The sequence below is a fragment of the Primulina eburnea genome, chromosome 1 (genome assembly GCF_022965805.1).
Source record: "Primulina eburnea isolate SZY01 chromosome 1, ASM2296580v1, whole genome shotgun sequence".
Taxonomy (NCBI): domain Eukaryota; kingdom Viridiplantae; phylum Streptophyta; class Magnoliopsida; order Lamiales; family Gesneriaceae; genus Primulina; species Primulina eburnea.
This window is the reverse complement of record NC_133101.1, coordinates 60,761,079-60,901,686: the sequence shown is the minus strand read 5'-3', so window position 1 is coordinate 60,901,686 and position 140,608 is coordinate 60,761,079. Positions and strand designations below refer to the sequence as shown.

Here is a 140,608-nt window from a genome sequence, read left to right as displayed (position 1 = left end):
GCAGACCATTAACCAAATCAGGCTGGCGTAAACTATAAAATACACTACATGCGACATCCATGTTCTTGCACCTTCAATATACACAAACAAGCACACCCCCTACGTGATCATTCATAGTCAGACCACATTTTACACAAAATCCATGAAACACTTCACCAATTTTAAGCAAACCATGATCGGCCAGCCCAAATAAGAATCATAGCATTCGAAAGCACTAAATCTGGCCCGTCTATCACTAAGAAAACGCTGCTCGCTTCAGCCGCCATCATTTGCATAACCCGACCTGGTCAAATTGTCCACACATCTTGTACCTATTTTTACTCGGTCACATCACTGATCATGTCCGAATATTATGCAACCAGACCCAAATAATTCAAGTAGTTCATTTAATTTTTTGGAGGAAGTGGTTATTTCTACACATAAGTTACCTGAAACTAGCAACGCCAAATCCATTATAATTGTTGAACACCATGATAGCCCATTTTTTTATCGGCAAAATTAAATTAATTAATAAAAATATTGGAAGGAAATAAAATTATAAAACAGACATTATTCTAGTATCTCAACAGAATATAAAAAGTTATAATTTTTGTGCAACAAAAAATCCATCTAAAAAATATCCAGCTTCGGGACACATGTCACCCTGTTCCAACACTTGGAGCGGCCCACAGTGGAAACATCAAATCAGTTGAGTTCGATGGTTGCCTTCTATTATGCAAACGTATTTTAAAAAACTAGCAACGTGGCCTCCTTTGGTTAGTTACCGCAATGGTCGGCTTGTCGATCGATGTGTTAAAAACACGCACACACACAATTAATGTTTGACTTGTCGGCCAATGTCTTTTCTTGGTATGAAACATAAGGTGTAGATCTATTCCTTGGAATGGGATGTCGAGAAATTGGATATATTCACAACACCCTCGAGCTCCGTGAAGCGTGGGGGGATGTCATTTTGATGCAAAATAAATGTGGGGTCAGAAGGAATATAAAGAAGTTGAGTCACTCACAATCCGCCATATGCTGTATTTATTCTGTCTCAAATATTAACGAAATCTTGATTTAGAAACAAACTTACTATTCGGTTCATTGAAAAAATAGTCTAATGTTTTCTGAAACTTGGTAAGAATATGATAGTAAAAAATTTATTAAATGTAAAAAGATTACCATATGCGTGTCCAACAATGAGAGGGTTTGGTAATCGGGGCCTAACCGGACAACTGAAATAACGGGCGGGTTAAGTGGCAGCCGATCAGACAACCCTTTGTCCCCAAATTGAAATCATCGCATGAGATAATTCTAAGTTTTGTTTTTTTCTCGGGAAAAAAGCTACGGTGTTTAAAGCTTTTGAATACGAATCATGCTTTTTTAAGATATTATAATTATATTATACACATGTCGATTTACCATAATATATGGTCCAATTTGTAATTCAATATTGTTTAAATTATTTCTTACATTGAATATTAAGATGACCCAACATGGGATATCCCAAGAATAATCAAAGAATATGTAAATGCGAGAAGATTTAGTATATCGTTATTCGTTATACGAGTTAATTGTATCTATATTTATAATAAAAATTGATATTTTTGACATGAAAAATTATTTTTTTCATTGTTGATATAAATAAAAAAAGAGTGGGTCTCATGTGAGACCGTCTCACGGATCTTAATCCGTGAGACGGGTCAACCATACCCATATTCACAATAAAAATAATACTTTTAGCATAAAAAGTAATACTTTTTCGTGGATGACTCAAATAAGAGATCCGTCTCACAAATAAGACCCGTGAGACCGTCTCACACAAGTTTTTGTCATAAAAAAATATATATTATAAAATCGACTCACGAGACTGTGTGATAAAAGTTTTTGTAATGATAATAATGGGAAGTGTCGTTCCGAATCTCTATAAATAGACATCGAATTATTTCCTTTGTTTTTGCATTCTTCAGTGCAACATCTTCTCCTACTTCAATTTTAATTATTCAATTCTTTTCTGGAATTCTCTCTAACACGAAGACTGAAGCTTTTCGGATTCAGGCATGAACTGCACTACAAGGATCAAGTTTCTCTACAGTTACGGCGGCAAGATAATCCCTGGTTCCTCCGAGACAATGCTGCGCTACATCGGCGGTTACACTCGAGTACTCACCGTCGATCGTTGCGTTAAGTTTTCAGGTGCTTAATTAATTTGATCCTTCTGTCAATATGTTTTTTTTTTCTGATTCTTTTCACAAAATAGACGAAATATTGAATAGTACTGAGCTGGTTTTTTAAATTAAATAACAGAGTTGATGGTGAAATTCGGTGAATCGTGTGGATCCTCGGTGCGCTTGAAGTGTAAGTTACCGAGTGAGGATTTGGATATTTTGGTTTCGATCAAATCTGATGAAGATCTTCGAAATGTGATCGAAGAGTACGATAGAGTTTCGCCGGAAGCGAAAATCAGAGCCGTGCTTTTCCCGACCGAATTAACGAAGAAAGTCTCCCCTCCGACGTCTCCTATGTCATGTTTCGACTTCCCTGCAGCTCCAAAACCAAGCAGGAAAACCACACCAATCTCCGCGTTCCACTGTACAGCACCGTCGTGCGCGGCTGTGCACCATTTTTACTCACCGGCGGTCGGTTATCCTATCGCCTCAGGTAAATATCGGGGCCACCGGGGATGGAGCTCAAGGCATTTGCACCAAAACCATTCTGATTCTCATTAGTTTACCTGCACAAACTAAGAAAAATGACGATGTTCGTCGATTCCATTCACTCCAGTCATGGATACATAACAACATTTCGAATATATACATACATATATAATATATATTTATGAATTTCGATAGGCTGCTAACCAATCGTGTCATTGTCAAGGTAACAATCAGATAATATATCATGACGAACATATATCAAAATTATATCTATAATCTATAATTTAACTCAATGATGTATCAAAAAGACGTATAATTGATGGTATCAACTCAGTTGTGGTCACATAAACGAGTACAATTGTCAACACATATCAAACATTAAATAAATTGCGTGTTTTGCAATTCGAGCTAAGGAAGATTTGAACCGCGATTGGTCATAAGTGCACTTTTATTAAATATTATTATTTTAATAATAGGTTGTTCATTCTATCCTTTTAAATCTAAACATTAAAAATCTTAATTGTATATTCTTCAATGTGATAGAACTAGATGGTCTCGTACACATTTTTATGACATCCAAACCATTAAAATAATCATGATTATATATAAACAAAATAATCAAACCATCTTGTATTTGCGTTGGGTTTGCTTCCCTAGAGCCATTACGGCACTGAAAATTACCGATACGAAATTGGACTCTCTTATGATAATTAACTCACAATTAACTATGGGGATTATTCGTGACTTTGTTACTCTTTTTGAAAAACTTCTACTTTCAAAATGCTTTCTTTACTAGAGGGGCTGAACCATGATTCTAAGAAAACGGAGATGAATGGGAAAAAACTTGAGAAAAATGAATTACTTTGATTGATAAGAGATTAAAAAAAAAATTCCTCTACAATATTTTTTTGAATACTATCTTTTTCTGTTATGTGAAAGAAACTTTATTTCAAACTACATACTTTGATTATACTGTATTTAAGTACTTGACGAATATTTACTTTTAATCCACAACGTATCGAAATTTTATATAAATTTTTAAATAACACTAATATTTGTTTCATGGTGACAGAAATATAACGATGATGTTGATGCATAAACATGCCGAACAAGCTTACAGCTCACAGCCTAAAGGAATAAAACTTGTGATGAAAGGTAGTGAAGAGCGTTGAGAAGCATAATTTGCGTGACATTGGAAAATCTGTCATAATATGATATACTTATCGATTATTGTCTATATACATACAAAATCCACATCTGAATTACTTTTCAATTTATTTTTATTTTTTTAAAAAAAAGTTATGGTCATTGCTCTATGAATGTCACGATGTGTTTTGTTGTGAAGTATTGAAATACATTAAAAAATATAAAAAGGGATATTTATAAAATTTGGCAGAGGTGAACAATCCCGTATTAATAGCAGTACACGAACCTATATTCGCTATTTCTGTTACATTTTATTTAAATTTAATTGAGAGTTATCGACAAATCGGAAGCCGTGTTTAATTCTACTGTTGTGCTCTTTCTTTCGACGATTATTAACTCACACTTAGCTAAAAATGAACGGCATGACTCTCATGAATAGTTTTATTAGAGTCGGGGAGTCCAATTATCTCGACGTTAAAGAGAAGGAAATGGCCCATATGGTCACATTCTATGAAACAATTCATTCAACATTCTTGTAAGGGTCCCAGGATATGTCATTGAGTACTTGCGTACAACAACCAAATAAAAACTCTTGTAACAAGATACTGAAGATAAAGAATTCTCGAACTTCCACAATAGAATGCAGGGGTTGCAAACTTACCACACCTTTCAACGAGTTTCCTGATCGAATTCATCGCCTTCCGACTCCTCGGCATTGTCAGCATCATCGTCATCTGCATCATTGTCAACATCTTCTTTATCATTATCAGCTGTGGCCTTCCCTATGATGATTACGTTGCCACATGCCTTTCTAATTTCATTACACTACAGATATAAATGAAAGACAATTCAGCCATGAGAAAGAAAAGCTGGTATGATTTGAGAAGGTGCAGCAGCACACATGCAAGTAAAAATAATAATAATGGCAAGTATACGTTGGATAACGGGTTAAAGCCACCCCAGGCACCGTCTGTAATTCAACGGGACGGCAACTTCAAAACTTTTGGAGCATAAAAAGTTGTTTAGGTTATCTGGAAACTTCTCAAGCCCTGGCCTTCAATGTGGTAGTTCTTTTAAAAACTTTTGGGTGACTAGAGGCTTCTCAAGCCTTGTTGGATTTCATTGTGGTAGTTCTTTTACATACTTACACTTTTGGTGCAAAGAAAAGAATTTACATCCTTATTTCATCAGTCGTATCACTCGAGTTCTACAATTATTGAAATTGAAAATAATTTTGTATCAATATCTTCGAATTTAATATCCTCGTATTATAGATCCACTTATCTCATTCCACAGGCAAGCGGTGCCTGAATATAAGGTACATCGAGTTTAAAGAAAACTAGTCAGACCCGTTCTCCTCGAAAACAAGAACTTTCTGATAGAAGAATTTAGCTTACATTCTTTTACCAGTTAATAACATCGTTGTCAAAACTAACATCAAAGAATTCCAAAAGCATCTTGTATTCTTATATTCGATTTTCTCAAAACCTTTTATGAAGCTCCATGTATATATGTTGTGAATCATGTGAACCATGAGGAAATTATTAAAACTTAACAAATAAACTCACTTAAGTTGAAGCTTTACTCAACATCTAAGCCTATTAGATCCACCATAGATCATTAGTCCATTACAGATACCTCGAAATTAAATTAAAGATTAGAAGTTCATCGACCAGGTTATCCCCGTGAGTACCAAATCAAAGAAATTGGCCGAGATTTCTTCATTTTTACTGGAATGTATGGGGATTTGAAGTTTGAATAATGACATTCCCATTTTATCTAATAACCATAACCACAACATTTAAATTGTGATCCAAACTCATGCCTCATATATATAACCATTGGAAAACCATGACTTGGTTTCTAAATCAGAAGGTCGCTGATGTCATACTTCTCCTAACACGTTTCTTTACTCATTTTGTTTACTAGGAAGTAGGACTGTTATATTTGTGGTTGCATATCATTGTCACTCCGGCCTAGCACCGAACTTCTCAGTGTCAGCTATCCACTCTTTCATCTAAATACCTTTCTGTTAAAAGGAGAACATAGTAATCCCCAGATCACTGATATACATGATCAAATAATGTAATGCATTCAGATTAAAACTTCAATGCCAAAGACAGCAGCATTGAAACCTACCAATCCAATTCTTAAGCAGTTGGAGTGGGTCAACTCTGCCGAAAACATTTAGCATCTAATAGTCCACTAAATTATTGCTTAATGAATCATTACTATTTGTGCAGTTTTACATGAAGCCCCGTTAATAGAAGTTACTGGCATTTCGAAGCTTTTCGACCTTGTGATGCCTGTCAGTTGGCCACAACTGCTTTCTCTGTTTTGTCCACAAATACTCGAGACATGATAGATAAGATTAGATCACTGTATGCTGTGGTTGTTCACTTCATTTGGATGATACATTCACAAGGACAATCAGTCAATCATGCTAGCAGAACACAGATGAATTGCTTAAATTAAGCAACCAAATTCAGATCCCACATTCATGGCAAACCCAAATCCATAACCACTATTGTTTCATATTATTAAACGTTAAATTATACACACAAATAAAGGGAGCAAGCAAAAAAACTATGGGTCTTTTATCTCAAAAAGCCTAACTGAATTGCGAACCCTTCAAATAAAAAAGCGCAGAATTACATTCAATAATAATAATAATAATAATAATAATACTAATAATAGATCCAGTCATCCAAACCATATCGTCAACTTTAATTTAAGAGAAACAAATGCCCAAACATAAACGAAAACTTATCGTAAATGTCAACACTCGAGCTTGAAACTACCAGGTAGCATATAAAATCAATGAAATTAGGAAAAAAAATAAACGGACCTTGTCTTCGTACTCGGATTCTTCCATGGCGAGAAGGAGCTCGTCGTTTTGGGGGTGAGGCCACTGAGCAGGGAGCAGGTACGAAGTCGGAATGATCCGGGTGGACCATGGATATTGAGCCGTAAACGCCGGGAATTGCTGCATTTTCACAAATTCGAACCGTATCAGGCGTACAAGAATCCTAATCTTACAAGTTTGGGATCTATATTTTTATTTAATTTAATTTAATTTCTTATTTGATGGAACATATTATTTATTTATTTATAAGTAATTTATTTTAAATCAATCAAATTATTTATATGACATAATCATTGAATTAAAATTACAATATTATCTTTAATAAATAATATTATAAATATTTTATTAACATTTTCAAAAAAATAAGACAGTGATATCATATTATTTCAAATTTAATCAAAATAACCTATCAAATCAAATATTATATTAACTATTATTTTTATATATTTTATTATGAAAAAATATTATTTATCTTCGTAATTTTTGAACCAAACGATACCTTAAATCAGAATGGGCTCACTGTTCAGCCCAATAACCGAATCATATTTTTAGGCAACATTGTAACTTTTTAATATGATACTCCTCTCTTTCCGAAAACTCCTGTGACTTACGATTTCGGGATTTGATTGATGTAAGTCATGTTTCAAAAAGACAAGGTAAAAAAAAATTTACTTAGAAATAATTACCGAGAACTTTGCGTATCGTTACTGTGAAAACAAAAATTATGATATTTGTAGTGTAATTAGGAGATGAACTTAAGTGAAAATTCAATGTATATTAGTAAAATAACACTTTATCTTCAAATATTAATAACACTTTAAAATTTATAAAATTATGATCAATCGTACTAAGAAGAGTTCCTGATTATATTATTGGAGTTGGTACCACTTTAGCCGACCTTGCCATGTGCGCCACATTGCTTCTAGTGCCCCAAGTTTGGGGTTACATAAAAAGGTACCCAAAACCATTCGAAAAACATCATCGCCTCTTTATCTTTACATGAATCCATTCACCAAAACAACCAAGAACACAACTTTCCTTCTCCTGTTCTCGATCTCGTGCTATATGTTTCTTACTTTTGTCGATAAAAGGAATTATTTTTCTTTCTATTTCTTATCGATCATCCTAATTTCTTTTATTTTCATTCTCACAGCTTCTATCATTTAACCGTCCCAACCACCACGCTGGCATGCATAACCATGGTGGGACTCTTGGCTTTTGCGGGGAAACGCCAAAGAGTGTTGGTGAATGACGGAAGGAAGATTGCATCCGATGTTACATTGTACTTGGTGCATGTTCTTAAGGAGAGAAGAATCGGCGGCCTGATTTGTGTCATTTCCGTTTTCTTCTTCTTTTTGGTTAACTAGAATCGGTAGAATTTATATAGTTGTGAAATATGATGTATTTTACTTAGGAAGGTAGGCCATTGTTGTAAAAAAATAATGACATGTAATATATATATTTGTACATAAGTTCTGAGTCGATCTGTCTAATTTTATTTGCAGAAAGTATTTTGTATTTGTAGTTTATATTTTTCCAGGTTAGAAAACCATTTCATGGCTCAATAATCAAGAAACTATGGTTCTTTTCATAAGTTCGTTACATATATATATTTTTTGTATTATCTATACTATCCTATTAAGTTTGAGATACTTAGAGTAACTAATTTTGATGTCATGGTCTGTTTTAATAATTATATATATCAATAAAATGTTAAAAATTTAATGTAAGTCATATGTAGTTAATCAGATAGAGTCATTGTTTCTTACAAATTAAGTTATAGATTGAATTCTTATTGATGTCATTTTTTTATTCTTTTATTTTTCTATTTATTTTTTAATTTATATATTAAAATTACAGTATAGTCTATCATTATTTCTTATAATTATATTTTGATCATCATTTAAATATAAACATGAATTATAAAAAATCATATTTTGATCATCATTTAAATATAAACTAAATGAATCATAAAAAATATTATACAAGCTAACAACACGTGTTCTTTGGTTTTTAAATTTTTAAAATTTTAACAATTCAATCTTCTGGATTTTTTCACCTCAAACAATTAAAAACAAAAAATATTATATACAAACACACTAATCGCATGAGATCATTGGTTGCCAGTGAATCATAGCATGCTATTTTGGGGTAAGAATAATTGTGGTGTTAGCATTATATTATATATTGGTCGGAGACGAGTATTTTGGGTGTATTTTAAATATAAGAGGTAGTTAGTATAAACACACATGTATTGTGTGTGTTAAATAATTATCACTCCAAAGACTGCAAGCAAGAATAGAACAATAATAATCAATAATAAAAATACGTGATTTATGGATCCAGCATTTGAAAATATGGTAAACCCACACTGATATGAGAAATTTCCTTCAAACAACTGAATTAAACATAAACATAACAAAAAATAATCAAAGCCGAATATTACACAATGGACAAATGAAAGTTCAAACATTGATTTTCATGGTGTCCAATCGACGGACAATGATACAAATTCAATAAAACTTGGAAAATTGCAACAAACAAGAAATGCAATTTTTTTTAAAAAAAAAGCAAAAAATTGGGAAGTGTGATTGAGAGGGAACAAAAATATGGGCAAGTGGCTATTAATAATTGAGTGAGTCTCATGTGAGACCGTCTCACGGATCTTAATCTGTGAGACGGGTCAACCATACCCATATTCACAATAAAATGTAATACTATTAGCATAAAAAATAATATTTTTTCATAAAAAACCCAAATAAGAGATCCGTCTCACAAATACAACCCGTCAGACCGTCTCACACAAGTTTTTGCCTTACTAATTCGAAGTTTTAGCTAATTGATAGGGTTATATTAAAACAGTTTTTCCCCCAAATTCTTGAGAATATAGTAAAGATATTTAATAATTAGCATCTCTCGTATGAGAAGGTCTCACGAATCTTTATCTGTGATACGAGTCAATTCTACAGATATTCACAATAAAAAGTTATACTCTTAGTATAAAAAGTAATATTTTTTCATGAATGATCCAAATAAGATATATGTCTCACAAAATATGGCTCATGAGATCGTCTCACACAAGTTTTTGCCTTTAATAATATGATATAAAACTTTATTTCCACTATGTGTTTTTTAATGATAATGACAATAATCGTTATCTTTCTATGTATACTAAATAAATGTTTGAATTAACACAATAGTTTGTAAACTACGTTAATCAAATATTCAGTTACGTATTTGAATCTAACTAGTGAGATAGTTTAAAAATCATTAAGTGAATCGGTCGCTAGCATCCCATCGCCTTTATTTCAATTTGCATGCCTCCGTAGTCCGTAGAATGCATTGCCAACGGCGGAGTTGAACGTGTAAAGATATGCAATTCTCCTTCTATTCTATAAAAAATTTTACGGTTATATTATTAAACTGGTAGAAAATTACAATAATAATAATTAAATTTCTTTTCGGTTACAACTCCCGTATTGTGGTGGCCTCCCACTTCAATGTCACGTTTTACATCTCTCAACTGAAAAAAAAAAATGTCATAGTTTTGCTACATCAAAATAGCATGAGCAAATATACTGTCTCACACACTCACGAAAATCGGAAAGAGTGTGTTACATAGATGGTTTTTATATAAAAAAAAATTCATATTTCATAGAGGTAATAAAGAATTTGTTTTTTCCAAAAAGAATGATCATCATTACTTATTGATGTACAATAATTGACACTCCTGGATAAAGCAATCAAACCATGAAGCGTGACTGCGTGAGCTGTTATGCAGTTTAAAAGATTTGAATTGCACAGTTATCGTTATTTATATATTTTGGTAAAACGACAAACGTTCGGTCATAGAATTAATATCAAGTCAATGTCATGAGTTCGATTATCATTGATTCAAAAAAAATGTATGTGTGTGTATGAGCTCGTGACTCCCACTATTTTATCAACCAAAAAAGTCGATTCAAATCAAAATTTATCATGACTGTGCTTGGACGAAATAAATTGGATTTATGAGAGGATTTTAAATGACCAAATTAATGATTTGATTTGAGATTGAAATATATATAAATCGATTAAATATTTTGTAAAACATTTAAAATATATGCAAGTTGAATGAGTAAAAAACATTATCAGAATCGAGTACGATACATCGTGCATCACACGTATAATACTAATACAAATAAAAAATATTTGTCTGTTAAATTTAAGAAAATCTCGTCAAAATGCATTTGTTATGAAATAATTATATCATCTAAATATTTGCATGATGTATTAAAAGTTTAATAAATTAACAATATAATTAATATATACGATTTTATTAAGTTTGAGACACTTAGAGTAACTAACTTTGGTGGCATAGTCTGTTTTAATAATTAATATATATATATATATATATATATATATATATATATATATATATATATTAATAAAATGTTAGAAAATTTAATGTAAGTTATATGTAGTTCAGTGGATAGTCATTGTTTCTTAGGGTTTAGATTATAAGTTCAATTCTTACGTCAATTTTTTATTCTTTTATTTTTCAATTTATTTTTTATATCAAGATTACAATGTAATCCCTCTCTATTTCTTATAATTATATTTTGATCCTAATTTAAATATAAATCAAATGAACTATAAAAAAATATTATACAAGCACGCAACGTGTGTGTCAATGTACTATTAGGTTATAAAATGTGAAGTTTTTTCTGGTACTTTTTCAAAAATTCAAATTTGATCACGATGTACCTTCAAAATATAATCAATATTTAAATATCTATTGATTGTATTATTTTATTTAATACTGATTAAGTTTTTGAGTTTTATGTTAGTTTTATATATTAAGTTTTTATTACTCTCAAAAATATTAATTAAAAGATTTTTTTTACATAAAATGATTTTTTACAATTTTTTATTGAACTATGTCATTGTGATTTTTTGATAAATTGTCTATTCGTAAATCGATATTATTATTATCCATCTTAATATGAACTTTAATATTAATGCTTTTTATCATGTTCGAAAAATAACTAAAAATTTTAATCAATATTTATTCATATAATACATAACAATGATTTTTTAATTTTTTAATTAATAACAATTTCACTTAATTAATATAGCAAATGTAATGAAAAAAATGTATGTTTGACGATATAAAATTGCTATTATCATTTGAATGTTATCTCAAATGGCATAAACATGTTTACATAATATTTTTTATAATAATATTTAAATATTAAATACATTGACGACATAACATAAAAAAATTAAGGTGATTATTCAAAAGCTAAAAATTTTTTACATAAAATTATATTTCGTATATTAGACGAAGATATTTTAGTTTGGATAATATAAGAGAATTTAAATAATTATTTTTTATTCCGAATCAAATAGATAAAACTAATTTAAGAAGTTGATTGATTTTAACTCGACTCAAATATTTCGATCTAAATATAATCTTACCGATTATTTTTGCTTAAAGATACGATCGATGATAACATATATATATATATATATATATATATATATATATATATATATATATATATATATATATATATATATATACGATCGATGATAACATATAAATATATATATATATACATATATATACGATCGATGATAACATATATATATATATATATATATACATATATATACGATCGATGATAACATATATATATATATATATATATACGATCGATGATAACATATAAATATATATATATATACATATATATACGATCGATGATAACATATATATATATATATATATATACATATATATACGATCGATGATAACATATATATATATATATATATATATATACATATATATATATATATATATATATATATATATATATATATATATATATATATAAAACCCAGAACTGTGATTGAACCGCCCAACCACGAGACTGTTATAGTTTATGACCGCGAAACCCATCGACTCAAGCATACGACAAGCGGGTCAACTGATCCTGCACACTGAGTTAGTATTTTTCATTTTTGTTATTTTTATTTTTAAAATAATAATAATAAAAACAAAACAAAACTTGACCTTAAATTATATTTTCTTAGGTGGATTTCGATTTTTCACAACGCTCAAATTTTTTATATTTCATATTAAATTATTTTTATTAATTGTTCAATGCAATTAAATAAACATGTCTACTTAATCTGTCAACATTAATAAAATACTCACTAAATCTTAAAGTCTGTCAACATTAACTATTTTAATTACATAGAGAATAATTTCACAAATCACGTCTAAATATATAGCCAACAACAATAATAAAAGAATGTCTCTCAAATAAACACGTCAAAATGCGGGTTAAGTCGATGCTAAATTAGTGGATTCTATGTATGTGTGGCTAAATTTGGGTTCTTGATTCTATCTTGGAGATAATACTCCTACATGCAGGATGAAATCAACCCAAAACGCGTATGTTTAAAAGTTAAACATGTCATCAAAATTGCGGTCAAAATAGTCAACATTTTGGCACTATCGGCTCTTCTTACAATTCACCCTAGCACATAATAATAATAATAATAATAATAATAATAAATAAATAAATAAATCAATCAATCAATTATACAGTAAATGACAATGAAAACCACCCACTCCAATATCATGTTCGTTCGATCTTGAGTGTGGGGCAGTGCTCACACTCCATATGAATGATTGATATTCCACTTAATGAGAAAAAAATTAAAAAAAAAAAATTGAGCCAGAAAAAATTCCGGCCTTCGAATGTACCTCTGCAGACACTGGGGTAAGATGGAATAATCCCCAATATCAAATGCACACACAAATATATATACATACGTGAAAGCATTTTTCTAATTATTTAAAATTAAAGTTTCACTTTTTTTTTTAAATTAAAATTAATCTGAATCAACTCGAATCGACCACAGACAGCCGATTCAAAACACGACCTTCATCAGCTATAAAGAGGCTAGTTAAGGGTGGGATTTTCTGGACTATGGCCCTAACGAGTCCGACTCTAACCTGGTCGTGGTTAAGTCTGACCGAAAATGTCATTAACTTCAACGAATAATGGTAAATTCAAATGAATAATTTTTTCTGAATATATTTTTTTAATGGATTTTTTAATTATAATATCTAGTCAACAAATGATTGTTTTTTTTTAAACATATTTTTGTGAGAGTATGAAGTTGATTTGATAGGAAGCAACACATCAAAAGTAGGTAATATTATATATAGTTTGTTAAAACAGATGGGAGGACGTCTTGGCTTGCTTTGTATTTATTCGTAATAAATAAATTGTATGTGTAAATATTTTAAATTTTGGATTTTAAAATATCTAATGAGTCAAACACATAAAATCGCACATTAGAAGCTGATATATCATCACCCCAAATATATTGTTTGGTGCGAATAATAATTGATTGATAAAATTATCATTAAACGTTAAATTCACGTTTAATTTACTTAAAAATATGTCACATACTTGAATCACAACTACATATATTATTCATACTAGTTACTCTGCACACGAATCAATCTTTTTTATCATTATCGATGTACTAAATGAAATTTAATAAATTATAGAGGGACTAAATCGATATTTGATTGGTTGAAATAAAGAATAAAAATAAAAATGTGTTTTGATTTTTTTTTAATGTAATATTAATATCGTATAAGAGTAAAATTGGAAAAAAAAATTGATGTCCTCTTATTATCATGTTCTCACACTTAATAATATAGTATAGAAGTATAGATTTTTACTACTCATATTACCCTCACATATTGACAACGAAGAACATCCTATATTAACAAGTAGAGTGAGTCTCATGTAAGACCGTCTCACGGATCATAATCTGTGAGATGGGTCAACCCTACCCATATTCACAATAAAAAATAATACTCTTAGCATAAAAAGTGATACTTTTTCATGGGTGACCCAAATAAGAGATCCGTCTCACAAATAAGATCCGTGAGACCGTCTCACACAAGTTTTTGCCTAACAAGTATTACACAATTTCTTTTTTTCTTAAAAAACTTGTAATAAAAATTTATTAAAAAAATTATTTATTTAATAAATATGGGTCGATTTGTTAGAAATAGAGAAAAGCAATACTAAATATAGATAATGAACTATATATTTGGAATATATATAAAAATATAACCTTCATATTTGAGATGGGGGGAGTACATATATGATTAAATTTGAATTTATATATGTTTTAAAAAATATAGAATAAAATCAACATATTTTAGGTAAAAAATTATTTAGAAAATAAAATTATATTTTATAGTCTTGCAATCGGGTTGTTGCATCCAAACATAAAAACCACTGGAGCGTGCCTAGTGGGGCCCATTGAACAGACGGGGGCTGAGTTGTCATTCCAGGAAAGACGCAAAGCATCATGTGAATGGCATTTTCGTTGTTTACTCACAAAACAGTGTCAGTGTTGTACGCATCGTGGTCCTTTATTATCATCCTCCACCTCTTTTTATGTTTGAGTCAGTCTACGGTTTCTCCCTTGGTCGTTTGGAGTATTTCTCCGAGTGATTTTGGCGTGCACAAGTTTTTTCAGCGGCTGCTAAGGCGGATTTGAGGTTGAAAAAAATGCGTGTTTTTGAAGATCTGTTCGTTTTAGATGGATTTTTTTTCCCCGGTTGTTAGGTTTTGCGTTGTTTAGAGAGTAGATCTGGTGGGATCTGAGTTTATTTTCCGATCGACTGTGTTTTTTCTATGATTGTTCGTAGGTTTGTTTGACGTTTGATTAGGGCCTTTTGTTTTAATTTACGGAATCTGTTTTAATCATGCTTTAGGGTAAAGTGACCTTGAGTTAGGGTTTTTACAGATTTTAATGTTTTGCTGTGTTCTTGTGTATCAGTTGCTAGTGTTTTGGATTGCTCCTGTACTTTCACTCACTTGTATAATTTTAAGGGCAAGTCTGCGTTTGATTTTTTTTTTTTTGTGGGTTTTTCAACCCTTTGAATGCATTTCGTGTGTGTGTGTATTTTTTTTCTAAATTTGTTTATTCTCTTCACCCATTTAGGTGTTTAATAATTAATAATAACGAGTAATAATACTCGTCTTTATTTTTCTTTTTATTTTTGTTAAAACATCCTATTTGTGTCGAATGTAACCGTAGTTAAGTGTCAACTAAATCAACCCTGTCCACAGTTGTAAGAAGAACATCTGATTTATTCACTGAGTTGATGCTTACCTCTGTGGCTGCGGTTTTATTTTGATTATGGTTTTAAAACGCTTGTTAGTTTTAGACTCGAGTTACTAATTTCATGTCATGGAGATATGATTTTGGAACCGTTCTAACAAACGTTTTCTACTTTGTTGCCTTCTTATGACCCAACAACGGCAGTCTTGTATGAATTTTCTGGTGTGGAGTAATCAAATACTTGATTGAAGATACACTTCTAAAATTTTTGCTCATGCTATTCTATTATTAGGTCCAAATTAGAATGAAGGCCATTCCTTATATTTTAAGCAGTTTAATGTAGCTCCGAAGTTGTTTTTTGTTGGATTTAAGGCCTGTTTTGATTGTGACTTTTGCTTAATGTGTATTTGTGAGCTTGCTATTTTTAATTTTGGGTCATAATTCCTTCATTTTGTTTGCTTTTCTTCTTGTTTTTTTCTAGTTATTATTAAACAATCCTCATCTCAATAATTTCCGTTTATGCAGTTGCTACCATGGTGAGAAAGAGGCGAACTGATCTTCCTGGGGCGGGTGAGACCTCCGAGCCTCGGGAATCTGGTGAAGGACGGGGTGCAGTCCAACGACCACCAGCGCAGCATCCAATACAGCAGCAAGGAGGATATCAAGGAGGAGGAAGAGGCTTTGTTCAACCGCGAGGAGGTTATGGTGGTCGAGGTGGCAGAATGCCTCCACAGCAGCAGTATCATGGTGGACCTCCCGAATATCAGCAGGGTCGGGGTGGTCAGCAATATCAACGAGAAGGGTCACAGTCTCAAAGCCGCGGTGGATATATAGCTGGTCGTGGTTCTGGGGCACCTTCTGTGGGTGAGCCATCTAGTCCACCAGCTCCCGAGCTGCACCAAGCTACCCAGTCTCCATATCAAGCCCCAATGATTTCTGAGCCTATTCCATATGGAATGCTGACCCCTGGAGGTCCTAGCTCCTCTTCTGAGTCACCCGATCTGATTACTTTGGAACTCCCCGGGCAATTTCAGTCTCTGTCTGTCCAGTCTGAACAGCCTACAAGCCAAGAAATGCAGCCAGCTTCAAGCAAGGCCATGAGATTCCCCCTGAGGCCAGGCAAGGGTAGTTGTGGTTTCAAGTGTATTGTGAAGGCCAACCACTTCTTCGCTGAGCTTCCAGATAAAGACCTTCACCAATATGATGTGAGTTTTTTTGAATTAAGCCACCAGCTACTTGATTTTTTTGTTATCTTTTTGGATATGTGAGTTGTTTGTACTTCAATCTATTTCCCTATGTAAGTATTTATTTTCCTGTCATAGGTGTCAATTTCACCTGAAGTCAGTTCCCGTGGTTTTAATCGTGCTGTGATGGAGCAGTTGGTGAAGCTGTATCGGGAATCTCACCTAGGAAAGAGACTTCCCGCATATGATGGAAGAAAGAGTCTTTACACTGCTGGGCCTCTTCCTTTTACTTCGAAGGAGTTCAAAATCACCCTTACTGATGAAGACGATGGTCCAGGCAGTGCCAGGTTTTTTCGCTTTCACTTGATTCGAGTAGATGTGGCTTACGTTTCTTGCATGCAACCTTTTGTCCTTTAAAACCTTTGTTTAATAGTCCTCTTTTTAATATCGTTGAAGGCGAGAAAGGTCGTTTACCGTGGTGATCAAGTTTGCTGCACGCGCCGACTTGCATCATTTAGGCATGTTTTTACAGGGAAGGCAAGCCGATGCACCTCAAGAAGCTCTTCAGGTTCTGGACATTGTTCTTCGGGAACTGCCCACCTCTCGGTATTTTTTAAAGTTCTTTTCTATCATAATAATTCATGTAATAATTTTTACTTTTTATTATTCCAATGTGCTGATATTGCTTTGAATTGTAGGTATTCTCCTGTAGGCCGATCTTTCTATTCCCCTGATTTAGGCAGAAGGCAACCTTTGGGTGAAGGGCTAGAAAGCTGGCGTGGTTTCTACCAAAGTATTCGTCCCACTCAGATGGGACTGTCACTTAATATAGGTGAGCAAGTTTATTATTTGGTATGAGAAATTGGACCTTTTCAATTGTTTTTTGGGAAGACCGTGTCTCTAATATATTTAACCATGAGTTATCCTGCTCAAATAAAATTTATTTTTAGTGCGCGACTTTTAAATTCTCATGCCTTAAAATGTGTTTATTAACTACAAATATTTCCTTTGATTGCGCAGATATGTCATCAACTGCCTTTATTGAACCACTGCCAGTGATAGATTTTGTCACCCAGCTTCTGAACATGGACGTTAATGCTAGACCATTGTCTGACTCTGACCGTGTGAAGGTTTTCTCTTGCACCTCCTTTTGCTACTCGGTTTTATATTACCCTAACATCTTTGCAGCTTTGGTATTGATACCCCCCATCTGTTTTAATCGTAAGATTAAGAAATTAAGTTCACTTATAACTTTAAAATTAAAATCTACGTATGAGATATGACAGCCTTTGAAACATTCTTTCTGGAAAACAAATTAACTGAATTACGAGACCTAACCTCAACACGGCTAGATCATAGAGTCATGGATTATTCCACCATATGTATCCCGTTATTTAAGTACTAAATGGAATTTATCGGGATCATTGTCCTATTGTGTGGTAATTTTTTTTTGCATTTTAAGATTTTCCCACTTGACGTTTATGCTCATGACACCTTCTTTCTTTGAATCCATGAATTTTTGGACTGCCATGGATCAGCAACGATTTGGTTCATATTCCGTTTTACACGTTTATTATTATTTTCTTTAATAATACCTCACCACTCTCAAGAACCAACTTGGGTCTTTAAAACCTTGTGCATGTTTCATGGGGTGGTGTAAATTTTATTGTGGCCTATGTGTTATCAATAATTGTTACAGATAAAGAAAGCACTAAGAGGAGTAAAGGTGGAAGTCACTCATCGAGGAAATATGCGCAGGAAGTACCGCATCTCTGGGTTGACATCGCAAGCAACACGGGAACTAACGTAAGGATCTTATTTCAACGTGTAACTGTTTGAATTTTAAATATTTGAATCTCTGCTCTGGGCTGCAGCCAGTCTTTTTTTGAACTTTTGTGTTCATTAGTTTTGTCTAGCCTTTAGCTTATGAGTTATGGCTTACGATGCTATTTGGATCCTGTCTTGAAAGTGTTTTATGAATTCCTCATATATTGGAGGTGTTGTTTTGTATGACACTTGGTCCTACCTTCGTATGACTTTGGTTCTTGCTTTGTGTTATCTATTGGATTTTGTTTGAACTATGACTTTGGTTGTATTAGATTTCCGGTTGATGAAAATGGTACGCTGAAATCCGTGGTTCAATACTTTCAAGAGACTTATGGATTTGTCATTCAGCATACTCAGTGGCCTTGTCTACAAGTTGGAAATACTCAGAGGCCTAATTATTTGCCAATGGAGGTGAGATCACTGTCCCTTTCGATTAGCCAATTTCTCTAGTTATATCATTTCATCGGAGTACTACCATTGTTGATTGACCAGGTGTGTAAGATTGTAGAAGGCCAGCGATATTCTAAGAGGTTGAATGAGAGACAGATTACTGCACTGCTCAAAGTGACGTGCCAACGTCCCCAGGAGAGGGAGTCTGACATACTTCAGGTTGGTCTTGGGGCAACACTTCTCTAATGTGTGTTCTTTTTTTTTTTTGTATTATGTTGTACCTATTGTGCATGTTGGATTTTTTCCTCCCCACCTTTTATTTATTGATGACACAATTTTGGTTTTTGAATAATTTGACATGAAAGCGAGGAACTTTGGCACTTCTGTTTTATATTTATCTTTGTAATATTGCCTATATTAGTTTTTCAATCTCGCTGTTAATAATTCTTACATGTAATTGTGCCCCTTTTTTCGTTTTCTGTCAGACTGTACATCATAATGCATACTCTGAAGACCCTTATGCTAAGGAGTTTGGGATTAAAATAAGTGAAAAGCTGGCTCAGGTTGAAGCTCGTGTTTTGCCTGCTCCCTGGGTTAGTAAAATATTTTGAGCTTGTATTTTTTATTTTTTTGGCTGTTGGTATCATGTATTTGCTTTGTCACTTTTACAGCTCAAATATCATGATTCGGGTCGGGAGAAGGATTGTCTGCCTGAGGTTGGGCAGTGGAACATGATGAATAAGGTAATCGCTGGCCAAAAATCAGGGACAGAACTAGGACCTAAGTGTTTGGTTTAGAATTGCTTTATCCTATGTGGATTTTGGCACGCCACATTAAAGTTTACCAGAGTTCTTGACGAGATCTAGCATTCCTGTAAAAGTTTCAAAATTAGCTCATATTTTTATGTCTTAAAATTTTCTTTTCAGTGCGATTGAGCCATGATTCATGTTAGCCAATCTTTCTTACACTAAAAAAAACGTTTTCTGTAAATGTAATGTTTGTAGAATGAAACTAAGCAAGATTTACCAGTAAATGTATCAGAAAGGCATCCTCCCAATTGAGGAAAAAAGAAAATATGTATAGTATTTCTTCGTGTCTAATTTAGATTGTTGATGTTAAATTTAAATTTTATTTCGGCTATATTATCTTGATCAACATTTTACATCCTGAACATTTTCTCGAGGAATGCAAATTTGAAAAATGTAATGCATAACGTAAAATTTGCACATTGCACAAATTTGCAAGGGCGTTGTCCCAAAAAATCGTCGTCCAAATCTTAAGAGTAAGATATTCTTTTTCTTTCTGGTCTTAAAACAAGTAAAGCTGCGATATGTGCTTTTGGCCTGTATAATGATAGTTACAGTGGTTTATTTTGTACAATATAATTTATGATGCATGTCTATCATCTTTGCCCGTGGTAATCCCGTCTTTTGACCGGACATGTATTTCATCAAAGACTTCCTTCATATTTTGTTTTGATTGAGTCACACTTGGCAACTGTTTTGTTTTGTGCAGAGGATGGTAAATGGTGCCACTGTTAACAATTGGATCGGTATTAACTTTGCACGCGGTATAAAAGACGCAACAGCTCATAGTTTCTGTCACGAGCTTGCTCAAATGTGCTGTGTTTCTGGAATGGTATAGATGGATCCTATGACATTGTTGTCCATTGTATAGTTGAAACCTGTGTAACATAATATTTTGTGTTGAAGGCTTTCAATCCTGTGCCAGTCTTGCCAGTTATTACTGGTCGTCCTGATCAAGTGGAAAGAGTTTTAAAAACTAGGTTTCATGACATGACAAAACTGCTTCCCCCTGGGAAGGAGCTTGACTTGCTAATTGTTATATTGCCAGACAATAATGGTTCTCTTTATGGTAAGAGGTTACAAGTTTCAAACTCGTAAGCCCCAATTTTTTCAGGATGTATTATGTATCCGGGCTTTTGCTTGATTTTTATTTTTCTCCAGGTGACCTGAAGCGGATATGCGAAACAGAACTTGGTATTGTTTCTCAATGCTGTTTGCAGAAGAATGTCTACAAGATGAGTAAACAATACCTTGCCAATGTGTCTCTGAAGATAAACGTCAAGGTTGGAGGGAGAAACACTGTATTGCGTGATGCAATTTCTAGACGTATACCCCTTGTCAGTGATCGTCCTACAATCATATTTGGCGCCGACGTTACTCATCCCCATCCAGGAGAGGACTCTAGCCCATCAATTGCTGCTGTAAGACACCCTATTCTTGATTTGAGATCATTATTTGTAGCTCTATTTGGAAATTTGACTTGTTAAGCAATATGTGTTTACTGGAACTTCTTTTCAGGTTGTTGCTTCCCAGGATTGGCCAGAAGTCACCAAATATGCTGGTTTGGTTTGTGCGCAAGCACATAGGCAAGAGCTTATTCAGGATTTGTATAAAACCTGGCAGGATCCTGCCAAAGGGGTTATGCATGGTGGCATGATCAGGTATGACTTCTGTCGTTCCCTTGTGAATTTTTCTATCTTTTAATACTGATTATTTGTGGGCCTGCCTGTATGTGATCTAGGGAACTACTGATCTCATTCCGTAAAGCAACTGGACAGAAACCACAGCGGATCATTTTCTATAGGTAAGGGGAAAATATTCCATTTCAGAGGATGGTTAGATCTCTCTCTTATTTGTTTCCTCTATCATTGCTTCTCTTATATGGTTGTTTTGTCACAGGGACGGTGTCAGCGAAGGGCAGTTCTATCAAGTATTGCTTCATGAACTTGATGCGATCCGCAAGGTTAGCGATTTCTTTGGTGTTTAGGTATTACTTGGGAGCTTATATGTTTTGTCAACTGAAATTGATATGTTACTTTGTTTCGGGCTTATTCAGTCATGTGCATCGTTGGAGCCTAACTATCAACCAACGGTCACCTTTGTTGTGGTCCAGAAGCGACACCATACCAGGTTGTTTGCCAATAACCACAATGACAGACGGGCAGTTGATAGGAGTGGAAACATACTCCCTGGTATAGAATGTTAACTTCGTAAATTCTACTTTTAATTGACGAAAGGGGTTGTTTTCTTAGTTGAATTGTGTATTTGATTCGCACAGGCACTGTTGTTGACTCAAAGATCTGCCACCCCACCGAGTTTGATTTCTACCTCTGCAGCCATGCTGGGATACAGGTATTTTCACACCTCCTCTTAATTTAGAAGTTAATGCCTCTGTTGTGCATTTTTTATGCAATTGTTCTACTTGCAGGGTACCAGTCGCCCGGCTCATTACCACGTGCTGTGGGATGAAAACAAGTTTACTGCTGATGGTCTTCAGTCTCTCACTAATAACCTTTGTTATACGTACGTGACCATCACTAGATTCACTACCTATATTTTGAGTCGTGGTTAGACGTGGTTGCTTATATGTATATTTTTCGCAGATATGCAAGATGCACACGCTCTGTTTCAATTGGTACGTTTTTCACCCCCCCTCCTCCCTCCCTCTTAGATTTCGTGTTTCCTTAGCACTGCATTGCATGTTGGTTTGTTGGAATCTTTGCTTGATGCTAAAGAAATGCTAAAGAAAGTTCACGTCTCTGGCAGTCCCTCCTGCATACTACGCACATCTTGCTGCTTTTCGGGCTCGGTTCTACATGGAGCCAGAAACATCTGACAGCGGCTCTATGACTAGTGGTATGGCCGCTAGTCGTGGCAGTGCTAGTGCAAGTGGTGCTGCAAGGAGTACGAGGGTTCCCGGGGGCAATGTTGCAGTGAGACCTCTGCCACAGCTTAGAGAGAATGTGAAAAGGGTCATGTTCTATTGTTGATAGGCTTGGCGGACCTATACAAGATTGTTTCGTTGGATACGATTTTATTGTGTTTTGTGAATTGAATATTCTGCTGTGTGGATGACAAATTGGTATGTGCTAACCTCTGTTTGCTTATATTATGTTTTCATGTAGTGTGCTTTACTTTATTGATATTATGACTACATCCGCTATATTATGTTTGGTTTATTTTGTGTTGATGGAGCTTGGCCAGGTGGGTATTAAATGTGGTCAATTAAAAGTATTTGATCATTATGTGTTAAATCATTATAATTATTTTATTTTATTTTGTTTTTATTTGAGTGTTTGAATTTGATAAAATTAGACCAGGATTATCTTTTTTTTTAATATTTATTATTTCAATATGAAAAAATTGATTTTTTATTGATTCGATTTTAAGAGTAAAATCGGTAGGTTCGATTGGTTAAAAAAATTCAGTTTGTTTGATTTCAATTGTTTGGTTCGGTTTGGTTCGGACCGGTTGCACACCCATATTTATATCCATGGTCTAAGAATCTAAAATTTTTAAAAATCATTTTATTCCAAAAATATCCAGTCTTGCCCAAAAATGAATAAAACTATACGGAGTAAATGTTGGTTAGAGATCTGTAATTGTGGATATTGGAAGGGAAATTTGGCATAATGTGGAATATTTTAAATTTAGACTAGTTTTTTTGTGAGACGGGCTCACATATTTAAATTCTTGAAACAAGTCAACCATGTATATATTTACAATAAAAAGTATTAGTTTTGGTATATATAAAATAATACTTTTTCATTACAACTGTCTCACAAAATCGACCCGTAAACTGATTTTTTGTTTTTAATTTATCACATCCACATAAATCATTACAAACATTATATTATTTTATTATATATATATAATTTTTTTTTATCTATCAATTTTTATGACCTTTTACAAATCATTCGATTATTCCATTATTAGAACCAAGTTCAACCAAAGTTTTGTATTTCGGATACTAAAGAAAATATTAGTAAATTGGTCAGAATGAAGGCAATACAATGCTGATTGGTTATGTGGGGCCTTAACTCGTAATCATTATTATAATGCAGTTTGATTAGAATTAATTAATTATAGAAAAAACGAGTAAAAATTTTATTTACAATGAGTTCAAAATGTGTCAACTATAATTATAATACTCAAAATAGTATATAATAAAGTTTCGTCTAAACACATGACATCATAAAATAAGCCTACATATGACTGAATCAACTATATACAAACAACTCATATCCCCGAGAGTCTCGGATTTGACTTCCTCTAAAAGTACCATCTACGGTCTCTTGATAACCTGGAGTACCTGTCATTATCCACACAAAGACAACGACAACCTCCTTTGGGGGTGAGCAAACGCTCCGTATGAAACAATGGATACTACCCACACAATGTTGATTGTTAAAAACATGATTAAAATATTAAATTTAATATTAAATCCATAAAACATAATTATCAGTTTGTTATTGTGTATTTAAATTAAAATATTATTATATTACATGTTTTGAATTTTATTTAATTATTTCGGTAAAGAAAATAATATTACACAATAAAAAAAATTAGATCAGAGTGGTCTGACTGTTCGGGTTTATAGTTCTCAAGTTGATATTTTTTTAATATCTTTGTATAAACCGAACCCGAACTCACTCAAATTGAAACCCACAAGTCTATGCATCATCCATTTAAATCTATACTACTTTATTAAGTTTGAGGCACTTAGAGTAACTAACTTTGGTGTCATGGTCTGTTTTATTAATTATATATATAAATAAAATGTTAAAATTTAAATGTAAATTATATGTAGTTCAATGGATAGAAACATTGTCACTTGGTGTTTAGGTTATGGGTTCAATTCCTACTGAGGTAATTTTATTATTTTTCAAATTATTTTTTAATTTATATATCAAAATTACAGTGTAGTCCCTCACTATTTCTTATAATTATATTTTGATCCTCATTTAAATATAAATAAAATAAATTATAAAAAATATTATACAAGCACGCAACGCGTGTGTCGGTACACTAGATCGAGAAGAAATTAGTTTGAGAAGGTTATTGTATGGTATAAAAAATATTATACAAGCACGCAACGCGTGCGTCGGTACACTATAAAAGTTTTGAATCGAGAAGAAAATTACAACAAAAGAACGCTCTCAACAAGATGATTACGATATATAAATTGTTTTGAGTTTCGACAATATTTCGAGGTAGATTTGCACGATAGAACTTGATTTCGATGTTTCTCTCTCGAAGCTTCAGCGGAAATGAGAAGATTTCAGAGAAAAATCATTTTTATCAACTTTAAATTATGTGCAGCTGAGGCGGTGCACGAGATCTAGCGCATCCGCGTGCCTAGTTCTGTCCGGAAGTGGGTTGAGACTTGAGATTGCTTCGAGTCCAGGTGCACCACTTCCTGAGCATGTGCGTGCCTTGTTCTGTCTGAAACACTATTTTATATTTCGAATTTGTAAAAATGTCAACATGAAAGTTTTAGATCTATATCTTGCTTTAATTTACCGCTGATCTCACTCCATTCGGACCTTGGACACGAAAGTTGTGCACATTCTCCAACAATGTGTCAGTGCAAGAACTTCAATTCACACGACACACTTCAAAGTGATTTTGCTCCTATTTCTAAATGGAATTGAGTAAAAATCAAAACATAAAAGTTTTAATACTACATATTTGATTTCTAATGAACATAATTTCATCTCATTTGAAATAATACTGAGATAATTATGCTAAAAACTGTGACATGTATCATTTCTCTATTATGGTTCGATTCAGTGCCCGCCCCCGCCACAAATGAAGATGCCCTTTTATGTTGGATCATAAAAAATTAAATTAGAAGGAAACTAAAAGATTGTCAAGTTCATATAAAAAACTTAAGAGCCAAGCTCTACCATATTGACAAAGGAAAGTAGAGAAAATTGTTGGATAACGGATGGAGATTCGTAAAATTATTTTTATTCGTTATTTATAACAACTTGAGTCAATTATTTTACCGATTAGAACTTCATTGTCTCTGATTCTTGGAATAAAATCTAAGGACCACATAGAAAAAGAGCCTATAAAGAACTCCCCAAGCCAACAAGATGCCTATGTCAATCCATATACTTTCAATCTTGTGGATATCCATTGTGAACAACACATCTTCACCAATCAATTTGCAGCCTTCTTGCAATGTTTCCGATGTTGTGTTATGCAATCTACTGATCTTCAGATCTCCCAAGGGACCGGGCGACAACTCCTGCTCGTTACCCTTGTAACAATTCGAGCCCTTGAATTCATTTATCAACAATGCCTCGAAAGGGTATTTGATTGCGGAGATATAATGCAGCCATTGCCAATATTTCGGAATTTGGGATGGTTTCAAGAAAAATCCACAAGTCAAGAAGAAGAGAGCTGTCGTAGCAATCACTACTGCATAACCAGTGATGTAACTTGGAACCAGTGCACTCACCAGCATCACGTAAGCATTGGTGGTTATTAGAGAAGCATAGAGAATTAACCAAAAGTAGATTATACTACTTCGGAGACGTAGTATGGATCGAGTTATTCCTGCAAATGTGAAGCCTTGAATTGCGAAAAACGGGAGGTAGACGATGAGGGATGAGATGACATAAGATGAAGCACGGTACGAGTTATGGGACGTTTCTCGGATGAAGATGAATCTTTCTTGGATGAAAGTTGGGACAGCATCATTGGAAGAAAAAAAGACGAGGCAGATGGAGAAGATGTAGAAATTCAGGAGACGTTTTATTGTTCCGAAGTCGTAGTGGTGGAGATTCTTGAAGAGGGACGATAGAACTAGAGCCATTACGGTCAAGACTATCTCTCTTGATAGGAAAAGCTCCGGGGTTCGAATCACATTGAGTGCAGTACGCCAGGAAAGAATCATAACCTCCCGGAGCCAAGGGTTGGCAAATTTCTGCATGTTCTCCGGTTCGTCAAGAACCTCCTCTGCAATGTCAAGTTCTTCATAAGAAGTGGGGAGTGAGTTAGGTCCTTGGGTGGAGGCCACTGGGGCCTTTGTTTTAGTAAGATGATGATTGGAAATATAACTTCTTGAACTGGACATCGGTGTCATTGCTGGAGTTTGTCGTGGGGTTCGTGCTGGAGTCCAGGTTGGGGGACGTTGTGGTGTACGCCTAACACCCTGGTAGAGCCAAACTGGGAAGTCTTTATAGAAATGAGAAGTTAACCGAGGATTGCCAGCACCGCTGTGAATGCTTACTGGGGTACGAAGATTCTTACTGCTTCTTTCAAGGGAATTGTCAAATTCATCATCAGTGTAATTGAATTTTGCAGAGTTTGCTTGAGGTGTCATGTTTCCACTCGAAAACTGGCTGCTATGTAGGCTCAAGTGCTTACTCCAGGGACTCCTCACATGGGGTGTGTGGGGGAGTTTAGCCCTTTTTGGTGGTTTTTGAATAGGAGTTTTTTCAACTTCATCTGGTTTGATGCCATCACGTTGGTAGAGAATGAGTGGATCGAGTCCAATTGTCGATTCATCGTACTCTTTGATTACATCGAGGAGGTATTCTAGGCTGTTCTCACCATCCGGAACAGGCCTCGAAAATCCAGAAAGGTACGAAGACAGGGCAGTTGGACTTCCTGTATACATCAGTCTACCCCTGTAGTCCGATTCGTTATAAATATTTGCAAGATCTTGGATGATACAAAACAACCAGTGGTAATTAATACATACTTTGCAAGGACAGTGATACGGTCCAGGAGCATTTGGATCCGGTAAGAAGGTTGATGGATAGTCAAAAGAACCATGCTTCCCCCTCGGGCGATGTCCCTTACCTTTTCGATTACACTAAAAGCACTTGTAGAATCGAGACCTGAGGTTGGCTCATCAAGAAACAGCAGTGGTGGTTTGTGGATTATGTCGATACCAATTGACACCCTCCTCTTCTCTCCACCAGAGACCCCTCGAGTAGCATCGTTGCCGATGTACGTATGACATACACTCTGAAAGAAGGTATTTTTTTCACAAAACATGGAAAGAAAGTAAAAACTGGGATGGAGAGAAGACGGTGAAAGATTTACTGTTAAACCGAGTTGATCGAGCAGCTCGACAACACGTTTCTTCTTTTCATTAGTGGATATCGAAGGTGGAAGCCTCACTTCCGCTGCAAACATGAATGTCTCGAAAACCGTCAGCATGGGGAAGAGTTGATCATCTTGCATGGTATAAGAAGAAATCATCTTCATATAGCTAGTTGTCACCTGCAAAATGGATCAATCTTTCTGAATTTTTAATGGACCTGAAATTCGTCCGTAGCTCATTCTTTTCACATTCGGAGAAATATTCGTTCATAAACGGATTTGGATCCTCTATTTTATTGAAAACAACACCAAGTGCTTTGCACTTTTTACACACGAGATGATCACATGATCATCTCGTTTAATCTGACTACCTTTTTAATTTATCTCATATGGTGGGATGACGAGATGATCACGTGATGATATCATGTAAAAAATACACAACATCAAATGCTGTCTTTTCAATGCAGCAGATGATCCAAATCCTTCGTAAAGTTACCTGTTTACCATCTATCCTGACAGATCCTTCAAGACTTCCCTGAGCAATACGGCCGGCTAAAGCATCAAGTAGCGTTGATTTTCCAGCTCCACTTGGCCCTAAGATAGCTAAGATTTCACCTCTGATTGCCTGCCCCGAAATGTCATTGAGAAGATAAGCTTCTTTTGCAATCCAAACGCCATCTTTCTTTATTTTCTTCGTGACGGAGTAAGACAAGTTCTTGAACTCAAGGCCATGTCCCGGTATGAGCTTTCGCGTAGGCTGCTTTACGACGTTTCTGTTTCCCCCCTGTGAGGTTTTATCCAAGTCTAGCAAGCACTCGAGGCTCCGGTTCGTGTCTTTACGAGCAAATTTCGCCATCTTTTTTTTTTGTTTTGTTTTTTATTATCAAGAAATGACTCCCAAGTACTCTTTAGAGCTGAAATTTGCAAGCGATGTATATATTAAAGGAAAAAGAAAAACTTGGAATGTTGCCGAATTGTGTTATCAAACAAAACAATATAATTAAGAACCAAAAAGATGTACAGGTAGCAATTAGGAATTGCCGTTCGTAAGCTTTGATGTTTCAGAATTGAATTGTTGGATTGTGTAATAAAAAGACAGGCACTTTGTCTTTTGTTACTTTGTACCATAAAGAGTTTCTTGTTCCAATAGAATGTTAGAAAACAATGCCAGTGATAGCTTCTTTTACACAAAATTACATCAATAATCAAGCTTAAGTTGAAAATTTCACAATTAATCTTCAAAAATGTTATGTGGTAGTTTAGTGGGGCTAAATATGCGATGAAAAAATTTATATATTTTGGATTTGAGTTTTGTAATTTGTCAATCTTTGGTTTTCATATAAACACATCGTGTATTGTTTATTTGACATGTATTTTTTTCCTGCGTGACTCATGTGACTCGAAGAAACTATATATTATACATATTGAAATTCATCTAAGCAATAATAAAGTGAAAGAATAAAGCAAAAAATGAAAACCAATATTTTAAAAGGTGAGGAAAAAATCTTGTCGTTTTTTTTATTTTTGTTTAGGTAAATTTTAATATGTATAATATAGGTTTTATTTTCGTCACGTGGACATGTCAACTTACAAAACTAAAATAAGTCTGACAAAAACTCATGTGAGACGATCTCACAGGTCGTATTTCGTGAGACAAATATCTTATTTGGGTCATCCATGAAAAAATATTACTTTTTATGCTAAGAGTTACTTTTTGTTGTGAATATCGACAGGGTTGACCCGTCTCTTAGATAAAGATTCGTGAGACCGTTACATATTCTTAATTGCTTAAATAAATAAAAGTAGTTTTACATTCTGGTTATATAAGCAATGATAATTTATTGTTTGAGAACATTGGAAAATTCTATGTATTGTTCCGTAGGAAAATTCCAAGACTTGTTACATATATTTTTAAATTAAAGCTTAACATCGATCCACTTAATATTAATCCGTCATACCACGGACCGATTCATGTCTAAACTTTAATATAGTAATAGATAAACTATTTAACCAAATTATTCTAACTTTTTCCGCGTTTTTGTTGCATGCCAAAGATTTGAATGAAGAGAAAAACAAAGTATTAAGTTGCCCATTCTTTTTATGTTGTCTGAATTAAGGAATTCCCCGCTGAATAGTACTGAAAATCAAACATGGATATGGCTCATGCATCTCTAACCTCTCTTGATCAAATTCTAGATCAAATTTTCTGCTATATACGATTCATTAATTACTCTACAGTGAACAGCAAATTGAATCTCTTCGTGAAAATTTTGGTTTCTTGCAAGAATTTATTGAAGATTCTGACCGACGAAGAATCCATGCAAGTAACCCAAGATTTGAAGAATCAAATAAAAAAAAAAAAGTAGCTAATCTAGCAGAAGATATCATAAAAACCAAGATGGTGGATATATGATAGAGGAACTAATTCAAGAATTTGATTCCATCAAGAAAATGGTTATGAGAATGAAAGAAAGGGAAGGCGTGAAAGATGATCAATGTTCCAGAAAGCTTCCGGTACCAGCTTGTCAGGAACACAGCATGGTTGGAATATTCGAAAAAGATTTAATTTGAGTGATGGATGATCTTAACTATTGTAGGGATGGGAGGTATCGGTAAGACTACTCTTCAGCGCTTGGGTTCATGTAGCCTTTATATAATGAATTTCTTATATGAGAACGATGGCTCAGTTGTGTGAGAACACTTTCGTGTTGTATTGATTAAATAAGTTCTCACACACTCACACAAAATCACTCATATATACATAGAGTTTAGCTTATTGTTTAGTTGGATGAGTGTTCACATAAAGATGTAAAACAATGTGTTTGTGGTCTTGACATAAAGATGTTAAACATTATGCAGATTGTAAGGTATTGCTTGCGTTTCTGGAAAGTCTTCTAGTGGATCATACTCGATGTGGTAAAAAGAGAAGACATAATAGCGCGCAATTGAAGTCTCCGAACATCTATAAATATATCTTGTGTCTTTAATTGTTTAACTATTGTTTTAAAATTGATTTGATCAATTTAGCTGATAATCACTTTAGTTTTTCCCATAACTGAACCCCGAACTAATCATCTTATTTCAGTTCAGTTTAAACACAAGCTAAAAGCTAAATGCTTTAAACTGTTCAATTTTCTTAATGAATTATTATTTCGAGTATCTTTTACTTGGTTTGAAAATCAAATTCTATTTAATTCATCTGTATATTCATTCTTAGAATACAATTTATTGCAGCTTATGAAGGATCCTTCAAATATGTTAAAACCGATCATTCAATTATACTAATAGCTAATTTGTTTGATATTAATTTTTTTAAGTAAAAATACTTTTTAGTCTTCGTTTCTCTGTTTTACCTAATGTCTTATTACTTTTTCAACATAAAAATTTTAAAGTTTCAATCAATCCGAATATATAATCAAGAAACAATGGATACTACCCACACAATGTTGATTGTTAAAAACATGATTAAAATATTAAATTTAATATTAAATCCATAAAACATAATTATCAGTTTGTTATTGTGTATTTAAATTAAAATATTATTATATTACATGTTTTGAATTTTATTTAATTATTTCGGTAAAGAAAATAATATTACACAATAAAAAAAATTAGATCAGAGTGGTCTGACTGTTCGGGTTTATAGTTCTCAAGTTGATATTTTTTTAATATCTTTGTATAAACCGAACCCGAACTCACTCAAATTGAAACCCACAAGTCTATGCATCATCCATTTAAATCTATACTACTTTATTAAGTTTGAGGCACTTAGAGTAACTAACTTTGGTGTCATGGTCTGTTTTATTAATTATATATATAAATAAAATGTTAAAATTTAAATGTAAATTATATGTAGTTCAATGGATAGAAACATTGTCACTTGGTGTTTAGGTTATGGGTTCAATTCCTACTGAGGTAATTTTATTATTTTTCAAATTATTTTTTAATTTATATATCAAAATTACAGTGTAGTCCCTCACTATTTCTTATAATTATATTTTGATCCTCATTTAAATATAAATAAAATAAATTATAAAAAATATTATACAAGCACGCAACGCGTGTGTCGGTACACTAGATCGAGAAGAAATTAGTTTTGAGAAGGTTATTGTATGGTATAAAAAATATTATACAAGCACGCAACGCGTGCGTCGGTACACTATAAAAGTTTTGAATCGAGAAGAAAATTACAACAAAAGAACGCTCTCAACAAGATGATTACGATATATAAATTGTTTTGAGTTTCGACAATATTTCGAGGTAGATTTGCACGATAGAACTTGATTTCGATGTTTCTCTCTCGAAGCTTCAGCGGAAATGAGAAGATTTCAGAGAAAAATCATTTTTATCAACTTTAAATTATGTGCAGCTGAGGCGGTGCACGAGATCTAGCGCATCCGCGTGCCTAGTTCTGTCCGGAAGTGGGTTGAGACTTGAGATTGCTTCGAGTCCAGGTGCACCACTTCCTGAGCATGTGCGTGCCTTGTTCTGTCTGAAACACTATTTTATATTTCGAATTTGTAAAAATGTCAACATGAAAGTTTTAGATCTATATCTTGCTTTAATTTACCGCTGATCTCACTCCATTCGGACCTTGGACACGAAAGTTGTGCACATTCTCCAACAATGTGTCAGTGCAAGAACTTCAATTCACACGACACACTTCAAAGTGATTTTGCTCCTATTTCCAAATGGAATTGAGTAAAAATCAAAACATAAAAGTTTTAATACTACATATTTGATTTCTAATGAACATAATTTCATCTCATTTGAAATAATACTGAGATAATTATGCTAAAAACTGTGACATGTATCATTTCTCTATTATGGTTCGATTCAGTGCCCGCCCCCGCCACAAATGAAGATGCCCTTTTATGTTGGATCATAAAAAATTAAATTAGAAGGAAACTAAAAGATTGTCAAGTTCATATAAAAAACTTAAGAGCCAAGCTCTACCATATTGACAAAGGAAAGTAGAGAAAATTGTTGGATAACGGATGGAGATTCGTAAAATTATTTTTATTCGTTATTTATAACAACTTGAGTCAATTATTTTACCGATTAGAACTTCATTGTCTCTGATTCTTGGAATAAAATCTAAGGACCACATAGAAAAAGAGCCTATAAAGAACTCCCCAAGCCAACAAGATGCCTATGTCAATCCATATACTTTCAATCTTGTGGATATCCATTGTGAACAACACATCTTCACCAATCAATTTGCAGCCTTCTTGCAATGTTTCCGATGTTGTGTTATGCAATCTACTGATCTTCAGATCTCCCAAGGGACCGGGCGACAACTCCTGCTCGTTACCCTTGTAACAATTCGAGCCCTTGAATTCATTTATCAACAATGCCTCGAAAGGGTATTTGATTGCGGAGATATAATGCAGCCATTGCCAATATTTCGGAATTTGGGATGGTTTCAAGAAAAATCCACAAGTCAAGAAGAAGAGAGCTGTCGTAGCAATCACTACTGCATAACCAGTGATGTAACTTGGAACCAGTGCACTCACCAGCATCACGTAAGCATTGGTGGTTATTAGAGAAGCATAGAGAATTAACCAAAAGTAGATTATACTACTTCGGAGACGTAGTATGGATCGAGTTATTCCTGCAAATGTGAAGCCTTGAATTGCGAAAAACGGGAGGTAGACGATGAGGGATGAGATGACATAAGATGAAGCACGGTACGAGTTATGGGACGTTTCTCGGATGAAGATGAATCTTTCTTGGATGAAAGTTGGGACAGCATCATTGGAAGAAAAAAAGACGAGGCAGATGGAGAAGATGTAGAAATTCAGGAGACGTTTTATTGTTCCGAAGTCGTAGTGGTGGAGATTCTTGAAGAGGGACGATAGAACTAGAGCCATTACGGTCAAGACTATCTCTCTTGATAGGAAAAGCTCCGGGGTTCGAATCACATTGAGTGCAGTACGCCAGGAAAGAATCATAACCTCCCGGAGCCAAGGGTTGGCAAATTTCTGCATGTTCTCCGGTTCGTCAAGAACCTCCTCTGCAATGTCAAGTTCTTCATAAGAAGTGGGGAGTGAGTTAGGTCCTTGGGTGGAGGCCACTGGGGCCTTTGTTTTAGTAAGATGATGATTGGAAATATAACTTCTTGAACTGGACATCGGTGTCATTGCTGGAGTTTGTCGTGGGGTTCGTGCTGGAGTCCAGGTTGGGGGACGTTGTGGTGTACGCCTAACACCCTGGTAGAGCCAAACTGGGAAGTCTTTATAGAAATGAGAAGCTAACCGAGGATTGCCAGCACCGCTGTGAATGCTTACTGGGGTACGAAGATTCTTACTGCTTCTTTCAAGGGAATTGTCAAATTCATCATCAGTGTAATTGAATTTTGCAGAGTTTGCTTGAGGTGTCATGTTTCCACTCGAAAACTGGCTGCTATGTAGGCTCAAGTGCTTACTCCAGGGACTCCTCACATGGGGTGTGTGGGGGAGTTTAGCCCTTTTTGGTGGTTTTTGAATAGGAGTTTTTTCAACTTCATCTGGTTTGATGCCATCACGTTGGTAGAGAATGAGTGGATCGAGTCCAATTGTCGATTCATCGTACTCTTTGATTACATCGAGGAGGTATTCTAGGCTGTTCTCACCATCCGGAACAGGCCTCGAAAATCCAGAAAGGTACGAAGACAGGGCAGTTGGACTTCCTGTATACATCAGTCTACCCCTGTAGTCCGATTCGTTATAAATATTTGCAAGATCTTGGATGATACAAAACAACCAGTGGTAATTAATACATACTTTGCAAGGACAGTGATACGGTCCAGGAGCATTTGGATCCGGTAAGAAGGTTGATGGATAGTCAAAAGAACCATGCTTCCCCCTCGGGCGATGTCCCTTACCTTTTCGATTACACTAAAAGCACTTGTAGAATCGAGACCTGAGGTTGGCTCATCAAGAAACAGCAGTGGTGGTTTGTGGATTATGTCGATACCAATTGACACCCTCCTCTTCTCTCCACCAGAGACCCCTCGAGTAGCATCGTTGCCGATGTACGTATGACATACACTCTGAAAGAAGGTATTTTTTTCACAAAACATGGAAAGAAAGTAAAAACTGGGATGGAGAGAAGACGGTGAAAGATTTACTGTTAAACCGAGTTGATCGAGCAGCTCGACAACACGTTTCTTCTTTTCATTAGTGGATATCGAAGGTGGAAGCCTCACTTCCGCTGCAAACATGAATGTCTCGAAAACCGTCAGCATGGGGAAGAGTTGATCATCTTGCATGGTATAAGAAGAAATCATCTTCATATAGCTAGTTGTCACCTGCAAAATGGATCAATCTTTCTGAATTTTTAATGGACCTGAAATTCGTCCGTAGCTCATTCTTTTCACATTCGGAGAAATATTCGTTCATAAACGGATTTGGATCCTCTATTTTATTGAAAACAACACCAAGTGCTTTGCACTTTTTACACACGAGATGATCACATGATCATCTCGTTTAATCTGACTACCTTTTTAATTTATCTCATATGGTGGGATGACGAGATGATCACGTGATGATATCATGTAAAAAATACACAACATCAAATGCTGTCTTTTCAATGCAGCAGATGATCCAAATCCTTCGTAAAGTTACCTGTTTACCATCTATCCTGACAGATCCTTCAAGACTTCCCTGAGCAATACGGCCGGCTAAAGCATCAAGTAGCGTTGATTTTCCAGCTCCACTTGGCCCTAAGATAGCTAAGATTTCACCTCTGATTGCCTGCCCCGAAATGTCATTGAGAAGATAAGCTTCTTTTGCAATCCAAACGCCATCTTTCTTTATTTTCTTCGTGACGGAGTAAGACAAGTTCTTGAACTCAAGGCCATGTCCCGGTATGAGCTTTCGCGTAGGCTGCTTTACGACGTTTCTGTTTCCCCCCTGTGAGGTTTTATCCAAGTCTAGCAAGCACTCGAGGCTCCGGTTCGTGTCTTTACGAGCAAATTTCGCCATCTTTTTTTTTTGTTTTGTTTTTTATTATCAAGAAATGACTCCCAAGTACTCTTTAGAGCTGAAATTTGCAAGCGATGTATATATTAACGGAAAAAGAAAAACTTGGAATGTTGCCGAATTGTGTTATCAAACAAAACAATATAATTAAGAACCAAAAAGATGTACAGGTAGCAATTAGGAATTGCCGTTCGTAAGCTTTGATGTTTCAGAATTGAATTGTTGGATTGTGTAATAAAAAGACAGGCACTTTGTCTTTTGTTACTTTGTACCATAAAGAGTTTCTTGTTCCAATAGAATGTTAGAAAACAATGCCAGTGATAGCTTCTTTTACACAAAATTACATCAACAATCAAGCTTAAGCTGAAAATTTCACAATTAATCTTCAAACATGCTATGTGGCAGTTTAGTGGGGCTAAATATGCGATGAAAAAATTTATATATTTTGGATTTGAGTATTGTAATTTGTCAAACTTTGTTTTTCATATAAAGCCAAAAACTTTTGTGAGACGGTTTCACGAGTCGTATTTTGTCAGACGAATATCTTATTTAGGTCATCCATAAAAAATATTACTTTTTATGTAAAGATTATTAGTTTTTATTGTGAATATCGGTATGATTGATCTATCTTAAAGATAAAGATTTGTGAGACCGTATCACAAAAGACCTGTTCTTCATATAAACACATCGTGTAGTGTTTATTTGACATGGATTTTTTCCTGCATTACTCATATGACTCGAAGAAACTATATATCATACATATTGAAATTCATCTAAGCAATAATAAAGTGAAAGAATAAAGCAAAAAAGGAAACCCAATATTTTAAATGTGAGGAAAAAATCTTGTCGCTTTTTTATTTTTGTTTAGATAAATTTTAATATGTATAATATAGGTTTTATTTTCGTCACACGGACATGTCAACTTACAAAACTAAAATAAGTCTGACAAAAACTTATGTGAGACGATCTCATGGGTCGTACTTCGTGAGACAAATATTTTATTTGGGTCATCCATGAAAAAATATTACTTTTTATGCTAAGAGTTACTTTTTATTGTGAATATCAGTAGAGTTGACTCGTCTCATAGATAAAGATTCGTGAGACCGTGACATACTCTTAATTGCTTAAATAAATAAAAGTAGTTTTACATTCTGGTTATCTAAGCAATGATAATTTATTGTATGAGAACATTGGAAAATTCTATGTATTGTTCCGTAGGAAAATTCCAAGACTTGTTACATATATTTTTAAATTAAAGCTTAACATCCACTTAATATTAATCCGTCATACCACGGACCGATTCATGTCTAAACTTTAATATAGTAATAGATAAACTATTTAACCAAATTATTCTAACTTTTTCCGCCGTTTTTGTTGCATGCCAAAGATTTGAATGAAAAAAAAACAAAGTATTAAGTTGCCCATTCTTTTTATGTTGTCTGAGTTAAGGAATTCCCCGCTGAATAGTACTGAAAATCAAACATGGATATGGCTAATGCATCTCTAACCTCTCTTGATCAAATTTTCTGCTATATACGATTCATTTACTCTACAGTGAACAACAAATTGAATCTCTTCGTGAAAATTTTGGTTTCTTGCAAGAATTTATTGAAGATTCTGACCGACGAAGAATCCATGCAAGTAACCCAAGATTTGAAGAATCAAATAAAAAAAAAAAAGTAGCTAATCTAGCAGAAGATATCATAGAAACCAAGATGGTGGATATATGATAGAGGAACTAATTCAAGAATTTGATTCCATCAAGAAAATGGTTATGAGAATGAAAGAAAGGGAAGGCGTGAAAGATGATCAATGTTCCAGAAAGCTTCCGGTACCAGCTTGTCAGGAACACAGCATGGTTGGAATATTCGAAAAAGATTTAATTTGAGTGATGGATGATCTTAACTATTGTAGGGATGGGAGGTATCGGTAAGACTACTCTTCAGCGCTTGGGTTCATGTAGCCTTTATATAATGAATTTCTTATATGAGAACGATGGCTCAGTTGTGTGAGAATATCTTCGTGTTGCATGTATTGATTAAATAAGTTCTCACACACTCACACACAATCACTCATATATACATAGAGTTGAGCTTATTGTTTAGTTGGATGAGTGTTCACAGTAAAGATGTAAAACAATGTGTTTGTGGTCTTGACATAAAGATGTTAAACATTATGCAGATTGTAAGGTATTGCCTTGCGTTTCTGGAAAGTCTTCTAGTGGATCATACTCGATGTGGTAAAAAGAGAAGACATAGTAGCGCAATTGAAGTCTCCGAACATCTATAAATATATCTTGTGTCTTTAATTGTTTAACTATTGTTTTAAAATTAATTTGATCAATTTAGCTGATAATCACTTTCGTTTTTCCCATAACTGAACCCCGAACTAATCATCTTATTTCAGTTCAGTTTAAACACAAGCTAAAAGCTAAATGCTTTAAACTGTTAACAGTTTTCTTAATGAATTACTATTTCGAGTATCTTTTACTTGGTTTGAAAATCAAATTCTATTTAATTCAACTGTATATTCATTCTTAGAATACAATTTATTACAGCTTATGAAGATCCTTCAAATATGTTAAAACAGATCATTCAATTATACTAATAGCTAATTTGTTTGATATTAATTTTTTAAGTAAAAAGACTTTTTAGTCTTCGTTTCTCTGTTTTACCTAATATCTTATTAGTTTTTCAACATAAAAATTTTAAAGTTTCAATCAATCCCAATACATAATCAAGAAACAATGGATACTACCCACACAATGTTGATTGTTAAAACCATGATTAAAATATTAAATTTAATATTAAATCCATAAAACATAATTATCAGTTTGTTATTGTGTATTTAAATTAAAATATTATTATATTACATGTTTTGAATTTTATTTAATTATTTTGGTAAAGAATAATATTACACAACAAAAAAAAAAACTTAGATCAGACTGGTCTGACTGGTTCGGGTTTATAGTTTTCAAGTTGATATTTTTTTAATATACCGAACCCGAACTCACTCAAATTGAAACCCACAAGTCTATGCATCATCCATTTAAACTAGTGTACCGACGCACGCGTTGCGTGCTTGTATAATATTTTTTATAATTTATTTTATTTATATTTAAATGAGGATCAAAATATAATTATAAGAAATAGTGAGGGACTACACTGTAATTTTGATATATAAATTAAAAAATAATTTGAAAAATAATAAAAAATAAAAAAATTACCTCAGTAGGAATTGAACCCATAACCTAAACACCAAGTGACAATGATTCTATCCATTGAACTACATATAATTTACATTTAAATTTTAACATTTTATTTATATATATAATTAATAAAACAGACCATGACACCAAAGTTAGTTACTTTAAGTGCCTCAAATTAATAAAGTAGTATAAATAATTCCCAAAAAATATCATGTCTGAAAATTGGTTGCCCCCATGCAGGATCGAACTACAGACCTCCAGTTTACAAGACTGGCGCTCTACCACTGAGCTATAGGGGCCATTTTCCTCTTTCAATTTAATTTTCTTTATATATCTGTAACATATCTAACCAATTTTGACCTTTTGCTATTCGACTTCGTAAAATTTTCATCATTCATCATCCATGGAGGAAGATCTGGAAGAACATACATTCGATCCTGTCAATCATTCCCAATTTTGTAGTCATTTTTTATGTCTTGATTTTAAATAGTAATTGAATTTCTGACGTGATTGTGGTTAAGGATGGGAATGATAAGAGATTCTGTCAATGCAATTGAAACAGGATTTGATTTGTTAAATTTTCGGACTCGTTTGCAGAAGAACTGCCACGGGTATCACAATTTTCAAGCAAATGCTCTTAACGACCTTATTGTTTGTACTTTGTAGTTTCAGTTCCTGATATTCTTCTCTCGTTCTTGTATTTCTACGGTTTCATGTTGATTAGATAGGCGTAAATACGAAATTTTACGGGTGTGAGACGCCTAATGTTGAATTTAATATGCATGTAAATCTTGTTTGTAGGAATGACTAATTTCAAATACTATTTTATTGGTTGTTTGATTTCTCTACTAAATTGTCAGTAGACAGAAGCAAGCACGTCTAAGAAAAAAAGGTTTAATGGGGGTAATAAATCTTTCAATTGGATTATTTTCCCAGTTTTCCTTCTCTGAAGTATTGTTTATTTGTTGGGCAGTAGTGTTAATCTTGTGAATTGGGTTTCTTGACATCTTAGGCTGGTTGGAAGGATTTGGTTTGGAGCAAGAGATTTGATTTGGGGATTTGAAGTGGTCAATTTGAAGTTCACCCAACATTAAATTAATTTAAGCAATCAAATGAGTTTGAAACCCATGGATTTGAAGCTCAAATCCCTCGATCCAAGTGCATCCTTAGTGCATAGTTATGCAATACATTTGGGAAATAGCATATTATTTTGTTGTTTGAACTGGATACTGGGGGTTTGTAGGCATGTGATTATGCCCTACAAAGCAATATTTGATGTTATGTTGCAAATTACTATACACATGATTTGAATTTGTTACGGTGTTTGTAGGAAAGTTGGTATGGCTTTGAGAGTTCAATCCATTTTATGTTTGAAGGAATGTCAGTCGCACTTTGTTGTCTATTATGGCTGGAATCAGTGTTTAATGAAGGTATTGATTTGTTCCACCGTTAAAGTAGGTGGTATCGAGGAGTATTCAATGGGTCTGGGTTTTACCCATACCCGCAATGGACCCGTCTCATCTGGACGGGTTTGAGCATACTAAATGGGTCATGAGGTGGGTCTCGGGTCAAGTTTTTCAGACCCGTATGGGTATGGGACGGGTCATGGGTCCTATAATACCCGCCCCATACCCGCCCCATATACGTGGATATAAATATTCTAATATATAGTTTTATTAATTTTTATTTTTTTAGTATCCCACCTCAAGGTCAACCATAGACATGTCTGATTCTGTTTTGGGTTGAGCTTTAGTTTATTATCCAAATAGGTAGACCAATTATAAATAAAGCCCTACTGTCCCAGTACCACCATAACTATACGCTAATGTTAGTGGTTCAAGCCTCAAGGTATCTCTCAAAGAAGATTAATGTTTTCATTTTAAAAAAATTCGGGTCTCACGGGTCTCATGGGTCTAACTCACCCTGTTTCATATTCGAGGTGGGACGGGTCCAAAGAATATTTAACCAGGGTGGGGTGGGTAATGAGTCGAAATTTTTTTCACGGGACGGGTCTTGGGTTTAGCCATACCCGCCCCATTGACATCCATGTTGAGGAGTCAATCTTTGAATAGAATCTCTATGCTCTCAAGATAAATGCTACTTTCCGTTGATTGGCTGTAACTAAGATTTCAACCCAAAATCAAAATTGTCAAGCAAAAAGGAGGATTTGAATAGTTGAATTAGACCTTTTTCCTTAGTTTTTCAGAGAATTTCTCATTTGATTAGTGTGTTCTATTTTTGCTTTTTAAATCTAAATCTTGTAGTGTCCACACTACTGCTTTCATTTTATTCCCCCGATCACTGTTTGGAAAAAATAAAATTGATATGTTGTCGATGCATTGAAGAACGCAAATTTCATTTAATAATTAAAGTAATTCAAGTTTCATCATTTTATAAATTAAGTAACTCAAGTTTCATTATGTTCGATTCATGTTCTTCAAGAAGAGAGCTTGATTGTATCCGCAACAGGGGGTTTGCGTGTTGTAAGCCTGAAAACCGCGCAGTGTGTATGAATTTCGAGGGGGGAGTGGTGGCAGTTTGACTGGAAGTGTTACGGCCGCAGTGCTTTCTGGGTTTAACTTATGAGTCAACTTTCTTCACTACCTTATACAAAGACAGACTTAATATGAATTCATATTTTATACACGAAAAACTTTGGAAATTTTCTAATAAATGAAGAGCTACTTTGTAGGGAAAATGAAGTAAACTTTCATACGGACAATCTTGAAAATCACACTGATATTTTACAATCATTAGGATTTTGGGAAACCAAGCCAATCATTCTGTAAATTATAACAAATATTTTACAATGGACTCAGTAAAAGGTACAGGCCATTCGTCAATGACCAACAATTTCACATTAATTGTAACTTCTTGAAAAATCAATGCTTGATCTGAGATAACATGCATCTAGCATCCTTGCTATTAGGCCTTTCTTTGGGATTATCAAGTGTGCAAAAGCAAGCGACTTTCAGAACCAACAGCATCTGCTCCTCGTACCCATTCCCCAGAAGATTTGGATCGAGCGCCCTCTTTGGGTCTTCAGAAGTCATCACATTTCTCATCCATTTCACCAAACCAACCTCCTCTGTGTGCTGGAAAAATTCATCAGATGGAAATTTTCCTGTAACCAGCCCACCGAGCAGAACCCCGAAGCTGTAGATATCGCACTTATCCGTGAACCTGAAAGTCTGGTGATACTCCGGGGCGATGTAACCAGCGGTTCCGGCTATGTTCGAAGTCGTGACGTGAGTTTTATATTCGGGTACTGCTTTTGCAAGACCGAAATCTGATATTCGGGCTTCCATTTCGTCGTCCAGGAGGACATTTGCGGGCTTCAAATCCCGGTGAATTATCCGAGAAGTGTGGTTCATGTGGAGGTACTCGAGGCCTGAAGCGATGCCTAATGCAATCTTGAATCTAGTCGGCCAATCTAATTGTTTATTTCCTTGAGACACGTGTTGGATGTAGTCTTGTACGCTTCCATTTTTCATGTACTCGTACACGAGGAAATGGCAATTGGGCCTTGGCATGTAGGCTAAGAGGGGTAGTAAATTCTTGTGCCTGATTTCGCCGACAGTTTGAATTTCGGATCGGATCTGGCGCATCTTTTTGTCCAAAAGCTTGCTTTCTTCGTCTGGGAGTTCCTCTGAGTCTCTGGAGCTGAGGGATACCTTTTTAATGGCGATTTCTTTTCCACCACTTCCTGGAAGAACAGCTTTGTACACTTCTCCACATCCACCTCTTCCTATGATTTCAAGCGAGGCTAATCCATCTTCTTCTTGCAGGAAAGCTAGGTCCTCAGGATTCTTGATAATGGGGCTGAAGATTTTTAAGCTTTTGTCCTTTCCACGCCCTTTGATCAAGAACATGATCAGCTTATAAATTAAAGAGAACACAAATCCAGAAGCACTTCCTGCTAAAGCTCCAGCCAGGAATCCAACAATCCAGCCCACTATCTTCCTTCTGTTTTTCTTGGGCTTATGAGGTGCCACTGCTGCCCTGGGAGATGGGGCAGATTCTTGACTCGAAGAAGGTCCCATAGCTGGGTTTGTCTGATTAGATTTTTCTGCAAACATGTAACGTTTCGGGATCGAGTTTCTCTCTTCCGCAAATTTTGCAGAGAAATCCTCCACTTGATTCATCAATGGCAATGGACCCTCGAGTAAACTGTTTCCAGAGATGTTAATGAATCGGAGATTCCGAAAGGATCTCAAAGAAACAGGTAATTTTCCAGCAAACATATTATCAGCGAGATTGAGCTTTTCCATGTTAGGAAAGTGCTTCAAGAATTTCAGATTGCCAGTGAACTTGTTTGATGACAAGTCGAGGGCCCGGAGGCGGACCAATGATGATAATCCAGGCGGAATTTCACCTGAAAACCGATTTTTCGCGATATTTAGGAATTCAAGTTTTTGGCATTCAGCAATTTGAAATGGGATTTGGTCAAAAAAGTGGTTGTCTTTTAAGGAAATCTCTTTCAGCTCAGAGAGCTGCCCTATTGCAGGGGAGATTTTTCCTTTCAGCTGTTGGGACTTAAAGACAAGACGAGTGATTCTAAGAACATATGAATTGTTTGAGATTCTTCTCTCGCAGAATATTCCGGCGGAATCACATGGATTCCTCTCCCCAGCAGGGCGGATGCCAAAATCTCTGCGGACAAGAGAGAGAGCAGCATGATCAGGAGCGTGAAGATTCAATCTTGACTGAACAAGGAGAATGATCATGAAGAAATAAAGGATTAAGAAACTGAAACGGATACGAGGTAAAGCCATTTTCATTCAGTTAGCATAGCTTGACTTTACGGGGCTGAGTCCTCTGGTGGGGAAGAGCAGAGTGGCGGAGATAGGGGAGGGTTTTAGCTGCATTACATGTAAGGTGTTTATTTAATGGCACGCAAGAGTTGACTTGGAAAACTCACAAGTCTTCGCAATTTGCATTGACGTGTGGAAAGAAATACAGGTGCTGATGTGCATTGGCGGGTCCAAGCTCCAAAATTTTCTGGTCGCCCATTTTTGAATTTCATTTTCAGACCCTATATATATATATAATTTTAATATGTTGTTCACCCACTGTATTTATCTCAATGTCTGTCAATGAAGTGTCACTCATATATTGAATGTGAAAAATTATATCCAAATTATATATATAGTACATGTGTCATCTCATTGATGGATATTGACATGGACACGGTAGATGAACAACATATCAAAACTATATATATTGATGAATTATTTTGACCGGTAATTAGATGACAATAAATGTTTCATCATATGAGGATACGCTACACCCGGTGGGTAAGAATCCTTGGGTAACTACAAAACATAGTGACCACACATGAAATGAAGTCGGAACCATGCAATTCGACAATGAAGCCTCTATCGGGAGTGTAGCTATAATCAACCTATTGAAAGGCCTTTCTTATTTCTTAATTTTCTCATGTAGATAGACAAGTTATTTTTATTAATGTACAGAGGAAAATTAAAAAGAGGATATTTTTAAAAAAAATTGGTTTGATACCTAGGCGAACCCATCTAGCTATATTTAAGAAATAACATCCTATGACTATGAGGCAGGCTATAGAATTTTCGGGATTTGATTCACTGCCCCGATGTATAGAGTGCACACAAGCAAATCAACATGTAAGAAGTAAAAACCTCGTAAACTCCAAAAACATCGATCCAAAGAAAAACAAACACTCGTAGCCAGTTGAAAATAAAGGCAAATCCAGTCGAACTACCATTAAAAAGTCAACTCTTTTTACAGCCCTCGAATTTCCTTACCAAAAATAATCATGAAACACGCGATTTGCTCATGTACTTGATCAAATAAAAAAACTGCTGCTAGGCCTATGTCTTGATCAAATTTAACCACCTATTCTCGTTTAATTACCATTGCAATATAAAGGGACATTCAGAAAACTTACATAACGATAGAGGACAAGAGAGTCGAGACAATATTAGACTTGACATGACGATTCTTGGTTGACAATCTTCCTTTGTTACCTATTTAATTTTGTTCTGAAATTCATGACATAAATAATTGCAAGTTTTCTATGATATATTAATACATACAACTCAAGAGTTCTTACAAACAAAGAACTTGTATACAGATTTTACCTAAACATGATGTGGAATCAAAATATAGGACCAAAAAACAGTCCATGCTTATAATTTTAAAATTATTTTGATATAAATGATGTTTAATATTAAAGAAAAATATATTTAATCATATTTTTGCACAAATTGTTTGACATTCGATAATCAAAATATTAATTTCATTAATTAAAAATATGTCTTCATTTATATATCATAAAATTATGACTCATTTATATATCATTACTATTATTAGGCCTAAGTTTACTATTTTATCATAAAAAAGTGTAAGTATATTACAATTATTAAGTCTAAGCCTAATAGAGAGAAAATACAGTGTTATGCTCTGATTTTTTGATTTGTTTTTTCCTTTTAAAGAAACATTATTTCGAATTACTTCCATAATTTTTACAATTATGATATGACTTCCATATAAATATAATCAATTCTAAACTTACACATCTTTATATCAACCATTATCTGAAAAATAAAAGGTAGGAAAATTCCATGCTACCATAAAAAGTAGGAAAATTCCATGCTACCATATGACATACAGAGTCAAGATGCATGGGAAACATGTTTAGGATTGGAAATTTCGGACAAAATCTGAAACAAAATTTGAAAGACAGGCATGGAACGATTTAGATTTTAGATCATGTAACATAAAAATTAATATGAGAGAATGTCTGGCACGTCACCTTGACACATTATGTCAACTCCATGAATGAATCTTAATCGGACCTAGTTCGGCATGTTATATCGATTTTTCCAAATAATATTATATATTGTACCAAAATTTCGGTATGCCGCTATGTCGGTTTCCCAAAATTTCAGGTACGACATAAATTTCATATCGTTCTACGAAAAAAATTCAATAGACTGAAATTTCGATACGTTATCAATATTATACCGTTTTTACCAAATTTTCTAAAAAAATCGTGTAGTTCTCTTCACAATAATAACAAAATATCTTCAAACCATAAAAACAAAAAAAACAAAACAAGTTTCCTATAGCAATAGTTGTGATTACAATAAATGGACCACCTGTACACGAAAAGCTTTAAATATGTAACTCAAGGGAAATTTAGAGTATCCAATAAAAAATACAAGCTTATTTAAATGAAAAGAATTGCTCTTTTAGCCAATTAAAACACCAAAGATTTCCAAAAAGTTGTGTGTTTTTTTTAACCATATGTCCTATCAATCAAGAATTAGAACCCATACCTCAAATTTCAGTGGGCAGTCGCAGATCGAACAATAGAGTTTTATAATATCTATATTTCAAAAGAGTAACTCAACAAGAAAAAATCATATAAGATAAGCACGAGTATTCTCAAAACAAAAGCGCTACATCAAATATATCACATATTGTGATTCTAAAATATTCTAGGTTAGTTGCAAAAAATAGCATCATGTCCTTGTAATTTTTTTTGAAACTCCAACAGTCTCAAAAGACTTGCAAATTTTAAAGACTAAATTTTACAAAATTAGAATTTAAACGAGTAAACATAAATATAGTCTTACTAACTATAATTTTGTTGAAACTCATACATCTCAAAAGACCTGCAAAAGCTAAAAACTAACTTTAATTAAAAAAAATTAGAATTGAAATAATTAAACATAAATATAGTTTTACTTTTCAAGTTAGTCCAAAGCGGAGGAAATATCACTGACAATCATTGAAAATATTGAGTAACTAGTTTCACTTCATTTACACCACTCTATTGAAAGATTGATTAGATCTTTTTTCATTCTCCTGAGCCAAGCACTTATCCACTCCATTGGATAAGTACGACGTAACGGAATTTTTGATATTTTTCCTCACCCCCTAACTTTAATAAACAAATAACATGTGTTTCCCGCAAAAGAAAAAAAAATACACTTTGACTAAAAACAACCTATATATTACTTGAATGAAATTGATGATAATAAATTAATTTTAAATAATGTTTTTTTGCACCATCTGGATTCTTGATTGCTTTCCTAATCTTTGAATGCGACGACAAGATGTGATTGCTTTCACTTTACGTTACGTTATTTAATTGTGTATGAAGCTTACAATAATTTAAATTGTGACATTTTTGTAATGTTTTGCGAAGATGATAGAGTCCAAACCACGATATTTCTTACATCTTCGGACGCAAAATCTGTTAATATATTTTATAAATGAAGAGGGCATTTGTATATCCCTACACAATAATTATTTTATATCAGTTTTCATCATTACCGAAATTATTTTAATATCATACATTATTTTACAAGATATTAAAAGTACATGGCCAATTCAGTCGATTTTTCAAACATAAATTTCCCAAAATTGTTTTCAAAAAGTTCTAGAATAAAACCACACATGCCACAGGACTTTCTCGTGATAAAAATTTGAGAAATAAATGTGGTACTATTCTTATTTCTTTGACACAAAATCTGAGAGAAAGTGGAGATAATGAGAAAATAGTAAAAGAAATTTAATTTTAGAATTTAATTTTCTTCGACAAAATCTATAATCAAGATATACTCAAGCTTTAGAATTTAATTTTATGAAACTCCACAATATAAAAGATATTTAATATAATGACAAATAATAATTTTTAAATATAACATCATTTAGTTGGGAACACTTTGAATTTGTCAACACCTACTTTTGTATGTACACTCCAAAAATAAGATATTGAGCGTTCGAATGGGTGAATGAAATGATATATAAGAGTATATTATAGAAATATCTCATAAATTGGTCGAATATGTCCCATACGATTTATTAATATAAATAATGCGTGAATGAAATATGATATATAATAGTATATTATAGGAATGTCTCACAAATTGATAAAATAAGTCGCATATGATTTATTATATATGTGTGTGTGAAAATTTGTGTGAGACAATTTTACGGATCGTATTTTGTGAGACATATCTCTTATTTGGATCATTCATGAAAAAATATTACTTTTTATGCTACTCACAATAGACCTACTCATATTTGGGTGGGTGGGGTTTACAAGCAATTATATTAATTTGGTTTGGTCAGGAATAAAAATACGATAATAATAAAAATATTGATTAGGCGGTGCTGTGCCTCTTATATATATATATATATATATATATATATATATATATATATATATATATATATATATATACACACTCGTGCACACACAAACTCGTACCTTACAGAATGTATGAAATATTTGCGTCGCATCTCTTCATATTCCAATCTGCTCTTTTCTCCTTGTTCTTTATCGTACTAAGCTTCTTCGTTGGAAATCACTGGTTCCGCAAAACGGTTGGCAAGAAATGGAACTTACCTCCATCCCCTTCAAGATTACCAATACTGGGAAATCTTCACCTACTGGGAAAGTTGCCTCACCGAAATCTCCAATCCTTAGCCAAGAAACATGGCCCACTCATGCTTCTTCACCTAGGCAGCGTGCCCACGCTCGTCGTTTCATCGGCAGATGCAGCTAAAGAGATCATGAAGACACATGATCTGAAATTTGCAGACAGGCCTGATTCCAGCGTCAACAGGCGGCTGCTCTACAACTGTAAGGACATAGCGGTGTCGCCGTACGGCGAATACTGGCGGCAGTTGAAAAGCATCTGCGTGCTTCAGCTTCTCAGCAACAAAAGGGTTCAGTCTTTTCACTTCATAAGGGAGGAAGAAACTGGAATCATGGTGAGAAAGATAAGAGATTCTTCATTTGGTGTGGTCAATTTGAGTGGGATGTTCGTTAAGATAACTAATGATATCGTGTGTAGATCAGCTTTTGGTAGGAAGTACAGTGAAGGGGAAAAAGGGGAGAGATTCGTGATGCTTTTGAAAGAATTTTTGGAGGTTTTGCAGGGTAATACAGTTGGGAATTTCATTCCATGGCTTTCATGGGTCGATTGGATCAATGGGTTCGAATCGAGGTTGAAGAAAGTTGCCAAAGAAATGGATTATTTCATGGAAGCAGTGATTCAAGAACGCTTGAAAAAGGGCCAGGAAATAATTAGTGGTGCCGGAGATAACTTCGTCGATATTTTGCTTGGGATTTTAATGGATGATAATAATAATACTACCGGAGTCTCCATGGACAGAGATAGTATCAAAGCTATAATTTTGGTAATTTTCCAATTCTCGATATATTTTGTTTGGGTTCATAGATTTTTTAAATGTTGATTTTAGATGTAAGTTTAGTGTTGAAGTAAACGCAAATCCAAAGATAAAAGTTTCCGTGAATGATTTAACTATAAACTAAATGTTTAAAGCAAACATATTACTTTTTTTTTTTGTTATTCTTAGGATGTTTTTGTTGCCGGGACCGATACAACCGCGACGGTTCTAGAATGGGCTATGACGGAGCTCCTACGACACCCTGCGGTCATGAAGAAATTGCAAGATGAAGTAAGAGGGATCCTTAAAGAAAGACAACAAATAACAGATGATGACTTGGAGAAAATGCATTTTTTGAAAGCTGTGATCAAAGAAACTCTTCGTTTCCACACTCCAATCCCCATGCTCGTGCCACGTATCGCTCGCGAAGATGTGGAGATAAAAGGATACGACGTTATGGGCGGGACGATGGTGATGATTAACGCTTGGGCCATCGGTAGAGATCCCGATTGTTGGGACGAACCCGAAAAGTTTAAGCCAGATAGATTCTTGAATTCTGCAATAGATTTCAAGGGCATGGATTTCAAGTTGATCCCGTTCGGAGCTGGGAGGAGGGGTTGTCCAGGGATTTCATTTGCGATGGCTACTAATGAGTTTGTGTTGGCAAACATTGTGCATAAATTTGACTGGGAATTGGCTAATGGAGTTGTGGGGAAGGATTTGGACATGAGTGAAAGACCTGGGGTTGCCGTTGGTAGAGCTACTCCTCTCCTCGCAGTCGCAACTCAACATGTGGTTGGGTGAAGTCTTTATCCTCATAAATAAATGTAGCTCACAAATTTATAATATACGTATGTATTGTATTGTATTGTATTTATATTAATGACATGTCAACGTCATTTTATTTATTATATATATTACTATTATTTAATCTATATATTATAAAAATTAATTATTATAAAAAATAATATATATTTAAATTGTAAAAAAAATAATTATAAAAAAATAAAAATAAGTACTATTTTTCGCAAATTTTGAAATTTTTTCTTAAATATGATGTATGTAGATTAATTGTGTTAGTCTTTATCGTGTTTGAAATATTAATGTCGACCAACAACCTAAGTAAATATTTAATTCTTTAATTTTTAAAGACTATATATATTATTATTTTTTAACATGTGAAAAATAAATATTTTTAATCAAATTTAATAAAACTAATGAGAAATACTTTTTTTTACAAAATTCATTAACTTCGTCTAAATCTTCGATCACAAACAATTTTGTGATATTGTATATGTTTGACACATTTGATGGATAACAACAATTGCTTCATCAATATTTTTACCCAAATAGGTTGTGTTTTTATCCACAAAATCGATCCATAATATACAAAACAATCTATTATTCCTAAATAAAAATAAAATATGTGATTATAATTAAATTAAATATAAACCAGATAAGTTATTTTATCAATATTTATTATGTGTATTTCAAAACAAGGCAAAAACTTGTGTGAGATGGTCTCACGAATCGTATTTTCTGAGACGAATCTCTAATTTGGGTCATAAATGAAAAAGTATTACTTTTTATGCTAAGAGTAATACTTTTTATTGTGAAAATCGGTATGGTTGACCTGTTTCACAAATAAAGATTCGTGAGACCGTCTCACAAGAGGCCTACTGCCAAACAATGCAATAAGTTTTATAAGTTGTCTTCTAATAAGTTGTGTACTTCCTTTAGAATTTGTTTACTCATTTCTATTACGAGACATTTTATCACATTAGCAAATGCATAATAATTAAAATTTTGTGTAAATAGGATAATAATTTATTTTATTTATCGATCGTGAAATATAGATTTCAAATTTAATGTCTCATTATTCTCATTGTTTTCATGTGTATGTAGTTTATGAAAACGAACAAATCCAAGTTCAAACGTCCATTGCAAGTTTGAAGGATTCAACTCACACATGATATTGAAAAGAGAAGTCATATAAGACTTCAGTTTTGAAGTACATAAATTTAGTTAAATAGAATAAAACTGGATTTCAATATAATATGCAACCGTGCATTATTTATAATTTAAAATTCAAATAAGGTAACCAAAGAGAAAAAATTTATATAGCGGGTGCTTTTGACATAAATATATAATACATTAACTCTTTCAAATTATGAAAATCTCGAATTGTATGCATTGAGTGTCAAAAATTTCTAATTATTGGGTGTAATAGACATGTTTATTGAGGATAATTTAATGGATATTTGAAACTTTTTTGAATATACCTCTTGTAATTTTGTTGGGCTATCTTATTTGAATTTTAAGAAGACAGTCCAACAGATACAATATACATATTGTTTTAGAATAAAACTGTTATACATTATTCTTTCAAATTAAGATAATTTAGAAATAACATGCATTTGAGGTCAAACATTTTATGATTACTAAAAAATAATTTAATTTTCATTGAAAAACCTTCTTTAATTTATAACTTTTAATGCTCTACCAATTTTTCTTAAAAAAATAAAATAAACTAATTAAATATTGTATTTTTTTTCTTAGTAACTAACTTGGGTTTGAACTTTCCTTTTGCTTTTATATATACACATATATATATATATATATATATATATATATATTGATCATGTTTTTTAATATATTACTTGATTTGATATAATTAAAATTATAATACAAGAAAAACATTTTTCGCTTTATATTTTATACCAAACAGTTTACATTTGTAAATTTTGAAGCTTGATTTTAACATTTCGTCACACTTCCCACTTTTCAGAATCTCTCTAAAGGCGTGATGCATTTATGTGTTCAATTTTTATAGGGAAAAACGCCTATAAAATGCTCTCTCAAAACCTACAAATATAAAGGGAAAAAAATTTTTAGTATATGTTTTAGTTGTTGACAATAAATATATAAAAACTCATGTGAAACGGTTTTATTAGTCAATTTTGTCAGATGAATATTTTATTTGGTATCGTCTCATAAAAAACTTACTCAAACAAATATATATATTTTAAAATAGGCGGAATAAAGATTACATATAGGGATGTCAATGGGTCCGGATTTTACCCATACCCGCAATGGGCCCGCGTGTATGGGGTGGATTTGGGCATACTAAATGGGTCATGGGGTGGGTCTCGGGTCCAATTTTTCAGACTCATCCGGATATGGGACGGGTCATGGGTCCTATAATACCCGCCCCATACCCGCCCCATATATATGTGCATATAAATATTTTAGGGTTTTAGTTTTATTAATTTTCATTTTTTTAGTAGCTCACCTCAACTATAACGATCTTAGCTATTCTTATGTCAACTGTTGCATTTGAATCTGCTTTTAGCAATAGTGGAAGAATAGATGGTCCTCATCTTAGTAGACTTAAATATTGTTTACTCACTGATTTTATATTGATCTGTTTAAATAATGTTATGACTTTTTCGGGGGATGTCAAGATTTTTTTGGAGAGCTAGTAACTTTTTTTATGTAATTCTTTATGTCGTGAAAATACTTTGTTTGTTATTATTAAGTGTGGTCGAAGACATGAATTAATTTTCCACAATGTTGTGTCTCTTTCATAATTCAGTCATGTGAAAAGAAAGATTACTTTTTTCATTTTAAAAAAATTCGGGTCTCACGGGTCTACCCGGCCCCATTTCGTATTCGAGGTGGGGTGGGTCCGAAGAATATTTAACCAGGGTGGGACGTGTAATGGTCAAAGTTTTTTTCATGAGGAGGGTCTTGGGTTTAGCCAAACCCGTCCCATACCCGTTCCATTGACATCTCTAATTACATAAAGTTATTTTGAAATTTTAAAATTTAGAATGGCAAGTTTGTTAGTGTTCTTCCTTTTATAAAATACAATCTTAATTTTTTAAATTTATTTTAATACATTTGTAGTTTATTAGAACTAAAAATAAAATTATGTATATTTTTTGAAACTAATTTACATATTTTTATGTTAATCTATTACTATTATTAAGTTTATTTATAATAAAGCCAAAAAACTTAGTGTCATGTTTTGTTTTTATAATTAAATATATTAATAAAGTGTGAGGTATATAATGCACAACTGTGACATAATGAATAAAATATCTATTTCTTAAGCGAAAGTTGTAGTCCCTATTTGGACTATATTTTTCTTATTTTTTAAAATTTATTTTAATAAAATTACTGATTAATATCTCGTTATTTTTTTTTTTTATAAAAAGTATAAATCAAATAAATTGTCACTTGTTTGTCGAGATAGTTATAATTGGTTCATTTCACCCTACCTTGTGAGGCACTGCCCCCATGAGGTGATCAAAGGCCCAGATTTACACACACATACACCCCATGAAATGATCAAAGGCCTAAATTTAATCACCATGTAAAATCAATGGCTGAGATCCTGTGAGGGCACTGCCCACACAGGTAGCATCTACATTACCGTTATAATTTCTCCTGAGCCCGACGAAAAATCTTGTATTCGATCCGAATGGATGGGGTTATAGCATGATTTTCTGCCCGATTAACTAAATAGATAATCAAATATGAAGATTTTCAATTATAGAGATAAAGAGGAGTCTATATGTATCTATATATGATTTTTCTATTATGATGATAATTCTAATGTTTTTTTTTAATGATACTAGTTTAATAGAACGTATAAAATTATTAGTATAAAACTGATATTATTCTTATAAGTTAATAATGTTATGATAAATTATTTATAATATTTTGTTATGTTATAATTGTTAATATAAATAAGATACTCACAATATGTATGTATTAAATACTGGATATTCAAATAGGCAACGTAAATTTTTCAAGTGTTGATATTTCTATGTATTTGGCTGAGAAGTACCTAATTTGAGCTTGCAAATACTTGTTTTGGTACAAGAGATGCTTATAATATGTAATATAATAATGGATATTCGAATATGTAACGTAAATTTACCAAGTATAGACTTTCCATTGAAGATTCATTTGAATGACATATTTATCTCATTTAATATATTTTTTGTAAAAAAAACAAAAAAACAAATTCTTAAATAAACGTGAAAATTTTAAAGTACTTAGTTTTAATTGAGAAGTAAATAATTTCATATTACAAATGCTTGATTTGGTACATGAGATATTCATAATATGTAATAGAATAATGGATATTAGAATATGCAATGCAAGTTCACCAAGTGTTGGTCTTTCTATGGAAGATGCATTTAGATGACATATTCATCTCATTTAATATTTAAAAAAAAACAATTTCTCAAATAAACATGAATATTTAAAAGTACTTAATTTTACTTGAGAAGTACCTAATTTCATATTGCAAATACTTGATTTGGTACATGAGATACTCATAATAATTAATATGAAATATACTACTGGATATTCGAATATGCAACGTAAGTTCACCAAGTATTGGTCTTTCTATGGAAAATTTATTAGGATACTTATTCATGTCATTTAAATAAATAAACATAGTTCATTATTAATCATGGACTAATTTGGAGATGCATTGTAAACATAGTTCGTAAATGAGCTTGAAGTTTGCACTTGAAGCATATCTATCGATTCTTGGATTAATGATTTATAAAATACTAATCAATATTAATTTACAATATTTTTTGATATTTATTGAATGACTTATTTGAAAAACTATACTTATTTGACATAATATTTATTGGTAATTATTCATTATACTTATTAGTATTTTTTTCTTTATACTTATGAGTATTAATTTATTATATCATCAATATTCATTCACAATGCTTGTTGTATTCATTAAATGACAAGACAATACTTCATTTGATATCATCTTTATTGGTATTCATTCATAATATTTATTGGTAATCATTCATTATATATATCAATATTCTTTCATTATACTTATTATCAAATTTGAGTTTTTAAAGGATAAAATCAATGATCAGTGGAATCTAATTAAGTAATATTCGTAACAATTTAGATATCACATTTTTATTTCACGGATCTTATCATCAAATGCCACTTAATATTGATTTCAAATTATATATTTTGACATCATCAAATAATCGAATTTGAGTATTTAAATGGTAAAATCAATTATTTGTGGAATCATATTAGGTATTATTTGTATTAATTTAGGTATCACATTTTTACTTCACGAATGTCATCATCAAAGATCACTTAATATTAACTTCAAACTATATAATTTGACATCCCCAAATAGTTGGATATAAGTATTTAGGGGGTAAAATCAAGTATTTGCGAACTCCCATTAGATATTATTTGTACCAATTTAGCTATCATATTTTAACTTCACCAGTTTAGATACTCTTCGTACCAATGCATCTTTCATGGAAGGATCAACACTTTGTGAACTTACGTTGTCTATTCAAATATCCAGTATTTTAAGACATTATGTGAGTATCTCATTTAAGATATCAAGTATTTGCAAACTCAAATTAGATATTTCTCAAGTAAAACTAAGTATTTTAAAATTTCAATACTTAGTTGGGAATTTTATTTTTATTTTTGGTTTTTACAAAAAAATATATTAAATGAGGTGAATATGCAATCCAAATGCATATTCTATGGAAAGATAAACACTTGGTGAGCTTACATTGCATATTCGAATATCCAGTATTCTATTACATATTATGTGTATCTCATGTACCAATCAAATATTTGCAATCTCAAATTAGATACTTCTCAAACAAAAATAAGTACTTTAAAATTTTCATGCTTAGTTGTAATTTTTTTAACAAAAAAAATATTAAATGAGATGAATATGTCATCCAAATAGTTATTCCATGAAAATATCAATACGTGATGAACTTACGTTACCTATTCGAATATCCAGTATTTTAATACATATTGTGAGTATCTTATTTACAAAATCAAGTATTTGCAAACTTAAATTAGGTACTTTTCAAGGAAACCTAATAACTTTAAATTTTCATACTCCGTTGAGATTTAAAAAAAAATTTAAATGAGATGAATATGTTATCCAAATGTATCTTCCATTAAATACCAACACTTGGTGAACTTAAATTGCTTATTCGAATCCAGTATTTTAATACATATTGTGGGTATCTCATTTACGAAATCAATTATTTGCAAACTCAAATTAAGTACTTCTTATTTAGGGAGTAAAATTAAGTATTGGTAAACTCGAATTAGATACTTTTTGTATTAATTTAGGTATCACATTTTAACTTCACAGATGACACATCAAAAGTCACTCAATATTACTTGAAACCATATTTTTTTTATATCCCAAAATAATTAAAATCGAGTCTTAAAAAGGGTAAAATCAAGTATATGTGAAATCAAATTATGTAATATTTGTACCAATTTAGGTAATACATTTTTTATTCACAAATCTCATAATCAAAGAACACTCAATATTATCTTCAAACTATATATTTTGACATACTCAATCGAATTTGAGTATTTAAAAGTTAAAATGAAGTATTTGTGGACTCAAAGGATGCATTATTTGTATTAATTTAGGTATCACATTTTTACTTCACGAATAACATCATCGGTGCCACTTAATACTAACTTCAAATTATATTTTGATATCATCAAATAATTGAATATGAGTATTTAAGAGGTAAAATCATGTGTTTATAGACTCTAATTAGGTAGTATTTGTTCCAATTTAAGTATCACATTTTAACTTCACAAATGACACCATCAAAAGTCACTTAATATTACTTGTAATTTAAGTATTTCCTTACACATTTGAAGTATTAAAATAACAAAATCAAATATTTGGGATCCCAAAATAGATATTTTATCGATCAAAATAATTAATTTTTCTAATTCAACAGTGAGTGTGAAACCGTGTTTTTTTCAAAAATTAGATCACATAAATAAGTCATCTTAATGCACTTTCAATGAAAATACCAACTTATTGAATTTATTTTGATAGTTCGAAGATCTCGTGTTTTCTTACACATTTGGAGTATTCAAAGAGTCAAATCAAATATTTGAAACTCCAAAAATATGTATTTTGTAAGTCAAAATAAATACTTAACCTTATTTCATTATGAATGATGATCTATGTTTTATTAAAAATAAAATAAAATGCTTATCAAAAAAAAAATAAAAATAAAATGACATGAATAAGTCATCCTAATGTATTTTTCATGACAAGACCAACAATGACTAAATTTAAGGTGAATGCTCGAAAATGTAGTTTTTTCTTATATATTTGGAGTATTCAAAGAGCGAAATCAAGTATCTGAAAGTCCATAATAGATACTTTATATGTCAAAATAAGTATTTATAATTGAGAAACAATATTTTCTTTAAAATTATATTTTAAGTGGAGAAGACACATATAATTTTTGTGGATAAAATAATATATTTATTTAAATAATAAAAGATAAAAATGTAAATTTTGGTTTGTAGAGAGTTAAAACTAAATGTATAACATTATCATGATCGTGGCTAGGTACATTGACAGAGACATTTTTTTTTGAAATTTACCGATTTTTCTTCACCAATTCTTAATAAGATTTTGTGGGGATAATACTCATTTTCGTCCTTTTCGTTAACCGCTTTTCCCATTTCAGTCCCTCATGATTTTTGACTGCTTAAATAATCCTTCATGTTTTCAAAATATTCCCGAATTGGTCCCTCCCGTTATCCTGACGTGAAGGTTGACGTTGACTTGACATTAGCGACGGTTTTTATTAAACCGTAGCTAATTAGCGACGGATTTTCAAAACTTCGTCGCTAATTAGCGACGGTTTAATATTTTCATAAAATAAAAAAAATTATTTTAAATAATTTTTAAAAAAAACTTAGAATCAGACTACGCTAACAATATTAATGATCTTAACTAACACTTAAAAATTTACAAAAAATTAAAGCGAAAAAGTTTACCCTAAATCGAAACTAAAATCGCGTAAGAGAGAAAAATTTTAAGTGTTGTGAAGGGGTGTGGATGAAATGGAAATAGAGTATTTTTATAGACAGTTTGCGACGGATTTTAGCGACGGTAATATTATTAACCTTGATGTATAGACGGTTTTGCAATCACCGTTGCTATTTTACCAAAAGCATAAAGCAAACTGTTTATAAATATACTCTCTTTCCATTTTCATACACACCACTTCACAACACTTAAAATTTTTTTCTCTTACACGATTTTAGTTTCGACTTAGGGTAAACTTTTTCGCTTTAATTTTTTGTAAATTTTTAAGTGTTAGTTAAGATCATTAATATTGTTAGCATAGTCCGATTCTAAGTTTTTTTAAAAAAAATTATTAAAATTAATTTTTTTATTTTATGGAAATATTAAACCGTCGCTAATTAGCGACGGTTGTTCAAAAGTCGTCGCTAATTAGCGACGATTTATTATTTCCATAAAATAGAAAATTATTTTTAATATTTTTTTTTAAAAAACTTAAAATTTATTTTATGGAAATAATAGCGACGGCTTTTGACAAACCGTCGCTAATTTCTACAGTTTTTCACAAGTCAACGTTAACATTCACGTCAGGATAACGATAGAGACCAATTCGGGAATATTTTGAAAACATGAAGGATTATTTAAGCAGTCAAAAATCATGAGGGACTGAAATAGGAAAAGCGGTTAACGAAAAGGACGAAAATGAGTATTATCCTAGATTTTGTGTGTTAAAATCAAATTTGTCGATTTTTTTCCTTTAACGCGAGAAGGTGTTCAGGAAATATGCAAAATTCCTTATACAAGTATGAGCTTTGGTCTCTCAACTTTGCCTACTCCACTCATTCAATTCCCCAAAAATCCAAAGATCTTGATTCTTCATCAATGCAAGACCGGTAGAGACCTCAGACAAATTCATGCCCACCTGATAAAAACCCGCCTCCTCCACCACCCGGCGGTAGCTGAGTCCATGCTAGAGTCGGCTGCACTCCTCCTTCCCGTCCCTGCAATCGACTATGCCTTCTCCATTTTCGCTTACCTTGAAAATCCCGACTCATCGGCCTACAACATAATGATTAGGGGATTTAACAAAGTGCAAAACCCGGAAAAATCTTTTCTTTTATTCGGGAAAATGGTTGAAAACTTTGTGCACCCAGATGAATTCACCTTTACCAGCATCTTGAAGGCATGTTCACAGGTTGGGGCTTTAAGGGAAGGAGAGCAAGTTCATGCCCAAATACTAAAAGTCGTTGACGGGTTTGGATGTAGAGGGTTTGTTGAAAATGCTTTGGTTCGTTTATATGCCACTTGTGGTCGAATTGAGTTGGCTCGCCAACTATTTGATGGAATGAGTGAGAGAAGTGCTATTTCTTGGAACTCGATGATTTCGGGATATGTAAATCATGGGTATTGGAAAGGAGTGACGGAGTTATTCGGGGAGATGTTAGGAATGGGTGTTGGATTTAATCAAGCGACTTTGATTAACATTTTGATGGCTTGTGGGAGGCTTGGGGATTTGGAATTAGGGGAATGGATTTATGAGTATGCATTGGCGAATGGACTGATGAAGGATGCTGGTTTGGTTACATCTCTCATTGATATGTATGCAAAATGTGGTAGGTTGGATGCCGCGAGAGGTTTGTTCGATCAAATTCATACACACGATGTCGTTGCTTGGAGTGCCATGATTAATGGATACACTCATTCCAGTCGTTTCAAGGAGGCTCTTGCTCTTTTTCTCGATATGCAAAATGCAAATGTAGAACCAAACGAGGTGACAATGGTTAGTGTCCTTTCGTCTTGTGCAGCACTAGGAGCTCTAGAAACTGGAAAACGGGCTCATTCATATATAAAGAAAAAGAATTTGAAGCTCTCCATCAACCTTGGAACAACGCTTCTTGATTTTTATGCAAAGTGTGGGTGTGTGGATAGTGCTATTGAAGTATTTAAAGATATGCCTTTTAAAAATGTGTGGTCATGGACAGCACTAATTCAAGGTCTTGCTAACTCAGGACGAGGCAACACAGCTCTCGAGTTTTACCATTTGATGCTTCAAGAAAAGGTCAAACCAGATGAAGTAACTTTCGTTGCTGTTCTTTGTGCTTGTAGTCACGCAGGCTTGGTCGACGAGGGTTGGGATTACTTTGTCAGCATGAGTAGAAATTTCAGCATTAAACCAAGAATCGAGCATTATGGTTGCTTAGTTGATATTCTGAGCCGAGCCGGGCTGATTGAGGATGCATATGACTTCATAAAGAACATGCACATTAAACCCAATGCTTTGGTTTGGAGAACTTTGCTTTCATCGTGTAAAGTTCATAAGCACATTGAAATAGGAGAAGAAGCATTTAAACATGTAATCAGTTTAGAGCCTGCACATAGCGGGGATTACATACTACTTTCTAATCTATATGCATCTGTCGGTAGGTTTGATGATGCGAAGAGGATTAGAAATGAGATGAAAGTGCAAGGAATTAAAAAGAATCCTGGTTGTAGCTTTATCGAGTTAGATGGTGTCATTCATGAGTTTTTGGCTGAAGATAATGTACACCCACAATCAAAGGAGATCTACAGATCAGTAGAGGACATGATTGAGAAGATCAAGACAGCTGGATATGTACCTGATATAGTGGAGGGGAGACTGGACGCAGCAGAAGAAGACAAGGAAGCTTCTTTGTATCATCACAGTGAGAAGCTGGCCATTGCATATGGCCTTATCAAGACTTCTCCTGGAACTACAATCAGAATATCGAAAAATCTCAGAATATGTGGCGACTGTCACAATGCGACAAAGATTATATCAAAGATTTTTGGGAGAGAGATTGTGATCAGGGATAGAAACCGGTTCCACCACTTCAAGGATGGGATGTGTTCTTGCAAAGATTTCTGGTGATCAGTCTGACAAATTGACGTCTGTAGCCATTAATCATGCCAAAAACGTGCGTGGTGCTTTCTTGTCTCAGATGAAAACATAATCTTGAGCTTATGGCTTATTCTACTACTCTGTTAAGTCCCAGCCGACGTAGAAGGATCTTTGGCTGGACAAAGTACCAGTCTTTCAACATGGTACGTGCTTCGAAGTAATCAAAGAAATGTCAAGATTGGTCTTAGCATATACAAAGTTGAGTGTCGTGTGAAGCCAACATGACAAACATGCCGATTGATATTATAAGAGCATGTGTATGATCATGGTATTTTGTTCTGAGGTTATCATTGTTTGAGTTGCCTTCACTCGGTCACTCTTTGGTTGAATCACCTGTTGTTGATCGTGAATGGGAATAATTTTGTTCTTAAATCGATCTATTCAGAACCCTAAACTGAAATTTGAAATGATTTTTTTAGAGATCAACAATTTTAGCAATTTAGTTGTTACTATTTTTAGTTTTTCTTAATCGCGCAACCTTGGGCCATAAATTTGTCTCTAATTATCAATCACTCGCTCCTTGAGCATTTGTTCAATTTGAAATATCTCATCTTGATTCCAAAAACAGTCTAACATTAGAAAAGTAATCTAACTTTATGATCATTGAATTTTAAAAATTGCTCAAACAATGGGAATGTATTATATTTAAATAAGGGATAGTTCCAATGGCATTATTTAATTATTTTTCTACCAACAGGGGCTTAAAATATAGGTGGCGCAGATAGAGAGCATAATTATCAAAACCAGTTATATTAACAGCGAAATAAACAAGTTGAAACTCCAAAAGACCAAGAACAGCATGTCAGGTTCCAGAAGTTCTTGGAATTTATTCATATATATAATATATATATTCATGCACCAAACAGGCCACGTAGATAATAATATACCAAATGTATTTACTGCTGCTCTTCTCCAGCGATGAGATCCATAACCACACGTTTGATGCTTCCGTTATTCTTCTTCAACAGTTTCTTGTTCATTTCCATATCATAAAAACCCTGAATCAAAACTCTATGTTAAAAAAAATTTATAAATGAAACCTAATAAAATTAACAAGCAGCGGGGGGAGTATATTTAGTGTAACTCACCATCTCCTGGAGTTCGTCCAGCATAGGATCCCACCCAGCAACTTCACAGAGATCATCCACAGCTTGCTCCAGATCATACTCATTAATTCTCAGGATCTCCTTGTTTAAATCAACCTGTTTGAAGCCCATCTCCTCAAGTTCCCTCAGAAGTTTATTCTCTACTTCTTCCTTTCCCGGAAGCTCTTCTGTATATGCCACTGTGTTCCCACCAGATGGTGCCGAAGAATAAATGACACATGGTGTAGGAGTAGAGAATGCTGGTGATGCTATCTCAGACAGATCGATGATAGGATATGTTTCAGAAGTTGAGGTAGGAAAAGCAGAGCTTGACGCACCATTTCCTACAAGTAAGCTATCAGTGATGGGAAACTTCATCTCCTGTTCATTGTTTGGCAGTGGCATACGAAATACTGGATCAACTATTTCCACCATCTTGTTGAAGTTATCAGGCTCCTGGCGGCTATCTTCCACCAGGTTAGTCAAGTCCATATTAATAATTTCAGGACCATTCAAGACACTGTTCACAGGGGGTAAATTTAGGTTCAAACCCTGAACACCAACACGTGGCGTCTCTTTTAAAGTAGCATCAACCTATATTCATGCATAAAAGAACCAAACTCACTATCCTGGTAAGAAAACATGAGTCATGACACAACTTCAGAAACTAAACTGGGCTTTCACCAGTGACCAACCTGGATAAGAACCCAAACACGTTGCCCAAACTTTTGGCCAGAAGGTGAAGCCATTCTCCAGTAAGAGATATAACGGCCTGGAAGATCAGGAGAAATAAAATCCATAGCAACATCAAGTTCGTGGTCAACAGCTAAACCAGTTGCAGGAATCTGTCATGATACAAAACCATACATGGGTAAGAATTTAATTTTGAAAATCAAAAGATCTTTAAAGATTAAAGTAGACATGCATTGATATAATAGTTACATCATCGTTCCCAGACCAAAAAGAAAAAGAATAAATAACAGCCATAATAAATAATAATAATTAAAACGGTAAACAGTACACAGTCTGTACCGTCCATTCCAATGCATTCATTCACCCTTCGAATGGACACTTAAAATTAGCCAGTGATCCAACAAGAGAATGTTGAGAAACAACTCCTGGGAATATAAGTACGACAAACCCAAAAAGAAGACCCAGAGCCTTAGAAATTCTATGAAACCAAAACAAAGATAACTCACCTCAAGTTCAACTGACAATAAATTGCTCAATTTATCTCCACCTATCCAAACAAGTTGTGTTTTCTGGGGCCATGCAAGTGTGCCATTGTTCCTCATTCTCCAAATCTTTGTAAATGGAATTGTAGGCGCTATAGCAGTACCATCTGGTATATTGACATCCTGGATGAAGCGACTGTCTAGCTTGGATCCACCTGGTTTAACTTTATGACCCCTTTTGATTTGTGGTGAAGCCGTACACCGTCCCCTGGCATGCTAATTTGGTACAACACAAAAGGTACTTTTAAGGAAACACAGCTCGGAACAAGGACGGAAAGAACAAATTAGCTAAAAAAAATGAAGGGACAATCATTGCAGAATAAACATACATGATCATGAAATCCCTTGAAGGACAACCAGTGTCTATTAATTGCTGGGTAATCTAATCTGAAATAGTCATTGTCATTTCCCATTGCTTCAAAGCAGATACTGCACAAATCATAGTCCACCTTTCTGCAGAATACAAGTTTAGTGATTACCATCTGGAGAACCTGTCTAAGAGATATATTAGTAAAAGACAAATTAGTCGCCATATTAGTTCTTACATTTTAGACTTGAACCTCGGACCAGTTATAGGATGCACTCCACAACCATCACAACGAACACCCCGATGGAAGATAGTCCCACAACCATCATTTTGAATTCTACTCCTGTTAAATGCGACTGCCAGAGGAACAGGTTGTGGTGGAGCAGCTGAGACATTTTCCACTGGTATTCCGGAAAATGGGCACTCGTAAGTGAAACTTGAGACTGGAAATTTATTAGAACTTCCAGGAGTAGGGGACAGAAGTGAATCCAGAGGATTCTCAAAACCAATAGGGAATACACATCCGGTTCTTCCATTTAGAGAGTTTCCCTTCAAAGGATCAGAAACACCAACAGTCCCAGTGTTTGCAACAGGTGGCTGATGAGAAAAGGTTAAATGCGACTTCTCATCAAGATTACAGTCATTTGTCATCTTGGCCTTCTCTTTCTTACCGACACTAAGATGTACAACCCTTGGATTAGGATTTTCAGGTGCTGAACTTTCAAACTGCCCAATGTCAGTACTCTTTGAGTTGAGTGGCCCAGCCACAGCATTAGTGCCAGGCGCCTTAGAAGATGATGCATACATGGTTCCTCCAATTGAACTTTGAGCTTTAACCTCGTCATTCTTCGCAGTTGCTTCGAGATGAAGCTTTGGTGGAATCTCGTCACTCTTGAAGGATTGTTTTTTAGATTTCCCGACTGATGGGACCACAATCATTTTAGGATCAACCCGAGAGGAATCTGAGTCTTTAGATTCAGGTATAGTGGGACTATTTTCAGGGACATCACTCTGTGCGCTAGGCTGCACTCTAGTTTGGAATTCTGCAAGCTGGTCTAAGTACGACAAGCCCACTTTGGAGAAGTAATTAATAAGCTCTGTAGCACCTGGAGATATACCTGGAGCAGTAGACGACACTTTTGATACCAAATCAGTTGAGAGATTCACAAGTGTCTCATGTAAGGGCTCCGGGACAGTTTTCAGAATTTCAGACACTCCGGCAATAGGATTTTGAAATGATTGTTTCACTCGAGGGGACCTCAAGGGAGTAGAAGTTCCAGTTGACAGAGAAAACGGGGTACCATTCTTTTCAGCATTTATTTTAACAGTAATTCTCAATGGATTCAGGGACTGCTTCACCACATCACAGAGATCAGCATCATCAACAAGAGCCACCAAATCTCCATCTTCATCAACATAAGTAAGCATGATTTCAGTGTCAGGAGCAAAGTTAAAGAGGGAAAAGATCTTCTCAGTCAGTCCACCCATACTAAGATCCAGTTCCCCATCAACAACCTTGACATTGAAACGTCTGAGAATATCACCATATTTGACCTATAAAAATTGTTAAGAATGGCGATCAGGAAAAATTAGACAATACAAGGTGTAAATACAACTAGAAATGTAAAATTTGTAGACATCGAAATAAACATCAAACATAAGTTGAAAACCAAATGACTTCTGGCAAAGTGAATAGTAAGTTAACATCAAAGGTATTAGATAGTAGGCAAAGCAGCTGACATCACCTTTACAATCATCAGTGCTTAACTGCTTATTCAGGAACTGAAATAAATAATATTAAATTATTCAAATCTAGAATGCTTCACTAGTGACAACGCATCATAAAACAATTGATGATCATGAATTCCCGAAAAAAAGAACTACTAACAATCAAATTTGAGAATGGCCACATCCATACCAAACCAAAGAGGGACACTCAGAGTAAATTGAGTCCACATTAAATAGGTACTGAAATCAAACAATCACAGGCAAAGTTCCAAATCTAGAAACTCTGTCAACGGGTATGCTCGTACGTTAAAAGGGTCAAACTAAAGGGAAAACATTTTCGGGAAAAATTTATCTAAGCCTTACAAAGGCACAAACTAGAGTGAAAATTTCGACAGTATCAGAAATCAAAGAACAAGAGAGTATGAACTGAAAACCATCCTCAGTAAAAAAAGTAAGAGAGATGAACGAAGAACGATGGCTAAGCAACCACAGGGTTGTGATTTTCAAGACATGACGAAGTATTAAAATCAGCCGCGGATTCTAACATCCAAGAAGAATCGATAAGGAAAAAGGAAAACCCATTCCAATAAACGCATAACATATCGGGGAAAAAGAAAACACGATAAAGAACAATCCGCTAATACCTCGCCGACACAGTCAACGCACCCATACATATCACATCTCAGGGAAAAAAACACACAAAATTACACTAAAAGCCAATAGATCATTCGAAAAACACCTTGATCACCACAGAAGAAGCCTCCATGTCTATAATCGCGTTCCAAGTAAGCCGCGAATTCAAGAAATTTCCGCCCTAGAAATGAAAGGGGTCTGATTATTGTATACCCCTTTATATAAAGAAGAGAATACCGTAAACCCAAACGACAAATGAGATTTCACGCAATCCCACTTGACTGTGTGCCAACAAATTGTGAGAAAATGGAGGGGTTGTTTGGATGTTTATATATAAATATTTTCTATTTTATTTATAATCCATTTTCTTATCTTTTTCCCGAAGAAAAACCAACTGACGAAGGAACCCAAAAGTCGTCGACGCAAAAAGTTGTCGACTGATAATAATATCAGTAATGAATTAGCAAATTCTGAAAAAGAAATTACATTCTTCATTTCAATATATATTATGAAAATAAAGTCAATTTAACATAAAATGGAGGCAAGACAATTCCCTCTGTAATCGAAGGAAAATTTCATTCGATTTGAAAGAAAAAAAAGGTATGAAAGATTTTTTATTCAATAAATAAAAAGTAGGTCTCTTATGATACGATATCACAAATCTATATCTATGAGACGGATCAACCCTACCGATATTCATGATAAAAAATAATACTCCTAGGCATAGTTTGGTATAAATGATAGGATAAACATGTGATATATAATATAAGGATAAGTTAATGATAAATAAAATGTAGGATATTATATTTAATGTTTGGTATGATTTTAATAAAAGTGATTAAATTTATATATTAGATTGTAATGACAAAATTAATCTTATCATAATAAATTTTATAATTTCAAAATTGTTGTTTGAGTTTATATTTTTTATCTGTTAATGCGCCTGTAGTGCTTGCACGATTTATTTATTTTTACCTAATTTTATATATTATAATATGATAATTGAACTCTTGATTTTGTGAGTCAAGTCAAATATCAATTTTTAAAGTTAATCGAGTGATATTAATAATTTTATAGAGATTTATAAAAATTATTTATATAATTATTTCGAACTCATTTATATAATTATAATATTATATAATATATAAAAATAAATAAAAATATTTATTTAATTTTAATTCTACCTAATAGCAATGATGCTTTTTACACAAATCAAATGATTAAAGCCGTATCTGTAGAAGGGTGTACACACTGTATTTAGCCAAATTTCCACTGCGAAAATGAAAACATCACTATTACCTTACACTATATATTATGCTTCTTCAATGAAACAAGTTACATTATACTTTCCATCTGATGTTCTCAGAATTTTGGATTTTGTTATCCTATATTCTTAAATCTGGAAAATCTTTGATAAAAACACAGCAAATGCCGCAGCCTACAACAATTTCTGAAGATTTGATTGGCGCAAAATGCTTCCCTTCATTTTCTTATACAGTTCGAAAATAGATGCCGGACTATTGAATTCATGAGATATTGAGCTCGGTGGGAGTTGGATCTTAGTCCTTGGAACACCTGTTCACATGAAAGAATGAGCTAAATTATATTATAGCTAGTAAAGGTGAAAATGCACGAAATAGGGTAAATAAAAACCAAGGTATGAAAAACTATCGACAAAAACAAATGTAATTTTTTTAAGAAAAGGCAGAATACAACACCAAAAGCAAGGACTCTTAAGCCTATTGGCAATGAGTAAGCTGCATTATTATTTCAAATGAAATTTTCTCCGGTACTATTAGTTCTCAACAATTTTCCAACATATTTAAGGCTATGCAAAAGTTTAAATGCGACCAACCTGAGAAATGTTACATAAATAAATATATAGAAGTAGATAATTCAGTTTACTAACTTTATCTCTTCATATTTGATCTTCAGGCAAAGAATGAGCCACCCAATAACCTCCAAAGAATCATGCTTCTTGAAAGTTTACTGCAGACAATTGCGAAAGAAGCGAATTCCCTGTTCCATAATTAGTACAATTACAACAAAGATGTTACTGTCCTCAACAAAGGCACGTGAAAGTCATGAAAAGCAACTGTTTCGCTTGAAGGATTTTGTATGCATTTCAAATTCCTTTGGTTTTAAATATATGTCAAGTACAATAGAATCTAGATAGAAAATAAACTGAAAAAAATGTTTCATTACGGTAAAAATACTGATCCGTCTTGTTTTTAAAAAGTAAAAAATAAAAACACTGAAGCTTTAAGTTCAAGCTACAAAATGAAATTAATGGATTTTGATATGTCATTAACAATTAGCGCGTGTCTTGAAATAACAGCTTATCCATAGCAATATCCTTTCAAGTCAAAGACATCAGGAACAACTAACCCGCAAAGCAAAAGCAATGTCTGCTGAATCTACTTTTAATGCTACTCGTCTTTTGTTTTCTTCTCGCGATTGTCCTAGTTCGATGATTCCCTGAAAATAGGTTCGTGCTCATAAGCTCATGCAGTCTTCCAATTTCTACAGAATACAATAATGTGGATGTTCCATTATATATGTTTATAGATATTCTCATCTTGTACGAGTAGTTTTACCTGATCACCCAACACTCTACACATACTTGAAAGTTCCATAATGCTCACCGGTGGGATTGAGGTTGTTTTGCACACATCCCTGTAAAATTTGTTCAGCTGCAGCATAGTTATAGAGACTTTCATTAACTGATGCCATAGAAATTTCTTATACTGTCCTAATTTTAGAAACCACACCTCGCCAACAGTTGTATCCTTCTTCCCTGCTCGGAAAAGTTTCACAGCGGAGCAAAGTATGATCTGCAGAAGTAGTCATTCAACATTCAGTAGAAAACATAAAATAGGCAACGAAAAATTCACTGGCTGCTTCATATATTTCATATCTAGGCATATGATAATTTTACAGCTAAAAGATATTTTTATTGAGTGATGTCATCTCAGTGAAGCTTACCTGTTGATGTTGTGGTAGAGATCGAATAGTGTCTACTGCAGGTGATTTAAATGTTTTTGATAATGATGCAGCAACATGATCTATCCTCACCTATAACAAGATCAAAACCATAAGAGAAAGTGGATTGCCTGTAGGCTGTGGTTAAAAGTGAGGACAGCAAATAAATTTTTATTAAAAGCTAGCGGGGCACCATGCAGGGTACAAGAATACTGAATGGAGCTGGTGGAGGGGATTCCTTGGCAGTGGAGTGCTGATGAGTGTACAAATTTCCCAAGAGCTTAGTAACACTGGTTTCTTAAATATATAATGGAGGATATAGACTGATTTCTCATTTCACTCCAAAAGTTTATTCAAACCCATACCAATGCTCCGTATTGAAGTTACTTAACCACAAGCACCATTGACTTATATAATTATCCTCTTGAAATATTTGCACAAGCAGACAAGCACAGGAAATCAACTAATATGCAACACTAAATATTGTATTTGTGTGGACTTCGAAAGAAGCACATGGTTACTCTACTCGCCCTTCTCAGTTAAAGAATGGGCAAGCTATAAGTGCTGCAATAATATAAGGTTGGTTATAAGGTTATACCTACCAACACCTAATATTTGGATAAGGCTGTATAGTTGATTTCATGATGGTACCTAAGTGATATAATCTATTAACTTCGTAATTTGAGATAACTTTCCACGAGGCAGGATATCAACAAGAAGCCATCGTCATAGATATGAAAGCATGTCTTTCACAGGAAAATGACTTTCCTTTGTACAAATACAAGAAAGTGATTCCAGAAATCGACTTGTTCTGGTTATGGAAGACTCAACATTGGAACATAATATAAAGGAAAAAATATCGAGAAATTATCTTCATGATGGTTGTATTGGGTATTGCAACTACAACAAAAGGAAACTTAAAATATTCATTTGCTATAAGATGTTTACCAGATTATTTACTTGACTAGTCAACCAATCAAAATCAGCAGATTTCTGTTGATTGCCATTCTTTCCAGTTGATGACAAATTCTCGCTATGGATAGATTCTCTTATCTCATCTTCTAGCATTCCAATAGCACTCCTGTAATAGAAACATGAAAATAAGACCGTAATTCATGAATGACATAGGCGTTACCAACTTCAAAATAATCCATCTTCTCCAATGCAGTATTTTATACTCTTGCAGATTTGTGTTACTACATGGTACTGAGAATTAAATAAAGAAAAAATTAAGGGGTTAAAAATTGGTGAATGTAGGAATCAGATGCCAACCTGCAAATAGAAAGAGCCTTCCTCATATCTCCAGATGCCGCAGCAACTCTCTGCAGCAACACAAGCAATGGAAATTTAGCAATCTCTTGACCCTTAAGGGACACATGTGAATCTTCAATTCCAGGAAGTTTTAAATAATGAAGACAAATAATAGCGACGTGCTTAGAATTGCAAATAGCCTGTACGACACTCTTTATTATCCAAAGGGCTTAAAGATGAAACACACCCCAGCACAGAGTTCAATGGCTTGTGGCTGGAAAACGGTATAAGGAAGTGCCTGTTGAAATTGCAGCCAGATTAGAATGATCTCAAATATAAACACATCCATAATTGGCAAAATGATATTTATTTCCATATGTTTTGCTTTCTCTTCGATATAAGCTAACTGAAATTGTTTCGTAATTAAGATAGCATTTTCCAAATAGGAAGTGCAGAAAGTCCTTCAGTCAACTTCAGTGTTTTGGTGGTCTTATGTTGCAAAATATGCCTTCATCCACTAAACAACACATGACTACATCTTCTATACGTGATCTAATGTGGAGTCAAGCGGCAGGATTAAATTCTAATATAAAGATTCGACCAAATGATAAACTCTCTCTGGGTGTGTAATAAGTTAAAAAGGCTTACCCTCAGTCTGTCTTTAAGAATCTTAATGATCTGATCCTTGTAATAGGATCGGAATGTTATTACCGCAGGTTTGCCTAGCAGAGAGGAAGAAGATTCAGGAGTCAATATGTTTCCACCAGGAGACAAGCTGACTGAATTATGTCAAATTTCTAACATCTACTCAGATAAAAGAGAAAGGACGACTATGTTGAGCCATTAGACGGTTGGACTTAGTAACTTCTGTCTTCTGACAACGACATAGGTAACCAAATTTTAATAGAGGCTTAAGCTTGAAAGTGAGGAAGCAAGATGGAGCAACTTGCAAGAAACTTTAATCCGTGAACCCATTAATCAACGAAAAACCCAAGTCAGGGGAATTGAAGGAACAATTATAGCCATTAGTACCAATATAGCTATCAAATGCAAATAGTAAAATATTTCATCAATAGTAATTTGGAAATAAAAAAATGGGTGTTTACAGCCTATAGATAAAAAATTGGTGACATAATCAAGCAAAGTATCTACTCTTCTATTTTCTGGAGCAACCTCAAGCATAGTGAATGAATTTTAAGCTTTTGGAAAATAACCAGATAAAAAGACAAACTCTCACAGTTCAAACATTGAAGTTTTGGCATAAACCTGTTTGCTAAGTCAATAGCATTCGCGATGCCTGTAGACAAAAGGCAAAGCAGTTAAAAAACGAAGATTTTAACATATTAGTTGTTTTGAGTTTCCCACACGTACCTAGCAAAATACATCTGGAAAATGGCAATGTTGTTAGCATGAAAAGATCTTGAAGCATAGTTCTGTCTTGGGTAATCAAATAATCCAATTCATCAACAATCACTAATCTGTCGACCATGATTGTTAATTAGGAAAAAACAATGATAAATTAATGCTTAGAGAATACCCAGAATTAGAAATCCTTCACCACTCTTGGACACTAAACATTTACAGGCAACCAAGCAATGTTCTGGATAAACATGAGAACTCATAAAACTTAGACATGAGAATGCTAATATCTGATTCTTACATCATCTTCACATCCAGTGCCAACTTTTGAGAATACAAGTCATGAAGAAGCTGTTGAGGTAACTTAGAAAAATTTGTCTCCTTCTGTGGGCAATGTTTTCTGAGAACCTGTAGGGCAATAAAGAATGTTAGAAAATTTAGTCTAATCAGCTAGAAATAAAATAATCTCAAAAATTGGTGTACCTTGCTGAAAATTTCAGTTGTCTGTGCATGAAACATGCAATTCATTGACAAAATATCTGGAGGCTGTATTTGTTCCTGATTTGAGGAAGAAACAAAGGAATTTTCCTCAGATATACAGAAAGGGTGAAAGGAAAAGAGAACGCTTTAGGATAGTACATTAATGACCATTTAACAACCAACATGTAAAACACAGCGTCAGACATATGGAACATCCATGAAGTTTATTTCCAGTTTATTTCTTACATAAAAAATTGAAAGAACAACTGGCTGGAGAAAAAAATCCCATTTTCGAATGTATCAAATCTTGAATATAATCATTTTAAGAAAAAAGAACAGCAGCTTAAAAACTATGTAAGATGGAATTAGACCAACTGAAAGTTTCAATTTATATTTAAAACCAGACGATTTTAGGCACAGATTTGAGAAATATATCACTCCCATAATCTATCGTTCTAATTTGCAGCCACAATACTCCAATGATAGTTCTAAAGCTTTATAAAAAAGCAACACATTCAGTTCTTGCGTAAAATTTTTCTAGTAATTGTTAGGTTCTAGTGGGGTGCCAGTCAACACATTGATAACAAAGTGAAAAACATAAAGTCCGTAAGGTAATTATTATCTAACACTTATTCATCACGTGGACTGAAGTCTTAACTACAAACAATTTAACAAGTGCTCCAAATGGGTACCTCATTTGCCCAATTAACAAGGGTCTCTTTAACAATCTCTACGGATAAAGACTTTCCAGTTCCAGGGCATCCAGAAATATACATACTCCCAGCCTTCTCCTGCTTTACACATTTCTTGCAAAAATCTAAAATCATGCTTTGCTCGTTTTCACGGCACACGGCAATCTTTGGAGCGGTAGATACGTGCAGCGCCTCGTTTACCACTCTCACTTGCTCCACATCTACTAATATATCAACCATCATTAAAAAAAATTAAGTAACACCAAATTAATTAAGCAGATGACATATCAACTATATTCTATATGGCAGATTTTTTTTCTGAACAACTTTACTTGCCTGCTGGATTCCAGACCGGCCTTTCAACAACATTATCAAATAATCTCTTTCTCACGGGCAATCTTGGTAACTGCGATTTCGAAGCTAAAATGAGCCAGAATGTAAATCAAACAAACGTATCAAATTGAAAAATCCAAAACTAAAGCAACTATAATTAAAAGAATGAACATCATGAACATAAAGTAAGCCGATCGAGCTCACATTCTCTCTCAGAGGACTGTCAGGGCTGTTGCACGCGTCGCATAAGCCATGCGACTTAGGAATCTTCCTTCTAGATGGTGTTACGCTGTCTGGATCGGATCTCGATCGGCGTTTTCGTGGCGTGGCCCCTCGTCCTTTCTCAGGCAAATGATCTTCCGCCGGCAATGAGCGGCGACTGGCGACAGTTGACATCGTCGAATGAGCTTGCACTCGGATCCGAATATTTTCAGCGATGGGGACTAATAAATTAGGGAAAAAGAATCGGAAATTATGTATTTATTCTGCAGACAATGGCGCGAAAAAGGTACCAGTGGCGGGAGGTTTTTTTGAAGCTTTCTATACTTCTCCAAAAAGTGAAATTCTTGACATTAGTCAATCCTCAGTTTTGACTCGACAGGAATGTGAATGGAGGTAACTTACGATCACTCAGTCAACCAGTAACAGTTAGATTTTATGCTACGTCGCGCACAAAAAATTCCTCTTCTTTGGAGAGAATTTAACTCTCATACTGACGCTTGCGAGTCTCGATCTTTCATCATTGCTCCAAAATTTATTGTTGCTGACCAATTGAGCTAAGCTTACCCGCGCACGGGCTTTCTTTCCTTGCCATCCACTTTTCGCTCCTCCTTATTTCCATCTCCATCGTTTTTCTTTCCTCTCCTCATTTCCTTTACGTTGCTTCGCCTATCGATGTTTCTCTTGCCTTGCTCCGCCTTATATTTGTTCCCGGCGTTCAAAATTCTTCGGAATCGAGGAAGAAGAAGAGAGATTGGTTGAGCTTTGCTTTGTTCGTGAGCGTGTTCGCCGTTGCATTATATTTACAAGCAACGGTGGGTTTTGCGCTTCCTGATTATTCAGGTATCCGCTGTTTCTTTATCTCCAAACATTTCTTTGTATTTTTGGTCAGTTTACCAAACAGAAAACGTGCAAAACAATATGAATTCCCTTGAAATTGTCTTGGGGATACGGGTTAGATTAAAGATCCTAGAACAATCTCTCATGGAGCTTGCCACGAATGTGACAGTGTATCTCAAAATGTTATCGATGAGGGAACCTGAACCAGATGAATTAGGAGGAATCGTGATTCAAAAAATGAAGATTAGAGAGCATATTATATATAGAAATTTATTACATGTTTCATTATGCTTTATATATTGAAATTCGTTTGTGCGGAATTATGAGATTATCATTATTATGTTTTTTGAACATGAGCTAATTTTTCCAAACGAAGTGAGACGAGAAGGAAATAGAAAAAGCAGAAATCGAATGGACAACTACATTTATCGATTGTCTAATATGAATAAGGATAATGTTACTTCGAGAGTCCAAGAAATTTCTGATATCTGCAACGATGGACTTACATAACTGAAATTCTATTCTGACCTTGTGATAAAGATGTGGGAAGCTTGCTCAATGTTAAAAGTAATTACCCATAGTTCTGTGTGACGCCCACCAACAATTCGAATTGATGAATGTAGTTTGTCCCCAAACACTTGAAACTGGGTTTCCCATATTATCCTAGCGAAGTGTAATCTTTTGCAAATATTACAACAAGATTACTTGTGATCCAGATTTATTGTAAGGTAATCATCAATCAACCTGCCAATTATTCAACGAGTAGTACGGGTTAATACCCCCCTATAATTACATTTATAATTATAATGAAAACAAATATTTCAACATAAAAGTAATAAGTTTTCGTGATATGTTTTTCGTGTAGTTTTTGTGATTATTATATTCCTTTGAAGACTAGAATTATAGAAGTTAGCTGGAATTCCCGACGCTCGTGAGCCCATGAATTCCACCTTAATCACTGTGCCTTGCTGTGTCGGTGCCACCAGCCTGAATCGTAGGACACCAACGTGGAAAGATAGGCCGCCCAGAGCGGCGCTGGTGGAGAAGTCGAGACCCGTGCCTGCCCTCAGAGGCGGAGGTGGAGGCGGGACTGGAGGTGGGGAGAATGCCGGTTCTGTTGTCCTGCGTGTGAGAGATGACTCCTCCACGTCCGCAGCTCTTTCCAGAGACCGAGCTGACGATATGCAAGCAGAAGCCAGGGCGATGGCCCGTGCCGTTAATGCTTCTATCTACAGCCCAGAAGATTTGACCCGTATGTATGGCTCCCGACCAGTCAAGGTGGTGGGCAGGGCGGTGGAGATTTTCGCAGGAGTGGGTACATTTGCTCTAAATCTGTGGCTGGACCGAGTCAACGGCCTGCTTGATAGGAACCAGAGATTGCGGGCTGCTGAGCTCAGAAAGACTTTCACCAGATTGGGACCTACTTTTGTCAAAATTGGACAGGGCTTGTCCACGAGGCCAGATTTGTGCCCACCAATATATATCGAGGAGCTTTCTCAGTTGCAGGTACCGTGTGTTTCTTTTACAATTAATCCTGGTTTATCGATTTTTTTATATGAGTATTGACAAATCAGATTAAAACATACCACTGGTATGACGGGGAAATGTATTTTGTGTGATGATGCATTGATCAGGATTGTCTTTCATTAGTGAGATGAAAGATGCCATCAATTTTTTATTACTTTAGTATGAAATGTTCATAGAAAGTTTCACATCTGCTTTTGGCACAATGATTGTAACTTTTTATTGCAAAAGCGTGTATACTTACTTATTCATTTAATCGATCCTCTGTGTTAAGAAATGTTTTATGAGGTCTGCTGTTTTCTCCACAGGACAAAGGTACAAGTGAACTTGCTTCATGTCGAAAGAGATTCATTATAATGTCTTATAAGCATATAAATTCTAGTCGAATTATATTTTTCTATACAATTATTCACTCCACTTTATTTAATGTCAGACAAAATCCTTGAAATGATGATATTTAAGTTCAAGATCATCAAGTGGGTTTTAAGGGGGAAAACATTAAAGTAAATCAATGCAAAATTAGCTTTCACGAACAGTTTTTTTTTTTTTTTTGCTTTTAAATCTTGCAAGTCTTCAGCTTTGAACCAAAATCTGTCTATTTCTTCAAGCATCAATGATGCAACTTTGAGCCATCACATTTCGAATTGCAGTCTTATTAACTTAGTATTTTTTTCTTCTGTTGTTGACACTAGGGAAGTATTAGAATCAGGACGATATAACTTAGGCGTTACCTGATATTGTTGCTAAGTTGATTAAATGTCGTGGTGATTTTCTTTTTGTTGTTGGAGTAGGATGCATTACCGACATTTCCAGATGAAGAAGCATTTTCATGTATTGAGAAAGAGTTGGGATGTCCACTTGATTCTATTTACTCATCAATATCTGCATCTCCAATTGCTGCTGCCAGTCTAGGCCAAGTTTACAAGGCACGACTGAAGTTTTCAGGGCAGATTGTTGCTGTGAAGGTGCAAAGACCTGGTATTGAAGCAGCGATAGGGCTAGATTTTTATCTGATACGAGGCTTAGGATTTCTTATAAATAAATACATTGATATAATTTCAAGTGATGTTGTCGCTCTTATAGACGAATTCGCTAGAAGGGTTTACCAAGAACTCAATTATGTGCAGGTTAGTTTTTCAGATTACTTCTATTTCCTTGAAGCTCATCCAAATTTGTAGTAATATTGCACATGGTGTCTATTAGGATACACCCTATGCCCTTCATTTAGTTGTATGATCTAGAAAGCTAGTAGGTTTGAATGTTAATTTTGACAGGTCTATGCAGGAGGGTCAAAATGCAAGGAGATTTAAAAAGTTGTATGCCGACAAAGAAGATGTTCTTGTTCCAGATATTTTCTGGGACTACACGAGTGGAAAGGTGCTAACTATGGAGTGGGTTGAAGGGGTCAAACTAAATGAGCAAGATGCAATTGAGAGGCAGGGGCTCAAAGTTCTGGATCTGGTAAACACCGGGATTCAATGCAGTCTTAGGCAGCTGCTTGAGTATGGCTATTTTCATGCTGATCCTCATCCAGGGAACCTCTTAGCAACACCTGACGGGAAGCTTGCTTTTCTTGATTTTGGAATGATGAGTGAGACTCCTGAACAAGCAAGATCTGCGATAATTGGTCATGTTGTGCACTTGGTTAATCGAGACTATGAAGCTATGGCACGTGATTATTATGTCTTAGACTTCTTGTCCCCTGATGTAGATGTATCTCCTATTGTACCAGCGCTAAGAAACTTCTTTGATGATGCTCTAAATTCAACTGTGAGTGAGCTCAACTTCAAAACAATTGTGGATGGTTTGGGTGCTGTCTTGTATCAATATCCGTTCAACGGTAAGGATTTACTTTTCTTGAAATCATCTATATTGACTGCATTTGATAGGTCAAGTCTATGTGAGAACATTGTTACTCCTACTTCATTTAGAGGAAGAAATATTTAGGCTATATCATTGTTGAAAAGTTGATTGCCAGATGGGCTTGAGTATAGGAAACTAGAGGAGAGTATTTGGGCCATAATGATGTAGAAAGCTGTCTTCAGCAACTGTTTCCTGGCTGATGAACAATACCTGAGAATGTGGTTTCCTGAAAGTGAGTGCTGGTTTGGTTTATATATTAAATATGGATTAATATTAGTCAAAACTGGCTTGAAGAAAAAGCATTGTTCATCATTGCAGCAAGAAAAATCCCTGTTGCCACTGAAATTAACTGTCCAATGTACTACATTTAAACTCCTGATAGAACTCAAATGACAATTTGATGTCTGAATATAGTTGCATCTCAAATTCATAATTCTGAGATGATGAGTTGAATGAAGGTTTAGTATTTGGCTTAATTCTTTTGTATGCTTAAATGTGGCTTGTGTTTATGTGTATGCATTCATTTGATAGCCTGAAGCATAATCTTCTGATAAATCCTTGACTCGAAGTAAAAAGTATGAAGTCCAGAGTAGCAAAGATCTAGCCACTTCCTATCATAGTAAAGGAGGCCAGATTCACCCATATTTATACGGCGTTATTCTTGCCACTTGTCTGTAGTACATATATAATCTGTAGCAGGTGGTAATTGTTCTAAATGCTGTATTGAAATCAGCCCATATTTCACCGGTTGTTGTAAATTAGAAATATGTAGCAATTTATGTTAGCTAAGGAGTTCTGGTGCTAGGTTGTTTATTCACATAATTCAAATATTATCTACAGCTATTATACTTTCATCTCCATTTCTGAATTCTATTTCTACTCGATTTATTTTTGCAGTGCCAGCTTATTATGCCTTGATTTTGAGGTCTCTCACTGTTCTAGAAGGTTTAGCTCTGTATGCTGACCCTAATTTCAAGGTGCTGGCTGCGTCATATCCATATTTTGCTAAAAGGCTTCTTACAGATCCGAATCCATATCTGAGAGATGCACTTATTGAGTTGCTTTTCAAGGATGGGAGATTCAGGCATGTATAGTCTAAATTGTTCAGTTCTGGTGTAGTTTATATGATATTCTCCCGAGTCATTGGCAGAATTAGAAGCTTACTTTCATTGTTTGCCCAGGTGGAATAGACTCGAAAACTTGCTAGTCCAAGGGAAGAAAGACCGAGATTTCTCTGCCAAAGATGCTTTGCAACCTGTTCTCAAACTATTGTTGGGTGCTGATGGTGAAGAGCTGAGGGTTTTGGTAATTAAAGAAGCTGCTCGCGCTACTGAAGCTATTGTCCTGGGTTCTGTGCTTGAATCATACAACTCTATGCCTGATCTTGTACGGTCTCTTATCTATAATGCTAATGCAACCAGTCCATTTGCAATCAACATTGCTGAACAGGAAAGTATGCTGGAGCTTAGGGCACAGGTATTCAGAATATGGGCGCTTCTACAATCCTCAAATAATTTTGATCCCAGTATTTTGCTGCCCATACTCCAGGTTTGAATTATCGCGTTCTTTAAGTTTTTACTTCACGCAAACTGCAATACCTCCCTGAAGTCTGGGTAACATTACATCTAAAATCACAGTGTTCGGGAATAACATTCATGTATTGTTAATCCGCCGTGAGAGGTAATTCAAATAGTTATGCTCTGGGCCTCTGAATAACTTGAATAATCAAAAACTATAAAACTTTGAGCTTGTATGTGTTATATTATTAACTTGTCACAAATATAACGATTTCTGGAACTAATCCATACCCTCTAAAGAAATTAGCCAAGTAATCAGCAGATTTTCCCAAAAGGTCAAATCATCATTGCGAAATGGGAATTTTATATGCCATGATATGTGAATTATGCTTTGAATTCAAAACAACATAATTAGGTGCATTAACATTGCAAATGAACCCCAGGGGATGGGAATGTTTAGATATTAGTTCCCCCACCATTCTCTATGCCGTAATTAGCTCACAACTGATATGTCCTGCTACGTTCTATGTAGACTTTAAATTGGTTCAAGACCTATATTTTGTCCTTATTTTTTGTGTAATCAAATGACAAAATCAGTAACCTATAATAGATCTCTATGATATTCTCACTTGGCATAAACAGGATTGACATATTTGACAATGTCTCTGTGTATGAAGTATGAACAACAATCCCAAGGAAGAACAGCTGACTAATGACCATCACCATGGGAATTTTGGAACTAATAAAAATAATCACGATCCCTAGGACAGAGATATCTGGTCTAGTTATTGTCAATCAACTCGACTTCCTAACCAGCCTAACGCGTTGTCAATACTTACAAAATAAATCCCCTCATTGGATTCAAGTTTTGTGTGTATATCCATAGGGGTTGTCCCCTGAAGTGGAACCCAACTTCTATGTTTCAGTCCATATATAAGTAGTATGAACTCATTGAGATTTGACAGTATCTTACACTTGGTTAGATTTCAATTCCCCCAGAAATATGTCAATGATTCTTGAACTCTGGTTTAAATTAAGATTGGAGGTGAAAATATAATATTGGATGTTTCGGATTCTTTGTCATCTGAATAATTGTTTATGCAGAACTGATTGATGTGAAAGGAAAAAGGTGGACTGTGATCCGTAGTGTATCATATTATGAGTTAGCCCCATTTCAATCCATAGTCGATGAAAATAGTGTTTTGTTGTTTTGCTTTCGAAAAGCAAGTATACGCATGTATGAGCTGACCCAAGAAGCTTTTTTACCGAACCAGGTTCTGCAAGAACCAGGAGCACGGAGATTGGGAGGGCGTTTGGTTGGTGGAATCACTCAACGATTCGCTGCACGCTTACTACAGCAAGCTCTCCGGGCTCCACCCTCAAATCCTGCTCCCACTTCATAATTTCTACCAACTACTATCTTTGTAAATTGGTTCTTTTATTTATTATTTTCCCTGGGTAGGGGCTCGATACCTCATCTGATACAAAAGGTAAACAGAAACTCACATGTGATATTCTGCCTAGTCCGAAAGTTTATCCAGTGTATATCTATGGATAGCCGCTGCAAGTTCTGTTTAAAAAAATTACAAAAAAAGATATACATGAAATGGCTTCCTTATACAGAGAAAATTCCTCCGGAATGAGACAGTTTGACTATTGCAATGTAAATCTTTTATAGGCATTGTTCTTCGATTTTATGCCCTCTGTTTTTCGCTTGGCTAATCCACAATTGGAATGCGCAGTTGTATTACTTACATTTATGCACACTTTTACTTTATACATTGTAATTTTACAATTGATTTGGTTAATGCTTATGGAACTCTCTTCACTATAACTTGATTTATTCATCCATGCGTAATTGACCAGTCTTTATCAACATTAAAGAATTTTGTAGTTTTGGTGTTATATTTTTCATATATATTTCAAGCATGAATTTTAAAAGATGCATAGCAAATGGATTATAAATATTTAGATTTTTCATAAAGTATTGATTACAAATCATAAAAGGGTTCAAATTCTGAAGGATGGCAAATTATAAAATTATGAAATTTAATGATAGGATATGGTTCGGGTTAAATATTAAAAGAATATTTGAGCTAATCCCATAACATAATAAGAACAATTAGCAATTATGCAATGGACAAGTAAGACTAAAAAATTTAAAAACATTTTGTGCTAAGCCCACAGGTAAGTATGGGGATGGTTAGACTGGTTTCGTAAAAAGGATAACATTACACACACAAAAAGTGTACGGATAGTTTTTTATAACATTAGTTATTTGCCAGATTTAAAATATATCTTCGTTTTTGTGTAACAATGACAATTAATAGATCATTTGAAGAGATAATTTTGATATATTGTCCAAATGTATTTATCTATGTGTTCATCGTTTAGATGACACTATAATGACACATATCTTTTTTAAATAGTATAACAGCTCAAGCAGCACGTTTCGATTGTTATATCCAGCAAAGACAATTATTGCACCAATATAATTTGAGATCATGTTTGGATAGATGGATTCAAATCCATGAGTTTTAAATGTATTTTTGTTGTTTAGATAAGTATGACAATAAAATTCAAATTCACCTATCACATGTTTATATATTGTTTCGTGTTAATCACGATGAATTTCAAGTTATCAAATAATAATGGTATCTGAAACTCAATCTTATTTGTATTATAATGTGTGTTTAATATTTGATATATTGTTTCATTATAAACAATAAAACTATGATTAAAATCTATGAATTTAAAATACAACTTCCTAAGTACAAAGTAAATTCACCAATTAGATATAGTGGAGATCTAATGTTATATTTCAATCATCATTCGATAGATATATAAAAAAATATTATGTGAAATTCAGTCATACAATCATATATATATAAAGAATATGTCTTTAGTAAGGTAATCTCACGAATTTTCATTCGTAAGAAAGGTCAATCATATTCATATTTATAATAAAAATTAATATTTTTGACATAAAAGATAATATTTTTTCATGTGTGATCCAAATAGAATATCCGTCTCACAAAATTAAGCGATAAACCATCTTACACGAGTTTTTGTGACATATAAAATGTAATAGCCTCTTACACCCATATTTTTCTAAACAAAAATCAAAGCATATTTACCCCACTCACCAGGGATTTTATGTTTAATTTCGTTTTATATTAGATTATTTTCTTAAAAAAATACTGAGTTTTAAATATATATTGTTTACAAAGTGTTTTTTCACTGGCACGATACTGGTACATTTTCCCTATTATTGCTTCTAACGTGCAGATCTATGGAAAACCTAAAACATCCATTTCACATATAAAATTTTATGAACATTTATATATATATTGCGTGTGTGTGGTTGTGACCGACGTCTCCCTTCTTCTTCTTTTTTTGTCTTCTTGTGACTATTTATTTATTAAAATATTACATTTTGTAAAATTGATGTATATCTATTAATTTTTTATGACTCTACATTAAGGCATTTGTGTCTTTTTTTAAAAAAAAAATTTACCATTTATTTATTTTTATTTTATCGTTACAAAAAAACATACACAAAAATATGCATCCCAGTACTAGTATTATTATTATATAGTAAAATAAGAACACTCGAAGTAAAACTAGACTCACAAGTCACAACCACCTCTTGCTTTATCTGTTGACCACACACTAATCAAGCACAATATTCAACCTTCTCCGGCTGAGTGTGCCGTGCCTCCCACTCCCCGCGTACTCGGCTGTGCAATATTCATAATCAATATTTTTCGATGCCACGAGATAAAACTCGATCTAATGAATTAAATTGTTGAAATAATAAACTTATATATATATATTTTAAATATTATATTATTTTTTAAATTCAATTTTTTTTTACTTTTAAATTGAGGTGAAACTTCAAGTGGGGGTCTAAAAGTCAAACTAATGATTTTAAAATCAAGAAAAGACGAGGAAGCGGAGTCAATAATTTACACTGCCAAATGGGATGAATCCATAAGTTGGTCCACCATTGTTCTTATTCGTAGTACTTGCTTGTCTTTCAAATCTCAATGCCCTTAGGACGACGACTCATGTCTCTTTCTGTTTTCTTAGTTGGTCCAAGCATCTTTTACTTATATCCCTCGTCATTTTAATTTTAATATCGAAAACAACGAACAATTTTTCGATGAATGACGGTCTCACGAATTTTTATATTTAAAACATGTTATTCCTGTCGATATTTATAATAAAAAGTAATATTCTTAGCATAAAAGAAAATAGTTTTTCATGGATGATCCAAATAAGATATTCGTCTCACAAAATATGACTCGTGAGATGTCTCACACAAGTTTTTGCCTTTTCCGATTGATGATTGAAGTATGAGACCGGTTTCGATTAATTTGAGCCAATCACTTGAAATATACACTTTAGAAATTATTTTACCCGATTAACGGGTAATATATAAAATGTGTTTCTTAAAAGTAATTTTTTTAAAATATAATATAATATAACAATATAAAGAGGGGAAGTGTAAAATGTACATACATAACAAACACAGCAAAACTTCATCCAATTATTCAACCCATCGATGTCAAGTTTGCTCATCTTTCTTCTCCTCGTTTTCTCTTCTTCCCCGAATGTTCTCTGCTGCCATCAAATCGAGCGTCATTCTCTCCTAACTTTCGATAGATACATCTCCGCCGCCATCCCTCTGAATTGGTCTTCTTCCGCTGATTGTTGCGAATGGGAAGGCGTGACTTGCAGAAGCTCCGATGGTCGAGTCAGCCATTTATCGTTGCCCAGCAGAGGCCTCCGTGGAACCATTTTTCCCAACTTTGTTCTCAACCTTACTTTTCTTTCTCACCTCAATCTTTCGAGAAACCAGCTCTCCGGCCCCGTTCCCGACAGAGTTTTTGGTCGACTACAAACACTGGACTTGAGTTACAATCGTCTCTCTGGTTCAATCTTTCAAGCCAATCTGACATTGCCCATTTCCATTCGAACCTTGGATCTGTCTAGCAATCTGTTTAATGGGTCTATTGATCCTTTGTCTCTTCGTCTAGGCTCGAATTTGATCCTGTTCAATGTGAGCAACAATAGCTTTACGGGGCCAATCCCTTCATCTATCTGCAGCGGCTCCCAGCTTCTTGAGACCTTGGATTTCTCCATGAATAAGTTCAGTGGCGTTGTGGCTCCGGGGATCAGCGGGTGTTCTAGATTGCAACTGTTCCGGGCAGGTTTCAACGCTCTGTCGGGATTGATTCCGTTGGATATGTACAATCTGAAGACCTTGGAAGAAATTTCCCTCACAAACAACCAATTTTCGGGGCCAATCGACAACAGTATTTCTATGCTTTCCAATCTCAGGATTTTAGAGCTCCATGTCAATGAATTGAGTGGTGGGATCCCTCCAGATATTGGGTTGCTTACGAATTTGGAACAGCTCCAGCTTCACACCAACAGATTGAATGGCTCCGTGCCACCTTCTTTAACAGATTGCTCCAATCTGAAAACCCTCCTGCTGCGAAACAATCTGTTTGGAGGTGAAATTTCGACCCTTGATTTCTCTAAACTCCAGCGTCTTCAAGCCATTGATTTTGGCAACAACAGCTTCGCCGGGGAGATACCTGGAAGCCTCTGTTTGTGCCGGTCCCTGACTGCGATTCGGCTGGCCTACAACAAGCTAGTGGGTGAAATTCCACCTTGCATGGCTTCATTAAAATCTTTAGCCCACCTCTCGATTTCAGACAATTACCTGTCTAACGTTGCTGGTGCTTTGGAGATTCTTAGACACTGTGACAATCTTGAGGTTCTCTTTCTATCCAGGTGCTTCAACAACGAACCGATGCCGGACCTCCTGCATCTAAATGGATTCCAAAATCTGCAAATACTCACTCTGGGAGGGTGCCAGCTCAAGGGTCGAATCCCTCTCTGGATTGCTAAACTGAGGAAGGTCAAATTGTTAAATCTCTCCTACAATCAAATTTATGGCCCGATTCCGACTTGGTTAGGGGATATGCCGAGCCTATTTGTCCTAAACCTTACACAAAATTTCCTGTCTGGAGGTCTTCCACCCAAACTAGGCCAGTTACCAGCTTTGATATCGGATAACTCAAGTTCAGATTTGAGTTACTTAGCATTGCCTTTCTTATTCGACAGTCTTCAATACAATCGCCTGTTTAACTTGCCGAGGGGACTGAAAGTCGGGAACAACAGGCTCACTGGCAGTATCCCGAAAGAGATAGGGCAGTTGAAGCTTCTGCATACACTGGAACTCGCCAACAACTTCTTCAACGGTAGCATACCTACCGAATTGTCCAGTCTCGTTAATTTGGAAAGATTGGACATGTCGGGGAATCATCTTCAGGGTGAGATCCCAAAATCACTAGAAAGGCTCCATTTCTTGTCTGCATTTAGCGTCGCCAACAACGATCTTCAAGGAGAAATTCCAAGGGGGGGCCAGTTTGATACGTTCCCTGCTTCTTCTTTCGAGGGGAATCCAAGACTCTGTGGCATTGTCCTGCATAGAAACTGTCAGGTCAAGTCATCAGTTGAAACGCCATCAGAGGAAGAGGAGGAGAGTTCGCCTGATATCCCATTTGGGATTGGATATTTCGTAGGCTTTTTTGCGGTCAGTCTCACTTTGATGTTTCATAGTCCGTGGAGTGTTGTCAGGAATGTTAGCCCTAGCATTAGCTATCCACTAACCAGGTCAATGTAATATTGCCCTAACCTCATGATTTAAAGGTTTGAATCTCATAATGATAATGGTATGTATCATATGTGGTATTTTACATCAAAAAAATTTCATGATGATTGGAATTCAAGTAGACGTTTTGATTGTGAGTTAATCACTGCCACGAGACAATTTTGAAGATAACACGACTGGAAGATTCTTAAATCAACTAGAGTTTTGTAGTGCTTTATCCAACCTTGAATCTAGCTTTCTCTTTCACGATACAAAAATAGGCTAGGCTAGCTTTACAAGATCAGATAGCCGACTCCCACAAAAGAAAGGTAAAACACAGAAAACTGAGCATTAATAAAAAGGTAACATAAAAACTAAAAAACGAAAAACAAGACTCCTAAAACCCAAACCCTCTAAACACATGAAAACCTGTCAGCACCAACTAAACATGAGGAAAAAAACAGGGCTCCATGCTACGAAAGTCTTCCAATATATAGCTCTGGGACTTCATACATTTCCAGCAACCAAGACGTCAAAGGGCACCACCAATGCTTGCCTTAAAAGCTTCGAGTGTATTTCAATGGGTTTGCCCATCCAGCATGGTGGAAACTAGCAACCATTCGCAACCCCATTAGCTACAATCTTCTCCGGAACTGCGGCAGATTTGAGATTATCTCCAGATTTTGGAGGGGGCTCATTTTTCAAGGTGGTAAAATCCCCAATTGTCTGCAGAACTGTTGTCGATTGTTTGTTCGAATCAGAGGCCAACTCTGATGATTTGAGAAGCTTCGGATCCCCATTTATGTTTTCCTTGTTCTTCTCTTCAGAGGGTTTTCCTTCCCATACTTGAGCCTAAACGATGAAGACCAGAAAAATGAGAAATATACACACATGACAATTGAAGGTTCACAGACCGGTACAAGAACATAAAATCAGAAATAAGTACATCATTCACTCACTTGCTTCTGGAATTGCTGTTGCTTTTCTTTCTTCTCCTGAATTCTCTTCTGGCGGTCCTCGTAAAAATCAAAATCATCCAGGATACATTGTTTAATAGCATGATCTTTAAATATTTTGAGCATCTGAAGCCCCAACTCCAGTCTAACCTGTATACAGGATTAAAACATTTATTTTTAATATTCCCTCCAAAATAACCAAGAACCAATTACACTAAATACCAACATTGTTGACAGTGAGTCACATAAGATAAGCAAATATAATACCTCCTGTGTGTCCCTACTATTAGTAACTGGTTTGTTTTCATTATCTTCAAGAATGATGTGTTTCAACAGACTGTTTGGTACGTCCTTCACAATGTGCCACTTAACAGGGAAACAACCAATCCACTTGTCCTGCTGCCAATACCCAACATTCTTGTTAAAATCAACGGGCCCACCCATCTCCCCAACACCAACAAATTGACCACTGGTGTTAACCTAGGCAAAGGAGAACATGTCAGAACAATTACAAAGGAAAATGCCATCAACCCAAATAAGTGACCACACTGAGTTATAGAAATGCTTTTACGGAGAAGAACAAGAAAACAGGACAGCCTCCGGGCTTTGTTTGAGAATCCTGGTATGCACTATCCAGCTTCTTGTTACCATTGGGTGTGCTGGTCCAGACATTGTACTTGATGCTCTTATGAACATCATCCTCACTGTATGACTTGATGATAAAGAACCTTGCATCTGCGTAGGTTTCAGGAAAATCTGGTCGGTTGTACTGTTCCCGGTCGGGGCACACACTTGACTTCTCTTTATCATGATCAGCAACCCCGGTTAAGGTAATGTTTTGCCCTTTGACAGCAAGAACAGTTGGAGTAAAGCCCTTCTGACTCTTGGAGATTTTAGCTCTTGGTCCTCTGTTCAGTTCATTCAGGCCATCCATGCTCTCACTGCCATAACCATAGAGACCATTTCCTCTTCCCCTGGGCCTATACTTAGCATCAAGAGTCATCCAGTCACGTCCATTTGTCCGTGAATCATATCCATTAGATCCATAGCCCAGACCCGACTTATAAGCTTTTCCGTATTGACCATAAAATTTGTTCGGAAACAATCTATTCATGTATCCGTTGGATGTGTTCATGGCAGGCATTGGCCTTGGGTGGTGCAATCCCTGAGGATGAAAAAAGTAGTATCCTATTATTTATATGTTCAAGAGGATAATAAAAAGTTAGTAAGAGCTTAAAGTGTGAGCGTCAATCCCTTGTGCAAAACAATAGGATAAAGAGACCAACATGTAAATGCTTCAATCAAGATGCAAACTGCTTCCATCAGGATGCGAAGAATTCGCAGATAAGAAAATAGATCAACAGGACAAAAATACTTTACAGAAATGCAAAAGTTCATCAATGGTGGTGATCATATTAGGCATACCATGAAGTGATGTTGGTTATTCTGACTCCGGGATGAAGGAGCGTCATTTCCATTTGCACTTGACGAACTCAAGGTAGAACTACCTATAGATCTCGGCTGTCCATCCATAAAGTATGGGCTCTCCATCCATGGGATTGGTACCTGTATACCATCGAATCCAAACCTAGGATCCTGATAACCAGATGTCGGAATTCCGCCAGTCAAAGAACTCCTTCCATAGGACCCATTCACATTAAATGAAGAGTTGTATGTTGCTCTCGCTTGTGCTGAAACATTATTTCCCTTTGTGGTCCCGCCATTGGAAATGCCATTAGATTTTGAATTAGCAGAATCAATAGGCAACGATGCTTGGTCGGCTGCTGCGGCAGTGGCTATATCCCCTTTTGTGGGTGCAGCCATAGTGGGGAACTGACCACCTGTTGGTGCCAGTGACTGGAAATAGGGAGTTGGGTATTGATAGTGCTGAGCTCCATATGTCTGACCATCATGTCCAACCGTTGGAACAGGAGAAACAGCGGGAGAATAAGGAGCGTAAGGAGCGTAACTATATCCATGGTGGTATAAAAGTGATGCGTTGTCCCCATAAACACCCTGGAAATTTTCCAAATGAAGGCATGATATTAAACATTAGAGTTTAAAATTCAATCAGGCTCACAGCTAACATATCAAGAATTTACACAACAATTGATCACATAAATGCCACATATTAGTAGCCAATAGATATGCCTGCACCCAAATAAATAATCAGGATAAAGAGATCTTACTGCAGAAATCTCTAACCCATCAGGATTCACAAATCGGTTGTATTCGTCCCAGTCATTAGCACTCCCATCATAACCTAAATGCAAAGGGGCGGGTTAACATCAAGAATATGATACAAACAATATGAATCCATAGGAAATTCAATAACCTGCACAATCAGGTGCATAAACAATAGAAAACATCAAGATTTACAGGAGCAACTTACCGCTATAATAGTATGCAGGGGAAGGATAACCACTTGGGAGGTAACACATTGTTGGATCCATGAAATCCGGTATTAGAGGTGAGATAGATCGATCTGCCTGTATCCTATTCGCCGCATTAGCAGAATCAACTGAAGGCTGAGAGTTCGCAATCCAAAAATCATAGAAAAAGTTTGAGATATGTTCATGCCCCAAAAGATTTAAACAATGTAAGAAATATAATTTAAGCACAATAAAGCTCAAATACCTTTTTGGTGGCATCCGAAACTTCAAACGTTTTTGCTTGTGAATCCAACGTCAAATTCTGCAACAAATCTGCACCCTCTATAGCAGATAACAGTAAAGGATCGCATTTTTTTTTAGCCCAGAACGGATCCTCTGTTCCAAAACTTCGATGAAGCAATGGCAAAAAACATAAATAATGCATGCACTAACCAGCTCTTGCTTTAAAACAGAAAGAAATCCCAAGTTGATGTCATGATTCAAAATCAATATCAGCAAAAAAAAAACCATTATCCTGAGTTAGTACGGAATAAAACAGCAAACATTCAAACTCCTTTCCGTATGAATCAATAGCATATCAAACTTTACCGCTAAATGAAGCTTTAGAAAAACAAATTATTAGATAAAAACTTCCGTCTAGCCAAAATGGTTTTAACAGCACTTAGCAAGAGGAGAGTATTTAGCCAGCAGCAGGAAAATCTGCACGTATATGATACCAAAATAAAAATCAAATTCCTTGTGATCCAGACCCAAAAATATCAGAAAAAATATATTTTAATTTCTTTTACCCCACCTGAGAGCTAACATCTTAAAACTCAGCTCAGATCTACAAAAAAAACAAATAAAACGAAACCGAATCTAAAAATAAATAAGCACATAAACAAAATAAACTAAAAGTATAAAAAAAATCCACAAACCCAAGCCAAAAACTGAAATTATAAGAAAAACCACACAAAAAATCAGCTGAAGGATACGATCTGCGGTAGGAGCAACGGCAGACATGACCTATGGATAGGATCCTTCTTTGTACGGAGTAATCAATGGAGAAAGTAAGCGGAACCCTAAAACGACAGCGAAAAGAGGAGTATACGTCGGAGCCGCCACAAAGCAAACTCTAGTAGGGTTTGGGATTGAGGAAGCCAAAGGAAATTTTATGGGTTCGTTTCCGTCTTAAATTTAGTGATTTTTAAAATACTTTATTTCCGTCTCGTCCCTTCGTTTCCGTGTATTTGCAGATATCCCCGTCACTCCGGACAGCTGAAACGTGGCCTTTTCTCAGTGGCTTAGTTACGTCACTGCTGTATCATAATATTTGTTAGGACAATAAAAAAAATTGTAAAATAATAGTTTTCTCAAAAATAGAAAGAATCTTAACTGTAAACTATTTTTAAAAATACCTCAAAAATATGTATATTTAGTAACTATATTAATTACAATCAATTTTCCATTACATAAATATGGAATAGTAAAGTATTTAATTTTATATTGGTCGTTTTTAGTTTCTAAATAAATCAAAATTGATTTTGACGGAGAAAATATTCCAAATATTATTATATTTTGTATAAAAATTTAATTACATATTATATTAATATTAACATATAAATTTAGATTGGTAATTAAATGGGAGACGAAATCATTTCAAAACCTTATTATACTTTGCTCAAAGTTTCTTTTGCAAATATTATTAAAATATATGTATTAAATATCATACATGAAAAAGAAAATAAAATCACAAACAAAACATTCGATTTATTTTTTACTTTGCTCAAAGTTTCTTTTGCAAATATTATTAAAAAAATAAATGTATTAAATATCATACATGAAGAACATTCTATTCATTTTTTATTTAAAAAATCAATATATTGTTTTAATCATTTATCGTGCTTGATATATAATTTATTATCGAATTTTTTTAAAATAATATATAAATCGGATGTTTTATTAATCATTTATTTTATTTTATTCATACGTGGTGTTTAGTGCGTTAATTTTTAATAATTTGTATATGACCCCCATGGTGTTGTTCTTTTTAAGTGAACTTATTTCTTTTTTCATTGCCAAGATCCAGTGGTCTTTATCTCAGGAAATCATGATTCCTTTGCACCTTACAGGTTCTTCCTCGTTTATGTTTGTAGCTACTGGGTAGGCATAAGAAACAAGATCTGCATAACCATATTTCAGATGAGATTTAATATATCTCCTTTTTATGTCTCTTGTCAATTGATAGTTTTAATGTTATGATGTTCTTGAGATGAATCTGGTACTTGTTCAACATCATCAGTTGGTTGTTCTTGAGGATGAGTAGAGACAATATGAAAATCCACATCAATTAAAGTATCATTTGTTGGATTTGATTTTGTGTTTGGTGATGTTGAAATAACATTTTTCTTCAAGGGAAATTCATCTTCATTAAAGGAGACATCTCTGCTAATTATGATTTTTCATGCCAGCCTCTATACTCCACAATTTGTATCCCTTGACTCCCTCTGGGTACCCAAGGAACACTCATTTGATTGCTCTTGAGTCTAACTTGCCCTGATTTGTATTAGCAAATACAACACATCAAAATACTCTTAGTTTCTCAAAGTCTGGAATTCTACATGTCCACATTTTCATTGGTGTGATGATGATCTATTAATCAAGTATGTTTTTGTAGTGACGGCCTCTGCCCAAAAGGACTTCGGCAAACCAGATATGATTGCATACATCGCACTCTATCAACTAGAGTCCTATTCATTCTTTCAACGAGTCCATTCTTTTGACGAGTTGCTACCACAGTAAGATGTCTAGCTATCCCAACTTGGATCAGAATGTGCCAATCTCTAAAGGTGTCTAGAATATCAGACTTGTGTATTAGAGTAAACACCAAAACTCTCCTTGTATGGTCATCAATAATGCTCATAAAGTACCTTGCGCTACCATTGGAGATGGTCCTTAAAGGTCTCCAAAGATCAGAGTGTATTTATATTGAAGAATCAAGGGGTGCCTTTGTAACATGCGATGCCTTAGCAAAATTTACTCTGGTGGCCTTTCCTCCAATGCAATCTTCACAGAATCCTAGACTATTAAGTGGCTTGTTTCCAAATGCACCATATTTATGCAGTTCTGCAAGGCCCCATTCACTTAAGTAGGCAGGTCCAAGGTCCCACAACCTTGTGCTATCTTTTTAGATCAAGGCCACCGAGCCAACTATTGTTCTTCCATTCGGAAAATACAGACCATTTGATCTTAATCCTTTCATGATGATTAAAGATCCTTTAAGCAGAACAAATTTCACATTTTCTGCTTTGAATGAGGATCCAGAGTGATCAAGTGCACCTAAAGAGATGAGGTTTCTCTATAGATAGGTACATATCTCACATCCTGAAGGACTCTTTCTACTTCATTGAACATTTTGAATCTTATAGTCCCTTTGCCAAGTATCATGCATGCCTTGTTATTCCAAGGAGTACATGACCACCATCTAGTTCTTCGAGTGATTAAAACCAACTCCTATTGGGGGTCATATGAAAGGAGCAACCACTAGTCAAGAATCCAACTCTGATCATCTTAAGTGTTTGTGGTGCACTCTCATATCCCCCTTCTTCAACATCTACTTCTGCCAAATTCTTATTGTTGTCACCTGTTTTCTTTCTTTCTGGGTAATCTCTCCGAAAATGCCCAGGCTTATGACAATGAAAGCATTTGCCTTTATTGCCTTTAGATCGTGATCTGCTTCTTGACTTTTCTTTAGAATCCCTCTTTTCAATCCTACCTCTTGCAACTAAACTATCTCCTAGAATTTGGTGCATGAGTTTCCTTTTGAGTATCAAATTCTTTTGACTTTAGTGCATGTTGAACAGTCTACAAAGAGGGAGATTCATTGCCATATTTCAAGGTTTCCACGAAGTTGAATAGGACTTAGGGAGAGAATTCAATATGATGATCGCCTTGCCTTCATCGTCAATCTTAACCTCTATATTCTCAAGATCAAATGTCAATTTATTGAACTCATCAAGAATTTCCCATATGGATGTAGTTTCTGCCATTTTGAATCTAAAGAATTTCCCTTTCAGATATATCCTGTCTTGGAGTCATGTGTAACTGTTTTTTCCATAAACCAGCTGTTGTAGTTTGGATGAGACTTCACGCAGGCACCTTGTCATCCAGATGCAAAGTGAGGGTGCTAAAGGCCAATTCCATTGTCTCATATTTCGCTTCATCAGATTGTGTTTCTGGTAGACAATTCATTCCTCCTAGAGTCTTTGCGACCTTTCGCTGAACAAGTATGGCATACATGCGGCGCCCCCATAATCCAAAATATCCTGTCCCATCGAATCTATCGACTTCTATTCTGTGAGCCATGTGTTTGATATTTGAGCAAGTAAAGAAACTCGTCTCCGGTGACAGTTGCAAAAATTACTTGCTCATATCAGTCTTGAAGCAATCAGAATGTCCAAGAAATCAATGTGTTCTCGTGACTCCAACTATTGCAACAAACCAGCTATCACAAGCAAATCGCAAGAATGAATGAGAAATAGAAAAAGAATCGTAAATGCACACAAGAATTTTAAGTGGTTCGGCCCGAAAAAGATAGCCTACACCCACCGGAGACTTGAATACTCTCGTTGAAGTTTACAAATTCAAGATATCACAACAATACAACATTTTTGATGGACGAGAAAACATCACTCATGGATATAGATATAGATATTATATATATATATATAAGTGACAGCTGGTTCTCAATGCGGAAACCGAAATTGAAAAATAAATCGAGTGATGTGCTAATTAGAAGCCAAATAACAAGTTGGAGGCAATCTAGGAGTAACCATGGCTGCAAGAGGCACAGCTTTCTGCAAAGCTAGCCCAAAAGTCTCCTCCATATCCATCTCTTCGCCATCAAATTTCCAATCAAACGAGTGAACCAAAGTCCCCAATATATATTCCACCATCACTATTCCCATTCTTGTTCCGGCACAAATCCTCCTCCCGGCACCGAATGGGATCAGCTCGAAATTGTTTCCTTTCGGATCGATATTCGCATACTTTTCAGACAAGAATCTCTCAGGGTTGAAATCTGATGGATTTTCCCAAACTTGAGGATCCCTTCCAATTGCCCATATGTTTACGCTGAGTCTTGTGTTCTTTGGTATGTAGTAGCCATCTACGGTGCATGCTTCCGCTGAAATGCGAGGTAGGTTTAATGGTGTCGATGGGTGCTTTCGAAATGTCTCTTTGCATATCGCTTGCAGATAAGGCAACTTGGGTATGTCGGACTCCGCCAGACGTCGGTTCCGGCCGATAACTTGATCCATTTCATCGTGTGCCTTGCGCATAATATCCGGGTTCTTCAGCATCTCCGCAAGAGCCCATTCTACTGCGCTTGATGATGTATCGGTCCCAGCAGTAAACAGGTTCTGCATGCAAAACATATACTTGAATATACCATGCATACATGCATAAATATTATATATTGGAAGTTGAAAAAGTAATTATCTGTAACCAGTAATAGAGCTTTAATATTGGTTGTGGTAAGCTTCTCCTCGTCAGAGGAATTAATATCATCTCGATTTGCCAACATGACATCAAGAAAATCAGGTCGGTTCTTGCGTATGTGGCGCGATTCCAAGTGCTCGTCCAGCATTCTGCTGATCAAATCATCGAACTTCTTATGCAATTTTCTCATCCCTTTTTCAATCCCTTGCAAGTCCATCCAACCCATCCAGTGAATGAAATCGCCAATGTTGAAATAGCCTGCTGTTGTCATCAGCTCCACCACCATGTCCTTGAACTCGTTCAATTCCCGTCCTCTCGTTGCGAAAACCCGTTTACTCAGTATAATTCTGCCAATCATATTAGCCATGGCGTACACCAAAATCTCACCTAACACCACAGCTTCCCCACGTACACTTGACTGATGCATCGCCTCGAGCATGTGTCCAAGTTCTGCAGCACGAAAATCGGCCCAGTCATCCAGAGCTTTACCTCCCAACATATGGAGATTACTCAATTTTCTGAGCAACCTCCACCTGGGTCCGTAGGGTGCAAAAACCATGTCTTGCGAATTGTAGGCGAGGATGGTGGGGCCAGCATGAATCGGCCGGTTCAAGAAATTCGACTCGAAGGTTTTAAGGAACAACTTCGCAGCGTCCGGAGTCGACGCCACCACCATATCACGGCTGCCTACTTTCAGGTACATGATAGGGCCATAAGTCTTGGCCATTTTGGCTAGAGCAACGTGTGGCATTCTACCTAATAGCGGAAGCGCTCCGACCACAGGGAAACCTCTAGGGCCAGGCGGCAATGGTCTTCGTTTCGACAGAATTATCTGAACGAGAAAGTTAATGAGAATGCATAGTGAGATCAATGCAATGATTTCCGTGACTGAAAGGAACATTGCATGTGCAAATACCATACAATTTTTCTTATAATTACCAGACTAGCTAGAACCAAGGCACATTAATCTCTATATATATTAAACTTAGCTGTGCATGTGGGAGATGTTTCATGTTCTTCAATTCTTCAGCTATCATTCAACGTGCAAATAAAAACAGGTGGTAGATATGAATCTACACTTTCATCCACCTTTCAAAGAAATAGAACTACTTACCCTTATTATATACGTACTGCGTTTTTTGTCATAAAGTGGCAAGTAAACTTAGCATTTTTAGTCTAATATGAAAGGAAAAGGTTCACGAGTCCACTTCATGTACGCATACGTATCTGGTATAGGTGTGGGGGCCAAATTTTTAAAATTCTCCTAATTACAATAGAGTTTGTAGTTGAAACAATAAATTATAGGCTTTGTTATATAAATGTTTTATCATTTTATCAAGAAAGACATAAAATATTAGATTTCTCTGCTCATATAATGTATGAATTGGAGGAGAAGGTGAATCAATAGTTAGAAGTTTGAATATTCTCGCTACCAACACTTTTTCAAGCGAGATTGTCCCATAAAGTTTGCTTAACTAACGTGATTTGCATACTACTGCGTTAGCATGAGGATTTACCCAGTGAACATCCTAAAGAATAGTGGATGTTCTAACATCATATTAGAAAAAAGCTTATCTCACCCACACTATATATCTTCAGTAGATGCATAATTACCGGGTTCAAAATTAGGGTTTCTACGAGCTAACACCCTAAGACACGTTCTGGGTGCATGGGTGAAATTAAAAGAATATGGTACTTAACAATAAGTGCAATTGAAGTGCATTTGAGATGTATATACTGGGCACTAATCGCAGTTGGTGGCTTCTATTAGAATGAGATCAAATCTTTGTCGATTTAAAAAAATTAATAGGAATGAGACAAGTTTGAGGGCAGAAATTGTCACGATATGGACTTAAACATGTATAACCATGACTTTGTGATATATAAGAAAGATCTTATTACAACTACGCCAACTTGTAGTGTTATCGGTCCTGATCTAATGGAAAAATATCACACACTACAAGGTTTGGCCACTCTTCATGTTAGTCATTGACCAATGATCAGAAGTTTGATTTTTCTTAATAACATATTTTCACGTGAATTTGTCACATAATACTTGTCTAGCGTTGTTTAGTAGGCTAGCATGATTTTGTAGAAATTGTGTTAGTTTGAAAATTTACATAATGCGTATGGACGGAGTGAAGCGTTGAGTTCATATGTTATCAAAAAAATTACACTACAAGGCAGTGAATGAGCCAGAAAATACCATTAGGGTGACAATTTCTTTATCGTCACTTTTCAAAAACTATTAAACTAGGTAGGTTTTTTTTAAAAAAAAAAACTTGAATTATTACATTAAAGAAACACGTATTCAAGAATTAGTGGGTACGTTTGTGGAGGGTTTGACAAAATTTAAAAGAGGAGCATGGTGCTAAAATTATTTTAAAAAATAAATATTTGTTAATGACATAAGGATCAGAGGAAGAGGTTGCGAGGAGTTGAGGGGCTCTTTGGCTCCGTCTTGCTACAAGAGATGGACCAAAATTAACCCAAAAAGAAAAACGAATAATTGAAATATAAAGAGCTAAAATTTGTGTTTTTAGAGTGATTAAAATTTATTTTTGATAATAAACCAAAATCACATAGAAGTGAACATATAAAGTTGAGAAAAACGATTTTCCTTTTTTCTAAAAGATGCACTGCACGACGTTTTTCAGAAAAGGGAACATTGGAATAATTGCACTAGAATAACCTTCCTCTAAATAACACCACACATACCCACAAGGCACAACTAACTAAGGTGCTAAAAATCACTTAGTATCGGGACAAGCATTAATTATCGAAACTGCAATTTCGGTCGGTGGGAATTTAGGTACGAAAAAGTATTTTTAATTGTTAACTATGAAGCGATGAAATGAGATATCAAGTCTACTTTTGATAACAGGAGAAGAAAATTCTACTTGGATGAAAAGAAACATAACAAGGTCCAGTTTTGATTAACTAAAGGGAAAATCATAATTAAAATGCAGGTGCCCATTTGCCGATCCCAGCTGAGTTTATCTAGCTGTTACATATAAAAGAGACTCAAAATTCTGAGTTGGCTAAATTCCAAGTTTGCCTACAAAAATTTCCAGTTTATATGGAGCTGCAACTTGTAAAGATCATGGAAACAGATCCATCAACTCTTCTCAAACCTCCTTTCGCTTAGTAGCCGTATCCTGAACGAACAGGGTAGGTACAAAGTTTAGTGACCTCGCATGTTTTTCGGTAAAGAACGAATGTTTGCTGAAGTTGTACAACTAAAAATATATACCTGAATTGTCCATCGGGTTCCCAGCAGCAACTGACTCAGGCTCCTTGATCTCAACGACTACACAATCTGACATCAAAAATGTCTTCGCCACGGATGATGCATGTTCTAAGCAACATCTGACCACCTAAATCAAATAATGATCGAAATTCAACAAGTTGCAAAAAATAAGCATTCAGGACAACCGAGGCATGGGAAGGATCCACATAAGTTTGAAGAACTCTGGTTCAACATAACAACTCCTTCCAAAAGGCTACACAAAACGGCTCATTGAAAGAGATACGAACTATAAAGTTAAGACAGCTAAATTCATCGAGCCTCAATGAGAATTGATAAGACAGACCAATCATTACATGGATCACATCATTCACCATATAGGACTTCTTTAAAACACGGTAATGGATCAAATCATCCACCATATTGGACTTTTTTAAAGCACGGTTAGGCCTCTCACTCTGGAGTAAGTTTTTATATCTTCAAAGAATTTTAAATTCCTCTTCGTCTTTTCATAAAGGATCAATCAGTTGATCGTAGCTGCTAAACACAAGATTGGATTGGTGGAAGCAATCGAGTAAAACATCTTACTTTAGTTGGATCTATTATCCCAGCAGCCATTAAATCTTCATATTGTCCAGTAGCAGCATTGTACCCATACTTAGGATTGTCACTGGATAGCACCTGAAACACATGCCAAGATCCAAATCAGAATTTGGCTGTGGTATGTGATACACAAGACTGTTCACGTGTGTCCACATGTGTGCAAATGGGAATGGAAAATCAATGAAACAATCCTTTTTTTAATCCATTGATCGGACCATAGTAAATCAATTTTTATCTACCTTCTCACTAACAACACTTCCATTAACACCAGCATTCTTTGCTATCAACTTCAATGGGTAACTCAAAGCTCTCTTGACAATGTCTGCTCCAACCTGCCAAATTAAAGGAACTCATCATTAACCAGAAAAAATAGAATAACTTACAAGGTAAAACTTTGAGGATGTTGCATATCCTAGCGGGGATATAATTATAATGGGGACCCTTCTACGAAATCCAGTATCATCCAACATCATTTCTAAAAATAGGACACACAGACATGAAAGACAGAAAAGAGCATAACAGAAACAGATTTTTTAGAAATCATAGCACAAGATGTGTGTGTGTGTGTGTGTGTGTATGTGTGTATATCTAATGTGAATACGAAAGATAGATGATTTTCGAGTAAGAATGTAAGATATATGTGATTTAGGAGGTATGAGGTAAGATATATACGTGCGTATGCACGCGCACATATTACTTTCACTCCTTCAGTTTCTAAGGAAGTTTACTTAAGAGAAAAAACACAGAATTTTTTATAAATTCAGCATCACGTGTTCTTCATTTAATTTAATTTTGAGACCAGACACGTGACATGTCAGACTCGTAGCCAACAAGTGTCTAAGAATAAACGTACTACATCAGTCCAACATTCGTGCCAAGATATTTTGGCAACGTGTCTACACGATAGTTCTCAAATAGTAAAATTATAGAATTTTTACCTTCTCCTCATCATTTGCAAGTGTTTCCTTAAAAGCATCTACTTTTGATGCAAGTCTTAACAATGTACATCCACCACCAACAACAATTCCTTCCTCAACAGCTGCCTGTATATCAATTAAATTAATAATGATAAAAGCACACTCACCCCCACTAGCAACTCAAAGAATAGGAATTAAACTGGATCCGTGCTGCTTACCTTCGTAGCATTGAGAGCATCTTCTACTCTGAGCTTCTTCTCCTTCAGTTCAGTTTCTGTCTGTGCTCCAACCTAAAAGTTCAAGTAGCAATATGAAGATGATGTTGCCAGGGTATGATTCAACCTTCTTACATAAATAAATTAGCACAAACTTTCTTTATCAAAAAATACCTGGATCACAGCAACACCACCGGAAAGCTTTGCAATTCTTTCATTCAGCTTTTCCTTTTCATAATCTTGATCTGCCACCTGCTCAAAACACAATACATCCACAAGTCATTCAGACAACCCTTCAGCAAAGTCCACAAGTAGAGCACGGGAAAGGCAAATAGACAAACCTCGATAAGATTTTTAATCTGAGCTACGCGTTTATTAACAGCTTCCTGAGTGCTCCCATCACCAATTATCGTTGTGTAGTCCTTTGTCAATACCACCTTGGCAGCATTGCCCAGAACTTCCTTGTCCGCCTTGTCTAAGGTTAGTCCAACCTCATCCCTGATCACAGTTGCTGAATCAAGAATAGACTTGACTTAGTTAATAAAGAACACATGTAGCTCAGAAGATGTGCATTTACAAATCAGGTAAGGAAAGAAGAAAATCAATTAAAGTTACCTCCTGTCAAAACTGCAATGTCGTCAAGATACTGACTCTTTCTTTCACCAAACCCAGGAGCCTTAAGAGCAGCAACCTTCAACGCTCCCCTTAGTTTGTTCACAACCAGAGTTCCCAGAGCTTCTTGTTCTATATCTTCAGCAACAATTACAACAGGATATCCACCTCTGATAGCTTCTTCCAGGACATTTATGAGATCTCTTGCATTGGTTATTTTCTTGTCTACCAGTAATAACTACAACAGCAAATCCATTTGTCAGGCAAAAAAAATGCTTAGGTGGCTTCTTGTACATCAAATAGCTTTCCTGCAAAAAAGTTAAATATATTCCTACCTTGCAATTCTCAAATTCAACAGCCATTTTCTCACTGTCCTGTGACAAAATATGGAGAAATGTAACCACGATCAAACTGCATTCCTTCAACAACATAAAGACTATTTTCTGCACTTTTTCCCTCTTCAAGAGTCACAACACCTTTCCTACCAACTTTACTCAGTGCTTCAGCTATCATATTTCCTACTTCATAGTTATTTCCAGCACTCACAGCAGCAACATCTGCAAGCTCACTATCTTCCACCTGTAATCGATCACTTGTTTCACTGTTCATAGCATTCATTACTAAGCCATCTATCGACTTGTCAGCAATTATACCAAAGAAAATTTTCCCCACGCATCGCTTGAAACTGCCAGAACACAAACATAGATACCTCTTTTGATATTGACTTCAGTTCAGACACCAAGGCCTTGACGGTCTTTTCGATTCCTCTAGTGATAAGGACAGGATTTGCACCAGCTGCTACCACCTGAAATCATGGATAGTGCAGAAATAATTTATCAAGTCTAACTTCAAATTGTCAAGGAAGCCTAGAAGCATAAAATGCTCAAACATACCTTAACACCTTCAGCAATCAGACCCTGAGCAAGAACAACAGATGTTGTTGTTCCATCCCCAGCTAAGTCATTAGTTTTTGAAGCCGCTTGCCTCACCAATTTAGCACCAATGTTCTCCAAAGGATCCTCTAACTCAACCTGCATGAGAATCCACGCGATGTTTTCACATAAACTAAACTCAGTACATCCCGGAAAAAAACAATTGGTATACATCCCAATGCCAGTAATGTGGGCTCCAAAAGAAACATTGCACTAATAAGTTCATTATTGGTGTTGTAGTCATTTGCAAAACCGAAAAGAAATCAATTGGAAAAAATCGAACCTCGGGCACTTGATCAATTACCAATACGATATCCACAAAGAAATCAAGAAGAACATGGCCAATTAGCACACTCATTTACTATCCCATAATATCAGATATACCGAAGCCAGAAACAACGTGCATGATTCATGTACCTCTCTGGCCACTGTAACTCCATCATTAACAATTTTTGGGGCACCATACTTGCTTTCAAGGACTACATTCCTTCCTTTAGGTCCAAGGGTAACACCCACTAGATCTGCAAGTTTGTTAACACCATTCTAACAACAAGAGAACCATCAATCAATAACCATTCAGGTAAAGACATCTTCAATTAGGTAAGTAAAAACTTCACCAACTCACCTGCAATTTCTTTATAGCTGAGCCATCCTTGTTGAAATGCAATTCCTTAGCAGCAGCTGTCACTTGAAAAGAACGTGATCTCCGTAGAAGGCTCTTCTGCCTCTGAAATGAACCATAAGATATGGAAGCAAGTGAGGACAACCTAGTAGATGAACCTGTAAGCTTTTCATCCTTCACCCGGTTGCCCGGAACAGCCAAGGAACCGACAGAAGCAAACGTTGAAGCCATTTACTCCTTAAACCTGACACGGGTAAGGGTAGAATATATGTTATTTCCAAATTTATGCCTCAAATTCTAATTGTTCACAAGAAAATTGCAGTGCTAACACTAGCAAGTTTTGACAAGGCAGAGAATGTCAAGGTAAGAAGGTTCCCACATGCTATTCGAGAATTTAACTTCACAATGAAAAAATGAAACGCAGATTGCTTAAAAGTCCTTAAAACAACTGATATTACAGAAACGAAGTGTTCCATCTATCGACAATCGCAGCTCTACTCAAAAGCTCCAGTCACACGACACAAGACTCCATTAATCAAGAAATTAATGAATACCAGACCAGACTAGCTCAATTTTCATCAACCAAAGCAGAATCTAATCCATCTAAAAACAAAACATACGTATCATTATCACAGTCTCAATCTTCACAAGATAGTAAAACCCACGATTAAAAACATTATCACCTGTAAATTTCAAAACCCAGAAAATAATTTACTGATTAAATTGCTCACCGGAAAATGAATGAAGAATTGGAGGTTAGGTTTACGCAAGTAGCTGGACTGGAGAGTGTATGAGATAGGTGGTTGGCAAACACGAAGTAGAGGGTTTATGTAGAGCGGATAGATTAAGAAATTTCCAATCAATCTCAGCCGTCGATCTCACTTTGGGATGGAAAGGAACACTCTAGAACTTCGGCACACAAGTGCTGCACTCTTACTCTCACGTGTAATATTTTTAATTATTTTTTATAATATTAATCAATAAATCATATAATTAAATTTGAGCATGATTTTTTCCGGAGACGTCTATTCGATCTATATCTATTATAAAAACTAATAAATCTGAAAAAGTTTTTTTAAAATATTTATGAGACAGATCAATCTAATCTTATTAAATCAAACCTCTGGCTAAATTTGAATACATTATGGTTAATATTTGTGTGAGAGAAATAAATAATTATCGTCATAATTTTTTATATCACTTTTTTTTATTTAAATATAAAATACTATATTTATCCTCATATTTAAAATTATCAAAATTCACTATTCCTTAGTAAATAATGAAGCCATATATCCTTTCGGATTCATAATTATCAACCTCCAACAGTACGGCCAATAAAAAAAGCAACAAATCCAGAGTACACTGATTATTTTGCTGAAACAAAATTTTCCAGAATTTCAAAATTAAGTGTTCCTAAATAACTTGACAGAAATTTGAATGACTCCAATTCCTAGCCCAAAATGATTCAGTTAAACTCCGTACAAAATCTAAAACATCGCTGTAAATATTTGGCCACGTATCTTTGGGGCGTGAGTTCGGTGATCAAAACCATAAACTAATACATGTCAAGACATTATTTTGATCAAAACATCACTCTGATATCGTCTTTGAATTACAATCCTGCAGATTTTTGGAATTTCTGGATTTGGTTCAGGAATATCCATGTCATCTGCGTGAAGAGATAATCAAAAATCAAAACATATTGGAGAAAAAAACACGCGCACACACACGCACATGCGGACAGGGAAGGATATGCAGGAGTGTACCATGACATGTGGGGCAATTCTAACACAGTAGACTGGAAATCCAGTGTAGAATTTTAAGGGTCCTCCTGACTTTAGCGTTTTCAGGGCACAATCTAAAGAACCAGAGTATGGATATTTCCCGGCCGCATCTGGCTGCATTTTCTGTATTTGGGTTTTAACATAATCAAAGGGGAGACTACAGGCTGCGGCAAAGAATCCTGATACAGTACTTGCCCCTGAAAAGAGTGGGAAAGTTTCAAATTTTAACCCACGAAGAAAAAATAGACAAGATTTTACAATGAAATATAAAGCAAAGCCAGGGAGTGAAGATAAAACTACTGCAAGCAGGTAATGATTCAAGAAAGTATCTCACCTAACACGGTTGCAGCCTCACCCAAACCAAGGGAGTCCTTGAAGAACTCCACACTTTGATCATAAGAAGCAAGCATACCCATGTTAAGTGCCATAGCCCTTACCACAGTAGGTCCAGCGCCTTTCCAGAGAGCTAACACTCCTTCATCAGCAGTAATACGATAAAGGGCGTGGAATGCATTTGTGTAGTTTCGCCGCTGTGCAACAGCTAATGTTGCGTCAGCCTGCATACGTATGAGGGCTAAATCTGCAGGACTGCCAATAGTTGCTCCAATTGCTCCGGCAGTCAATCCACACAAAGCTTTCTGATACAGTGGCAATGGCTTTCCATCATTGGCTTCTAATGCTTTGTTGGTTAAAATCCTAAATATACATCAGAATAGAGTCCAGGTTAGTTGGAAATGCTATTCCAAATTTAAATCGCAATAGATCATGTACATTTCAGAATTTCCTAGAGGAGGATAAATGCTGGAATTTATTGTATAAGTCAAGGAAACTCATTGCACATTCAGAAATTAAAAGCCGAATACTGTTAATATGGTTTCAAAAGCCGAATACTGTTAATATGGTTTCAAAGCACATAATGGACCAACCATAATTTTGGGTATCTGGTTCAGTGGAACTTTAACTATCACAAGAAATGCATATAGCGTACAACTGTCTACTAAGTGCAAACAGCCAACTCACCCATTCATCCCATGGAAACACCACATTGGCAAACAAACCCACTTGTCTTCCCACAAAACCTCTTTATTTTCCAAAGTACCCTCATCAAATATGCACAAGAGTTGGTCACGGGAGGCAAGTCACCAAAAATAACTTCAGGCGAGTCCTACGCAGTTCAATTGTTTGACAAAGATTGTGTCATTCCCGATGCTACTGAGGCAAACTAACCTATATTTATATGAAAGAAAACTATCCAGTGTCTAACAATATGTCACATTCGAAGTTAAATGCTCTGGCTTCTTGACATACTAGCACGACAAATCCCTCTAGTATGAGAAGTTGATTCCTTCAGAAAACCACTGCAAAATTAAGTAGCTCTATGAATTAATGGAAGTTCGTTCTACTAAAAAATTCCTGAAATTTTCAATTCTTAAGAATTGTGAGTGTAAGAAAATCTAGCTAAATGAAATGATATAGATTATAGGGCGGCTAAGTTTTTAATATGCCAGTTGGATTTAACTACATTGTGTAGTTAAGGGGGAAAACATAAAAGAATGTGATAATAAATCTCACAATCGACCAACAAAGGAACATAAAACTCACGAGTGCAGATTAACAGACAGTTTGCAGATAAACGAAGTCAGTTAACATAAAAAAAACTTTACTCTCTCTACACTTCTTTGCTTGATAAAGTTACAAAAAAAATAATTGGAAAACTAAAAATTTGGATAGCGTTGTCCTTTGAATCTCTTCTCGAAAAGGAAACAAATAGTCCATGTTTAGTATGACACAACAATCATTAATGGCAGATACATCAACTCACGATCACAAAAGGTCTAAAACATCTTAAACACTATAAACATGTATGATAAACAATCCTTGAGCTCAATAGTCCTGAATATCACCACGTCTACATTGAAATTCCCATGACTCAATAGTAAATTGTTCACATAAATACTCACTTGAATGAGCCAAGCCGTGCGGTTGTATATGTAGCTTGTCTAAGAAGCCCAGCAGACAAACCCTACATAAGTAACAATATAATTAAGACAAAGGTTAGAAGCTAAATCACATGGCTGAGCACTGTATTGCATGTAGAACTCGGACAAGAGCAATTTGATTTGCATTTAATATGAACTAATAGCAAAGGCAAATCCATTTCATTATCATGAGAATAATGAAGCCATTTATCACCTTTATGGAGACATTTCCACAATAAAAAAAATACGAATTTGAAGATAGAAAATGATGGTAGTAAGTGCAATGTAGGCCTGCACTTCTTAAATTAACATAGAACAAATATGCAATTGGAGATGCGAATCGATTATGGATACGACAATTTTAAAAGTTTAGGATACGACACAAGAGTGTACATCTATCTTATACATATATAAATTAAACAAATAATATAATTATATATAAATGCAATAGTACATGAATAATATTGAAAAAAAATCACATCAACAACTAAATCCCAAAAAAAATTGTACTACATATAAAATTTGATTTTCTTATAATTTGACTGATGTTATATATTTGTCCTATTACAGTGCAATATTTTTTTAGTAAAAACTCCAACTTTGTTATTGTTTTCTTTAAAAAAAATTAATTATTTGTAATTTGATTATAAGTAGCCCAAATCTTTATTTTCAAATTACAAACAGTCTCTTGTCGTATTCATCGATCTGATATTCACCTGATACTTCCGCATCTATATCTGTCTCGTATCCACCTTGTATTCCATCATATGCCTGGGCACGAGATTAGACAATATCTCTAAACTTGACCAAATGTGGTCTAATTTTCTTATCCATAAACCATGTTTCCAAGAGAAACTCGAGTATACTGCAGCTCATCTGATCAGACACTTTTAACACATACTACAAATAGAACAATTAATTGAACTGGAGTCTAACTTTCTAACAACTGGAACAAAACTTACAAACATATGGAGATTGATGCAATACCAAGCATATGTGTGCCAGATGACAACTATTATATATCCCTACTAGCTTAGTCATTGAAACATGTCATTGGAGTAGCTATATGGTATAAAAGATTTGACCCGAACTGCTACTACCAACTATAGAATTTGGTAAATTATTCGAGTATCATATGTTGTAAGCAGGTGCAATTATTGTGATGTACATTTTTGGGTAGCTTTACTTGCCCATATAACCACATATATTGAAACGCGTGCTTGCACTGGTGTAAAAAATACCAATCATGAAACCATAAGCATTCAATCTTATAACCTGTGTGAGAGGATGCAAGGCGAGGAACAAAAGAAAAAGATAGTTCCAACCTTAAGCTCTTTTCGTATTTTGTATTCCAGGTGTTGGTGTCATCATGATGAGCATAATGTTTTGACAGTTAAAAGTAAACTTTTTTTACGCCGTTAGAAAAACTTAATAAATTAAGATCAACATTAAACTGGCATAGCAAATTGGCAATAAAAGCTCCAACCATTCCAAATTAACACACTTCGCACATTTCATTTTAAGAGCTCCTGCAAAAAAAAGTTGATTTTATCTTTCTCCCTCCTCCCTCCCGAAAAATAAGGAATTCAGATGTTATTAACTTAGACCATATATTTCCAACATAAGTTTAACTAAACCACCACAAATGCTGAAGCAACTTAATTTAACAAAACAATCATATATTCTTCTATAAACAAATGTGTACAATTATAATTGAATACCATGTGATATCGAACAACCTCTAAATCTATTTCACTTTCAGGTGATAATGAAGAAGACAGCTGGCATAAAAAAATAAAATTAACATGATTTTCTCACGTAAGCATACCTTGTAAAAGGCAGCAATGCCCTCATTCTTAAGCATGTTCTTTGTCACCTCACCAGCTGATCCCTGGCCCAGTTGTATTCTCACCTGAAATTGAGAAAATAAAAACTTAATGGACAACACCCTTCAGCATACGCATAGACGAAAGAGTTCGATTTCCTAGTCCAAACAGGTTCGTGATTCATTCAACACAGACATTTAGTAACATCAGATGCAAAGCAACCTACGAATCAAGTTTCTAACAACATGATCATCATAAGGTTACAAAAGCATTTTGTTCGACATAAAGCACCGGTAAAACAAAAAAAAATCTAAATCTTACGCAGAGCAGGTCCTAAATTCCACATAACTATTGACAAGAATCGTGTTTTTAGCTAATAGAAAAGGTCCATTGGGTCTAAGATCTGAAACGAACAAAAGTTTCATCCACGAAATTAAACAACAAAAACACCCGGATCCTGAACAACCATCAATGCAGACAAATCCATGACTCTTGGCAACTGCGTTATGTGATGTGATACGATAAATGATACCTTGATCATGTCGATTGGCTGGATTACGCAGGTAGCAAGCATACCAGATATACCGCCATTGGCGAAGGGCTTTACCGTGGGCCAAACTCCAGCTGATTTCGGCTTCTCCTCTCCCATTTTCAAATTTCCTTCTTACTCTTCTGCTATTTGGCTTCTATTTATTTGAACAATGCGAAAACTGGAGAGTAGAGGAAAACAGGTCTCCTCGGTGATTGGTGGACAACACGAGGATGTGAACTGGCAGAACAAGAAAAGTTTTATTTGTAATAACTAGTATTTTACTACTGTAATTAATAATAAATTAGTAAGTATTATTGATATAATATTTGACATAAATATTATTATAAAAAATTATATTAAAAATATTTTTAAAATAGTAAAAAAATATGTATATTAAATATTAAATTAAGATACATAATAATAGTAATTTATGGATATATATATATTGTTTTCCAACTTTCTAAAATACTATATATATATATATAATTATTTTATTTAATGTGATAGAGACCAGTGAAAAATTAATATATGAAAGTAATACGAAACTCAAAATCATAACTAAAACAGAAATTAAATGAAAAGATATAATCAGTTCAAACACTTAATTTTAGTTTATATTTTTAAGAGAAATCAAATTAAAATTTGAATTTTAAAAAATGTAAAGTATTCACGACCAGTTACGTATTTATTTCTTAATTGTATTCAAATATTTTAATGTGCTAAATGAATGCATTAATACTTATAAATATTTTTTTTATAACATATTATTCGTGTGGGAATTTTCAAATATGACAAAAATCCTAATTATATATATAATGTGAGTATAGATGTGAATGACAGTTAACTAATGAGTAAAATAAAGAGCAGATCGCATAAGTTTTTCAATCTACTTGTATGAAACTTTGGTATGAAGTTTATACTTCTCAAATATTTCATTAATATTTTTTTAAGATGTAGAAAGATACTTCTGATTATGGTCAATAATAAAACTCTATTAATTGATTTTGAAACTAATTGATGATGTATGTATCTATAAATTATCGTGATTCAAAAATCGATGTTTTATTACACCAAAAAGTAGAATAATTTCGAATTATAACTTATAAAATACGATGGTGGTTAGAGTTAATGTAAATTTAACAGCATATGATCGAGAAAATCGCTTCAGCTATTGTTCATAAGCTTTAATCATAAGTTGAGATTATTCTTTAAATCAATATACGTGTATGATATGGTTTTAATAAGAATTTCCAAATGATTCATGTTAAGTTATGATATGTGTAGCTACAATCTGAAGTTTATTTCATTATTTTCGTTGTGCAATACATTTTTCCTCATTGTAGTGTGTTTTGGAAGTCATTTGGAAATGAATGTGGATTGAGTCAAACAAATGTAAGGTTTAACTTTGAATCGATACATATAAGCTGGAATGTGAGTTTTAACAATATCAGGTGGCCAAATGATTATACTATAGATCATTGTACTATCAAGTATATGTAAATGATATGAATTGTGGCTTAGTAAACAAAATGACTATGGTAGTAGTTGTGTCATATTGACTATAGTGACGGTTTTACCACATGACTGTGAATGATCGATTAACACATGAAAGATGAAAACGCCATAAAAATATGTTATTGTCTAATATATACTAAGAACATTGAATATGTGATCACATATGAATTACTTATGAATGTCATATAACCTACTCTTTATTTTATAAACATTATTTTTTCAGATCTCCTTAAATTAGATATTTATCATCATAAAAAATATACTAATAGCATAATATAATATATATCCAAAATTTTAAAAACTCTATACACTATGAAAAAGTTAATAATTCCAAAACTCGAACAATTTGGCAATTTAACTAAATTTCACGTTTTTAAAGAACAGAACATTATATCTTCAGATACATTATTGAAAATTCATTATATCAAAATAAACATATAGAATGATCGAGCTAAGAGTAGACAAGATATAATTTAAAAAATAATTGGAATTGAGAAAAAAATAATTATTTTTTCTCTAAATCGAATTTATCATATATAACAGATAAAATAAATATTTTTTAAAAAATTTACTTTCAAATAACTTTCTTAACCTGTATAAAAACATACAGAAATCACATGTGAATTTTCCGTCGACAAATTTGAATCATTAACTATGGACTGCTAAATATATATGACAAAACATTAAAAGTACGACAAAACATTGGTAGGTAAGTATCTAATATAGTTCGGCCTTTCAAATAAAAACAACAATAATAAAAATAAAAGGTAATAAATTTTATATTTTATGTTTTATAAAAAGAGTGTAGTTGAACTCCAAATATTTATTCTCACATTTTATCTTTATTTTCGAGTAATTATTAATAAAAAAAGAAAAAGAAAAAGCAAAAGGAAAAAAATTATTATTTTACCGCATTTTTTAAAAAAGAAAAAGAAAATTTATTATTCAATCAGCAGAAAGGCTATAAATGACCTAACCCTAGCGACATTTGCCGATGCGCATCGCTCAGTTCAACCCTAAACGAAGCCCTTTCGCCTTATTCCCTACGCCGCCTCCTCCCTCTCTCGTGTGAAGAGCTCGAGAAATATTCTGTTTTGCGGTAAATTTTGAGGTAAATTTTCCACATTTTTAGTTAATATAATCCACGTTTTTAGTTATATGGTAGGATCAGGGTTTGTCATTGAGATGACTGTGTTTTCTTTGACCGTTTTAAGGTGTACCTATAGAACGTTGCTTTTTGAGTTTGCTTCACTCCATGATTGTCTTGTAATGTTGTTGAAGGGTTTTTGCTATAAATTTTTCTCATCAACTGTGTGTGCTTATGTGATTTGAGTGCAGACCAGAAATTCAATTTTTTTTACCTGTTACACTGTAGGAGTTGTGATGCTCGTTTTTCAAATGCGTTAGTAGTCTTGATATTTTAAAAAAAACTCATGCGAGTTCGTGACTTGTGGGTTCAGAATAATGAAATGATCTTTATAATCGCTTGATAGCTGATATGATCGCTATTTATCATGTAGTAGCTTTAGCTTATTGTTCTAATTGTTCCCGACAAACTTAAAATTTTATTTCCTTGTTGCGATTCTTTTTTTTTCTCCCCTTAAAAAATCCTGAAGGTATTAGTTCTCGCACTTCTCATTAAGAATTATGGAAATACATTGTATACTTGCGAAAGCTTTTGTAAAAATTTGATGAATACGGTTTTATGTGTACGGGCTGGAGAGGATTGACATCCATATCACATGCTATTTGAGATAGCTTTCGCTGATTGGTTCTCTTAGTTCAAAGTTTCGGAACTCTTTTTTTCTTTGTTCTATGTAGTATTAATCTTGTTCATAAATCTTTCCCCCATGGTTTACTTTTTTCAAAAAAATTAACCGAGTTTGTGACTTATGGGTTCAGAAGAATGAAATGATGATTATAATCGTTTGATAGCTTATATGATGGCTATTTATATGTATTAGCTCTAGCTGATCATTCTTTTTGTTCCCCATAAAACTTTTAATTTTGTTTCCCTGTTGTGTTTTAAAGATTTTTTTCCCCCTTAAAATCCTCAAAAACCGTCGCTAAGAGCGACGGTTTTTCATAAACTGTCGCCGATCTAAACAAGATCGACTACGGTTTCCCAAAAACCGTCGCTATTAGCGACGGTTGTTGATCAACCGTCGCCGATTTTCCGGCAATCGTTTCAGGCCCTCTCACCCGCCGACCTTTTCCGGCAGACCATTTCCCACTGTCGCCGTCGCGAATGGGAAGGGCAAATTCGTCTTTTCATCAATGAAGGTATTAGTGCTCCCACCCACAGAATTTTGGAAGTATGTTCCATACTTGCAAAAACTTTTGGGAAATTTTGACGAGGTACGGTTTTATATGTACGGGCTGGAGAGGATTGACATCCAATCATCAATAATCTCACGTGCAATTTGAGATAGATTTGGCTATTGATTCTCTTAGTTCATAGTTCATACCCCTTTTTTCTTTTCTACATGGTATTAGTATAGTTTACAAAAGAGAAATTTCCCTCCATGGTTTTCTCTTTATTTACCACTAATTAGTTATGTGTTATTTCATCCAAAAGTATTTTTGTTGCCCAGGATATAGTTAGCAAAAATGAGGGGGAGGAGTTACACCCCTTCGCCACAAAGAGAGTATGGTAGAAGAGGAAGGAGCCCTGGCCCCAGAGGACGCCATGACAGAGGAGATGCTCCTACAAGTCTTTTAGTTCGCAACCTTCGCCGTGACTGCAGGTGAGCTCTACCTAGTTTATATATTCTTGTCTACATCAAAACCACCTTCCCCAACACACCCATGACCCAACACACAAAAAAAGTGAGTAAACAAATTAACAAGAAAGTTTTTTGCTACTCTTAGAATGGTAAACTTGTGGTCCTACTAATTGTATGCATTGCCATAAACAGGCCAGAAGACTTGAGAAGGCCATTTGGACAATTTGGACCTTTAAAGGACATCTATTTACCAAGGGATTACCACACCGGGTGAGCGATTGTGTATTACCTGACTTTGTACCTTTATGATTTTCCTATACCTTGTTTGTTAGTTTTGTTGTAGATTGAACGTAACTAGATTTGTATTATCTAATATTTTCTTTTACACAAATTTTTTCTACATATTTATTATCATAAATAGATATCTTTGTTAAAGATTTTTGAAATTTAGCAGTGAATTAAGAGTTATGAAGACTTCAATGAAGTAGTAAGAGTTCTGTTTGACACATTCTAGTTGTAAGGGTTCTCTTGTCATCAATCAAGTTGTAAGGATTTGAAGGTGATGTAAATGATATGATAATGAAGATTGGAAGGGAAATCTGGTTTGAATACAATGTGAAGAAATCAAGATTTCAAGTCTTGAAGAATTTCGAGTCATGTTATATTATCACTCACAAGGTGAGCTAGTGCTTGCTTATTCGTATATCATGGTCATCCATATTCTCTTAATTATTTTGAACAAGTAATTTAATTCGTGACGAGAAATTATTTAGTTTTTTTAGGTGCTCTTGACTGACTGATTTATAATTTTCCACTCGCATGAAGTTCTCTACTTGCCTTTGAAGGCCTTTTATATTTTTATTTTTAACCACTTAATTGATTTGTGGCTAAAATGTTTGAGATTTGTAGGTGGTATGCACTTCATTTGTATATTTCCTCTCTCACAAAGATACTTTTTCTAGTGCTTTCTTTTAACCTTTTGTCTTTTCAGTTTTCAGTAGACATTTTTAGGACTCGAAAACCGTCCCAAAGCCTGAGTTGCAGGTCAGATAAAGTGAAATATCCCAATCAGCAGATGCCAGTCAAAACCTTGGAGATTAAATTTGACCTGCAACTCAGGCTTTGCATTGCCTGTGTGTTAACTTCAATCGTCAAAAACTGTGGCACACTGACTTTCTACTTTCTTTCCCTATTATTGTCAGTGAGCCTCGTGGCTTTGGATTTGTCCAATATGTGGACCCTGCTGATGCCTCGGAAGCTAAGTATGAGATGGATGGTCAGCTTTGGCAAGGTCGGGAGCTGACCGTTGTTTTTGCCGAGGAAAATCGGAAGAAGCCAGGTGAAATGCGACACAGAGAACGAGGAAGGTAATTTCTGATTCTATTTTTCACAATGTGCTTTGTCTTTTCATTTGTTAAAAAAAAACTTACCCAGGTCCTTAACTGGTGGCTGATGTTTATTTGAACCCTGGATGGAGATTCTGAAAACCATACTGTTGATCATTGGGTTAATTGGTTGGCCGTCTTTAAGTTGATTTATGGTATCAGTGTACTTCAGAAAGATTTTAACATTACTATACGATGATTTTATAATATACTTCTTGGTGTTTTCCCCCTTGTAAGCTTGAGTTAGCTAGCAGTCTGAGGTTTAAATATTGATCCATTCCGTTGTAACTCGTATTTTATGGTTCATCGACGACACTGTTTTGATTATATTTTATAACTTTCAATAATAGTGTGCCAACTGCGAGCCATTCATATCGTGAATGACCTATGAACATATCAATGAGAGAAGATAACTCTAGTGAAGATACAGATTATCTAGTGGAATTTCTGTTGCATTCGCCTGCATGCATAGTCCATTTTCCCGTGTCCACAATGGAATTTCTACATGTTTTTGTAGTTGGTCCTACCAGAGTATGATATACGAAATAGAAGTGTAGCAATAATGTAATGGATTTTCCTAAAGAGATAGGTATGGGCAAATGCCTTGCTCTTAACTATGTACATGTGGTCTTGATGATTATGATTTGAAAGTTTATTTGACTCAGGATAAGAGTTAATTGGCATATACATTAAGTTTATACGAATAAGCAGTTTTACCTAGTACATAGTAAATTGACTTTTGTTAATCTGAATTAGTGCTGACCACCGTTGATCTGTTGCAGGGGCCGTGTTTATGATCGAAGGAGATCACCTCCACGCTACTCACATTCGCCTCGGCATTCTGCATCCCCACCTACACACCATGGAGGGTCTCAATCTCGTCATGGTTACTACTCTCCTAGGAGAAAATACTCGAGGTAGAAAGGGCAATAGTATTTTACTGTATTATCTATAAAGTTATATGAGGAAGAATGATATTACCCACCCTTTTTAAGCTGACTTGCAATGTCCAAATAGCTTTATTTTGCCATCTATTAATTTGTCTCAGGAAGTGAGTAGTTGCGATCTTATTTCTATACAACCGACTCATTATTTCTATACAACCGACTCATTTATTTGCTGCTTGGCATGATATATATTCGCAGGTCCAATTCGCCCCGAGAGAAAAGGGGTGGTAGAGAGAGACGATCATACTCGCGTTCTCCAGTGCAGGAACATTCTCCGCTAAATGATGGGCCAAGGAACCTCAACCGGAGTCCAGTGATTCGACGTTCACCTTATGGTTCTAGAAGCCGCAGCCAAAGCCCAGGTCGGGGCCATGCCCCAGTTATGATACGAAGCCCAAGCCGCAGCAGAAGCAGGAGTCCCCATCCTGCAGAGTATGCAAGGGAGCCCGGAAGGGATAGGCCTCGAAGCTAATGAATGAATGTCAGGGAAAAAGTCGTGAAACTGTGTGATTTCTGAACTTCCAACTTTGTGGGTTTATCTTATTTAGCTGTCTTACTTAATTTGGACTCGAAAACTGTCCCAAAATGTTCGGGTATTCTATGATGATATGACCTCGTATTTGTTTTGGATGTGTGCTGTTATTATGTGGTATTGATGAAAACTATTTGCAACGAAGTAGGTAAGCAGGCTTTTCCATATATGGTGTGCAGAATCCCTGGTAAATAGACCCGACCAGTATTCGATTTGACTCTGAAAACTTGGATCGAAAATTGAATTTTCACCCTTTGATTTTGATAGCTAAAAAAAGAAATCGGATGCAATTTTACTGATATTCACAATAAAAAGTAATACTCTTAGTATAAAAAGTAATAATTTTTTATGGATGATCTAAATAAGATATTTGTCTTACAAAATACAATCTTTAAGATTTACACAAGTTTTTGTAAAAAATGTTTAGTGTTTGTTTTCAAATTTTATCACATATTTTTTATGAGATAGAAAACTTAATTTTTCAATTAATAATAATATTAAATAAAAAGAAATATAGAGCCTAACAACCATAGTATCTTAAAATAAAATTTTATTAATCAAATTATTCATTTAAAAGGCGCTTACATTAATTTTTAAAAATCTGATGTGTATCAGCATCAAATAAATAAACTCAAAATAATAACATTAATTTTATATATAAAAAAAATGAATTTAATCACTAGTAAGTATGTTCCATTACTGGTAAGACGATCTTCTCCAACCCAAGTCAACTGCTATCCCGCAAGACTCCCACGCAGAAACTTTAGTCCACCTACTTGAAATTAAAGATACAAATTGAGCTTTAAATGACAATCATTACCTTTTTATCACAATCAACTAAAGACATGTGGCTGAATTCACTTGGTGAGCCAACTTGATTCCAATTCTTATGGAGCTAACTGAATTGCATGGGGAAACTGATGCATTCGGTATCATGCGGTTTATTTTATCTTATCTATGTGAGCATTACTCTCATGATAAGATGTATGACCAAGATTTGCCCATGCATATATAGGACCCACTTTTTTTTGAAATTGTATGTGTGGCAAGATCTTATCCGTTGAAATGAAATGAGGTAGTGCCCACGTAAGTAGGATATCATTAACCTTTCGTCGTCGTTTTTACACTTGTAATAGATAACAATGGAATACCTGTTTCATTCAAAGATGACTTGCATCATAATTTTCTTTTCCTTAAATTTGTTAGTTTCCAACACAATAAACTAATATTTTAAACCGAGTTATTTTATTTTTAACCTAAGTAAACATTTTTTTAAAAAATAACCTCATTTAGCGTATTTGTTCAACACATGAGAGGTTAATTTTTTAAAAAGAAATGTTGACTTGGTCTATTTTCCCAAATATCCCATTTCAAACCTTAGCCTGATGAATGATGATGACTAGCAATCTAATCTGATCCGATTGTCCAAAGCTGAAACTTTCCAAATGAAAGGAGAAACACGACAAACTGAAACTGATGGGAATACATGCACACATAATAACCCACAGACATTTTCATTCTGGTCCAGGGAAAGAATATGACAGTGAAATGCAAAACATTAATCAAGAAAACATAGCTGTATAATCAAGACAGGACAAATCAATACCAACGAAATAAAAATGAAATAATCGGTTCAAAATAGAGCTTCGCATCCACATACCATACACAGGCATGCTCAACTCGAACTTGTTGTCAATCAAATGAAGCAAGGATTTTTTTTTTTATTACGGTGAACTAGATAGGAATTAAAAGGCAAATCTTTCTTTTGAAGATCAACAACTTCACAGCAATAGATAATTTGGGATGGTGAAATACTAGCATCTGCTCTTTCAACTTATTAAGCCCCAAATCCTTGATCAAACCCCCAAAAGCATCCCTAGCGACGGCTGCGGCGTATTGTACTTTGTTCAACTCCAGATAAGCCGGAGACAATGATTTTTAGATTGAGTTGAGTTATGCATGCATATAGACGTCGAAGCTATCGATTATTTTGTCAAGTTCCGAATGTCCCAAACACAGCTAGGAGTCGAGTTGTGTGCAAGGGTCATTATATCTGGATGGGGCAATTGTAACTCTACAGTCTACACACTTCCATCAGACAAGAGAAAGTTATTTCAGTACTCTGTTTATTAGGACTAGTATCTTTGGCTATATTAAATTCTTTCACCACCAGTTTTTGAAATATGGCAGCAATATGCATGATCCTAGTTTTGGTGTTCCTAATTAATTTGCAGCAAGACGAGTTTGTTCGATAAATGGTAAGTAGTGCATCAAAGCAAGTGGGAGTTGTCATACTTTGAAAAACATGTCAAAAATAGTTTTCTTTATTACCTCTAAGTTTGAACTAAGAGTTTAGGTCCCAAGTGACACCAGAAGTTTTTGGAGGGAGAAGACGAGACGAAAACGAAGGGAGCTGATATATGCACTTGAACTTTGGGTTTCCAATCAATGTTTGTCATCCTAGATCATAAATATTTCACAGCATTTTATGTCATTGCATTTGAAATGAAGATTTATTCTCTCCAAGAATTCGAGTTATCGGCGTTGTCATCCGAAACCGAACCTCACTTATGAAGAGTCTTGTTGAACGATCAGTTGTATAGCCTCGTCGAATGTTGGCAACGTGATTAATAATGAGACGAGAAATTTTGTTAATATCAATTAGCAAATTGATTTTATATTTATGTCATGGTAGGCGAGGATATATGAGTTTTGCCAAATTTCATTTGGATATTTCTGATCTTTGGTAGGTCCTCTTGGTTTCGCAAATTTAAATGCGGGTGGATTGGTTGCACATATCAATCAATTGGTTCGTGTTTAAGCTCTCCTAAGCTGCAGAAAGGTTCCCCATTTTATACGCACAATGTCTATTTATTGAATGCCAAATCATTGTTTTCATTATGTACATTATTGAGTCGATGGAAAATTATATTTTTGGTCGTATATTTGTAATTTCGGTCATTTATATATATTGTCAAATTTTATTTTGAGCTTGTTATATTTGTTATTTTGCATATATTGTCATTTTTTCGATGTGACACTGATGTGATATTAATGTGATGCAGTCACATCAGAACTCTCGATAAAAATATAGAACAAAAATAAAATTTTCTCTTACATTTATTTATTTATTATTTATATTATTATCGATTAAAATTAAAATCCCTGAACTATCTCCTTGATAAGTTGACACATAGTGATTTTTTTTTTTTTTTTATAATTTAAAAAATATCCTTTATTCTATGTTACACACTCTCGAGCCCTTGAGCTTTTATCTTCACCTTAATTCCATATTTCTCATTATCTTTCTTATAATTTATATTTAAAAAATCGATAACTTCAATTTTAATTAATTTGCAAAAGACAAAAATTTGTGTGATACGGTCTCACGGGTCGTATTTGTGAGACACGTCTCTTATTTGGGTCATCCATGAAAAAATATTACTTTTTATGCTAAGAGTATTATTTTTTATTGTGAATATAGGTATATATGGTTAACCCGTCTCACAGATAAAGATTCGTTGAGGTCGTCTCACAAGAGATCTACTTCATTTCATTTGTTATGCTCGCATACTTTTTATGCTAAGATCGAGCATTACTTTTTATTGTGAATATCGGTAGGGTTGATCGTCTCACAGATAAAAATTCGTGAGGACGTCTCACAAGAGACCTACTCCATTTCATTTATTATGCTCGCATGTGCCGTGACTACCGACTATCATAACTTTTTATACGATTTCAACTATATATTAAGATCTAACTTGGGATGGATCAAGGGTTCAAGTTTTTGTTCGAAAACAACTTCCCAGAATGTGATTTTTGTTTCGATCGTGATGTCATACGTTTTACTTAAAGAAATATTGCATCCAATTATATTGTTGTTAAATTTTTTTTTATAGACAATACTTGTAATTTTTCCAATGTGAGACTTGTTTTTATACAATTATCGCTAATTATTTTCAACATTTTTAATTAATTTATTTATTGCTCATAAATCATAATATATACCAAAAATTAATCACATTACAATAATTAAAAAGCTATTAATGTTGTCTGTTCTAAAGTAATTGATTGAATATTAACAAATTGTTTTAGTTGGATTTACATCGAAGAAAGCTGTTACACTTTTATCATTTAATATTCCAGCATCGTAGGTGGGTATTAACGTGGGATAATATATTCAATTAATATTGTTGACTTCCTATGTTAATTCAACTATCTTGAAATTATTGCTTTGCCAACCCTAAACGACTATACTAAAAAAATCATATAAATTATTAATGATAATGAAATATGCATGACTGTCTATTTTATTTAACCATTTTTTTGATTTCTTGCTTCACCATTCAGGTTAGTCCTATCTTTTGTAGTGGTAAATGTAACGACCGTGGACTGTAGTTCGCCTAACATGAGACTCAGCTCATGTCCATGTGGCGGTAAGTTGGTCTAACACAGATCGTAGCTCATGCTCATGCATCGTCACTCATAGAATATCTCATCACTGAAACTCAATTGGTACCAACACTTTAAGAATCTCAGTGGTGGGATATTAAATGAGTGACGGTGTCTGGACATGAGCTACGACCCATGCTGAACCAATCTAAAGCCCATGACCAGTAATGATGCATGCTATTTTGAATTAGATACTGAAATTTCTTGTAGTGTTATTGTAAATGAGATGGTCTATTGTATATAAATTTAAATAAGGAATATGGGTATTCCTTGAATAAATAAATTAGCAAATAATTTAGGACATTTGGAAGATGTTTGCATATGTCATGTAACCACTCCATGTATATTATCCTACCATGGAATGGTTATACACGAGATGTTCTATGCTCCATCGGGTGATCTATTATTTCTAAATGTATCTAAAAATAATCACCAAGTGAAATATTGTTAGTTTAACAAAAAGTTCGTTTGTGTAATAAGTTCGGACTATTCATTTGTGTGAGAAAATTAATTTCGTTAATTTATGTGGTCAAATGTCTTTTTTTAATCGACGCAACGTTTATGTAATATCGACGTGCCAAACCAACACTCATATAGAAAAACACAAAAAATCATATGAGATCGTATCAAGATTCAATTTTGTGAAATAAATCTCTTGTCCTACCGACCCATAAAAATTCATTACTTTTCATTCAAGATACCGATCATATCAATCTATTTTTATAGAAAAACATCATTAAGATCTATTCATAGAAAATTATATAACTAAAATAACTTGAAAAAAAAAATTAAGATTGAAATTTTACAACATAACGACTTAAAAACAAAAAATTAAAGAAAAGTGTCAAAAAATGTTATTTATTCCTATTTGTTTGAGAGAAAAAAAAGACTAGAAAGTGAAAAAGAATATTAAATTAAAATCAATAGCCATAGTTGAAAAAAGGAAGCAAGTCTTATCTTGGAAATTCCTAAATCCGAATGGAGCAAAAGTCAATGTTCATTAAAGCGGTCTATCGATCGATATATGTATAACCTCAATTATTTCCAGAGCATTTGGATCAAAACGCCTATTTTCTCCTAATGAAAATGAATTCTAAAATATTTCTGTTTTAAAGTATCGTCCTAAGATGATTCATAGTTATTGATAACGAATTAAATCAGATAATTTTATTTCTCGATCTTTTTTATTTGCTCGTTATATTAATAAATTGATTGCAACACATATCAAATTATATCACTTCTTATAACTTCGTCATATTTATAAATTCGTCACACTAGTAAAAATATAGACGTGACAACTAATTATTAATATCATGAAATTTTTTAATATAAATTTTGAAAAATGAGTTCATATTTAATTTTCTACTCTATTTAATCAAAGTCTGCAAAAATAGTTGTTAGAAAGGGAAATGCACCAGGAGTGGTCCATTGATATTCAATTATATTTTATGATGAAATAAATTAATTAATAATTATGCATCGTCAAAATCCACAGCTTTAATTTTCCATGCAAAATTAATCACCGTTTATTTTCATTTGACCAACTCACTCATATTTTCCTTCTCTTAAATTACTAATCAAAAGAAGTTTTGGGATAATAGTCAAAATGATCATTTTAACTTCTAAATTTGCTTTTTTCGGATTACCGTCAGTAAATATTCAAATCCGGGTTGTCGTTGTAAAAGTTAGATTGTGTTTTAGCTGTGGTCATTTTTTAATACATGAAGTGTTGATGTGATGTTGGACGCATTACGATTTTTCGATATAATCTAAGTATTTTGACTTCACGTCAACATCTCCCACAAAAAAGACCAAGACCAAAACTAAAACATAAACTTACTTACAAGGCCAAAACCCAAATTTGATTATTTAAATTAAACTCAGTGGACCATTTTGATTATTTATTTTCTTTAGAAAATTGATTGTGGATTATTTAAATTTCACGTTAATCACTTGAATTTCAAGTTCATTTCTCATGTAATTTTTTTTAATAAAAATTAATACAATACTGTTGAATTTTGTCAAATTTTCATATTTTTTTTAATGAGAAGTCAAATTCTATGCAACGTTTTTTCTTTTTGGGAGAAGGGGTCCATTTAGGTAGAGACATTAATGCTTGAATTTATTTGCAAATCATTTGTCTAATAAGATGTATCAAAACTTGGAGAATAAAGTTAAATTTATTTAACTTTAATTGTTAGGTTAAAATGTTTTTAATTAATATGTGCAATTAAATTAATCAATTTAAAAATCTTTTAATTAAAATAAATATTTATATAGTTCTTATATATATACACGATGGAATTCCGAAACCTTTATCAATTAATAAGTATTTGGGTAAATATTCCAGCTAGTGTTATACCCTATAAACCATGATAATCATATAAATCAAACGGAATAAATCATGTGCGACATATTCGTACGAGAAAATATTCGTAAGTTAAATATTTTGATAATTATAAGGTGGTATATAGTTTAAATATATTTCGAACAACTTATATAAAAAAAAAAGTGGTCTAATTTTTTTAAAAAAGAAATACTCTAAATCGATTCCATGGACTTGTTCAAATGTAATAATTTTTCCACCCTATGCGTCATTTTCTAACTAGTAGTTTTAATTGCTATATAATTTTAATATCAGGCAACACATGGAATAACATGAATTTTTTCACCCTATATAATTATATTTTATTTAATTTAAAAAAATATCGACCAAGTTCATTGATATATATATATATATCGAATCAACTTCTATATCACTCACTTATTTTCATAATAAATGTGTGGAAAAATATCAAAATTTTATATTCTAAATGAATATCAGCTCATTGATAGATACAAAAGTCGACACGATTTATGACAAAATAAAACTATATATATATTTATAATTTTATATTCAATAAACGAATATCACTTCATAACAGATATAACAAAGTAAAACTATATATATATATTATATTAATAATAATAATAGTATACATTATATCTGGCCCTTTAATTAATGCAAAAATTGAAAAATCTGACCAGCTTTCAGGTCTGCAGCGCAATGAGGTAATTTACGCATATCTTAATTAATGGCATTATTTACGAAAATGCCATTCTCCAAAATTGCAAATACACCCTTTAATTTTTTTTTTTATTAATTTCATATATTTAAATGTTTATTTCAATACTTTTACTAAATTTTAATGATTTTTTGGTATTATTTAATTTATTTCAAGTTTTCTCATTTTTTATTATTTATTTATTTATTGTAATTGAATTATTTGTGATGAACACGTCCGATTCCAAAGAGTTTCTTGCACGTCATGTCAATCAAAGACAAATCGGCGCACTATGCACTCCGAGATGTTCTATTGACCATTTGGGTGGAGGAATACTCTAATTCAGAACATTAGTCTTTAAATCATGTGTAAGTTTATAATATATCGATCTATGTATGTGTTTCATGTTTTATGAGGCTTGAAATTCGATGTCACAATAAAATGAATTATGTTTAAAAAAATGAGACATTAATATTAATTTGTTTAATATCATATTACATAATTACTATTTTTAATATTAGAATAATTTGGAATAAAAAATATAAAAAATAAAGAATTTATAAAAATTGAGAGAATATTGGGTGGAGAAGATTTTTTAAATAGAGAATGCAATACGCCATTTGGGAGGTATATAGAATGAAAAAATGGAGAATAGGGGTTGGAGATGTCCTAAGGATGGCATATTAATGCGGAATTCTGCAAATAAATCCAAGTTTGTTGACGCTAAAGACAATGGGACCAGCTGTAATCTTCAGTTAGCCTTTTATAAGTCTACCACTCGGTCAGATATCTAAAAATACCAGCTTGTATGTATGTGTATGTATAGATTCAAGTGTGTCTTTGTGGTGTGTAGATAGAGAAAGCCGGAGAAAGAGATGACCTTCACGGTTTGAAGTGGCTGTATCCAAACACAAGTTTTGCGGTTTGGTTTCTTGTTTATGTTTGAAGAGCTCGAAAAGGGATCCGGAAAGAGAGCTCTTTCCATGGCCTTGTGGGTTTTTCGTTTTCTGCATCAGATTTTGAGATATTCAGATTTCATTATTGTGGCTTTCGGGGGACGGTGATCTGTATTTACGAGAGAGAGGCGCATTTTCTGCATACTCATGGAGCAAATTATTGAGAGGTCTTCAAATGTACACAGGAATTTTAGAGCTCGAGCTCCACTGGTGAGACTCACAGCTTGTGATTTTTTTAAATTTGTTTGATTTTGAAGATGGCCGGATGAGATTCTTGGTAAATGTGGTGTGTTATGTCTCTATATTCCTTGGTTTTATGAGTTAGAATTTGTTCTGGGTCTTTCTTTCGTCTTGAAGTTCACGTTGTTTGGATTCCGTTTTCCAAATTTTTATGGCATCCAGCTGAATTTATGTTAAAGATACTATGTTATGAATATTTGACTTCTCGTTCATTTAGTTACCTGTTTATAAATGTTCTGCTTTTTTCCATTAATGGCTGTTCTTATCTACATTTTATGTGTGGTTGCACAGAGACTTGGATGCTTCTGCTATGTTGTTGCCGTGATTTTCCTGACAAATTCAGGGTTTGGAACCTGATTTACATCTTAATTTGGATTTTAATTCGTTGGGAAGTGGGAACACTAACAATTTGACAATTACTCCATTAATTTGATCTTTTAACTTAAATTTCTTAGTGCTTGAATTCATCCTCGAATGAGATTTACTAAGCGTTTTGTTTCTGGAAAATCAATTGTGGTAATTAACCGGGTGTGTTATTTGTCTCATGTTTGACAGTTCAGATTATTTCAACTTATCATTTTTGGTCTTTAAGTGTTGGCCTTTACTAGATTCTACCATTTACATTTCACCATAAAATGTCTCATGTTCGATCTCCTAGCTTTCCTTCCAACTTTTATCTTGGTTCTTCTTCCCTTTTTGCATTTTTCTGGATGTTCCTGTTTATCTTACTGATAAGTGACGCTAAAATAGCCACCAAATCGGTTTGTTAGCTCAAGTATGTCAAACTTATTTGGCAGGATTTGCTGTTCTCTATGCCAAGTGAGCTCACAAACGTGTGTAGTAAATAACTCAACAGTTGCCAACACCCCTAGTGGTTGAGTGACGTAAACCTCTCATATCTGTCCCCCAACATGGGAGAGGCATTGGTTCAAACACAAGTATAGATGGACAAAACAAGAATGAATCCTTATGACTGGATCAGTCAAAGTTGTTCTTAGATAGCCTAGAGTGCACATTTAACGGTTACTCCTAAATTTTATGCTCATCTGCCAGAGATATTGTAATGTTGCTGTCTTCCAATTTCCGTCACAATGTTTTTGGATGAAATGTATAGCCGAAGTTGGCATATGAATTCCAATCATCATTGATAGGGATATTCAAACCGATCCGACTTTGCTAAAGTTAAATCTTTCTGAGTCCCGAAATTTCTCCAGCTACAAAAGAGGCTGAAACACGTGATTTAAATCTCATCTTTAAATGTATTTTTTTCCGCTTTTTGGGTACGTTATGGGTATGTATATGGAATGGTGGGCTAATATTCGATTGCAAATGATGCGGTACTTAATGAACGTCAGAGTTCCTATTAATTATTTGTTGTTCCTGTTACAGTGCTGTTATTGCCACTTTGTGTCATCCTGACCAAGAAATGTTGCAGGTTGACTCGGTATCATGTTATTGCAAAGTCGACTCAGGGTTGATTGGGGCAGGAAAATTTGTTCCAGGATCTAAACTTTGTATCCAACCTGATATTAATCCTCGTGCGCACAAGGCAAAAAACTCACGTAGGGAGAGGAGCAGGGTTCAGCCACCACTTCTACCTGGACTCCCTGATGATCTTGCAATTGCTTGTCTGATCCGAGTCCCTCGCATTGAACATAACAAGCTCCGCCTAGTTTGCAAGAGATGGTACAAGCTGTTGGCTGGAAATTTCTTTTACTCTCTGAGGAAGAGTCTTGGTATCGCTGAAGAATGGGTGTACGTAGTTAAAAGAGATCGTGATGGGCGCGTCTCCTGGCATGCTTTTGACCCAACCTACCAATTGTGGCAGCCGCTTCCACCTGTTCCCATGGAGTACAATGCAGCAGTTGGATTTGGCTGTGCTTGTACTTAGTGGCTGTCACCTTTATCTTTTTGGAGGAAAAGATCCACTGAAGGGCTCGATGAGGCGGGTCATTTTTTATAGTGCTCGAACGAATAAATGGCACAGGGCACCTGACATGCTTCGTAAAAGGCACTTCTTTGGTTCCTGTGTAATCAACAACTGTCTTTATGTTGCAGGAGGAGAATGTGAAGGAATCCAGAGAACTCTGCGTTCTGCTGAAGTGTACGACCCAAACAGAAACAGGTGGAATTTTATTGCTGATATGAGCACGGCTATGGTGCCGTTCATTGGGGTAGTTTATGCTGGAAAGTGGTTCTTAAAAGGCCTTGGAGCACATAGGGAAGTTTTAAGTGAAGCTTATACCCCAGAAACGAATTCTTGGAGCCCGATTAATGATGGTATGGTTGCTGGTTGGCGAAACCCGAGTATCTCTATGAATGGTAAGCTTTATGCGTTAGATTGTCGAGATGGGTGTAGACTAAGAGTCTATGATGAAGGCACAAATTCTTGGCACCGATTCATAGACAGCAAGCTCCATTTGGGCAATTCTCGAGCCCTTGAGGCTGCTGCTCTTGTTCCTCTTAACGGGAAGCTCTGTATAATACGGAACAATATGAGCATTAGTATGGTTGATGTGTTGAATCCGGATAAACAGGTGGAGAGCAACCCTAACATTTGGGAGAATATAGTGAGTAAAGGTCATTTCCGAACTTTGTTCACGAATTTGTGGTCTAGTATCGCTGGGAGAAGTGGATTGAAGAGCCATATTGTGCACTGCCAGGTGCTTCAAGCATGACCGTGTAGCATATTTCTCCCGCTTCATCATCTAAAGATTCGGTATGGTTATCAAAAGTGGATGTCTTCAGTTTTTTCACTCGAATTCGTGATTGAAAAACACACAAGTCAAGTATGAATAGTAGAGCATTCGAAAGGCTTGTGGCCGGACGTGTCAAGAATCATGTCTGGTTTCTTTCTAATCGGATACATCTTGTGAGATGGGATCATCTGTTTTTTCACGAGTACATTTTTGTTGTTCCAATCAATAGTCTGTTTATTGCTTACCTGGGGTATTACTATTGTGACATTGGAGATCCTTTCTTGTAAATAGGAGTGGTGTAGAAACTTGAGTCAGCATTAGACAAAATGTTATTCAAATACTTGATTCTTGCTTCATCTGCTCTTTGTCAGCTCTTGCCAGCTAAAGACGAGATATGGAAAATCGCCGCACTGTTATATTCGGTCAATTTATCATTTCGACGTTTCTTATTAATTTATCTAAGTATGAGATGTTTCTCCATCGCACTGTTATATAATCAAAATCTTTAGCTAAAGTACATATAGTTACAGGTACACTGGCACTCGTATAACTAGCAGTCGAGCTTGAATATATAGTCCACACGTGGTAGCATTTTATTCAGATTCTTCACAGCTTCACCAGCTATAAAATGTTGCATTTTCCAAGACTAACCAGCTAAAAGCATAGGTGCGTAGTTTCTTGGAACTGGAAACTGTGATTACCAAACGAACAAGGTGAGAATACGATACAAGAACACCACGTGAATGAAAGTTCAAAGTTGTTTCATAATTTCACAGCAACCCATTTTGTAAATGCTATAAAACAATGGCAAGAGAGATCCAAGATTCCCAAGCAAAATACACAACAAATAAACGTAAAAGTAACAAAATCTTAAATTGTTGATACACAATCAGATCAGAATACTACAAAAATATATGCTGTGTTTCCTATCTTAAAAATTACTCGTTAGATTCGACCTTTTCCCTTTTATATGATTATATCTGCATCTAAAGTCCCAGATGAAAATTGAATCCCTACTTTGGGCCAAAGGAGATACAACTCATTCGACTCATAGAAAGAAATCTTCTCCCATCACAACAGATTCGTTCAACTTCAAACAAAACCCCCCATGCACACATCGAGTTTCTAGAATTGAAAATTTTGCGTCATGTTTGTTCATGTTATCTGGATGTGCTTTTCTCAGCAAACACAAACATACCCATATTATTTTCAAATTCTTGAGCCAAAATTTCATCCCACTAATACTTCCCTCGGTAATATTCATGATTTTGTTCAACTTTCCACCGCTCTAAACGTAAATTATAACGTGGTACTTTATTCTATGTCAAAATAGACATAGTCAGATTCTAAAGGGAATTCACATGAATATCTCAAAGCAAAAATCCTCCTGGAATAACCACGAGTTCACACTTTGTGTACACAAACTTAAAACACATGATCCCCGGAGTTAGTACGAACTTTTCAGTTGTTCAATATTTTAAAAGCAAGAAATCCAGTTAGAAAATGCGTTCAACAGTTTAAAGATTTCAGTAAAGAACAGCAACTTACAGATGATGATATTTACCTGCTTTAAAGTGAAGGCCTTATCTTTGCAGGAACGCACAGTTAAGAACTGATCCACATCAAGCTTCTTGTCGATGATCCCAACACTGAAATAAATACTATGAGAAGGAGGCAAGTCCACCTTGATCTCACCAACATTGAACCAGAAAAAAAAACTTTGCACCTCAATACCCTTCAAATCAGTGATAGACCCAATACTCAACTTCCCGGTAATCTTTTTCTCGTAATAAACCGTGTACTCGAACTTATTAGGGTCTACATAAATTTATGGACTCCACATGTCCAAATCAATTTTGAGCCCTTGAATCTAGCATTAGGGTACTAACCTAATGCTAGCATGAAATAATCCGTAACAGGGTTTCTTTAAATTCACCTCAAAATTTCCATCTTGATCGAGCGTGTAGTTGGTGACAGAATCAGGCAAGAGACCACTGGGGAGGCCGTATTTTGGGAGGAGTTCATACACCGTTGGTTCGGGATTTGATGCAGTGGGGAAAGATGAAGAACAGTCGATTAGGTGATGGAAAATGAAGAAGAAGACGAAGAGCTTTGGGATTTTGGACGCCATTGATTATTCTGGATGTGTGCGTATGCGTGTGGTCAATTGTCACGTTTAAAGATATAAAATCGCGAAATGACAAAATAGCGGTGTGAGGTAGGTGGTCGTACTCTGATTTATTTTATTCGTCTTTTTTATTTATAATTATAATATATCCAAAAGTAGTGTCAAAATTACAAATGACAACGACTATATATATATTTTTGTATATAAATATAATATAAAAATAATATATATATATATTTCTTATTTTGTCCTTTTTTTTGTCAAAAAGTTTAATTTATTTCATATTATAACTAATTAGTATGTACTGTGTTACGGTTTTATATTTATGAGATAGATTGATCTAAGTAATATATATTATGAAAATTAAAAAGTAATAATTTTGATATAAAAATAAAATTTTTATGAGTTGAGTTATGTTGAAAATCTATCTCATAAAATTGATCCGTAAAACGATCTCACGATAATTTTTTTTGATCAATAAATTATCACGGTATAGTGAACTTGATTAATAACTAGCGAGCAAGATTAGCAAAATCGAGAGTTTAATCGCATTATGGATATCAGATTAATTAATATTAGAAAATATAACAATCAATTGTCGATCCATATTTAGAGTGTAAAATATCATTTTTGGTATAAAAAATAATTTTTTTTATAGGTTGAGTTGAGTCAAATATGTCATGTATTTATCCCACAAAATTAAAATCAAATTATTTTATTTTCTAAAAAATGTATCTCCCACTATCATTGAAGAAAAACAATGAAGACAATAGACCAACCAACTTAAAAACAAAGAAAAAAAAACCTTAAAAACAAAGAAAAATACTTTACTATATTACCAAAAAAGAGAATCGGACAAAACAAATTTCAAAGATCAATATTTCATAATATCTCTCTAAACAAAATTTAATGCAATAATCCTTTCGGTGCCATGGTTCGCAAAATTATCGAACAATTTAGCATCGGGTGAACCCCGTATCAAATGCAGAAGGCTTTTCAAGAAAACATAAACATAAAACTAACCAAACATTGAATAGATTTTAGCAAAAACACTGAATTTAGTCTATTGGTTCGAATTTAATCACAAAAGATGCCCGAATAATGTTGATGCAAAATGTATAGTTCTAGATTTGTGAGACGTTCTCACGAATCTTTATCTGTGAGACGGGTCAACCCTACCGATATTCACAATAAAAAATTCTTTTAGCATACAAAGTAATACTTTTTCATGGATGACCCAAATAAGAGATCTCTCTTATAAAATACGATCTGTGAGACTGACTCACACAGATTTTTGTATAGTTCCAGATTTATGGTAACAGCTACACGTTTTGTTTTTAACAATAAATGCCGGATAAATTTCACAATTTAGTAAATTCTAACCATGATATGTAAAATAGACCTAATAATAAACTTATCCATGCTCTCGAAATGGAAATTTACTCTTTCATTTCAGAGTAGGAAGGAGGGGAAACCCTAATTAAGCTCTCAAAATAATGAAGAACCAATATTCCCAAACTCGCGAAGGATCAGCGTAATCATTTACATAGTCGACCCCGAACCCCTTCTCTGTCAATCCACTTTCAGGTATAACTGTAGGCGTAGAAGTATATAAACATTTGCTTCGTGCATATGGGTTTTTACGCTTCTGATTGGTGAAATGATTTATTTAGATTGTAAAGCAACGAAGAAGTTGTTCTTTCTGTAGTTTTATCTGTGTTTGTGGAATGTTGGTTGCCAAGGAGGATACAAGATAATATTGGAGTGAAAATGACTGATATATCAACTGTATTTCCATGATTGATCTTTTTCTCTGATATAACTTGGATGCTGTGTGTTGTTAAATTTTTAGCAGTTTTTGTTTTGATACTCTTCGAGTATTTTGCTGCGACTGCACTTTTTATCCTCTTTTTATTCTTCAGTGTAGGCATTTGATTATGCCTCTTTTTTACAAACGATCTTAAGCACATAAATTTTGATCTAAAATCCAAAAGTGCAAAGTTTATTTTGTTTGAGGACAATGTAAAGAGAGATAGGGATTGTATTCTGGTTGAGACTTTGAAACCAGCGGTTTGTTTGGGAATTAGATAAATTTGGAGTTTAGCCTTTCATTTACATGTTTTGATGTCCATCACAGTAATCATTGACTATAACAGGGATCATTCCTAGAGTTGGATTTATCAACCATGACTCATATCCAAACCATTTGTTCCTGAAAGTAAAGTGATTGGTGGGAGCATTTCTATTGTAAGATGGGAATAGAGGTTGAGCATACATCTAGCCCTATCCAGACTGTTACACTGACTCAATCATCTGCATCAACTAGTGGGCCAAAGACATCCATGTTCACAAAAAAGCCAGGATTTGTTATCCCAAAAAACAAGTTATCTGGTTCACTTGTTCCTTTATTTCGGGGTGCTAAAAAGGGAGATGGTGATGCACTGAATGAGGAAGCTTCTAATCGGGTTCTGAGAAAAACCAAATGGGGCCCTGATCTGAACCTGGATACCACTGTTCGAAAAGGGAGAGTTTTGGCGTATCAGGTATTCGGATTTTCTCGTCCTTGGTATATGAACGTCAATAGCTTTTTTTTTCTTCTCCCAAAAACTCATGCGATTATGTATATGCATACATTTATACCACGGAGATGTTTTTTTTTACTTTTCCAAGCCGTAGTGTTTAGTTGAAATTTTGCTTGAATAGAAGTTCATAGGATTGGGCTGAAGGCACATCGCCCAGCTATTGGGTGGGAATTTAATTGCTCTCTAGAAAAATAAATATCTCTGTTCAAAATGGGTGAAACATGTCAGTATATCATTTTCAGCAGCTCCGATTAACTTCACATATAGGGGCTTTAAGTGATGCTATTTCTGCTTTTGTGGTGGTGCACATTTTGGACAGGCTCGAATCAATCAAATATCGCAGCAGCTGGCCTTAGGGTCGCTGGCAGTGGATAACAAAAAAGGACCATTATACACATCTGAATTTGATGACGGGAAGTCATCGTATCATCAGCTTAGTCGGGAGGTAAGTTAACTTTTCAGAATGTATTTTTTGGTGCTTTGTATTTTCTTTATTATTCATAGACTCACTATGGGATATGGATGATAGGCATTGGAAATGCTGGAAGTTGAAAAGCGAGAAATTATCGGTATGTAGAAAACAGAATCCAAAAATGTCTTTACAACTTCTATGTTTTTCTTGTGAAGTGACTCAGTTTGCTTATTCTGCTCTATTTTCAGGTGAATTACTAAAGTTAAATCCAAGTTACAAGGCTCCCCCTGATTACAGACCTCTGTTAAAAGAGGCGAATGTCCCAATTCCCGTGAGTATTTCTTGGCTTGGATTTGTTTTTGTACCTGTGCGTTCATGTTATTGTGATCACATTCGATCATTGCAAGCTGTATGGAAATGTTTGATTTATATATTTTTATGAATATATGTCAATAAACAAAGACACTTCTTTCAGAAAAGATTGTATAGATGATCTCTGCAATGAAAAACAGTTTGCGAGATATTAGTATTATGCCAATGTGTAAATGTTGTGTCCATCTTCTTAAGAATTGCTAGAATACCAGAAATATGTAACAAGCGTTGCATGTGAATTGATAATAAGGTAGAATAACTAGGAAAAATGAGAATGTGACGGCAAGAAATACTTTATAACAGAGATGAATGGGCGAGTCTTTTTTTTTAATTATGAAACAGAGCTGGGATAGCAGGAAGATAATGATGTATGCCTGCTGAAATATGCAAAAACAAGAAGATGATTGTGCATGAAAGAAGGCTTGGATAGTGCATGAAAGAGAGATAAATCACTCATAAAAGAATATTCCTATGGAATGTGCTGTCCATGTTAAAAAATTGTCCTTTCTTTGGTCACTTCAATTTGTTCAGACTAGATACATTTATTTGCAGCTTACTGTTCTTGCATAAATTGTCCCTTCTGAGGTCACTTCAGTTTGTTCAGACTAGATAATTTATCCGCGACTCACTTTTCTCGCATTACTGTAACAAGCTTGTCATCCTTGTGTTTGATTATAAATGTTGTGATGGTTCGTTATGAGAGCCTGCCTATATCTCTCTGTGCAGATCAAAGAATATCCTGGATACAATTTTATTGGTTTAATATTCGGTCCTGCGAGTGATACTCAAAAGAGATTGGAAAAGGTATGTAATCTTTATAACTCTTTTGCACCATTATGGAAGGTCTATTTGTTGAGTTTTTTCATTGCACTAACTAAAATATGCTGTCATATGAAATGATATTTTCTGCTTTCTTGGCTTACAAATCAGGAAACAGGAGCTAAAATACGAGTTTATGGCACAAAAGCAGATAAGGGAGGGAAGGTAAAAGACTCCAGCAATATATTCCGTCCATTCATGTCTTAATCTTGTCCATATCATAACATTTTACTCGACCTGACCTTGCTACTCTTTTTCCCTGTATTTTATAGTTTGAGGTTAATTCTACCGATACCAAAGAAACAGTCCGTTCTTATGAAGATCTATATGTACATGTATCAGCTGACACATTCGAGAAAATTGATGCAGCTGTGGCTTTGATTGAATTGCTAGTCACCCCGGTTTCGGTTCGTACCTAGTACAAACCAAGATATTAAGCTGCGCTCTGCTTTGTACAACTGTTGTCATGCGTTAACTTACTATTTCTGCCTTTTGTCAGGTGAACCCATTGTCTTCTTCAACAACATTGACCTCAACAGCTGATGACAGTATGATAGCTGATCCAATTCAACGCATGCCAAGCTCGTTCAAGGCGCCTACACTGGTAAATCAGGGAATAGCTCAGCCATCTGCAGGACCTTTACCAACTCAGACTCAAGGTTACATGCCACAATATCCTCAGACATGGTTTTCCGCAGGTCCAACTCAGATTCCATTGTTTTCACAGTCTGGATTAGTCCCCCCAATAAATTCTTCTGCACCATTACTTGGTAATCCTGTCCAAGCAAATTCCACTAGCATCCCTTCATTTTTTGGTCCTCCACCGGTTATACCTGCTAGCTTCAGTCAAGTTCCTCAAAATTCTTCATTTGTCGCCTCCAGACCTCAACCACCCACTGCTTTACAGCCACCACAAATACCAATGGTCCCACTGCTTGTTCGTTCTCAAGGAAATAGTGCTATGGCTTCTCAGAATGTGGCCATGTCTGTTGCTCCTCGAGTGAATATCCCTAACAACATGATATCATCTATACCTGCTCCAACCCAATCCACTGGAGCCCCGTTGGGTCATCCTATTACTTCTTTATCTTATGGTTCTGCTCCACAACCTCAAAGGGGCTTCTCTCCATTGCTTCCATCAATGGCATCTGAGTCGGTAACTTCATCAATTGGATCAATGCAGCATGCTATACCACCTGTAGCATTGCGTGCTCCATCCCCGAACATTATGACTGGTTCCACACCGATTCCTTTCCCGAGAACATCTTCAGCGTCATTTCCTGGAATGAATATTTCTATTTCTGCAGCAATTCCAAGACCTCAGCATGGCAGTTCCGGTGACTTCACATTTCAGCCTCAACGCCCACAGAATACTATATCTCAGGTGTCTTTGCAAAGCAGTCAACCTGCGAACCATAATCTGGCACCCCCAATTCAAACAGGGCACACACCTTTAACGCCACCGTCTCCTTTGGTCAGACCGTTGATTAATAATATGAATCCATATCAGGTTCAGAGTTTCCCAAGGATTCAGGTCAGCCATCAGATGAATCAACCAAGACCACAGATTTCCACGAACTTAGTCGGGAGTCCCGCAGCCCCTCTTGTACCACCTAGAGGTCTGTCATTACCAGGTCACAACACCATTTCATCCGGTACATTCCAACATATGCAACCAAGAAACTTTACTCCACCTCACGTTATTGGTAATCAAGCTGGTCTTTTCCTCCCAGAGCCGCAAGCCAGATAAATAGTTTTCCACAAAGTCATTCTCCTGGAGCAACCCTGCAGAGGTTCCCAAGCCCACGTCCACATTTTGGTACCTATTCTGGCAAGCCATTTTCTGGTGGCACTCAGCAAATATATGATCCCTTTGTACCCACTTCTGTACCTCTCAAACCTCAAATGGGTGGTGATGCAGCCAAGGTACATAATGAAACTGATCCAGAGTATGAGGACCTGATGGCCTCTGTGGGAGTCAAGTGATTTGTTTTCTCAACCATAGTTGCGAAGTTTTTGGGCATCGGTTGTGTCTTCGTCCAAATGATTTCTTCAGTAAATTTGGATGTTCTGAGGCTCGATCTTGGATTTTACCGTGCAAGAGCTGCGATATTATTTGTTGGTCTCTTGTAATTGTTGATTTTATGTCATTGAGTCGAATTCTTAGCAAGGTGTAGCGACTAGCTAATGCCAAATGGGAACTTGATGAGTAAGATCAGCTAAAATTCATGTTATGGTTTCATATATTTGGTATGTTCAAATTCGATCTTTGTGAATGCATGCCTTTGTGATTATTATCATTCAAAATTTTTATGATGAATAAATGGCGGCTTTGTGAGAGATTTGTTTTGAGAATGAATGCAACGGAAACATTTTAATGGATCTCTAACTAATTTTCTACTGATTATGTCTTTTTTGTGCATTGTCCCCCCATAAATATGTAGTGTACACCTTTTGCTTTACCATTAATTAAAATTGGGTTTCTTTGAAAATTTGCTTTGTAGTTAGTGTGCAACGAATGAAAGATTATTTCCAAACTCTCTCTTCGATCAAAAATGAAAATGGACTAAAAACATGAATATGAGATGGTTTGCATGCTATAATGCAATTATTGGATGCTTGGAAGTTGGAAGATGAGGTCCTGTATAATGTAAAATTTGGAGGCGCCTTTTAACAAACAGACACTTCCTTCCGCCTATGTTTAATCTAGTCCATTAGATCATAGTCTAATGGTCAATATTGCACCCTTCATAAAGCATCTGCTAATTTCCGAAAATCTACGCATTTTTTTCACTTAAATGTTATTAATAAAGTAGAGATATTTTTTTTTTAAAAAAAATAATAATAATAATAAGAAGAGACAGAAAATTTCTTTAATACTAGCAATATAGCACACACTTTGTGTGAAAATTACATAAAATATAATAACGGAAGGAAAAATGATAAAGAACATGAAGAGCTATTTAATTTTTGGATACAAGTATTTTAGACTGTTAGATTTCCCCTGTTGAGACTTCTCATTTCGTAGCTAAAAACACGTCTTAAAAGTGATACAGGGAAAACTCTAAATCAATAATCTGAAGATGAACTTGAAAAAATCTCATTCATGTATTAAACATGTGTTCTGATTCTATAAGTCAAGAATGGTGAAATCAAGTATTATGAGACACAAAGAACTCAAAAACTCTCTGCACAGATTAAATCCAGGAGGATGAGAGAATGGCAACCCTGCAACACATCTTCAACCAGCAAGCAGCTGAGTACACAGATATCAAAGAAAAATGTGAGAAAACAAAAAAGTATGAGAGCGAGAGACAGAGAGTGTGTGCTGAGTGAGAGAGGTGTTACCTCAGGATGAAACCACTGAACTCAACAGTAACACCCGGATCATCCAGGTTAGTTGAATAAAACAGATTTTTGAAAAAATAGTGCAGTAATTCAAGTTATTCAGGAAATAAAAGAAGTACAATCTTTGTCTAAATTTAGACTGTTAGATTCCCCACGGTTGAGACTTCTCATTTCGTAGCCAAAACTTTTAGTCCCCTGTAATTGGCAAGAAATATCATGTCATAGCTACTTCATGCAAGCACTTCAGAAGGGTAATAATAACAATAACTAATGAAAAACACGGGTAGATGAGTTCAAAGCAATAGGTTTTAAGAACAAGAAGGTTCCATTTTCTGATATTTTATTCTAGAGAAAAGATGAACTTACTTTTGTGTTAATTTCCTTTAGATTCTCCAATGACTCCGAAAGCTCTAATTGTTTGGATGCCGTCGCAAGCAAGGCCTACACACAACAATTTATCTCTGTAAGTCATAGTCATCAATCATTTCAAGGACCAGACTCAATGGAATCAATTTATGCATATCATGTTAAAGACTGAACCATTAACTATAACTACACATAATACTTTCTTCTGTCTTCTGTAAGTCGTACTTAAATGATTTTATGCGGTCCAGAGATTCAAGTAGTATGTCATCTTTTTCTGGTGGAATTCTTGCAGGTTTTTTCAACAGTTCAGTCACCGCATTCTCTAAATGCTGCAATTTCTGGCAGCATGGATGGAGAAGCTCCACAGTGTTTGTCTGTGCAAACTGATGATCCTGAGAATTCCTTGATGATTTTCTGTTGCAATCTCGTTATTTTGCTCCTTGAATAATCTTCCTACCAGCGCACCGTACAATAGACATACATATGCAAGTAGTCTGAAGATTACATCTGTCAATGTTGTAGTGATTGATCCCTTTAATAGCCTTGTTCGATAAGCCAGCCTAGTCAAATCTATATATATCAAGGTCAAGATTTGTATCTGATGCTAGAGATACATGTAAACTGCTTCACAACAAACTATTAAATACGTCAATGACCTGATACTGATGACACTTTCATTCTTCTAGAAATTGATGGCAACTTATAGATTGCAGAACATTGTAATGCTGCACTAAATGTTTTGACCGCAGATCTTGTCCGTCCGTCACAGATTAGTCGTATACATTCTAATTTCTAAGAACACAAGAATGAAGCTTCTGATGAAAAGTACATGTTTCAAGCACCTTAGTCTTAAATGCTAACTATGCCATAATGTTGCTAAGACAGCATTCCAGAGGTAAATAATAGAATATGAAAGAAGATAACAAATCAGCTCTGTGTTGATGGCACAGCCCTCATGTTCGACGGAACGGGACGGATGCAACACGAGGTACGAGGGATGAGTTGATCGGTTTCATATACGAAACGGGGATTTAACGCGGAATTGAGTGCACGCGGACTGCACGGAAGAAGGATTTGTGGTTGAGGACTTGTATTAAATGTTTGTTTCATCCCTTAATTCATTCTCATTCTTATGTTATTCTGCATGAGTAATTTAAGACTTCACTGATTGCGAAAGCAAGCACAGGTATGGAGACGGTATCTGAGTCTCTTCCCGCTCCTCAATGAAAGACTATAAGAGAGATCGCTATAACTATTTTTATGAGAAATTTCATTAAGTGTGCAAATCAGTTAATTATAAAATTTCTATTTTAATTGATGTTAATTTTGTACATCACTTTTAAGATTGACTTATTATTAGTCCATCACTTAATGATCCATTTTGCGACTCACCAAGACAGCTAACATGGTCACCTCTCGCCCAAATATTGTCTCGTATTGTCCTGAGTCAACAACCAAAAAGAAAAAAAAAAGAAGGAAATAAAGATTTTTACCTTAAAATAGTTAGCCATGTGGCATTCTTCAAATAGAGCAAATAGATTTAAAATTGTGGTCCGAGGGTCCAGTAGTAGGGGAGGGAATGGATATATTAGTAAGATGTAGGAAGAAGGCTAGAAAATATTATCTCATTCTCATCCCACACTCAGCCAGACTTCTCTTTCTGCCTCTTTATTAAAATCTGGCTACCTCTGTTAGCCGCAGAACCCTGTGAAGGCAAAAAAATGAGAAGCTCTGGAGACTCGCTTGGTAAACTAGATCACTTTAATTTCCATTCATTAGGTGTGTAGAACAAGATAGTGCCGCCAAATGATGAAACTCTCATAGCATGAGCATCAATAAAATTATAGTCCTTAAAGTTGCTAATCAGTAAAGAATCACTTTGCTCATTCCCACCCACTTGATTCTCTGAAAGACATCCATTTGACAGGCTGATCTTTTAACAAACGATAAGATCTTCTCTCACCTCAAGAAGTTGCATACAAGTGAAGTGCATGATCACATTTACTAAATGAAATATTCCTCCATCTTCAAGCGTGAAACGGAAAGAAAATCTCGCGATCTCATATTTAGACCATGCCAAACATGAAATCCAAATAGTCTTTTGTTAAAATAGTGAGTTGTTTCAGGGAAATATGGCACATCCTGTAACGCATGCCAAATAGCCTTACTCATACTAAATGATGTCTTAACCTAACACTTATTACATTTGTACAATGTGCTCTCGCTTCCATGGTATGATGTGAAAGGGGTTTTAAGCTAGAAGCTTGAGCAATTTCAACCCACTAATTCTGTTCAGAGAAGCGAGGCGCATAGTTAGATTTCACACAGCCTAAAGATGAATAAAGTAGGTAGTCACACTTATCAGTAACCATATTCACTTCCAAATGATTGGCTTGAAATCATCACTGCCAGGAAAGCTTATTGGAACAGTACTTAACTAAAGCACTAAAAGAGTGTTGGAAAGATCTTTTACTTATTTCGAAGTGATTTTTTTAGAGATTATTCTGGTAACGTTTGCAAAAGCTTATTGTAAATGTTTCGTAACTTTTACATATAGTTTCCAAATATTTGATTGGCTAGAAGTTCAGAAGCACTTCAAATAAGCTCTTGCTATTAAAGAAGTGAGTGAAAAAATTAAATAGGGAGTGTTTGAAAATAAATGTTCAAAGCCAATATAAGGTATGATAACGGGTATTTATAGAGTGAATAGGGGGGGCATGCATGGAGTAAGTCATTTGATCTGTTTTTATCTTATCTTTGATAAATTATAAATTTGAATAATATATCCCGAGATTGTTTCTTTATTACGAAATATTATTTGAGAGTTCAATATAGAAAGGGCTCCATTCACCGCCTTATTGTCCTGAGTTCGGGTCGGGCTCCGTTTATGTGGGTTGTTCTGGGATGCCACGCTAAACAGTTCAAACGGTGCCATACCAAGGAACACCTCCCGAACTCTTTAGTTTGTTGTCTTAGTCTGTGTGCATGGGCTAAAATATTTCTGGACTCGGATCCTGTAAGCCTAATTGCCTAATTCGGGTCGGGTCGAACTTATGGAGTATCAAAATTATTTATGTTTTTTAAAATGTCTTGCATATGATGAAGATAGAACATCGCAATGAAGATGATGGGGTCAAGATGGGGTCAGACACTTAAAATGAGAACACGCATTTGGAGCTTTTCCAGTGACTGGTTTCTTCATATTTCCTTGAAACAGAGCCCTTCTTCCCTCAAATGGCGGCCACGGTTCTTTTCTTTGCGGAGGTTTCCGAGCATAACACCAACAAGGATTGCTGGCTCATCATTAATGGAAAGGTTCCTTTCATGAGATGGGTTTTTGGTTGTATCCATGTCTTCTTATGTTTTGATTGATATACATGTTTTTTCAGTACCATCCCGTGTTTCTCCATATCATGGAGACATGTTTATGATGTGGAAGATCGCCCTGGTGGTGATGAGGTAGGTAACATTGTTTCTTGTTTCCTAATATTTTATATTATCATACACACATGCTGGTGGTTTAACCATTTGGCAGGGAAGGACGCAAGCCAAGATTTCGAGGCTGTCGGAATTCTACGTAGGCGATGTTAATTTGTCGACAATTCCAACCAAGATCAACTACAGGCCGCCAAAGCAACCACACTACAATCAGGACAAAACACCTCAATTCATAGTGAAGTTGCTCCGATTCTTGGTTCCCCTTTCTATATTGGGCCTGGCTCTTGGCATTCGATTCTATACCAAACGGGTTTTGTTTTTGTTTTTCCTCCGAGCCCGATATAAAAACAGGCTGAGTTACACATTGTAGCTGTCTAAATTACTGGGTCCAATTCATATTTTGTCGGCATTCCTACACACGCACACACATACATATGTGTGTGTGTGCATAATAAGAATCACAAAGTATAAATAAAAAAATATGATAAACAAAAACATATTTTTCTTTCTTTCTTGTTTTTAACACAATACATCTTTACAAAAATATCTATATATTTTAAGAGCTATAAAATATAACAAAAA

General features: G+C 34.7%; 20 protein-coding genes and 2 non-coding genes across 31 annotated transcripts; 10 read left to right on the top strand and 12 right to left on the bottom strand.

The window, feature by feature from the left end:
- Positions 1 to 1,932: 1,932 nt before the first annotated feature.
- On the top strand, positions 1,933 to 4,571 carry LOC140836876 (RAF-like serine/threonine-protein kinase PRAF). Its single transcript, XM_073202738.1, has 3 exons — positions 1,933 to 2,178; positions 2,290 to 2,643; positions 3,712 to 4,571. The coding sequence occupies exons 1-3, from the start codon at positions 2,043 to 2,045 to the stop codon at positions 3,717 to 3,719; spliced, it is 498 nt and encodes a 165-aa protein (XP_073058839.1). The 5' UTR covers positions 1,933 to 2,042; the 3' UTR covers positions 3,720 to 4,571.
- LOC140836881 (uncharacterized) lies at positions 4,194 to 6,839 on the bottom strand. The gene is made up of 2 exons (XM_073202750.1): positions 6,634 to 6,839; positions 4,194 to 4,610 (listed from the first exon to the last, which is right to left on the bottom strand). The coding sequence occupies exons 1-2, from the start codon at positions 6,775 to 6,777 to the stop codon at positions 4,455 to 4,457; spliced, it is 300 nt and encodes a 99-aa protein (XP_073058851.1). The 5' UTR covers positions 6,778 to 6,839; the 3' UTR covers positions 4,194 to 4,454.
- Positions 6,840 to 15,078: 8,239 nt separating this feature from the next.
- LOC140836866 (protein argonaute 1A-like) lies at positions 15,079 to 23,201 on the top strand. The gene is made up of 22 exons (XM_073202726.1): positions 15,079 to 15,238; positions 16,330 to 17,009; positions 17,127 to 17,335; positions 17,445 to 17,594; positions 17,687 to 17,820; positions 18,009 to 18,118; positions 18,688 to 18,794; positions 19,088 to 19,226; positions 19,308 to 19,424; positions 19,691 to 19,798; positions 19,877 to 19,948; positions 20,721 to 20,843; positions 20,918 to 21,080; positions 21,173 to 21,432; positions 21,530 to 21,672; positions 21,753 to 21,815; positions 21,911 to 21,974; positions 22,068 to 22,203; positions 22,290 to 22,363; positions 22,440 to 22,534; positions 22,615 to 22,646; positions 22,778 to 23,201. Exons 2-22 carry the CDS (start codon positions 16,338 to 16,340, stop codon positions 22,999 to 23,001), a joined length of 3,195 nt encoding a protein of 1,064 aa, XP_073058827.1. The 5' UTR covers positions 15,079 to 15,238; positions 16,330 to 16,337; the 3' UTR covers positions 23,002 to 23,201.
- Positions 23,202 to 26,033: 2,832 nt separating this feature from the next.
- On the bottom strand, positions 26,034 to 28,971 carry LOC140813523 (ABC transporter G family member STR-like). Its single transcript, XM_073172040.1, has 4 exons — positions 28,572 to 28,971; positions 28,076 to 28,255; positions 27,729 to 27,997; positions 26,034 to 27,654 (listed from the first exon to the last, which is right to left on the bottom strand). The coding sequence occupies exons 1-4, from the start codon at positions 28,929 to 28,931 to the stop codon at positions 26,034 to 26,036; spliced, it is 2,430 nt and encodes an 809-aa protein (XP_073028141.1). The 5' UTR covers positions 28,932 to 28,971.
- A 4,173-nt stretch (positions 28,972 to 33,144) lies between these two features.
- On the bottom strand, positions 33,145 to 36,082 carry LOC140813518 (ABC transporter G family member STR-like). Its single transcript, XM_073172028.1, has 4 exons — positions 35,683 to 36,082; positions 35,187 to 35,366; positions 34,840 to 35,108; positions 33,145 to 34,765 (listed from the first exon to the last, which is right to left on the bottom strand). The coding sequence occupies exons 1-4, from the start codon at positions 36,040 to 36,042 to the stop codon at positions 33,145 to 33,147; spliced, it is 2,430 nt and encodes an 809-aa protein (XP_073028129.1). The 5' UTR covers positions 36,043 to 36,082.
- A 3,392-nt stretch (positions 36,083 to 39,474) lies between these two features.
- Positions 39,475 to 39,546, bottom strand: TRNAT-UGU (transfer RNA threonine (anticodon UGU)). Its single transcript has one exon. It is a non-coding gene; the product is annotated as a tRNA-Thr (tRNA).
- A 2,395-nt stretch (positions 39,547 to 41,941) lies between these two features.
- On the bottom strand, positions 41,942 to 44,262 carry LOC140836849 (leucine-rich repeat receptor-like serine/threonine/tyrosine-protein kinase SOBIR1). Its single transcript, XM_073202702.1, has one exon. The coding sequence runs from the start codon at positions 44,026 to 44,028 to the stop codon at positions 42,130 to 42,132; it is 1,899 nt and encodes a 632-aa protein (XP_073058803.1). The 5' UTR covers positions 44,029 to 44,262; the 3' UTR covers positions 41,942 to 42,129.
- A 4,229-nt stretch (positions 44,263 to 48,491) lies between these two features.
- LOC140836858 (cytochrome P450 71A8-like) lies at positions 48,492 to 50,366 on the top strand. The gene is made up of 2 exons (XM_073202714.1): positions 48,492 to 49,444; positions 49,625 to 50,366. Exons 1-2 carry the CDS (start codon positions 48,518 to 48,520, stop codon positions 50,237 to 50,239), a joined length of 1,542 nt encoding a protein of 513 aa, XP_073058815.1. The 5' UTR covers positions 48,492 to 48,517; the 3' UTR covers positions 50,240 to 50,366.
- An 8,694-nt stretch (positions 50,367 to 59,060) lies between these two features.
- LOC140836841 (pentatricopeptide repeat-containing protein At5g66520-like) lies at positions 59,061 to 61,646 on the top strand. The gene has a single exon (XM_073202690.1). The coding sequence runs from the start codon at positions 59,140 to 59,142 to the stop codon at positions 61,222 to 61,224; it is 2,085 nt and encodes a 694-aa protein (XP_073058791.1). The 5' UTR covers positions 59,061 to 59,139; the 3' UTR covers positions 61,225 to 61,646.
- Positions 61,647 to 61,988: 342 nt separating this feature from the next.
- Positions 61,989 to 66,556, bottom strand: LOC140836835 (protein JOKA2-like). The gene is made up of 7 exons (XM_073202677.1): positions 66,349 to 66,556; positions 64,120 to 65,435; positions 63,904 to 64,027; positions 63,539 to 63,790; positions 63,035 to 63,184; positions 62,343 to 62,933; positions 61,989 to 62,252 (listed from the first exon to the last, which is right to left on the bottom strand). Exons 1-7 carry the CDS (start codon positions 66,373 to 66,375, stop codon positions 62,151 to 62,153), a joined length of 2,562 nt encoding a protein of 853 aa, XP_073058778.1. The 5' UTR covers positions 66,376 to 66,556; the 3' UTR covers positions 61,989 to 62,150.
- Positions 66,557 to 67,448: 892 nt separating this feature from the next.
- Positions 67,449 to 73,895, bottom strand: LOC140836803 (cell division control protein 6 homolog B-like). Of its 7 annotated transcripts, none has more exons than XM_073202621.1 (17): positions 73,544 to 73,895; positions 73,343 to 73,412; positions 73,007 to 73,227; positions 72,318 to 72,392; positions 72,136 to 72,242; positions 71,847 to 71,953; positions 71,713 to 71,772; positions 71,124 to 71,197; positions 70,723 to 70,773; positions 70,497 to 70,546; positions 70,173 to 70,305; positions 69,228 to 69,317; positions 69,014 to 69,076; positions 68,866 to 68,935; positions 68,631 to 68,765; positions 68,148 to 68,261; positions 67,449 to 67,817 (listed from the first exon to the last, which is right to left on the bottom strand). In XM_073202621.1, the coding sequence occupies exons 1-16, from the start codon at positions 73,733 to 73,735 to the stop codon at positions 68,212 to 68,214; spliced, it is 1,548 nt and encodes a 515-aa protein (XP_073058722.1). In that variant the 5' UTR covers positions 73,736 to 73,895; the 3' UTR covers positions 67,449 to 67,817; positions 68,148 to 68,211. The 7 variants fall into 7 exon arrangements, with proteins under 7 accessions (XP_073058722.1, XP_073058737.1, XP_073058730.1 ...); XM_073202636.1 differs by having other exon boundaries at positions 68,631 to 68,720; positions 68,840 to 68,935; positions 73,544 to 73,894; XM_073202629.1 differs by having other exon boundaries at positions 68,152 to 68,261; positions 68,631 to 68,720; positions 68,840 to 68,935; positions 73,544 to 73,894.
- A 1,122-nt stretch (positions 73,896 to 75,017) lies between these two features.
- LOC140836793 (protein ACTIVITY OF BC1 COMPLEX KINASE 3, chloroplastic-like) lies at positions 75,018 to 80,983 on the top strand. 2 transcript variants are annotated; one of them, XM_073202599.1, is made up of 6 exons: positions 75,018 to 75,904; positions 76,714 to 77,049; positions 77,207 to 77,762; positions 78,683 to 78,869; positions 78,967 to 79,333; positions 80,407 to 80,570. In XM_073202599.1, exons 1-6 carry the CDS (start codon positions 75,338 to 75,340, stop codon positions 80,410 to 80,412), a joined length of 2,019 nt encoding a protein of 672 aa, XP_073058700.1. In that variant the 5' UTR covers positions 75,018 to 75,337; the 3' UTR covers positions 80,413 to 80,570. The 2 variants fall into 2 exon arrangements, with proteins under 2 accessions (XP_073058700.1, XP_073058692.1); XM_073202591.1 differs by lacking the exon at positions 80,407 to 80,570 and adding an exon at positions 80,577 to 80,983 and having other exon boundaries at positions 75,220 to 75,904.
- Positions 80,984 to 83,815: 2,832 nt separating this feature from the next.
- Positions 83,816 to 86,361, top strand: LOC140836781 (receptor-like protein 3). The gene has a single exon (XM_073202563.1). The coding sequence runs from the start codon at positions 83,870 to 83,872 to the stop codon at positions 86,000 to 86,002; it is 2,133 nt and encodes a 710-aa protein (XP_073058664.1). The 5' UTR covers positions 83,816 to 83,869; the 3' UTR covers positions 86,003 to 86,361.
- On the bottom strand, positions 86,159 to 90,511 carry LOC140836790 (YTH domain-containing protein ECT4-like). Its single transcript, XM_073202576.1, has 9 exons — positions 90,293 to 90,511; positions 89,563 to 89,639; positions 89,318 to 89,453; positions 89,115 to 89,188; positions 88,351 to 88,941; positions 87,497 to 88,090; positions 87,193 to 87,405; positions 86,929 to 87,075; positions 86,159 to 86,821 (listed from the first exon to the last, which is right to left on the bottom strand). Exons 1-9 carry the CDS (start codon positions 90,318 to 90,320, stop codon positions 86,579 to 86,581), a joined length of 2,103 nt encoding a protein of 700 aa, XP_073058677.1. The 5' UTR covers positions 90,321 to 90,511; the 3' UTR covers positions 86,159 to 86,578.
- Positions 90,512 to 94,002: 3,491 nt separating this feature from the next.
- LOC140836774 (flavonoid 3',5'-hydroxylase 1-like) lies at positions 94,003 to 95,747 on the bottom strand. The gene is made up of 2 exons (XM_073202549.1): positions 94,804 to 95,747; positions 94,003 to 94,717 (listed from the first exon to the last, which is right to left on the bottom strand). The coding sequence occupies exons 1-2, from the start codon at positions 95,713 to 95,715 to the stop codon at positions 94,085 to 94,087; spliced, it is 1,545 nt and encodes a 514-aa protein (XP_073058650.1). The 5' UTR covers positions 95,716 to 95,747; the 3' UTR covers positions 94,003 to 94,084.
- A 1,962-nt stretch (positions 95,748 to 97,709) lies between these two features.
- LOC140836771 (ruBisCO large subunit-binding protein subunit beta, chloroplastic-like) lies at positions 97,710 to 102,750 on the bottom strand. The gene is given in 16 exon segments (XM_073202535.1): positions 97,710 to 97,954; positions 98,050 to 98,173; positions 98,632 to 98,724; positions 98,886 to 98,978; positions 99,585 to 99,689; positions 99,782 to 99,853; positions 99,953 to 100,030; positions 100,120 to 100,289; positions 100,394 to 100,628; positions 100,726 to 100,764; positions 100,766 to 100,969; positions 101,100 to 101,195; positions 101,284 to 101,421; positions 101,740 to 101,865; positions 101,948 to 102,188; positions 102,660 to 102,750. Coding segments are annotated over 15 exon segments (1,815 nt in total). The 5' UTR covers positions 102,176 to 102,188; positions 102,660 to 102,750; the 3' UTR covers positions 97,710 to 97,940.
- A 500-nt stretch (positions 102,751 to 103,250) lies between these two features.
- On the bottom strand, positions 103,251 to 108,315 carry LOC140836764 (mitochondrial dicarboxylate/tricarboxylate transporter DTC-like). Its single transcript, XM_073202522.1, has 6 exons — positions 108,066 to 108,315; positions 107,536 to 107,619; positions 105,690 to 105,751; positions 104,063 to 104,424; positions 103,711 to 103,925; positions 103,251 to 103,613 (listed from the first exon to the last, which is right to left on the bottom strand). Exons 1-6 carry the CDS (start codon positions 108,180 to 108,182, stop codon positions 103,557 to 103,559), a joined length of 897 nt encoding a protein of 298 aa, XP_073058623.1. The 5' UTR covers positions 108,183 to 108,315; the 3' UTR covers positions 103,251 to 103,556.
- Positions 108,316 to 110,520: 2,205 nt separating this feature from the next.
- LOC140836746 (serine/arginine-rich SC35-like splicing factor SCL30A) lies at positions 110,521 to 115,314 on the top strand. 3 transcript variants are annotated; one of them, XM_073202500.1, is made up of 6 exons: positions 110,521 to 110,679; positions 112,175 to 112,327; positions 112,499 to 112,576; positions 113,509 to 113,673; positions 114,474 to 114,608; positions 114,837 to 115,314. In XM_073202500.1, exons 2-6 carry the CDS (start codon positions 112,191 to 112,193, stop codon positions 115,108 to 115,110), a joined length of 789 nt encoding a protein of 262 aa, XP_073058601.1. In that variant the 5' UTR covers positions 110,521 to 110,679; positions 112,175 to 112,190; the 3' UTR covers positions 115,111 to 115,314. The 3 variants fall into 3 exon arrangements, with proteins under 3 accessions (XP_073058601.1, XP_073058594.1, XP_073058610.1); XM_073202493.1 differs by having other exon boundaries at positions 110,536 to 110,691; XM_073202509.1 differs by lacking the exon at positions 110,521 to 110,679 and having other exon boundaries at positions 112,159 to 112,327.
- LOC140815406 (small nucleolar RNA Z102/R77) lies at positions 111,485 to 111,560 on the top strand. Its single transcript, XR_012114377.1, has one exon. It is a non-coding gene; the product is annotated as a small nucleolar RNA Z102/R77 (small nucleolar RNA).
- Positions 115,315 to 123,387: 8,073 nt separating the features above from the next.
- LOC140836730 (F-box/kelch-repeat protein At1g55270-like) lies at positions 123,388 to 126,917 on the top strand. The gene is given in 3 exon segments (XM_073202470.1): positions 123,388 to 123,832; positions 125,298 to 125,744; positions 125,746 to 126,917. Coding segments are annotated over 3 exon segments (1,305 nt in total). The 5' UTR covers positions 123,388 to 123,769; the 3' UTR covers positions 126,541 to 126,917.
- Positions 126,918 to 126,956: 39 nt separating this feature from the next.
- Positions 126,957 to 128,736, bottom strand: LOC140836738 (uncharacterized). The gene is made up of 3 exons (XM_073202481.1): positions 128,479 to 128,736; positions 128,126 to 128,379; positions 126,957 to 127,252 (listed from the first exon to the last, which is right to left on the bottom strand). Exons 1-3 carry the CDS (start codon positions 128,690 to 128,692, stop codon positions 127,208 to 127,210), a joined length of 513 nt encoding a protein of 170 aa, XP_073058582.1. The 5' UTR covers positions 128,693 to 128,736; the 3' UTR covers positions 126,957 to 127,207.
- Positions 128,737 to 130,102: 1,366 nt separating this feature from the next.
- On the top strand, positions 130,103 to 135,113 carry LOC140836724 (uncharacterized). Its single transcript, XM_073202458.1, is given in 10 exon segments — positions 130,103 to 130,276; positions 130,846 to 131,232; positions 131,591 to 131,716; positions 131,801 to 131,840; positions 131,932 to 132,014; positions 132,782 to 132,859; positions 132,986 to 133,039; positions 133,147 to 133,281; positions 133,374 to 134,592; positions 134,595 to 135,113. Coding segments are annotated over 9 exon segments (2,292 nt in total). The 5' UTR covers positions 130,103 to 130,276; positions 130,846 to 130,941; the 3' UTR covers positions 134,861 to 135,113.
- Positions 135,114 to 140,608: the final 5,495 nt, after the last annotated feature.

Bases quoted from the DNA above. Each gene is read 5' to 3' on its own strand.
- LOC140836876 (XM_073202738.1), top strand. From the start codon at position 2,043: ATGAACTGCACTACAAGGATCAAGTTTCTCTACAGTTACGGCGGCAAG. The intron at 2,179-2,289 runs GTGCTTAATTAA...ATTAAATAACAG, and splicing joins TCGTTGCGTTAAGTTTTCAG to AGTTGATGGTGAAATTCGGT.
- LOC140836881 (XM_073202750.1), bottom strand. From the start codon at position 6,777: ATGCAGCAATTCCCGGCGTTTACGGCTCAATATCCATGGTCCACCCGG. The intron at 4,611-6,633 runs GTCCGTTTATTT...TTATATCTGTAG, and splicing joins AATCCGAGTACGAAGACAAG to TGTAATGAAATTAGAAAGGC.
- LOC140836866 (XM_073202726.1), top strand. From the start codon at position 16,338: ATGGTGAGAAAGAGGCGAACTGATCTTCCTGGGGCGGGTGAGACCTCC. The intron at 22,204-22,289 runs GTATAGAATGTT...TGATTCGCACAG, and splicing joins GAGTGGAAACATACTCCCTG to GCACTGTTGTTGACTCAAAG. The intron at 22,535-22,614 runs GTACGTGACCAT...TATTTTTCGCAG, and splicing joins ACTAATAACCTTTGTTATAC to ATATGCAAGATGCACACGCT.
- LOC140813523 (XM_073172040.1), bottom strand. From the start codon at position 28,931: ATGGCGAAATTTGCTCGTAAAGACACGAACCGGAGCCTCGAGTGCTTG. The intron at 28,256-28,571 runs GTAACTTTACGA...TCCATTTTGCAG, and splicing joins TCAGGATAGATGGTAAACAG to GTGACAACTAGCTATATGAA. The intron at 27,998-28,075 runs GTAAATCTTTCA...ACCTTCTTTCAG, and splicing joins TCGATCAACTCGGTTTAACA to AGTGTATGTCATACGTACAT.
- LOC140813518 (XM_073172028.1), bottom strand. From the start codon at position 36,042: ATGGCGAAATTTGCTCGTAAAGACACGAACCGGAGCCTCGAGTGCTTG. The intron at 35,367-35,682 runs GTAACTTTACGA...TCCATTTTGCAG, and splicing joins TCAGGATAGATGGTAAACAG to GTGACAACTAGCTATATGAA. The intron at 35,109-35,186 runs GTAAATCTTTCA...ACCTTCTTTCAG, and splicing joins TCGATCAACTCGGTTTAACA to AGTGTATGTCATACGTACAT.
- LOC140836849 (XM_073202702.1), bottom strand. From the start codon at position 44,028: ATGAAAATGGCTTTACCTCGTATCCGTTTCAGTTTCTTAATCCTTTAT.
- LOC140836858 (XM_073202714.1), top strand. From the start codon at position 48,518: ATGTATGAAATATTTGCGTCGCATCTCTTCATATTCCAATCTGCTCTT. The intron at 49,445-49,624 runs GTAATTTTCCAA...TGTTATTCTTAG, and splicing joins GTATCAAAGCTATAATTTTG to GATGTTTTTGTTGCCGGGAC.
- LOC140836841 (XM_073202690.1), top strand. From the start codon at position 59,140: ATGAGCTTTGGTCTCTCAACTTTGCCTACTCCACTCATTCAATTCCCC.
- LOC140836835 (XM_073202677.1), bottom strand. From the start codon at position 66,375: ATGGAGGCTTCTTCTGTGGTGATCAAG. The intron at 63,185-63,538 runs GTGAGTTATCTT...GTATCATGACAG, and splicing joins TATTGTCAGTTGAACTTGAG to ATTCCTGCAACTGGTTTAGC. The intron at 62,934-63,034 runs GTTGGTCACTGG...GCATGAATATAG, and splicing joins GTGTTTGGGTTCTTATCCAG to GTTGATGCTACTTTAAAAGA.
- LOC140836803 (XM_073202621.1), bottom strand. From the start codon at position 73,735: ATGTCAACTGTCGCCAGTCGCCGCTCATTGCCGGCGGAAGATCATTTG. The intron at 71,773-71,846 runs GTACGTGTGGGA...TTTTGTCTACAG, and splicing joins TTCCAGATGTATTTTGCTAG to GCATCGCGAATGCTATTGAC. The intron at 70,774-71,123 runs GTAAGCCTTTTT...CAATTTCAACAG, and splicing joins TTCTTAAAGACAGACTGAGG to GCACTTCCTTATACCGTTTT.
- LOC140836793 (XM_073202591.1), top strand. From the start codon at position 75,338: ATGAATTCCACCTTAATCACTGTGCCTTGCTGTGTCGGTGCCACCAGC. The intron at 77,050-77,206 runs GTTAGTTTTTCA...AGGTCTATGCAG, and splicing joins AAGAACTCAATTATGTGCAG to GAGGGTCAAAATGCAAGGAG. The intron at 79,334-80,576 runs GTTTGAATTATC...TTACCGAACCAG, and splicing joins TTTTGCTGCCCATACTCCAG to GTTCTGCAAGAACCAGGAGC.
- LOC140836781 (XM_073202563.1), top strand. From the start codon at position 83,870: ATGTCAAGTTTGCTCATCTTTCTTCTCCTCGTTTTCTCTTCTTCCCCG.
- LOC140836790 (XM_073202576.1), bottom strand. From the start codon at position 90,320: ATGTCTGCCGTTGCTCCTACCGCAGATC. The intron at 89,454-89,562 runs GTATTTGAGCTT...GCGAACTCTCAG, and splicing joins TTTCGGATGCCACCAAAAAG to CCTTCAGTTGATTCTGCTAA. The intron at 89,189-89,317 runs GTAAGTTGCTCC...CTTTGCATTTAG, and splicing joins CCCTGCATACTATTATAGCG to GTTATGATGGGAGTGCTAAT.
- LOC140836774 (XM_073202549.1), bottom strand. From the start codon at position 95,715: ATGGTATTTGCACATGCAATGTTCCTTTCAGTCACGGAAATCATTGCA. The intron at 94,718-94,803 runs GTTACAGATAAT...TTTTGCATGCAG, and splicing joins ATATTAAAGCTCTATTACTG to AACCTGTTTACTGCTGGGAC.
- LOC140836764 (XM_073202522.1), bottom strand. From the start codon at position 108,182: ATGGGAGAGGAGAAGCCGAAATCAGCTGGAGTTTGGCCCACGGTAAAG. The intron at 107,620-108,065 runs GTATCATTTATC...TCTCAATTTCAG, and splicing joins AGCCAATCGACATGATCAAG to GTGAGAATACAACTGGGCCA. The intron at 105,752-107,535 runs GTATGCTTACGT...TTACTTATGTAG, and splicing joins GCATTGCTGCCTTTTACAAG to GGTTTGTCTGCTGGGCTTCT.
- LOC140836746 (XM_073202500.1), top strand. From the start codon at position 112,191: ATGAGGGGGAGGAGTTACACCCCTTCGCCACAAAGAGAGTATGGTAGA. The intron at 112,328-112,498 runs GTGAGCTCTACC...TGCCATAAACAG, and splicing joins AACCTTCGCCGTGACTGCAG to GCCAGAAGACTTGAGAAGGC. The intron at 112,577-113,508 runs GTGAGCGATTGT...TATTATTGTCAG, and splicing joins CCAAGGGATTACCACACCGG to TGAGCCTCGTGGCTTTGGAT.
- LOC140836738 (XM_073202481.1), bottom strand. From the start codon at position 128,692: ATGGCGTCCAAAATCCCAAAGCTCTTCGTCTTCTTCTTCATTTTCCAT. The intron at 128,380-128,478 runs GTTACGGATTAT...AAATTTATGTAG, and splicing joins GGTGAATTTAAAGAAACCCT to ACCCTAATAAGTTCGAGTAC. The intron at 127,253-128,125 runs GTAAATATCATC...TGGTAATCACAG, and splicing joins AGGCCTTCACTTTAAAGCAG to TTTCCAGTTCCAAGAAACTA.